General features: G+C 49.4%; 3 protein-coding genes, 1 long non-coding RNA gene and 1 other non-coding gene across 9 annotated transcripts in view; 3 read left to right on the forward strand and 2 right to left on the reverse strand.

Annotated features, from left to right (window-relative positions):
- Nucleotides 1-3,383: 3,383 nt before the first annotated feature.
- On the forward strand, nt 3,384-10,899 carry LOC143395908 (uncharacterized). Of its 3 annotated transcripts, none has more exons than XR_013090844.2 (3): nt 3,384-3,818; nt 5,241-6,104; nt 8,903-10,899. It is a non-coding gene; the product is annotated as an uncharacterized LOC143395908 (long non-coding RNA). The 3 variants fall into 3 exon arrangements; XR_013090846.2 differs by having other exon boundaries at nt 8,993-10,899; XR_013090845.2 differs by having other exon boundaries at nt 3,387-3,818; nt 5,241-5,348.
- On the forward strand, nt 7,656-7,761 carry LOC143396000 (U6 spliceosomal RNA). The gene has a single exon (XR_013090901.1). It is a non-coding gene; the product is annotated as a U6 spliceosomal RNA (small nuclear RNA).
- A 49,730-nt stretch (nt 10,900-60,629) lies between the features above and the next one.
- Rims4 (regulating synaptic membrane exocytosis 4) lies at nt 60,630-110,646 on the forward strand. Of its 3 annotated transcripts, XM_076849227.2 has the most exons (7): nt 60,630-60,726; nt 61,926-61,928; nt 95,758-95,896; nt 107,944-108,056; nt 108,318-108,419; nt 108,982-109,121; nt 110,428-110,646. In XM_076849227.2, exons 1-7 carry the CDS (start codon nt 60,630-60,632, stop codon nt 110,644-110,646), a joined length of 813 nt encoding a protein of 270 aa, XP_076705342.1. The 3 variants fall into 3 exon arrangements, with proteins under 3 accessions (XP_076705342.1, XP_076705340.1, XP_076705341.1); XM_076849225.2 differs by lacking the exon at nt 61,926-61,928; XM_076849226.2 differs by lacking the exon at nt 61,926-61,928 and having other exon boundaries at nt 95,761-95,896.
- A 4,989-nt stretch (nt 110,647-115,635) lies between these two features.
- Nucleotides 115,636-120,586, reverse strand: Kcnk15 (potassium two pore domain channel subfamily K member 15). The gene is made up of 2 exons (XM_076849506.1): nt 120,298-120,586; nt 115,636-116,336 (listed from the first exon to the last, which is right to left on the reverse strand). The coding sequence occupies exons 1-2, from the start codon at nt 120,584-120,586 to the stop codon at nt 115,636-115,638; spliced, it is 990 nt and encodes a 329-aa protein (XP_076705621.1).
- A 14,359-nt stretch (nt 120,587-134,945) lies between these two features.
- Ccn5 (cellular communication network factor 5) overlaps nt 134,946-141,894 on the reverse strand; it is a 12,640-nt gene continuing 5,691 nt past the window's right edge. Inside the window, exons 4-5 of the mRNA XM_076849228.2 lie at nt 139,069-139,323; nt 134,946-135,900 (exon numbers count right to left, since the gene is read on the reverse strand). Coding sequence (XP_076705343.2) covers nt 135,680-135,900; nt 139,069-139,323 — 476 coding nt within the window. The 3' untranslated portion in view covers nt 134,946-135,679. The remainder of the gene's footprint in view (nt 135,901-139,068; nt 139,324-141,894) is intronic.

A 141,894-nucleotide genomic window follows, 5' to 3' on the forward strand; every position in this document is an offset into this window, starting at 1 on the left:
CTTAATGCCTTGCTTTTGCTGAGACTGGCTTTGAACTCCCCATCCTCCTGCCTCAGCCTCCTGAGCTGCTGGAATTGCAAGTGTGTGCCACCCCAAGCCCCGCTTGATAAATGTTCTTGAAACCTTACAATCTCAAGGCATTTTTATTCCACCCTCACGTATCATTGATACTTAGCCTAGATACAAGGTTCTAGGCTGCAGGTCACTTTTTCATAATTGTGCAGACCCGTTCTCATGCTCCTCTGGCGTCTGCATTGCTATTACAAAACCCGATACCTTTCTGATTCTCAATCTTTTGTAAAGCTTTGTTTTGTCCCTCCTCCAGCTTCCTTTTGTTCTAATATTCTGAAATCTCAGGTTTAATGACTTTGGGACACTCACTGCTGTCCCTCCTTCCTTCCTGGGCCTCCTTCCCTCCCTCCTTTATTGCTTTCTTCTTTCACTTTTTGTTATGATAATTTAAAAACAATCAGAACGTATAATACAATAAACCACTTTGTATCCATCACCTAGTTTTTATTTCACTATTCTATCCCTTTTGCAGCATTTTACAGCAAATCCCAGATATCATATTGCATTGTAAATATGTTGGTATGGAGCTCTAAGCAATAAGATCTTTTAAAAAATGTAACCACAATTCCATCATCTCACTAAAGGAAATTAGCAATAATTTCTTACTTAGTCCAGGTTCCATTTTATCTGATTATCTCAAAAATAAATTTTTATTGACTTATTTATATCAGAATCTGAAGGCCATGTGTGGTGGCGCACACAGGTAATCCCAGCCACTCAGGAGCTGAGGCAGGAGGATTGCAAATTCGAGGCCAGCCTCAGCCTCTTAATGAGGCCCTAAACAACTTAGTAAGACACCATCTCAAAATAAAAAATTAAAAAGAAAATAAATAAATCAGGATCTGAACTACATTTTTATTTACTTCCGTCTTTTGATCTGTACCAGCCCCTGTTATTCCTTTCCTTATGCAATTTATTGGTTAAAATTTCATGGCCTCATGATGTTGTTTAGAACGTTACACTATCTCTGAAATGTTCTATGAACTGGTAGTTACATCTGGAGACCCGATTAGAGTACAATTCAGTCCTCAGCAAGAGTATCACATAGGTGGGACCGTATATTTGCTATCACATCATCTCAGGAGGTACCTGAGGTCTAATTGTTCCTTAGCGATCCCTCCCAATCTGAAAAGTCCATTTTCTTCAGTTCCAGGTTATTTTTGTGAATTGTTTCTTTGAATATTTCCTTCCTTCCTCTCCTTATTTTCTATTTCTCCACTTTCTAGAACTCAAACTATTCACATATTTGACCTTGTGGGATGGTTTTCTAATTTTACTGGGTTTTTCTTTCTATCTCCTATTTTCATCCATGAGTGCACTGTCTGAATATTACCTTCCTACCTGTTCTCAGCTGGGGTCATGTGTGTAGAGGCCAGAAAAAGAAACCACTCTAGGCATTCTAGGCAGAAAGGTATTGAATATAGGGAATTAGGTACTGGCAAACTCATGACAAGAGCTGGTCTTGAAGATATTGGGGGGGGGGTGTTTGTTTCAAAGTCACCATAATAGTGATTGAAAGGTCAGGGCTTCTATTGCTACTTCTGAAGCTGTCACCATAACTGCCTGACACACAGGAAGCTGAATACTGAGCAACGGATCAGGGAGTCTGGCTACTTTGATTTTGCCCAAAAGGAAAGTTCAGAGACAAGAGGCTGTTATTTGGCTTGAATGAGAAATTGAAATTGCAAGGCTGTCTATGACATATCAACTTGCACGAGGCCTTTGATATCCATCCACCAATATTGGCTTTTTAGTTTAATGGAATAAGGTTTGACTCAGAGAGGTCTATGGGTATAATCAGAAACAGAGCTCCGATATCTCTTACTAACTTTTCTAGGTAAACCCTTACCAACCCTGGCTGTGTCAAAGAGAATAGAGTTTTCCTAGACTATCTGAATTGAATTTTGGTCATATAATTACTCTTGTTCTCATATAAATGAGGTCACTGGAAAGGTAGACGTTATTCATATTTTTTTAAAAAAGGGTTTCTGAAGCTATGTTTCAATTTTATGATATCTGGACTAGAAATAAATCTCACAGTGTGTCTAGGCTCTGCAGATCTCTACCTGCAGAGAAGGTGGCAAGACATTGTCACGCTCCAGTACTTCCTCTTGCTTTGGAAAGTTCACAGAGCTCTCCGCCTCCAGTCTCCTTCTGAGTGCCAGCTGGGCAGAAAGAACCATTATTTTATTGGGTGTTTATGTGTTTATTTTAAGAATGATTTTTTTAGTGTTTAATTTTAAGTAAGGAAACACCTGCTGTATTCATTTTAAATACTGTATTTTTATTACACAGTGATGCATGAATATATTTTTGTTGAAAGAAAATCAAAATATTAAATATAAAGTCCCCTGGGATCGTCACTCCCAGCTTTATTTCTCTTCCCTAGAAGTAACTGGATCAATTATACAGCAGTATATATTAGTCATGGTAGGTTAGGTTGTGCTGCAATAACAAACATCTTGAAAATTTCAGCTATTTATAACAATAAAGATTTATATCTTGATCCTTCACATGTTTGTTATAGGTTGACTTCAGCTGTATCTCTGGACACAGGTTAAAGGGGCAGCAGAGACCTGCTAACCTCGTGGCAGAAGAAAAAGAAAGAATAGTGGAGCCTCTTAAAGCTTCTGGCTAGAAGTCACATGTCACTTTCACTTACAGGCCCTTGGCTGAAGCAAATCATATGGCCATGCCTATCTTCAGTGGGGTGGGATGGTATAATCCCTCTACAGGGAGAGGCAGTGAAAAGTTCCCCACATTTTTTTTTTAATATACCAAGAACCCAGGGGTGTTCTAACACTGAGCCACATCCTCAGCTTTTTTTATTCTTTATTTTGAGACAGGAACTCAATAAGTTCGTAGGATCTTGCTAAATTGCTGAAACTGGCCTTGAATTTGCAATCCTCTATCTCAACCTCACAAGCCTCTGGGATTACAAGTGTACTCAGTTTCCTACAGTTTTATGAAATACATAATACTATGGAAATAGGTATCATTTTTATGCAATTTATTATGGCTCTGATCTTTCTTCAAGCAAAAATATATTTTAGATGTTTATGCTACAAATAGATGTCTCCTTTAAAAATAACTGCATAGCACACCATACAATGGATGTACTATAGTTGATTTAACTATTTCCCTAGTTGAAGGCAATTAAATTATTTCTAAGTTTTCACTATGGCAAACAAGGGTGTTGCAAGTACCCATGTGCTTGCCCTTTGTACATGTATGCAAGTGAGTCTCTGGGGTAGATACGGAGAAGTGAAATTGCTGATGAGTACTTCTCCAAAGGAGTGTGCCCATTTTCTCTCGTATCCTCATGTGGCACACTCACTAGGAGAGTTTCAAGGCGAATTTAATGGGGGACTGTTTGCAAAAAGTAGTGCAGTACTTGGGACTAGTAAGAGGGGCTGTTACTACCCCTGAAGGTTGGAAGGATCAAGGAGAGAGGGCTCTTAGTGGAAGGAAGAGTCCCGTAGAGAGGGATGGTGGGAGTGGCCCCACAGGGATGGAGCCAGGGAATGAAGGCTTGAAACACCCTGTCCCCCCTGTCTCCTACTGGGCTGACCTCCACCTTCACCAGATGGCAGAAGGAATCTGTTGATGCAGCCTGACTCCTGGGGTACAAAGAGGTGGAAAGGGGCAGAGAGCAAAACTGAAGAGACAAATAGGAGATATACACCCGCTCTCCCACCCACACTGAAAGAAATGACTTTGTCATTTGGCAATAAAGGCAAAACATGGTAAGGGTTTGTGTGTGTGTGTGTGTGTGTGTGTGTGTGTGTGTGTGTGTGGCGGGGTACTGAGGATTGATCCCAGGAATACTGTATCTCTGAGCTACATCCTAAGCTCTTTTAAAATTGATTTTTGAGACAGGGTCTCCCTAAGTTACTCAGGCTGGCCTCAAGCTTATGAACCTCCTGCCTCAGATTCCCAAGTAGCTGGAATTATTGGTATGTGCGTCACCATGCTTGGTATTTTTAATTGGCATTTCCTTCATTTTTAGTGAAACTAAGCATTTTTCCATATTTTATTGGCAATTTCTATTTTCCATTTTTACAAACTTCCTTTAAAAAACTAATTTGTCTTGCCAGGCGCAGTGGCACATGCCTCTAGTTCCAGCAACTTGGGAGGATGAGGCAGGAGGATCCCTTGAGCCCAGGAGTTGAAGGATGGCCCGGGCAACATAGTAAGACCCTGTCTCAAACAAACAAACAAACAAACAAACAAAAAAAAACCCAACAAATTCTGTCTCTTATTTTTCAGTACTGGGGATTGTACCCAGGGGCGTTCTACCATTGAGCTATATCCCCTGTCCTATATTTTGATCCTTTTTAATTTTGAGATGGGGAATGACCTTCTACTTGCAATTCTCCTGCCTCAGCCTCCTGAGTTGCTGGGATTACAGATATGCACCACCACACCTGGTTTAGGATTTTTAATCTTATATTTGGTTCTGAGATTTATATTTGAAAAAGGGATGAGGTATAATCAAATTAATTTGTTTTCCCAAATGGATATCCAGTTGACATAGTGACATTTATTGAATGTCCCACTATTTTCCCATTATCTGAAATAACATTTTCATATATAATAAATCCCTATAAGTTCATTTCTGGATTCTTGTTTTGTACATGTATTTGTAAATTCCAGTACTGTTTTAGTTACTGATGATGTTCTGTCCTTTGTTACTCTTCTATTTCTTTCCAAAGTTCCCTTTGTCATACTGCACAATTATTCTTCCAAATAAATCTTAGAGTTAGCTTATCGACCCTTATGAAAAATTCTAGTAGTATTTTATGGGCATGGAGTTGTGTTTATATATTCACTTTGAGCTCCTTGATTTATTTTTGGTATTATGTCTTTCACATCCAGGAAGGTAATATATATATATGTATATATATTATATATATATAATATATTAATATATATATAATAATATATAATATATATATATATTATTTCATATACAGTATTTCCATTGCATCTCATTGTAAAAGTTTATAGTTTTCTTAGTAGACATCTGGCACATTTTTAATAGACTAGTCCATAGATATTTTACCATTTTCGTTTGGTATATTTTGTTCTATTATTAGTTCAATAATAGATTGGTTGTTGGAGATTTCAAGAATTTTTATTGTGTTCACTCACTCATCCCTACACAGCAAGAAGGTGGCTGGTAGAAGACAGGAAGAGAGCCCTCGTTGGAGCCAGCCTAGGCCAGCCCCCGCCCATGCCAGCACCCTGGTCTTTGACTTCCAGCTTCCAGAACCGTGAGACAATGATTTCTATTGTTCAATACCAAAAATATTTTAGTAACAGTTTTAACTTTTCCTTTCTGTGTTTCTTAATCTTTTACCTTCCCAAGATAATTTTGAAAAGCAAAGTGTTTGCCAGACTCTTTCAGTTAAGGTTCAAGATGTGCTATGTATCTGATATATTCACTCAAGACACGGATGGAGAAGTGAGCAATGTCAGGAAGAAGCAATTTGTGTGAGAAAGATTTTTTCTGACAACCACGGTGGTGGAAGAGTACTTTAGGAGCAGAAGTGCTGTCATCCTGTCCTGTCATTATCCACTGCAGGAGTGGAGGGGAGCCACGGTGTTTTTCCTTGGTCTGCTCGTATCATGGAGCTGCTCCTGACTGTGAGGTTCTTTTTCTACTAAAAGCAACAACAACATCAAAGAAAGACCTCTTCTCTTCTAATAAACATGGGGACTATGGACTGTCAACAGTTGGAAGCGTATCAGTTTAGGGTTAGGTTCATCTGTGAATAACAGAGATGCTAAAATATCAAGGACTTTAGCAACTTAGAAGTTGTTTCCCTTCTCTTGCAAAAATTGGAGGTAGGAAGTTTGGTGGTTTGCGCCATGAAATCTTGTGCCATGAGAACTTTAATCTTTTTACTTCGTTCTGCATAAACTACCATTTCCAAGCTCACATCATGGTCCAAATGGCTGTCCCAACTCCTGACATCCTGCATCCAAGTCAGAAAGAAGGAAGAAGCCACCAGGGGAACAAGTGGAAGGTACTGGGCGAAATCCTCCTGTCTCTTAAGAAGGGTTCTAGACTCTGCTATGTGGTTATTGTGCATCTTATTGGACAGAACCCAATTTCATGGCCAGACATGACTGTAAGGGAGGTTGGGGCCACTAGCATTTTTGGGGGGGCGGGGATAGGGGGTGGACCGTGTACCTAGGTACAAGGGAGATGACCTCGGAATCCTATTTGACATCCTTCTCTGGCCGTTGAGTCAGTCTGGCTTTCTAGGGGGAGTGCCTGCTCTGTGAGCTCCAGGACACCTGGCTCTCAGGGGGGCTCATCACTGCCCAGTATCCTATGACACACATTAGAGTTTCACCCTTTAAAGGCTTCACAGGTTTTATAGCCCTGTGTCTTTATGGTTTGGGGACCCTGAATGTCTCATGGCTTTGTAAAAGTAAGGGAGGCATTTATTCGGAGACACTTTGTGGTATCTATCATATAAAAGTACATGAGTCAACATCTTATGAGGAGATTAAGGTCTAAAGACAGCTCTTAAGGAAAAGTCACAAAATTACTCTTTACACAGTCGTACGTTATCCTCTACAACCTTGTAAATGTGTATCAGCTGGCTATTATCACATAACTGGCCACCCCAAAATTCAGTGGCGTAAAATAACAATCATTTATTCTCACACTTCTGCAAGTTGGCTGATTGCGCCTGACTCAGCAAGGCTTGTGGGGCTTGGCTGAAAGCTGCAGGCTGGTCAAGTCCCGCTCTGCGTGTCACTCATCTTCTTTAGATTAGTGAGCTAGCCAGGACATGTTCTGTCGGATGGCAGAAGAACCACAGTGCAAAATCAGCCGGGCAAGCACATTTCAAGCCTCAGCTTGTGTTACAACTGCTCAGATCCCATTGAGCAAAGCAAGTCACACAGCCAAGCCTCATGTCAGGGGATGAGGAAGTAACATTGTTCTGCACTGAGCTAAGAAGACATGAGACCAAGCCCGACGTCCCTCAACATCAAGAATTCACCCCCCTCAAGGGGAAATATAGTAAGGACTTAGCCTCTTCACTTTTGTCTGCAAATGTTTGATAGGTGACTAAATGCAGGCTTCAAGACTTGGCATCTCTGCCTCCATTTTGCATCTGTCTCCTTTGCTCTGAGTCACCTTAGATTCCAGGAACCACCGGGTTGAACAATAAACATCTTGAGATGAGTGGAAGCTACCTCCAGACAACAGAAACTTCCTTATCCTGGGCAAAGCCCTACCTGAACAATCCTGAGTTAATGATGGACCAGGCCAAGCCAACCCAAGATTACCTGTTTGCAGCTATGAAAGACTTCCGGCTTTGGAAGCCCCAAACCCTCACACTCGTTCCCCTGTCTATCAAACCTCAAAGTCATCGTCAATTCCTGGAAGAAAGGGCTGAGGACTTGGGCCCTCTTGTCTTCCTAGTATAGCCACTCTGATTAAAGTTCCTTCCATATTTTTTTTCACCATTAAACTCTTATGGAAGTAGCATGAGAGGAGTAAAATATTTTTATTAAACAATTTAATTTGCCACAGAATTATGTTTTTAAAATGAGTTCTTGGGCTCACTTTGGCAGCACACATACTAAAGTTGGAACCATACAGAGAATATTAGCAGGTCCCTATGCAAGGATGATACACAAATTGGAGAAGCGATCCGTATTTTTTTCAGAGAGAACTATGATAAAAATCTAAAAGGTTAAAAAAATCAGTTTTCATGTATTAATCAATGGTGACCCTCAATTCTTTCATTTTTAATTTGAATATGTCGAGCAATTCATCACCATGCATTTGCCTGGTCAGCTGATGATTTTGCATTTTACTTCTTTATTAAGGGTTTGGAACTCATAAAATAATTCATGTTTCTGTATGAATAGACCAAAGTTCATTGGTTATTGCAGCAGGATGGCAGGCATGGCCTGGGTCACAGGTTCTTTGGGTAGATGGTAGGCAGAACCATTCTTATTCTTTAAATCCTTCCTTCCACAATTCATAACACTGACTCTGTCTACCTACCAAGCCTCCCCATTGCACTGAGGAATGCGCTGAGCGGTCAGGTGTGCTGGACGGGCATAGGGGCTCTTAGGGGATACTGTGGTCTGCAGCCCAGACCGCCCCCCCTCCCCCATTCAACTTCATGGCCGAAGCATTTATTCCCCCAGTGACTGGGAACTTTGGTTGCCACAGCTTTCAGCTGAGTCTCTCTTGGGGCCTTGCCTTTGGCTGAAGAGAGCAGCCTGGCTCAAGTTCATACCCCTTTCCTGGGACAGGCTGCATCCAATGACTGTGAGGGACAGGGCGCCTCCTTGCCATTCTGGGTCCATGTGCCCCTGGCATCAACTGAGGCCTCTTTTGAGGCTGCACTTTCAACCTTTCCCTCCCACAGACGACCTGAACAGCACTCTGCAATACACTTCCCACTGCAAATCTCCACCCTAGAGTCTGATTTCTGGGGAGCTCCACCCGCAACAGTCTCCGAAGTCAGGCAGAACAGTTTGAGTCTTATTTAGTCACTGACTAGCTGAGTTCCTTGGATATAATAAGTCTACTATAAGCCTTTGAGAGCCTCAGGTATTTAATATCTAAAGATGCAACAATAATGGTAATTCGTCTCTTGCAGTTACTATGAGAATGAAGATACATCTAAAGCATTTAGCACATTTAGGTTCACTTGAAACCAGCACTAATATGTCATAGTCATGTTTTATTAAAAATAATAATGTTAGTACAATAACTTGGAGGTCCAGTGCAGAGGAGACTGGGGTAGGGGATTTTGTTGAAATTGATTCTCTTCTTTTCTCTTTTTAGGGGCTTGGTGAGGAGGGATACCGAGATTGAACCCAGGTGTGCTTAACCACTGAGCCACATCCAAACCCTTTTTTTATTTTTTATTTTAAGACAGGGTCTCTCTATGTTGCTGAGGCTGGCTTTGAACTTGGGATCCTCCTGCCTCAGCCTTCTACTCACTGGGATCTCTTCCTTTTGACTCAGTTCCTGGTCTGCATTTTCAGAAGCCCTTAAGCTGGAGCTGCAGAAACGGACCTGTTATTCTAATTTGTTACCAGAAGGTGGCGCCAATGGACAACACTGCAGTTCTGCCTCTGCTCGGTAACAATTTTTGGTTAGTTTCAGGCGCATTAACCATTCACCAAGCGCTGACTATTCCATCATTTTACTCTTCCATCCCTTCCTCAACAAATACTTTACTAAGCACTTAACTCCAGCCACAGAGCAGTTTCAAATCCCTTCTAAAATGTGATGGTGACCAAGGAACAAAAGTAGGAAGCAAACAAACAAACAAAAAATTCCAAGTTCCTGCTGGGGAGCTGGACTTTTGAGAGATGAATAAGAGGTTTTAGCCACTGATTTATTCTGGTTCTGGATTGGTGCCAACCCACGCTCTCAAAAGCGAAAGGGGCTTAATTTGAGTGAAACTGAGTCAGGAAGAAAATGGTCTGTCTGCAGGAGCCGCTGAAGTGCATCCCAGAGGCCACCCGCAGCCCTCTCCAGGGCTATTGATCTGAGGGCAGGCAACTGGTCCCTAGGCTGGTTAAAATTCCCGAGCAGGAGGAAGAAGAAGAAAAAAATCCATAAAGGGAAATGGGAGAAGGTGTTGGAGGGCTGGGGGGAGGGGTGAGCTGGCCTGGATTAGGAGCTCCAGTCAGAGGTGACTTTGCAGGCCCTTGGGCATCACACACAGGCCAGCAAGCACACCTGGACACCGGGAGACCAGGGTCTGGCAGTCTATATCTATGACGAGGATAGAGTGTTCCCACTCAGCCTTCTTACACCCGCTCCAGAACTGTGGGGAATGAGCCCACCTGAAGGTGACCTCAGCAAAGCAGTTTTAGGTATGTCAAGAAGGGCTCCTTAGGCTGGAGATAGAGCTCGGTGGGTAGAGTGCTTGCCTTGCATGCACAAAGCCCTGGGTTCAATCCCCAGCAGCACAAAAAAAGTGTGTGTGGGGGCTCCTTCTATGAATAAGATCTCTTGACAATCACTCTTTGGGACCCCAAATGCCACAATTAGTGTCCTTTAAAATACTTATTATGAAGCTGGGCAAGGTGGTGCATGCCTGCAATACTAGGAGCTTGCGAGGCTGAGGCAAGAGGATTGCAAGTTCAAAGTCAGCCTCAGCCACTTAGTGAGGCCTTATGCAACTTAGTGAGACCCTGTCTCAAAATAAAAAATAAAAATAAAAAGGGCTGCTCTTTTACTCTCTTGCTCTCCCTCTCTCTTTTACTCTCCCCTCTCTCTTACTCTCCCCTCTCTCCCTCTCTCCCTCCTCCTCTCTCTCTCTCTCTCTCTCTCTCTCTCTCTCTCTCTCCCCCTCCCTCTCCCCCCCCCCCTCTTCTGCGACTGGCCGCTAAGGTCCTGCTAATAAAATCAGGTAAACTGTTGTTTTGGCTTGTTAAGTTTTCAGAGCTTTCCCATCGTCCTTTACACCCCCCAGTAGTTTATGGTGGTTGATAACATGTTGGGAAACCATGTAGTTCAGCAAGTACACCCCTCGTGACTTAAACCAATCAGTTCAAATGAATCCTCCTCTTGTACTAGCCAGTTACCCAACTTGTTCCCACCAGTAAATGTGCTAATCATGTTTTAGAGTTGTTTTATGATTTTCCGTGGTGTGTGATGATTTGTTAAGAGATGCTATGAGGTATGTGGGGTCCCTGCCTTCCCCCAAAGAGTGTATAAAACTGCTGCAAACCCTGGGCTCGGGGCCTCTCAGTGTCACCAGTTGCTGTGTGCATGCGGAGGACTGAGCTGGCTCTCAATAAACACCTCTTCGCTGCTTACATCAATCTTGGTTTCTGGTGGTCTTTTGGGGGTCCCGAATTCCAGCATAACAAGTCCACCTGAATAGGACAGTCTTTATGACAGTCCCAGAGAGGATGAATTAGGATCAAAACCTCCCCACCCGACATAAAGAAGGAATTAAACATTTGGTAAAGACTGTGGAAGGTGGAACCCAGTTTTCCTAGTGAACATCAAACAGTAATAAATTTAAATAAATTGGGTTTTTTTTTTTTGTTGTTATTCTCTGCTTAGAGACAACACTCTCTGAGAGCCTGCTTTGTTTGAGCCTTACTTTATTTTCATTCATAATAAATTTTTGTTGCTTGAAAAAATAAATAAATAAAAATAAAAAAATAAAAAATAAAAAGGGCTGGGGGTGTGGCTCAGTGGTTGAAAGCCCTGGGTTCAATCCTGGTATTAAAAACAACAAAACATATTACATCAGTGAACAGAAAATGACATCAGAGTTAAAGGAGATTTAAAAAAAAATTGTAAGAAGTAAGAGCAAAATTTCTCTATGGTGTGTGTGTGTGTGTGATTATATTGGCTTGGAGAAAAGTCTGCAAAAACACACTCAGTTGTTAACTGGATTATTTGAGCCAGAAGGTGAGGAGTATGTTAGGGAGGTTAGTGGGGGGTGGCAAAGGATAATGAAAGGGCCAAGGGGGAAAAATCACATGTGATTGAAAGATGTTTCTGTGTGTTTTGATTTATGTAAATGTTGCTTCTGTTGCCCATGTGCATAGACATGCATGAAAGATGCCCACGAAATGTTAACCAACAGCACTCGTCATATGGTGATGAGCTTTCAAAGGATTTTTCTTTTTCCTTATAACTCTATAAATTTTAAATTCTTTCATAGCATTTAAACCAGGGAAGTGGGGGAAGAAAATAAAATCTAGAAAAATTTTGCAAACCAAATGGGAAAAGCAATAAGAAAGCTGAGCTATCCGTGTCTGAGGGCCTTCAAATTCTAACTTCTCATTCCCTAACTGTGTGACCCCGAGCAGATTACCCAGCCTTTCTGAGCCTGATTTGCCTCCTCTTTAGAAGTAGGATGTAGGAGATAACTTTTGTTTTTGCCTGCCCAGCATTTCCTTCTGATTTGCTGTGGAGAACTGCTCCATCCCATTGCATGAGACCCCACCTTGAGCACCATGTGGATCTGTGACTGAGGCCAATTCACTGAGTCCACTGCACAGATGTCCACAATTTGACCTGGGTCAGCGGGAGTTAAGTCTAAGACTTTTCCTGAAACTATATGGTAAGAGAAGTGTCTTTCTCTGTGAGGGTTCAGAGCTGCTGCATATATAAGCCTGGAGCTTCTGGTGGTCATCTTGCCTATATGAGCAAGGAGTGTGGCTAAAAGTGGAGCCAGTACACAGGAGAGGAGAGATGAGGAAATAATGGAGCAGCCCACTGACATCACTTAAAGGACTTAGATCCAACTGTGCCTGAAGCTGGAGAACACTTCCAGGGAGAACATAGCATACTGGTTGAAATGTAAATGCTAGGAGACAGACTAGTCAGGTTGAAATCCCAAGTTTGCCACAGCAGTCAATAAACACAGAAACACAACTGAAAGAGTAGGGCAGAAAGGAATTTGTTTAAAGGATGTGGAATAGATCATAGAGTCACTGGAGATTCAGAGGCTGAGCAGTCAGAAATGGTGTCCAGAGCTGGGCATGGTGGTGCACACTTGTCATCCCAGCGGCTTGGGAGGCTGAGGCAGAAGGATTGCAAGTTAAATCGAGGTTTCAGCAACTTAGTGAGGCCCTAAGCAACTTAGCAAGACTCTGTCTCAAAAATAAAAAAATAAAAAGGGGATGTGTCTCAGTGGTTAGGTGCCCCTGGATTCAACCCCTGGTACCAAAACAAACACACACACAAAAACGAAACAAAACAAAACCCAAAAAAACTTAGAAAAAAAAGAATGAAACGGTCCACATTTCCATGAACGCAGCTGGATGGACTTGGGAACATTGCTGACCCCGATTCCAGATACCCAGTGCTGCCTGTCACCCCACTGCCACTGTTGCCACGGGAAGTTGGCCGTGCTGGCCCACCATGCCTGCTAGAGAACATTCCCCCGGTTAGTTTTCAATCCCAGCCCTAGGCGGATGCGCCCGATGGGCAGAGCTGAGTCACAAGCTCACGTCCTGGCTGCGGGAGGCTGGGGACGCACTTGTGGGGCATTGTCCTCCTGCCCTGTGGGAATGGCTCTCCAGGAAGTCTCAGGAAGGAGATCATTCCCTTCAACGCAGGGAGTGGGTGCAGAAGCTGGGAAGTAAGAGAGAGAGAGAGATGGCTTAGCTGATGATCACAGTAAAATTGTTGAAATCTCAGGACTCGAATATCCCCAGCACCAAAATGGAAATTATTAGTTCTTTCCTTAAAATATCATCTAGAGGACTGAAGGAGTTCAAACAGGTAAAATTCTCAGCACTATGGGGCTACCGAATGGTTTAATGAATGCTAGATCTGACTCTTTAGTTAGCAAATTTTGCCTTAAATCACTTAAAAATCAGCTGCTGTGCTGTTTTGGTTTATCCTGTATGCCTTCGGACAGTCTTGCCTTCAGTGAGGACTGCCGATACTCCATGGGGTGGCTGTGAAGCTTGAACGCATGAATAACAAAGTTCCTGGCACGGGGGACACCCCTGATCAATGATAACTACTTATTTCTAATATTAATACCAATACCACCAATAAACGGGTCTTCACGATCCTTTGTAAACGCTAAGAGCAAGGTTTGGTCAGAACTTGAAATCACATCCAGGGAGTGTTTTGATTGCGGGCTACACTGAGGATGAAAAATGGGTACACAGTTGTTTAAAAAAAAAAAAAAAGTTTTGAGCTGCTGGAGATCAAACCCCAGGCTTCACATAGGCTGGGCAAGTGCTATATCTCTGAGCTAAGCCCAGTAAGCACTTGTTGAGTGGACATTTCTTCTCCTTTATCGAAAGGAGATGAAAGATTTGTAAAGAGCTCATTTTGCAGTAAGAAGAGTTGCACTCATTCTCCCAACAGGCCTGGTGCTGGCTGTGGAGCCACAGAGATGAACAAGGTGCCCCATACCTGTCTTCAGGTGTTCCCGGCCTGGGGGAGGGTGAAAGCTCAGGTGGAGTCTGGGAATGTAAAGGAGGGAAATGTGTAGGTGTGAGGGAGGAGCATGGGTAGAAGAAATATTTCACTTTCTTCTTTGATCCACTCGAAGAAAAATGATACTGCAAGGGCGCTGGCAAATGGCTCCCTCTGGCCTTCAGGCCAGAGAGACAAAAAAGCACTGGAGGACCATGGATAAGTGGAGACAGAACCCTCTATCCGAAGGGGACTGCGGCTCTGAGGGAGGAGAAGTGGATCCAGGTTACCTGGTTTCCAGTGTGTCAAGAGAAGCCAGAAATTATGATTTCTTGATTTTTAGTTGTCAGTGATGAATGCAAATATTTTAAAAGACCGCATGGGCCTAAATAGTACAGGCCAAGAAAAGCACTGTTTGGTCTGAATTCCAGACCTGAGGCTGAGGGTCCAGGACATGACCTCCAGTCCACTAGGAGAGACAGGTCGGCAGGGACGATTTTGACACCTTGATAAGTGCTGAGGCGATAAGACGTGGTGGCTGCAGGGCAGGAGTCCTGGGGGAGGACTGAAGCAGGTCAGCAAGGGAGCAGCGGGTGGGGGGACCAGCTGGCAAAGCTCAGGTGGGTGAGAGGAAGGAGGAGCTGAGGCTGGGGAGGGGACTGGGCTGGATAGAGAGTGGCCTGGGCCACATCATCAGTCTATTCAATGACTTCTTAATTTTCCTGATTATAATTTCCGCTGGTTTTGATAGAAAAACAGAGTTGGTTTCTGTGCCCCGCCCCAAACAACCACTTCCTGTAATAAAAAGGAGGGAGCCCTTTCAGATATCAAAGTTGGCCAAGCTCCTTCCGGCTCCCTCTCCCTCACCTGCACCCTCAGCTGGTCACATTCTCTCCCCCAGGATATCTCAGAAAGCACATGCTCCTGACCTTTGTCTGAACACCCTGGACTTGCCAGCACAGAGAGACCATTTGCACAGGAGGGAACGTTTCAGTTCTTCCCAGCCCACTCTCTTTTCACTCTGTCCCGAGCCAAAAGCAGTTGATGATTCAGAGAGCGCAGGGGTGGCCAGCAGGGCCCTGGGCTGGAAACCAGGAGCCAGTTCCAGTCCTGGTCTTGCAGATGGATTCCTCCTGTAGCCCAGGACAAGACTGGGCCACACAGGCTCAGCTGTCGCATAAGCACTAGGTCAGATGGTCTCTGAGAATCTAAGGTCGCTGCCTCTCCATCAGGACTCTCAGGGCCCAGATCTGTCGCACACAGAGTGCACCTGACATCGGCTTGGGTGTCGTCCATCTAGCCAGCATGTGCCTTGTGCCAGGCGCTCTGCCAGGCTCCCGCCATATGTGAGGGAGGTGGACAGTTCACCCACTTGGTAGACGAGGAAACTGAAGCTCAGGTAATTGAAGTGATGACAACTTGCCCAGTGTGGCCAGGCTTGCAGGTGGGACCACAAAGGATACATTAGTTGAAACAATGGTTAAACATTTCACTAAAGTAGCACACAAACATCATAACATATAAAACAGCACAGAGGAGTTTACCATGAAAAACAAACTCACCTGATTCCTCAAGTCAGCTCCCTTAATAATTTTGATTATTTTTTCTTTGATGGAAACAATAGTGCCAATAGTGTGAAAGTCTGTGCCCCTCATGTTCACATGTTGAAACCCCCCAAGGCCGTGGTGTTTAGGGGACGGGCCCTTTGGGAAGTGATTGGGCCATGAAGGTGGAGGCCTTGTTGTAGCAGGAAATGAGGGTGAGGACATCCAGATCTGGAAGCAACACTTTATTGGTGGTGCGACAACCCAGAGGGATAATTCCCAAAATCTGAGCCCCGAACACAGCAGAGCTTTTGCTTCTATACATAAGTGAGTTTTGGGTACATCGAGGCAAGGGAGTTGGTGCAATTCTATTAAGGGGGTGCATTCTACATCCCTTATGTGGGTGCAAGCTTGTCAAGAGCCTAGGGACTCTTAGCTCATACAGCTTAGGGACTAAGCCTAAAGGGGATTGTTCTGTCCCTGGCTCTGTCTCCTTCTCCTGCTACTGTGGTCATCTCCTATGGTACCTGAGAGCCGCCGTAAGCCTCTAGGGTTAAATGTCAACAAGCAGAGCTGCTGTGTGTCGGCATGCAAAAACACAGCCTGTCAGCTCTTAAACCGCTAAAGTCCCCATTTTGCGCTAACCCACTGTGAGTGGGATCAGGCCCTTCAGGGCCTTCAGAGATCAGGGGCTCTTGCCCTTGATCGCCTTTCCCTTCCACCATGTGAGGACACAGGCAAAGGTGGCATCTATGTACCAGAAAGTGGGCCTTCACCAGACACCGGCTCTGCTGGCACCCTGATCTGGGACTTTCCTCCTCCAGAACTGTCAGAAACGCATTTCTGTTGTTTATGCCCAGCTTGTGGTATTTTGTTATAGCAGCCTGAACAGACTAAGACAGACAGCTGGGCACTCTGACTACTTGCTGGGACGTTTACTTACACTCTTTGCTTCCTCTGTGTCCAACTGTTTAGTATTTACATACTTATTTGTTGTTCCCTTGTTTCTTCTCATAAATTCAGTAAACATAAACTCTGATTTCTTATGCTACTGCATGGGCAATGTCTGCAGACATCCCATTTTCTAAGGCGTGAGTATGCACGGTGTTACTTTTCTCTCCATCTTTTCTACCCTCTTCTATTCTCCACTTTTCAACAGCCTCATATATATATATGTATTTTAAAGAAGAGAGAGAGAGAGAGAGAGAGAGAGAGAGAGAGAGAGAGAATTTTAATATTTACTTTTTAGTTTTCAGCGGACACAACATCTTTGTTTGTATGTGGTGCTGAGGATCGAGCCCGGGCCGCACGCATGCAAGGCGAGCGCGCTACCTTGAGCCACATCCCCAGCCCACTTATATATTTTTTAATTGTAATTTTTAAAAAATGTGGTAAATATTTCAAAGCTTCCCTCTATTTAATTTTCCTCTCCTTTGGGATGAATGGAGGATTGCATTTCCCTACCTTTTTAAATTGAGGATAGCCATGTGTCTAATTCTGGCCAATGGATGTGGGGGAAGGGATCTTTGTGACTTCTGGGCTATAGCATTTAATGGCAGGTGTGAGCCCCTACACTCATACAGTACCTGCAAGCATCACACATGGTGGCACCTCTGTCAGCCTGGGTCCTAGAACAGCAGAGCCCCCACCAGTGTTCCTCAACATGTAGTAAGTGGGAGACGTACATCTTTGTGGTCTGAAGACTCTGAGAGTTTGACTTACTTATCACGGCAGCCAATTATATTCTGATGGATGCATTTCCCATTATATGCTGTCCTGCAACTACAACTAATACTTTCATGTGTTGTCCTTACTTTAAATAAAATCAACAGATTATTTTAAAAGACATCCTTCCTCTGTCCTGGGAACTCTGCAAATGTCTTTATTTTACCTTCACCCTTATATTTGTCTGGGAATAGAATTGTAGGATAAAAATCTCTTTCAGAGCTTTCAAAATAGTGCACTAATGGTGTCTGACTTTTGACTTCTGGTGAGAAACCTGATGCTGATCTGATTCTTTTTCCCTTTATAAATGAATCTTTTTTAAATCTATGGAAAATGACATCAAAGTCTCCTAACTCGTTTTCTTTTGTTTCACCTCTTTGTTTTTTCCACTTTCTTTTGTTCTGTATTGGGAGGACTTTTTTTCAACTTTTCAGCCATTTCTTAAAGTTTGCATTTTAGCAGTATCTCATATTTGGGGAATTTTAATGCATATTCTATGTAAAGTATAGTAGAGAGAGATGCATGAGTCACAAGCACACAATGGGGTGAATTATCGCAAAGTGAACACACACAGATCACCCCCCTCCAAGTGAAGAAGTCCTTTATTATCAGGATCCAGTCGCCCTGGGCTCCCTTCCGTTCACTCCCATCCTTTCTCCCAAAGGTTACTCATTATTCTGTTCGAACACTGCCAATTAGTTCCACGTTTCCTTAAAACTTGGCATAAATGGAATCCTAGAGCAAGTCATGTATGCTCTTGAGGGCCCAGGTTCTTCTGTTGACAATTGGCAGTAAAAATATAACAGAGTTCATGGCAGATTGTAGGTGCTCAGTACATGTTTGTTAAATCTGTTCAGCTCATAGTACCTTCAAATAGCTTTCATCATTTTTCTTAACCTCCGGTGGATTTATGGCATAAAAACAGGCACTATAGTACTTAACCAGAGAACCTATAGTTGTAGGAACTGATGTGGGGCAGACTGGAAGGTGGAAAGTCGTGAAGTAGGAGGGGACACGTTCGTTGTCTTAGTTCAAGTGGCAGTGACAAAATTCTGTGGGTTTTTTTTTTTTTTTTTTTTTTTTTTTTTGTGGCTTAACAGCTTTTCACAGTTCTGAAGGCTGAAGTCTAAGATTAGGGGCCAGGATGGTTGCTTCTTGCCATCTTCTGTCTGCTTCCTCACAGAGCAAGGAGAGAAAAAGAATCTGTCGCGTGCCTCTTCCTACGAGGGCATCAATCCCATCACGAGGGCTCCATTCGTGTAATTTAATTACCTCTAGAGGTCCCGTCTCCATCACACTGGGACTTGGGGCTTAAAGAGATGGATTTGGAGGGGGGCAGAATTCAACCCGTAGCACGGGACATTGTGTAAGTTTTGTGCTGTGGGGTGCTGGGTTCTGTTGTGTTCTTTTACACAGCATTGGCTTGGTTGGGGTACATGGTTAAATTACTTGGGATCATTTGGGCCTGCTTCAGGATTCCTTTTAAGTTTTTTAAAGGCAGATTCAGAATAGCCTTTAATCTAAGCCTAATTCAGCTTCATTACTAAGGCAAGACCCCTTCCTTGATGCCTACTGTACTAAGAAGGGTTTCCATTTTGCCCTGCTAGAATCGTAGACTTTTCTTGATACTGAATCAGCTCTAGAAATTTTCTAGCCTATTCCTTTCCAAAAGTCTCCCCCTTGGCCTTGAGTAGTTTGTTTGTTTGTTTTTGTCAAGTTGAGCAGATCATGACTCAGCCACAGACTCCCCAGGACCTTTGGGAGGTCTTTGAAGTTGAGAACTCCCAACCCTCCCCTCCAGTACTCCTTTGGTAAACTTCAGCCACCCTGGCTTCCCTGGGCTCTGTTTGGGTTTCCCTTTCCTGAGCTACATCCTGAAAATCGTCTCCATGCAGTAAGGGATCATCATAAGGCTTATATTGCTGTTTCCTTTCTCTCAAGGACCATAGTTCTGCATTGCCTATTGTCCAATACAGTCCCGTGAGGCTTAATGACAGGAACAAGTTCTGAGGATGTATCATTTGGGAATTTTGTTGTGACAACATCATAGAATATACTTAAACACAAACAAAGATGGCTACAACGTCACTAGGTGACATAATCTCATGGGACCGCTGTTGTATATGTGGCCCATTGTTAGCTGAAACTTTCTGCAGCCTATGATTGCACATGAAAATCCTTATTTTATATAATTTCGCCTATTTTCCTAATTGTCTAAGAAAGGTTAAATCCAGCCTCTATTAGTCTGACGTGACTGGAAGAAAAAGTCTTTGCCCAACACTTTGAAAAAAATTATCCATGTGGAAAATCTGAAAGCCTGAAAACCACCGTTCTGGAGAAATGAGATACAAAAGACTTTGCTCTTGCTGTGGCTGTATCCCCTCAAAGCCCATGTTGGGACCTAGGATCCAACGTGGCACGGCCCCTGTGAATGGGATTAGTACTTTGAAAAAAGGTCCTGAGGAAACTAGCAGGGTCCTGTTTTCCCTTCCATTTCTTATGTTAAATGGGACACAGTGTTTATCCTTTTTGCCACCTCACTACTTTGCCTCAGCAAGAAGGTGCCATCTGGAAGCAGAGAGCAACCCTCACCAGACACCAAATCTGCCAGCACCTTGATTTTGAACTCCTCATCTCCAGAATTGTGAGAAAATAAATATTTCTGTTCTTTAAAAATTGCCTTGTCGGGGCTGGGGATGTGGCTCAAGCGGTAGCGCGCTCTCCTTGCGTGCGTGCGGCCCAGGTTCGATCCTCAGCATCACATACAAACAAAGATGTTGTGTCCGCCAAAAACTAAATAATAAATATTTAAAAAATTCTCTGTCTCTCTCACTCTCTCTTTAAAAAAAAAATTGCCTTGTCTTGGGCATTTTGTTATAGCAGCGCAAAGGAACTAAGACATTCCCCAACAAGAAATGCATCCACCCTGACTTGGAGGCAGCACACTGTTGAGGGCACAGGTTCCGGAGCTGACTGCCTGGGTTTGAGTCCCAGCTCTGCCACTTCCAAGCTAGCCTTGAGCTGGCTGTTTAATTGCTCTGTGCCTCAGTTTACTCGTCTGTAGGCTGAGTTAGTGACAATATTCTCATCTACCATGTAGGCTTGGTTGTTAATAAAGGTGAAATAAATTAATGTTTGAAAAATACTAAGGATGGTCAATGGTACATTGTATTTTGTAAGTGTCTGAACTCGTTTTTCTTATTAAAGAAGTAATGCACAGGGCTGGGGTTGTGGGCTCAGCAGCAGAGCACTCACTTAGCATGTGTGAGGCCCTGGGTTGGATCCTCAGCACCACATAAAATAAATAAATAAAATAAAGGTAATGTGTCCAACTACAACTAAAAGATATATATATATATATATATATATATATATATATATATATATATAAAATTTATTTATTTATTTATTTATTTTTTAAGAAGTAATGCACATTTACTGTAGATAGAGACGTTCACCAGGATAGAGGGGTGTGGCCTGCTAGGGCCGCCTGATTGTTTCCCATGACGCCTATCAGATAGGACTTCCTTACTACAGTGTACTTCCTCAAGCCCAGCTCTAGTCCTGCAGGCATGGGAGAAACAAAGCTTGCAGGTCTTGTTGGGTCAGATCTACCAAAGACAGCTTACACCTTGAAGTACCAACCACTGTGAGGTCCCCGCATGACTGTGTATTCAGAAATGCTCTCAGCCCAGAGGAAAATTTGCACATTATTGGACAAAAATAACAACACAGTCTCTGCTTTCTTACAACTTAAATGAAAAATTTTCTTTAACAAACATATTTTATAATTTAAACTGTTACAAGTCTTAGGTTTTAAAGATGACATACATACGTATAAGACCTGTGTAGTCTCATAGTTATATCTCTTAGAAAGCCAAATGTCTTCTCATTACATGTTATTAAACATGGGGAAGGCATCACTAGCTGTAATAATCAGGAAAAAATATGCATTTTTTGTTTCTTATTTTTGAAAAATTATCATCAGGTACACATAGATTTTACCATCTTCGCTGATCTTATTTTTTTGTTTCTTAGATTCATTTATTTATTTTGATATTGGGGATTAAACCCAGGAGCACTTGACCATTGAGCCACATCCCCAGCCCTTTTTAATATTTTTTTTAGAGAGAGGGTCTCACTGAGTTGCTTAAGGCCTGCTAAGTTGCTGAGGCTGGCTTTGAACTCGCTATCCTCCTCCTCAGCCTCCTGAGCCGCTGGGGTTACAGGCCTGCGCCACAGCACCTGGCAATCTTTGTTTCTAAATGCAAAGTTCAGTGGTGTTGAGTACTTTCAAACTGTTGTCCGACCATCATCACCATGTACTCAAAGACCTTTTATCTTGGGAATCTGAAATCCTCTTCCTATTAGGTAACACCTCCCCGTGTTGTCCCTCTTCCCATGTGACTCTTCTATGTACCCCACGTACATGGAGTCGTGAGGCCTTGGTCTGCTTGCGATCAGCTTATCTCACTCAGCGTGGTGTCCTCAGGGTCACTCCTGCTGTGCCACTGTAGAGTTTCCGCCCTTCTAAAGGCTGAGTGGGGTTCCACAGTGGGTACAGGTCTCTCTGTTCGTTCATTCATCCCTCCACGGACACTTGGGCTGCTTCCACTTTGGGCTATTATGACTAATGCTGCTGGGAACTCAGATACACACATCTCTCTTCAAAACTCTGTTTGTAATTCTTTTGAGAAACAGACCCAGAAGTGGAATGGCTGGATTACATGGTAATTCTACCTTTAATTTTTCAAGGAGCTGCCACTCTGTTTTCCACAGGGGCTGGATCATTTTGCATTTCCAACAAAGTGCCCCAGGGCTCCAACTTTTCTATATTCTCGGCCACATGTTATTTATTAATTTGGGTTTTTGTAGTGGTTATTCCTAATAAGTGTGAGTTGATAGCTCATTGTGCCTTTGATTTGCATTTCTTTAATAAATTTTCCTCTTTTTCTGAATTAAGAAATAAATTATACATGGCAAAGTGCCATGTCTTGTAACTACAGCTAAATGAAACTGTTCACATGTGTGTACCTGTGAAACTATGGTCAGATCAAGCTAAGAAGTATTCCCAGTACCCCAAGAGGCTTTCTCATGCCCCTTCCAAGTCAGTGACCCCCCCCCCCCGTCCCCCAGGTAACCACTCCTCAGGACGTGGATAATTTTAATCTCCTCTCTGGCTTTTGCCCCATCAGACCAGTCCCCAACAATGCTCTTGTCGTATTGTCCTTTGACGGTCATGGCAATGTTGACATTCTGCATAACCTTCTCCTCCTTATCTTGCTGAGGGTAATTTCAACCAGCATTCAGAATTCTCCAAGTATTGATATCCTTTGCATCACTTCTCCTCTCTTCACGAGAATTCTTATCAAATTCAGTTGTGACTTACACTTCTGTCACCAAGATTTGTTTGATTCTACACAGACTTAGAAGCTGATGTCTTCTCTCAGAGGTGGGAATACATGTATCAAGCTCCTGGGACAAAAACGGAAAGTCAGAATGTCAATGTGTTCGATGATAACAAAAAGAAAATATACTTGTTAAGTAGACTGGAATAGCCTCAGCAGCATGAGCTGCACATTCTTTCCTGAAAGCAGATCTAAATGAAAAGTCAGTTTTCACATCGAGGGTGGCTTGATGAGCACTTGCTCTCCCGGAGCTGTCCGCTGAGTCTAGCACTTGTCAAGGGTTGTGCTGGGCGCTTGGTGGAGAAGGGTGAAGAGGAAAGATGGGACTCTATGCCCACAGATTCTAAAGTACAGAGGGGAAGCCAGGCCCTGAACAGATGATCAGACTTCCAGCTTAGGAAAAAAACATCTAAAATGCACATCTTAGCCTCTGCTTTCTTTCTGCATTTACTAAAATAACATACAGAACATACAGCTACTCTTTTTTTTTGGGGGGGGGAGGTACCAGGTACTGAACCTAGGGGCACTCTACCACCGAGCCACACCCCCAGCCCTATTTTGTATTTTATTTAGAGACAGGGTCTCAGTGAGTTGCTTATCACCTCGCCATTGCTGAGGCTGGCTTTGAAATTGCGGTCCTCTTGTTTCAGCCTCCTGAGCCGCTGGGATTACAGGTGTGTAACACGCTACCTGGACCAGGGATTCCTTAAAATGGCAATTCACCAAGACAGGGGTCAGCAAACTATGGTCCATAGACTCGATTAAGTCCATTGCCTATTTACATGCAGCTAAGGACAGTCTTATACTCTTAAATGGTTGTAAAAAAAATCAAAAGGAGAATATTTTATGATGTGAAAATTTCTATGTACATAAATAAAATTTTATTGGAACACGGCCACACATTCCAACTTGTGTTCCTGAATTTCATGCTACAGTGACAGAGTTGAGTAGATGTGGTGCAGACCATCTAGCATGAAAAGCCCCCCAAAATTGATTCTGTCCCTTCACAGAAAATAATTTGCCAATCCCTGCTCTAGAAAGTCCAATAGGACTTTCTGCAATGATGAAAATACAGCAGCCAGCCTCAGCTGACGGGTGGCCATTGAGCACTGGAAATGTGACTAGTGCAACTGAGGAGCCCAAAGCTTATTCTATTTAAATTTCAGCAGCTACATGTAGGTGGAGGCTGCCATATTGATAGCCTAGCAGAGCAAGTGACAGAAGGGGTGTAAAGGCAGCACATGCTGCAAAAGGAGGGGGGAAGGCTCACAGGGTGGAGGCTGAGAGGTCCCCACAGCCTCATCTTCTCAGGCTCTTTTCCAGCCTACATTCCAAACGCTGGCCCCTGGATGGTCCCTGAAAAGATACTGAGACTTCTGGGGAGGGAGAGAGAGACTGCATAGGGTTATACTTTCCCAGGGAGGATTGTGCTCTCCTAAAAAGGGAGAGAGCTGGGCTTGTGGCTCAGCGGTAGAACACTTGCCTAGCACATGTGAGGCCCTGGGTTTGATCCTCAGCACCACATAAAAATAATAAAATAATAAAGGTATTGTGTCCATCTTCAACTAAAAAAAAAATGTCCAGAGAGTCTTCTGGAGAATTTAACCAGATCAGAAGGAAGACTTAAAGATCCTGGTACTGGGAGTTCCTAATGTATAGGCACCCAAAGTTCATGATCAATAAGCCCTCCTCATATGCTCCAAGAGCATTGGTCTACATGCTGTCCTTCAATATGAACAGATAAACAAGATTCATCATACACCTGGGGAAATCCTGGAATAAGTGAGGAAAAAACCAAACAGATAAATAGACTTAGGCAAAGATCCACGGAAACACATATTAAATTAAGAGGTTCATGAAGCTGGGTGGAAAATATAGTTTTATTTTCAGAAAGTTCATCTGAAATGTAGCATTTTCTTTGATCATGAGTAATAGAAGTAATTAAGTACCTGCAACTTCATCACCAATAGAAATCAGGTGTTTTTCTATCACATTGCTTTTGTGGAATTTATTTCAAGATATGACATTAATGCTCTTTATGACTCTGAAATTATGATCCTTAACAAACATGCTGCTAAATCTTATAATATAGAAGCATTGGGGCTGGAATATGTTACTCTATGACAGATTTCTTAAAATTTTGATAACTGCATTTCAGTATACACAGATTCCTCAACTTACAATGGGGTTCTATCAAAATAGACCAATTGTAAGTTGAAATTATCGTAAGTCAAAAATTCATTTAATGGGCTGGGGATGTGGCTCAGTGGTAGAGTGCTTACCTAGCATATGTGAAGTACTGGGTTCAATTCTCAGCACCAAATAAAAATGAAAAAATAAAATAAAAGGTATTGTGTCCATCTACAACTAAATTTTTTTTAAAAAAATGCATTTAATGCACCTAACCTATTGAACATCATAGCTGAGCAACGCAGTACACTGAAGAAGGACAGATGTTTTCCTTTCTGATCGGCTGGCTACCTAGGAGCTGCAGTTTGTTTCTCTTGCCCACACAGAGACAGAATATCATGCCACATAACACTAACCTGGGAAAAGATTAAAATTCCAATTATGGCTTTTACTGAATGCTTATTGTTTTCATACCATCATAAAGTTAAAAAAATTACATAATTTGGAGAATATCTATAAATTTTTATAACCCTATATATGGAGCTTTATTCATTTAAAAATATCATGGTGGTGCATACCTATGATACCAGTGACTTGGGAGGCTGAGGCAGGAGGGATCACAAGTTCAAGGCCAGCCTCAGCAATTTAAGGAGGCCCTAAGTAACACAGTGAGATCCTGTCTCAAAATAAAAAATCAAAAGGGCTGGAGACTTAGCTCAGTGGTAAAGTACTTCTGGGTTCAATCCCAAGAATCATTCAATCAATCATGAATAAACAATATTCTGAGAGCTGAGGTTGTGGCTCAATGTAGAGGGCTTACTTAGCATGTGCAAGGCCCTGGGTTCAATCCCCAGCACTACACACAAAAGAAGTGCTGAAAAAGGGGTTCTTGGGTTTTACAAGATTGCAAAGGAGTCCATGGCTCAAGACAGGTTAAAACATCTGTAATAATACTCTTTTTTGGAGTTAGAAGTGGGTAGGGAATGCAGACAATAATAAGCACTATGTGCCAGATTTCAAACCTTATAATTCTAAGAGGTAGCTATTATTTTGATAGCTTTAATTAGATTTTTGAAATGCTTGTTTTGTCCTGTCAGTAGGATATTTGGAAAGAGAAAAGATGAATAGATGCACTTGATAAGCCCTCTTGACCCCAAAGTCCAGCTTTCTTTTGCAGAAATGGTACATGGACATTAGAAACCAGTTAGAAAGATGCAAAAGGGACAATAAAAATGGCCCTCAAACTTGTTACCTCTCTGGTCAACATCATTCTGGCTGCTCTCTATGCCCACCAACAGAAATCGACACACATAAACTCAGACATAGATAAATTGATGTATAAAGATATGTAGATAATTTTAAACAAAACAGGATCAAATTACACATTTGTTAAGATTTTTAAGACTTTGTCATTGAACAATACATTGTGTTTATCTTCCATATCAAAAATAGGAATCAAGGGCAGTTACTATTCTTACGTACAAGTGAGGAAACCGAGAATCCTATAATTAAAACCTGCTTATGACCATACATGGTGAGAGGAGAAGAAACCTCTTGGTCATCCCAGAACTACTTCCTCTTCCAGCTCATGGTCTCTGTGAGGGGCAAACCCGGGAGTTTAGTTGTACCAGGTATTTACCTGCAAGCTTGTAGCCTTGAAGGGTTGAAGACTTCAGGGGATTTTAGCTCAAGTGGGGGGAAGACTCTATGCCAGGTGCCAACAGAGATTTACAGCTAAAAAACTTCCACTGAACTGTTAAACTCAGAGGCAGGAATCTGGTGCCTCCTGGATTCCTTGCTTTATTTCTGTTTTGATTCTTTGTAAAGCAAAGGGAGCCATAAACTCATTCCTCTGCTTAACCTCAAATAAAACAACTCCATACCTGTAATCTCAGCCACTTGGGAGGCTGAGGCAGGAGGATCACAAGTTCAAAGCCAGCCTCAGCAATTTAGTGAGTCCCTAAGCAACTTAGTGAGACCCTGTCTTAAAATAAAAAATAAAAAACTAATTTTAAAAGTGTGTGTGTGTGGGGGGGGGGGGGGCTGGGGAAATGGCTCAGTGGTTAAGCACCCCTGGGTTTAATCTTTGGTACTTAAAACAAAAACACCACTAGGTGTCTCCATGGAACCCATCACAGAGATGCAGAGCCATTCACAGGAGGTTGACCTTCCTCATCCAGCTCAGCTCCCAGGAGCTGGAGGAAGATGAGAGAGAGAATTCAAACACAAGTCCAGGGAAGGTGGACTCAGTGTGGTCAGACCAGGGTGTAATCAATTTGCAGTCTCTCAAAATCAGATTGGCTACAGCAGAATCACTTGAGGCTCTTGTTGAAAGGAGTGATGCCAAGGTTTCACTACAGAGCAGCAGGTGTCAACCTTTGCCTCCCGTGACAGTCCCAGGGAAGCTCTTAAAAGTTCAATGGCGCAGGGCTGGGGGTGTAGCTGAGCGGCAGAGCGCTGGCCTAGCATGTGTGAGGTACTAGGTTGGATCCTCAGAACCACATAAAAATAAATAAATAAATAAATAAAGGTATTATGTTCATCTACAACTAAGAACTATTTTTTTTTTTTTTTTAAAGTTCAATGACTCCAGGAACAAAATGGCAAGTAGGCTTTTCAGGTTCCTCCACAAGAAACATTAGAAACTGTCAGAACCAACTGTGTCAGAACTCTGGAAAACCATCAAAGGTTTATAGCAACCAAGTGGATTCTGAATAAGAAAAAGCAGGGCTGGGGATATATCCAGTTGGTAGAGTGCCTTCCTTGCATGCACAAGAGGCCCTGGGTTCAATCCCCAGCACCAAAAAGATAAAAAAGCAACTTAAAAGCAGCTCTGTGGGAAATGAAGGCTAAGGTAGAGCTGTAAATCAGCCTGGCCTCGTGTTGAAAGAGGACCTCAGCTCAGAGCCGGTCTGCAAAGACTGAGGGAGGTGTGTTTGATTTTGTCATCTTTCATTTGTTTTCAAGGAAATTCCTGTCAAAATACTAATCAAACATAAACTAAAGGAACAGAGATTCAGTGACCACATTTGACAAGGAATACAGTCTTTTCCTAAAATAGTTTATAAGAGTCATTAAGAAACAGAGGACTCGCTGGGCATGGTGGTGCATACCTGTAATCCCAGTGGCTTGGAAGCCTGAGCCAGGTGGATCACAGGGTTGAAGACAGTCTCAGCAACTTAGGGAAGCTATAAGCAATGTAGAGAGATCCTGCCTCAAAATACAAAATTTAAAAAGGGCTGGGGTTATAGCTTAGTGGTTAAGTGCTCTTGGGTCAATCCCTGGTACCAAAAACTAAAACTAAAACAGATCATTACAACCTTCAATAATCAAATTCAACAAACCCTGGAGAAGGGAGAGACTCTGATCTTTAAAATTATCACATTATAATATACAAATGTTCAATTTTCAGGTCTGGGAGTATAAGATTACCAACTATACAAACAAACAAACAAACAAACCACACACACACACACACACACACACACACACACAAAGAGAAAAGTGTGTTCCATGGATGCCTGTAATCCCAGCGGCTTGGGAGGCTGAGGCAAGAGGATCGAGAGTTCAAAGCTAGCCTCAGCACCTTAGCGAGACTCTGAGCAACCTAGCAAGACCCTTTCTCAAAATAAAAAATAAAATGGGCTGGGGATGTGGCTCAGTGGTTAAGCACCCCTGGGATCAATCCCTGGTACCAAAAAAAGAACAGTGTGTTTCTGAAGCTGAGAGGTATAATAACTGAAATGAAAATCTAACGTCCAGCCTTGTCCTAGTCTAATTATATTAAAATGTCTGGAGCGGGGACTCCAGCATTAGTTTCTCAAAACTCTGTGAACATTGAGAACCTCTGATCCAGAAGTTCTGATTTAGTCTCCAGAAGCTGTGACTCTACAAAAGAGGCACATTATCATCACGTGAAGAACTCTAGAAATACTAACTTCTGGATTCCTCCCCAAATCATTTGAAAAGGAATCTTTGCAGGTAAACACTGGGAATTGGCCTTTTGAACACATTTCCTTTATAATTCTGATGACCACACAATTCCATGAATTCCGTCTTCCATATGGGAAAGACTTTTCTTCATCAAGATACCAAGAGCCCCACTCTCTAATGCACATGTGTTAACAGCATTTGTTAATAGTCCCTTGATGAGGCTGACTTCGCTGAAGAGTTCACTAACTCATTTCAGACTCACATCATGTCTCGAGGGCCCTGGGAGTACAGCAGTGCACTGAAGAGACGTCTCCCTGCCCTCATGGAGCGTTCCTTCCAGCACAGGAGCCAAATAAATTACATAATTATGACTGTTGACAAGGAAATTAAAGTGAGACAAGGGGTTAGAGATGGAGGGCAGTGGGCAGGGTGTCACCAGTAGCTGACACTGAAGAAGAGACAGTGAAGGGTGAGCCTACTGTTGAGGGATATCTAGGAAGAGAGCTGCTGATTGAATAAAAATACCTAAAATCTCGGCTTAAAAGGAAGACAACTTGCACCTTTCAGTGTCTCCCTTTTGTTTTGGATTATCTCTCATCTGGGGCCAAATGGCCTCGCTCTAGGGCCGTCAACCAGTATGGGTGTGAATTTTGAGCTAGCCACACCATCCCAAAGAGTCACAATGTCTTCAACTGTAAACTGCCTTAATAGTCACCACAATTCCTATCTGACGGTAGGATTGCCATGGCGGGTACCTGGCATAGGGAGGTATAGTGCAAGCGTTAAGTCATGAGTGCTGCAGCCAATGGCTTCCATCCAGAGCCTGGCTCTGCCATTTTCTTACCATAAAACTCCAAGCAAATCATTCAGCCTTTCTGAGTCTTTGGCTTATGTGCTAGAAACAAAAATGTCCATGTCCTACTCCTGAACCTGGGACTCTGTTAGGTTATTTGCTCAATCAAGGTTGCAGATGAGATTAAGACTGCTAGTCAGCTGACTTCTTTTTTTTTTTAAGTCGTAGACAGACACAATGCCTTTTAAAAGAATTTTTAGATGTTGATGGACCTTTATTTTATTCATTTATTTATATGTGGTACTGAGAATCGAGACCAGTGCCTTATACATGCCAGGCAAGTGCTCTACCACTGAGCCCCAGCCCCAGCCCAACACAATGCCTTTTTTATTTTATTTATTTTTATATAGTGCTAAGGATCCAACCCAGGGCCTCACATGTGCTAGCCAAGCACTGTACCGCTGAGCTGCAACTCCAGCCCCTCGACAGCTGATTTTAAGACCAGGAGATTATCCTGTGCTATCCAGCTGGGGTCCTTACCCGTGGAGCAGGGGGCAGAAGAATGGTCACAGTGACGTGATGTCAGGATGGGGCCCATGGTTGCTGGTTTGTACACGAAGGAGACTCTAGTCAAGGAATGCCAGTGGTCCCTGGGGAAAAATTCAGGCTGCTCTGCTGGTACTGAACTTTGGCCCACAGAGGCCTGTGTAGGACTTGCAACCTACAGAACTGTGAGATGGTGAGTTTGTGTTGCTGAAGACACCCACCATGCTAGTGGCAATTAGCAGCAATAGGAAACGAATAAAATCTATCATTTGAAAACGGACAACATCATAGTATCCGCCTCACTGGCTGTTCTGGAGGGTTCTCTGAGCCCCCCTCGGTGCTAGATCCCCAGTAAGTGCTCTGGCAGATAAAACAAAGACGTCCATATTGTAGTCCCCAGAATCTGGGAGTGTTACCCTACTTGCCAAAAGGGACTTCCCAGATGTGATTAAATTGAGTCAGATTATCCTGGTGGGCTCGATGTGGTCAGAGGTCCTTACAAGCAAAGGGAGGGAGGCAGGAAGGCCAGAACCCTGGAAGGAGACGTGAGGACAGAAGCCAGATGAGGGGTGGGGACAAAAAGGGAAGGGAGGGGAGGAGAGGGAGGCCGGAGCGGGGGAGAGAGAGTGCTAATGATTTTTTTTCTTTTTCTTTTCCAGTGCTGGGGATAGAACCTAGGGCCTTGCACATGCTGGACCAAGGCTCTTCCACCGATCTGCACTCCCAGCTGGACACACAGGGAGAGATTCGAAGATGCCATGCTGTGGGTTTGAAGACAGAGAAAGGGATCAGGAGCCAAGGAATGTGCAAGATCTCTGGAAGCTGGAAAAGTAAGAAAGACCTTTGTCGAAGATCATAGAAGATCGTGGACCTGCTGACAGCTAGTTCTGGGACTCCTGGCTTCCAGCAATGTAAGAGAACACATTGGTGCAGTCTTAGGGAGGAGGCAATCAGTTCCAGCAGCCACGACACAGTGCTCAGTAAACGCTGAGTATTGCCATTAGGTGGACCTCCGGCCTTGGGTCAGGTACAGGGTGCTCGTAGTAGTACTAATCACAATAGCCGTGAAGTGCCTGGAATCCACCAGGGGCACACCAAGATGCCGCCTCCACTTTTTTTCTGCTTAATTTTTGGCCTCCAAAGCATCTAAAAGCATTTTGCTCACAATTTTTTGTTTGTTTTCAAAAATTACATTCAAAACCAGGATCTTCCTCCCACCAGGCAGGTCTATGTCATGGGTTAGCGAAAGCTAATAGCTTTGTCTTAGGAAGAGGCAGTGGTGATAGGCAATACACCCAGGGTAGAAAAGAGTGCCCAGCCCCTGTCCTGGCACTGCTTGGCCGGGTGACTTGGGTCATCTTGCTTCTCTTCTCTGAGCTTCATTTTCACCCATTAGAAAACAAAGGGATTAAAGCGTCAACAATTCCCATTTGTTAGACACCTTTGATTGATGTCACAGTTTGAATCTGAAATGTCCCCCTGAAGGTTCAAGTGTTAAAAATGGGGTCCCCAATGCAGCAGGTTCAGAGTGGGGCTTTGGGAAGTGACTGGATCATGAGAACTCCGGCCTCATCTGTGGATTAATCCATCCATTGGTTCATGATAGAAGGGGCTTTGGGGACAGGGTGGGGACTGCAGAAGGTGGGGCCTAGTTGGAAGAAGTAGGTCACCGGGGATGTGCCTCAGAAGGGTGTGTCTTGGCCTTGGCCGCTTCTTCTCTTTCTGCTCCACCTTTAAGGAAGGTGGCTTTGTTCCACCATGTGCTCCCCACCATGATGTTCAGCCTCGCCTCAGGACCAAGGGGATGGGGCCTAGCAATGGATTGAATCCTCTAAACTGTGGGGCAAAACCAATCTTTCATCTTTTGTTTTCCTCAGGCATTTTGTCACAGCAATGGAAAGCTAACACAATGTCCAAGGTGTGTGTATGGTCTTGTTTGAGCCCTGTGAAGCCAATGCAAGGAATCATTTCCATTTTATAACCCAGAACACTGAGAGGCCCACAGAGGTTAAGTGACTTACCCAAGTCACAGAGTTGGCAGGGCTGGGATTTAAAGCCAGGACCACTTGACTCCTTTATGACGTGCCCCTCCACCTTTAAGACATTTCTCTGAGGACAATGACATGTTTAAGGGACATATTTACATATCTGCTCTGGTGTTATTGTTTGGACATGAGGTCTCCCCCCACGCCCAAAAGTTCCTGTGTTAATTCAGAAATATTCAGAGGTAAAATCCTCAGATTATGCGAGCCCGTCAGTTCGTCCTATTTTGAAGGGACTCACTAACTGGTGTAACTACCTGTAGGCTGGGGGTGTGTGGCTGGGGAGGTGGGGCACTGGGAGGTGCCCTGGGGGGTTCAGCTCCCTGTGGCCCTGCCTTTCTCCTCCTTCTCTCTGCTTCCTGGCAACCATCAACAGAGCAGCCTTCCTCCCCCAGGCCCCTCCGCCATGATGTTCTGCCTCTCCTGGGCCCAGAGCTGTGGAATCGGCCCACAGGGACTAATCTCTTAAACTGTGGGCCAAAATAAACTTTTCCTCCTCTAATTGTTCACGCCATGGGTTTTGGTCACCGATGAAAAGCTGGCGAACCCATCTGGTTGTCTCTGGGAGTCACAGAGAGGGCAGGGAGGAGCTATGAGCAGTCCCACAGTGGTCACCTTCTAACTTACACACGCGCACCCTGGAAGTGGTCGCTCCCTAAGAGTCTCTGACCCAGCTCCTCAGAGGCTTTCCTCAAGAAGACCCGTCCCCACCTCACCTGTTGTGACAGACACTACAGTTGCAAAACCAGTGTATATTCTCCCCTTCTGACTTAGTAACAGAATCCCCGTTTTTTTGAACGTCAATGGGCCCAGTTAAAAATACCTCCTTGCATTCCCTCCCCTGGAGCTAATGTGATCCTCAGACTCAGTTTTTTATTTATTTGTAGTTGGACACGATACCTTTATTTTATTTATTTTTATGTGGTGCTGAGGATCGAACCCAGGGCCTTGCATGTGCTAGGCGAGCGCTCTACCCCTGAGCCACAACCCCAGCCCTCTGGTCCAGTTTTGATCAATAAGATATAAATAGAATTTTGGATGGGGCTTCCTGGGAATTTCTTGTCTTCCTCATACAAAAAGGCTGAGGAACTCAACAGGCACATGCCTTTTTCTCTTTGCCTTTGCCATTATTCCTGCCTGGAATGTAGGTGAGATTACTGGAAGTAGGGCAATCATCTTATGACTATGAGGAAAGAACCCCTTGCTAAAGATAGCCGAGCAGGAAGGCAGAAGGAGCTTCTGTCCTTAAGGATTTCTTTGAGACTCTTTACTAAGCTGGACTGCCTACCTCTGGACATCTTCCTGAGGAGATAAAAATGAAAGCTTTATTAAGTCAGATTTCTGTTTCCTAAAACTCAGTGTAATCCTGACTGATAAGTTCTCCAAGAAAGGTCTATTTCTGTCCCCAAGCCCTGATGTGCTGCATTAATAAGCACGTGTGATGACCTGAAAATAGACCTCGGAGGAAGAGGCATTGGCTGTGCTGTGATGGTGAGCTTGCTGAGCTATCCCCTGTCCTGTCCGTGCAGTTCATTCCCACTGTCTTCAGTCAGAGCACAGCAGCCTAATGCACATGTTTCAGGAAAGCTCAAATATAGCTCCGACTCTGCTGCTTTTGCTGAGTGAGCAGCACCTGTGTGTCTTGCAGTTCTGGTGTAGGAGTTGGGGGTGTCTCTAGGCAGGTGGGCTCTCAGAAGGGTCTAGAAACCAGGGGTGCGGGCAAAGCCTGGCTCAAGCAGACAAACCCTCCTTCCTTTGGTTTCCTGTGACATGGGTTAGCATATGACAAAACTTGATTGGAGTGCAAACTGGGACTCAGAGGTGAAGTGACAAAGTCAACCCCAGTTGCTTGGTTGTGTGAATAGAAGTGGGCTCCGTAGAACTGGAGGGGAAAATTGTTTGCCAGAGGAATACAGGATGGCTCCCAGAATCATCGGCAGGTTTGGACACACTGACCTGGGGCTTTAGTTGCAGGAAGTCTAAGGTAGCAGAGACCAGAGTCAGAACGACAGCGTGGTCAATGAGCTGGGTCCTCAGCTGAAGGAAGGCAGGTGCTGGGAGGAGCCCTTCCACACCGTATGGGGAAGAGGTTTGCTGGAAGCAACCAAGGACCTTAGCACCAAAAAAAAAAAAAAAAAAAAGGTAGTAAAAGCCAAAAAAAGAGAAAGAAACCATATTAGTATAGAATTAGCCCAGGGCTTGTGTTTTGGGATCAGCTGACTTCAGTTGCAGTCTTAGCTGTGCCCCCTCCTGTCTTTGATGAAGTCAATGAACTTCATTAGGCCTCAGTTTCCTCAACTGTGTGTGATAAGAAAGAGCCAGGATGGGGCTGGGGTGTGGCTCCGTGGCAGAGCACGTGCCTAGTATGTATGAGGCCCTGGGTTCGATGCTCAGCCCTGCATAGAAATAAATAAAATACAGATCCATTGACAACTAAAAAATATTTTTTAAAAAGACTGAGCCATGAACATAAGCTCCAGGAGGGCAGGGATTTTGTCTTTCCCTACCATGTGCTTGTCCCAGCACCTAGATTAGTGCCTGGAAATCATGGATGCTCAGTATCTATTCAGAGAATGAATGAATGCGCCTCACTGGTCCCAGCAACCTCTTAGAGCTATTGTGTTGCAAATGTACTGTGTAAGGTACCTGGCCTGGGGGGGGGGGCGGTCCTCCTGCCTCACCACCTCCCCTGGGGAGGGGGAGAAGAGACATTCCCCCCCCCCCCCCCCCCCCCCCCCCCCCCCCCGCCCCAGACACTCTGGGAGAGAAGCAGCTGCCTGGGCGCTGGGCCTGACTCCTCGATGGGGACCTGTTGACCCACATGCACAAGCCACCAAGCCTCACGCTCAGGAGCAAAGCCCTGTAGCTGGCAGCAGCAACCCCACGTTGCGTGTTGTGCGTGGGACAGAGCCACTCCAGCAGCCTCTGGGACTTCCTGGCACAGCGAGTGGGTGTGTTAAACCCTGCTCCCACCTTTGACGTGTTAAGGAGTCGGAAGTCACCACACCCCTACGCTTCACAGAGGACCTTGACATATTGTGGTGAATGGAATCAGGGACAGCCCCCGGGGAATGTGCACAGCGTTTAAAAAATAAAAATAAAAAGATACACACAGCAGGCTTCACTGGGCCCGAGGGAATGCAGTTCCACTCAGCCGTGGTTTCATTCACTGGTGTTGACAAGAGGAAATTCTGAATCGTTTCAATCCACAAGGCCACTGCAGAAACACAAAACATAACAGGAAGAGACAAACCTGGACAAAGTAAGGATTTTGGCATTTGTCGTCTTACTCCCACCAATAGCCAGCATCTATGCTGGATTCACCGTCACCCTTATCAGCACGGCCACCCCCGTGCCACCCATTGCTTCACCGCCACCTCCACCCACCCAGTCAAGCCTCGGTGGCCAGCACCTTCGCCATGTCTAGCATCTTTGTCCCTATCAAATGATGGCCAGGATGTTGACACCAGAGAACCAATCACACTGGGTCCCAGCCAGGTGCCCCTTTCCCAGCCTGGCCCCTCGCTCCCCAGCAGTTGGTTGCCCACAGGTCACAGCTGCTCCCTTCTCCTGAGAATTCCCTTCAACCAACAGGAAATGCCTGAGAGGTCACCCCTGCTCTCTAAGTGGGGTGTGCAAACGCCCAGTCTCCTGGCTCACGCTGGGACACTCTGGGGCAGTGGATCCATGCTACAGCGCCCTCTGTGGGACTGTGAGGCTGGGCTTTCCCTGAACCCATACTTCAGCCCGACTTCCTCTCCTGTCCTCTTCTGCTTCCCTCACCCCCTAACAGGTTTCCCCTGCGAAGTCTTTCAATAGAGCACTGTAAGAATCCTACTTCAGGTCGGATGCGGTGGCACACACCTACAATCCCAGCAGCTCGTGAGACTCTGTCTCTAAATGAACTACAAAATAGGGCTGGGGACGGGGGCTCAGTGGTTGAGTGTCCCTGAGTTCAATCCTCAGTACCTTAAAAGAGTCCTACTTCAGTCTCTGCTTCCAGAGAACCCGACTCAGACGTGCCCACCACTCATGGCTGTGCTAGTGGATGCGTTCTGGAATGCTTCCCTGCCCTTCTCACCTTCTTGGGGGATTTTGCCTGGACAGGCAGTGGCCTGATGGAGCTGACCAGCTCCAGCTTGTGACAGTCCAGTTGAGCATGTTTTTCCCAACTCTGAGTTCGGCATGAGATCAGCCATGGTAGGAACATTTACACCCATGGAAATTGGCAAAAACAAATAAATAAACTAACAAACAAAAAACCAAACAAAACCCGGTATAAATAAATAAATAAATCCTGGCGATCTAGTTGTTAAATACTTACCAGCATGCCACAGGGCACAGGCCTGACCGTTTTAATCCTTTGATTTCCAGTAAAGTGACTGACATAGACTCCTTCAGGACTTGTTCATGGATTGCTAGGGGACATATGAATCATGTGGCCTGGCAAGACAAGAAATGGTTCAGGCCGGAAGCTGTCTCATGGAATTGGGAAAACAATAAATCGTAGTTATTTGTCAAGGAAGGTTGAATAATAATAATCACAGCTACCATGTATTGAATGCTAAGCCAGGTTTGTGCCTTGCTAAGCACTTTGCATGAATTATCTTGTCTAATTCTTTTTTTTTGTGTGTGGGGGGTACTGGGGCACTTGACCATTGAGCCGCATCCCCAGCCCTATTTTTGTATTGTATTTAGAGACAAGGTCTCTATGAGTTGCTTATGCCTGGCCATTGCTGAGGCTGGCTTTGAACTTGCCATCCTCCTCTCTCAGCCTCCTGAGCTGCTGGGATTACGGGAGTGCGCCACGACTCCCGGCCTTGTCTAATTTCTTATAATACCTTTTGCAGTAATATTATCATCCCCCTTTATTGGATTGAACAACCTTAAGGAGAGAAAGTCCTTTGCCCAAGACCACATGGCTTGTTGGTGGAGAAAAAGGGATTCAATCCCTGGTCTTTCTGACTCCTGAGCTTACGTTCAGAACCTTTCATGAAAGAGGCCTAGGGGTCCAGACTGGCACAACCCGCAGGTGTTGGGTAAACATATAACGGCAGCAGCACCCCAGAGAAAACCCCCAGCATGGGCGTCTAACGACCCTCTTTCTCCTCTTTGTTTCTTTCACTGGCGCGAAACGTTCCCCGCCCGCGCCAATGTTCAAACCCTGCTGGTGGGAAGCCTTAGCCCCAATTAGAATTAACTTCTTGGGCTCCGGAACTGACATATGGAAGAGCTTGCCAATAAACGGGCGACCTGTTATCTACCTCAGCCCCGCAACCTCTCTTAGACCTATATAAACACACAGCCCTTTTGTAATAAAGTGGAAACCTCTTTGGTGATCTGTGTCGTGTGGTGTGGCATCTTGCAGTCTTACAGCAGGTATGGTGACATTATGGGGAAACTGGGGTAAGTGCAAAGTATACGGATACATTGGTTTTAAGTTATGGGAACCAAATTTGAACTAGCTTCAACAGAAAAGCCTTCTTTGGGCCACATCCATCCCTAAGGGGCCAAACAGGAGCCAGGCTGAGGGGTAACTGGAAGCAAGAATCCCAAACCTAGCAGTTATCTTTCCCCATTCTTTTGTTCTCATCCTATTCTTTTTTCCTTTATTTCTCCCTGCCGTTCCAAGACGACACCAGGGAAGGTTTATCTACTCCCGCTGCCTGCGCTCTTGGCCCATCTAATTGGAGAAGGTAGTGGCTTAGGTCATGTAGAGGACAGCGGGGTCCTGACCTGGGGATTCATGCCAGGTGGTTCTTGATCCACCAGGAGACTACAGAATATGGAAAACCTTAATGCTGGGGGACAGATGCCCAAACTCACGATCTTTGTCCAGGCCTGGGATTCCTGCACTTGCTCACAGAAAGCACAAGTTTGAAGTGGAAGGGAAACAGCATGGGTTTGAAGTCACAGAGCTCCAGAGGGACCGGTAACCTTCCTGTGCCTCCATGACCTGGGAGGTGTCTGATGGCCAGCAGGCAGTTGGCTCTGGATAAATAACTTCACTTCTCTGGATCTCAGTTTCCTCACACAATGGAGAGACGATCCTCACAGTTGGCTAGCAGAACTGTGCGGAGTCAGTGGATGAGAGGAAGCACCTGGAATATGGAGGACCCTCAATCCACGGGGGTTCCAGACTCACTGCTTTCCCAGCTCAGTCAGTTCTTCTTGATTCCACTGCTTCTGACCAGGTGGGTGGGGTGGCCCCTGCTCTAGCCCAGGCCGCAGGCTAAAAGGAAATATATTATATTAAAAATATCTGGACGAGGCCCTAATTCTCTGCTCTGCTGGCAGTTACATAAATCTCCAAGTCATCTTGGTCTTTCTGTGGCACCCTGGCCAGCCTCCAGACCAATTAAACATTGATATTGCCGCTATACTTATCTTCTCATCCCCTTTCAGCCAAGTCCTGGACATTAATTCTCTCTTTCAGATAAAAAATTTAAACTCTCACATTTGTGGAGTTCTTCAGTTTATGAAACATTTCCAAATTCACTCTTTTCAGACACTCATTATGAGGAATTAAAGCAATATGGAAAAGTACAGAAACCAGAGGGATTAAGGTCGGATCACCAGGAGAGTTCGGGTAGGAGTCATTCCCTCCAGTGTAGTGGGTGAGGTATGTCCATTACTTCTGTCCCAACCTCCGTTGAATCATGGGAAAATCATCAGACAAGCCAAATCACAGACACTCTACAAAATGACCACTACTCTTCAAAAGGATCAAGGCTGAGAAAGACAAGATGAGACTGAGAAGCTGTCATCAGTCAGAGGAGACTAAGGACACCCCACATTTGTATGCAAAGAGGTATTCCCGTGGGGAAACCAGATCAGGAAAAGAACATCGTGGAAAGTCTGCATGAACTGTGGAGAGTAGTTAGTGATATCACACCAATCACCAAGTTCACTGCTAAGTGTTCACAAAGGTACCACGGGTCAGTGGGAACTTTTGGTCCTGTCTTTGCAATTTTTCTTGTAAATCTACGATCATTTCCGAATTCAAGGCTTAAAAGCAAAATCAGACAGAAAAGCTGAGGTGAGTGGAATTCAAATGACATGGACATCATTCCAAACACCTTTCCATGCCCGTATATAGATAGGTAATTAGAAATGATTTTATTAAAAAATGTTTCATTTTAGGCTATTCTTTATTTTTCCAAGGATTTTAAATTTGTTCTTAGTTATACATGACAGTAGACTGTATTCTGACATATTGTACACACATGGTCATAGTAGGGTATTTTTCTTAAGTATTGAAGGATATTTTTAGGGGGATTTAATGGAACTACAAGAGTGAAAGCAAAGAAAAAACGTGTGAACTTTATTTACATTGCTATTTTTCCATTGAAAGAGATGTGAGTTCCCCTGGAGACTGTAGCTGTCGTTTTTAACCAGTTATTTCAACTTAAGGTGGTACCTACCTTCAAGAAGCACTGCCGTTTACACATGCTGCCATTGCTTCTGCTCAAACTTTGCATTTTGTATCAGTGACATTGTGATTTTTACATTGTTGGGTGAACCAGTGGAGGATGGCTTTGACCACAGTTATAGACAACCTGAGCAGCCACTGATTTAAATAACAATTAAGGAAGAGTCAGGCAGTCACCACCACTACTACAGTGCATTGGAGGTTAAGGTTAGGTTCTCTGCTGTTCCGGAGGGGGCTGTTCTCATGATTTCAAAGTAGCTGCAGTAGCTGTGGCCATTGCATTCTTGTCCTCTCAGAGACAAGAAAATTACTATATCAGAAAGGGAAAGTTTTTCATAAACTGCTTGTCTGTGACTCACTGGCCATAACTGTTTTATGCTATCTCAGCTGCAACAGAAGCTAGGAAATCTGGGAATTTTTTTTTTTTTTTACTATTTATTTTAAAAAAATAAATTTTAGTTTCAGGTGGACACAATATCTTTATTTTACATTTATGTGGTGCTGAGGATCAAGCCCAGTGCCTTGTGCATGCTAAGTGAGCGCTCTACTACTGAGCCCCAAGATCTGGGATTTTTATTATTGTTGTTAGACACAGTCAATGGCTTCAATAAAATTGTTATTTTTTAGTAAGAAGATGGAAAGAACTGCTGCTAATTCTCACAGTTATTTTTGCTCATTTTATATTTAAATGTAGTTTATATTTATCAGAAACCTCATGTACCAAAGATTTTTTTTTTTAATACTGAAATTCTTTATTTTTATCTACCTCTTAGTTGGCAAATTTTAATGTCATGAGCAAGCTGAGGCTGGGATCACAGGAATCACCCACAGAAATTTGCCTTGTACCTCCCTTATTCCTCCACTGCCCTAGAACCACTCTCGAAATGCATGGAAAGTGTCAAAGTGGCCCAAACCCAGCTCTCTTACCGGAGCTGACACTGTCTCTTTAAAAGAGAGAGGAGGCAGAAATGGCTGACTGCCTTGAAAAGGCTCTTGATTGACAGCCAACATGCTCCCTGGAGGCCTGATGTCATCACCAGTGAACAACAAGGCGTCCAACTGGCAGCTGAACAATGAGTTGTCACTGTGACCAGGAGGGCTCTGTGCATCACCTGCCCAGCAGGATTTTAAAGTTGGAGGAATCTGAGGGCGCTGTAGTCCATCCAAGACTCCTTAGGGCCTGGCGGTCACTTTGCCTTCCAAGTGGGGTTGAGGCTGGGCTTCTCCCTCTGTTCTGTCCTTAGACCATGGTATCCTGCTTGCAAACCAGGCCCAGGTGGGTGCCCAGCATTAAAGACTGAACAGGTCTCCCACCCCCAGGGGCCTAGGACTGGACTTGAACCTGGCTCTCAAGTGCAAATCCCCCTCCCCCATGACCTTGGCGTTATTTTTTTTTTTTTCTAATTCTAAAGGTAATACAAGCTCTTTGTTTAAAAAAAAGGAAACTACAGAATAGTATAAAAAATTAAAATCATACAGTACGTAGCAACAATCACTACTAACATTTTTGTTCTTTTTCTCCAGGATTTTTCTATGCATCTATTCATTTATTTTAGTGACATATAAATTATATAAACCTATATAAAGCACACACATTTTAACTATACAACTGGATTAATTTTTATGTGTGAATATGCCCACGTGACCATAAGCCAGCTCAAGATTCAGGGCTTTTTAAGTACCTGGCGGACTTCCCCATGGACAGCCCTCCTCCCCAACCTTGGCTACCAGACTGGCTTCCCTATTTTTGAACTTGATGAAAATGGCGTGTATGCACTTTTAAAATTAAAACGGGACATAAGTGTTTCACATGGCTTTTTCATTGAATGTGTCATGAATATCTCCCCATCCTTATTCTTTCAAAACTCGGTGTGTATGCATATCAAAACTACACTAAGATCTCATCTCTCTCCAGGCAGAATGGCGATGATCAGGGAAATGAACAACAATAAATTCTGGTGAGGTTGGGGGAGAAAGGATCACTTGTGCAGTGTTGGTGGGACTGCAGACGAGTACAACCACTCGGGAAGGTGGGATGGAGATTGCTCCAGAAACTAGAGATGGACAATATGACCCAGCTATCCCACTCCTTGGTATTTTCTCAAAAGATCTAAAATCAGCACACGACAGTGACCCTGCCACCTCAATGTTTAGCACAATTCACAAGAGCAAAATCAGGGAATCCACCCAGATGCCCATCAATGGGTGAATGGATTAAGAAATCGTGGTATATATACACAACGGAGCTCTGCTTAATCATAAAAAGGAATGAAATCATGGGATTTGTAGGTGAATGGATGGAAATGGAGGAACTCATGTTAAGTGAAATAAGTCAGAATCAGAAACTCAAAGGTTGGATTTTTTCTCTTATATGTAGAAGCTAGAGGAAAATAAAGGGAAGGAGAGGGAAGGACAGGATGACCTCAAGACAAAGGGAAAGTCGGTAATGTAGAAGGAGATTAAGGGAGGGGTAAGGGGAGGCAATCAGAATAAATTCTTAAAAGCCATGTTCTGTGCGTGTGTAAATCCACCCCAGGACCTTCACTTTAATGCCTGAATAGAAAGAACCAACCAAATAGCAATAAATAGATGAGCAAAAGGAAGGACAGTGGGAGTGTGTATGTGTGTGTGTGTGTGTGTGTGTGTGTGTGTGTGTACAGGAGGGAAAGGGGGGAAGGAAAAGGGGGATCATGAACTGAAATCGAATTCCATGCATGTATGAGTTTGTCGGTTGTGTGTTTGCTGTTTGTGCCAGGGGATAACTATACAGCTCTAAAGCAACAACAAAACTCTCTCGTGTGTGACATAAAAGTGTGTGTTTGTGTGTGTGTGTGTGGTGTCAGAGATGGAACCTAGGGCCTCACACATGCTAGGCAAGTGCTCTACCACCAAGAAATACTCCCAGCCCCTCTAAAGTTATTTTCCAGGAGTATGTATATTATCATAGGATTCTACATGATTTATTTAACCATTCCTCAGTTTTTGCACATTTATCATATTTCTGAATTTTTGCTACTTTAAACAATACCATGTAGGCCCCTCCCCCTCTGCCCACCCCAGTACTGGGGATCAAACCCAGGGCCTCACGCACACCAGGTGACTGCTCCACCACTGAGCCACATCCCCATCGCAGCATTCCAAGGAGAGAAGATAACAAGCTGGTTCTTTGCGTGAAGATCTTAGTTTGGGGTTTTGGAGTTTAAGAGACTGGTGTTTGAGCCGCAGCCTGTCACCAGCTACTTGGACTCAGCAACTTACAACACCTCTTGGAGTCTCCATTTCCCCACCAGAAATGAAGCCAATAATCGTCGTCACGATACCCTGCTTTAAGGGCAAAATGCGTTAATAGTAAAGTGCTCAGAGTATCGCCTGGCACGGAATGAACACCCAGTAAATGTTAAGCTGCTATTATTCATCTTTGTGTTCACTTGTAATTATTTCCTTAGGAAAAATTCCTAGAAGTAGGATTGCTGGATCAAAAAGAGTGCCTGTCCTCAGGGGTTTTTTTTTTTTTTTTTTAAATAAAATCAGCCAAATTGCCCTCTGGAGAAGCTGTGCCAATTCACAGAACTAATATGTGTGTGTGTGTGTGTGTGTGTGTGTGTGTGTGTTTAAAGAAGAGTAGGAAAGAAAAGAAATTAACTAGAAATTAACAAACTTAAGCATGTTAGAGAAACCTTCCAAATAAGACAGAAGGACTGGGCAAAGGAGAATATACGGTATGTTCACAGATGGAATGGCATCGTGATGGTGTCACTCACGACAGCTCCCCTCGTATTAGGGGTGAGGAATTAGATAAGCTGGTTCTAAATTTTATCTGGAAGAACAAAATTCCATGAGTGGCTAAGACAGCTATCCTGAAAAATAAGAGCAAGAGTGAGGATATTATAAACTCAGATAAACTTTTCAAAGTTCGCTATTAATGGGAGGGGAGAGATGAGCCAACCCAGAAGCAGACCATGGATACTTGGTATGTGATAGAAGTGGTGACAGGAATCAGAAGGAGAAATGGATTATGTTAATGGTGTTGGGGAAGGTGACTTACTGTGTAGAAAAACAATTTAAGATGATATAAAAATTTAAAGGCAAATATTTTTAACATGGGATTTGGAAAACACCCCTCAAATAAGATGCAAAAATCCAAACCATAAAGAAAATGATTGATGGTTTTCTGTTCAACAAATGATACCACAAAGTTAATAAATGGTTAACAGACTGGGAAAAGATCACAGTATCCTTTTAAAGATCAAAAGATTAAGATATAAGAAACTCGGCAGTAAAACATCAATAAAAATCTGACTGTTTAATAAGGAAACAGTCAGTCTCTGAAAAACTCAAATAGTAAATGAACATATGAAGAGAAACTCAACTTATAGGTAACCAAGAAAGAAAATTAAAGCAAAAATGGCATACTGCTTTTCCCTTAGACTAGAAAAAGAAAAAAAAAATAAATAAAATCAGGTGCTGTTCGGGACAGAGGCAAATGAGAACCTAATGTCAGAAAAGAGCAAATTCACCCTGAAAAGTAATTTCAAAGTACTGAGTGAAACTAGGTATATTTTAATCCATAGTTTTTCCAATTGTGGAACATGATCTATTAATGCATTGTATAATCAATTTAGTGATTTGTAATTAACATTTGAGAAATAAAGTTGAATTAAATGGAATAAAAACACATTAGGATATCTTCTTGTAATAAGAATATGGGTTATTTCATGGAAATTTGTTTTATGTGTGTGTGAAAGGAGCCTTACCAAATGATGTAAAATCTATTTCTTTTCTTTCTTTCTTTCTTTTTTTGATTTGTACCAGAGATTGAATCCAGGGGCATTATTAAACCACTGAGCCACATCTCCAGCCCTTTTTATTTTTTAGGGTCTTGATAAGTTGCTTAGGGCCTCACCAAGTTGCTGAGGCTGGCCTTGAACTTAAAATCCTCCTGCTTCAGCCTCCCAAACTGCTGGGATTACAGGTGTGCACAACCTGCCTGGTTTTGTAAAATGTGTTTCTTAATGTGGGTCACAGTAAAAAAGAAAGTGAAAACTGCTGCTAACCTTACTACCCACAATCCCACTTCTGCAAGGAAACACCAGAAAAGTTAGACACTAAGACATGAAGATGTTCATCAGAGCATTTTTTATAGTAGTAAAATGGAAACATTAAGTTACATCAGTTTGAAAATGAATTTTGAAAATGGAGACAAAAATTAAATTGTGGTCAAAATGAATAAATTAGAGTTACACAAATTAATACAGTTCTCAAAAGCAATATTTTTAAAAATTTATTTAGTTTACAGTAGAATGCATTTTGACATATTGTATACAAAAGAGCACAACTTCTCATTCCTCTGGTTGTACATGGTGCAGTCACTCCAGCAGGGTGATCAGACGTGTAGACAGGGTAATAATGATTGTCTCATTCTACTGTCCTTCCCATCCCCACAGCCCCACCACTCCCTTCATCCGCTCTACACAAACCGAAGTTCCTTCATTCTTCTCTACTCCCCCAACTCCACCCCACTAGGGATCAACAGCCACTTATCAGAGAAAATGTTCGGCTTTTGGTGTTTTGGGATTGGCTTATTTCACTTAGCATGATATTCTCTAGTTCTATCCATTTACCTGCAAATGCCATAATTTTATTATTCTTAAAGGCCGAGCAATATTCCATTGTGTATAGGTACCATATTTTCTTTATCCATTCATCTATTGAAGGGCATCTAGGTTTAGCTATTGTGAATTGAGCTGCTATAAACATTGATGTGGCTGCATCACTATAGTATGCTGATTTTAAGTCCTTTGGGTATAAACCAAGAAATGGGATAGCTGGGTCAAATGTGGATCCATTCCAAGTTTTCTGAGGAATCTTCATACTGCTTTCCAGAGTGGTCGCACCAATTTGCAGTCCCACCAGCAATCTATGAGTGCACCTTTTTCCTCACATCCTCACCAGAACTTATTATTGCTTGTATTCTTGATAATTGACATTCTGACTGGAGTGAGATGAAATCCTAGAATTGTTTTGATTTGCATTTCTGTAATTGTCAAAATCAGTATTGATTGAATAAAAAGGGACAATAGAATAAAATATATAGCATGATAGCATTTACATTTTTTTCCCAGTACTGGGAGTTGGACCCATGGGTGCTATGCTACTGAGCCAAATCCCCAGCCCTAGTTTTTATTTTGAGACAGGGTCTCAGTAAATCGCCCAGACCAGCCTTGAGCTTGTGATCCTCCTCCTCTGCCTCCTGAGTTGGTGGGATTACAGGAGTGCGTCTCTGTGCCCAACTTGCACGGAGTTTTTTAAATGCTCGTCCCCAAACAACATGATTTCATTGTTTGTGGATACCCATAAATGAAAATAAAGATTTTGGAGGTAGACTGTCTAAGTTCACAGATTTGATAGATCAGAATGGATGTCTGTTGGTGGTAGGGAGCAGGAGATGGGAAATTCTGAGATTACCAATGGCAAAGAAAAAAAAAATCACAAAGAAAATATCTGGCTTTAGAGAATGGGCTGGGGTTTAATGACGTTTGCTCTTGGAGAGTGACAGCTGGTTCACAGTGTTAGGGGAAGTTTATCGTCACTTAATAAGAGCCTTGAAAACACGCATCCTCTTGACACCGCTGTTGCTCTGCTAGTGAAGCTGTCATGGATGTGTTCAGCCATCTGATTGCTACGAGAATATTTCTTTAAATGTTAGTAACGTGAGACCCCCAAACTGGAAATGATCTCTATGTCCAGTAAAAGAGATTAGTTAAATAATACAGAATGTTATTCAATAATTTAAAATAGTGACATGGAGTTATACTTATTGCCATGGGAAAATGTTTACGAGGACAGTAAGTGAAAAAATTACCCCCACAAGCCCTGAAACCATGCACAGCACAGTACCATTGAAAAAGCACTTAGATGATATAAGTGGTCAAAGAGGACCAAAAAAAAAAAAAAAAAAAAACCAGAGAAAACGCATCAAGTTTAGAAGTGACTTTCTGGGTGGGTGGGTGGGTGGTGATGGAATCGGTTTTCGGTTTTCTTCAGCACAGATGCTGCTTCAGCCAAGCGAGCAGGTGAGAAGGCGATGGAGTGTGGGAATGTGGACGTCACTGTCTCATGCAGAATCCATTCAGAGATGCCATAGTCTCCTATTTTGCCATATTTTTTTGGTTAGAAGTAAGTGGTGGGTGCTTCCCACCCTTGGGGGGAGGGGATTACACAAGGGCACCGACACCAAGAGGACAGGGTCTTCTGGGTGGGCCCTCCACCTGGGCAGCCCAGGGATTGGCAAGACGGAGCCTGGAGTCTTAGGCTACAGTGTGGCGGGGACTGCTGGGGAAAGGATGACCAGCTGACCCAGTTTGTCCAGGACTGTCCCAATTATGTCATTGAAAGTCTATCCTGCGAAACCCTGGGAAACAGGAACAGTAAGTCACACCGCCTAGCGGGATGCAAGGTGACTTTGGTAATATGACACTACATAGCATCTCGGGGCAAGTCTTCATTTGGTGCAAGTATGTCTTGTCACTTCTCTATGGCTATCAGGCAGTGGCAAGCCCCCTGCAGGCCTCAGTGTTACTCGGCACCTACACACTGTTCTGTGGTGCTCATTAATTCCGTTATCTTTTATTCGTGGAAGTGATGTTGGCTCTTCATTCAAGATAGTGATATACATTTTCATTTCAAATGTATCTAAACAAAAGCAAGCCACTTTAGGGAACAGTAACAAAACAATTACCCTTGTAGCATATGGAATTGTGCAAATCAAGGACTGCACCACGGCCTCCCCCTTCCACCATTATCTCAGGATGTCATGAGTTGCCACCTCCCCTCGTCCATCTCTGCCCACTGCTCTGGCCTCCTTTCCTTTCCCCAACGCGCCAGGCCTGCACGTCTCAGAGCCCTTGCTCCTGCCACTCGGTCTGCCTGGAACACTCTTCCTCCAGGTGTCTGCATGAGTCATCCCTTTCAGGTCTTTACTTAAATGTCACCTCCTCAGGGTGCCTTCCCTGGCCCTGCTGTGTCACATTATGATCCCCTCTGCAGATCCTCCTCCTCCTCCCTACCCGCATTAGGTAATTTCTCCAACAGAACTGACTCTAAAAGGCTGTTGTTTTCACGCATTTCTCTATTATGTAGAATGTTAGCTTCCTGAGGGCAGAGATTTCTGTCTGTTTGAGCATAATCTTCTGCAGTCCCCAGATGCTCAGTAAAAACTTCCTACTCTCCAGGTTCTGGGGCGCCCTTGAGTGGTGCACCCTGTTAGAGGCATGAGGCAGGGGAAGTGCTACCCCTGCTCACACCCCCTGCACCTGCTTCCCTATTGCTGGGCCAGGCCTGTACCTCGCTTCTTCTTCCTGCTCCCTGAACCAGAAACGAAGACACCAACCATTGAAAGCTATTCTCTGTTTGAACGTGGAGTTATTGGTTTTGAGTAACAAAATAAGGAGGGGGATTTATTGAAGGGATGAAGAGAATGTCCGAGAAGTCACTGGCAGGGAATGAAGTCACATGGGTATTTCCTTTAGGATGCTTTGGTGACCCCCACAACATAAAGCAAAAAACCCCAAACACAACGTATTACACAGTGATGAAATCATAAGCTAACAACGACACCAAGCTACTAAGGTCCGATAATGCCGTGGCTCAGTGACATCACGTAAGGATTCTGGGTCTTTTTTGATCTGCCTTGCCAGCCAGGGCTGTGACTGTGTCACTTAGCTGCCCTCTTGATTGTCATGGGAAAGGAAATGTTTCCCTCCGTGTGTCAATGGTGAGGGAACCTTGTCCCCACACACTTTACTCACATGACATAGTCAAACCGAGTCACAGGCATAAACAAATGCTGCCAGAGGATGGATGTCTAGCACAGGGGGAATAAAACCCAGGGCAGGAAGATGGAGCCGGGCAGGCAACCCACCACCTGTGCTCAGGTGACCTTGTGAAGGAACAGAACTGGGATCTGAAATCACACACAACGGTCGCCCCCACCACGTCTCCAGCTTATTTTCTCTGTTCCTCTCTGTTGAGTTCTTCATTCTCCTGCTTTTCCTGGCCACTGGGCTCAGACAAAGCGCCTTTGGCCCCTGTGTCATTTTTCCTCCAGTTCAAGTACCTGGTAGTGAACATTTCAGCTGGGGGAGGCTAACAACAGCTGTCAATCACGACTTTTAATGAAGTTTCACTTCCTGCTCACATCACCATTTAATTTGGGTCAGTGTGTGTGTGTGTGTACATGCACGTGCACAGACACACACACACATGCATGGACACAAAGGCTCTGCTCCATGTAGTCATTTAGCCACACCCTTAACTTCTATTTTGTGGCTCTGGTCTTCCTCAAGGTAACGGGGCCTTCTCCATTCAGCTGAGAGGTGAAGAAAGGTCCCCACGTGAGCAAACGGCTATGGATCCCAAGGCAGACGGTCACAGAAGTGTGGGAGGAGCAACCAAACCAAATTAGATTCCATAAGCTGTCAGAGCTGGGGGCCTTCGGTAATCATCCTCCCCACCTACTTTACCTGTGGGGAAGCTGAGGAAGAGAGGGGGAGAGAAGGGCTTCCCCAGGCTCCCACCCCAAGCTCATGGGTCCTTGGGCTTCTTGGGATGACCCCAGCCATCTCTCTCTTTTGGGCTGGGTGCTCTAAGGGCCAGGTTCAGAAGTCAGTGCCTGTGGGGTGAGGAATATAGGGGAAAAAGTTCCAGCTGCTGAAAAGAATGGTCCGGTTTCTCCAGCAGCCAGGGCCTCTCTTGGCTCAGGAGGGGAAGTGCTGACCTGGGCCATAGCAGGTGAGCATTTTTGGCCACTGAACCTGCTTGTACATTTCCAGGAGATGAGGCAGCAAAGTGGGTTCCTGTCCTGAGGGTGGTCCCAAGGAGTGGTGTCTACTGCATCGGTCTGTCACCAACTCCTGTGACGCTGAACTTAATCCATGCTGCTAAAGTCACAGGTCACAAGAACTTAGTGTGTACCCTGGTCCAAGCAATGCATCACATGGATGCCTTAGTTTTTTTTTTTTTTTAGTTTTATTTTTTAGTTTTAGGTGGAAACAATGTCTTTATTTTATTTTTATGTGGTGTTGAGGATCGAACCCAGCGCCCTGCGCATGCCAGGCAAGTGCGCCACCACTTGAGCCACATCCCCAGCTCAATGCCTCAATTGGTCACCAATCGTTGATTCTGACCTCTCTTTATGTAAAGAATTTACTTAAGATTATTTAATTCAAAACAGCACATGCTCATGATTAAAATTTAAAAAATCCTAGAGAAGGGCATGAAGCCAAAGTTAGACTCCCACCCAAAAATTTTCAGTCTTATTTTCCTGAGGAAATCACCATTAATAGCTTGCTATGTGTCACTTCTGAAATTTGTGTGCCTATTCAAAGATACTTACTTATATACATATATATCTTTTGGGGACACAGATGGGATCATACTACACATGCTGCTCAACCTTGCTTTTTATTTAGTCATATATCTAGGACATCAACATATCTGGATCTACTTTTAATCTTTTTAATGACCGCAGAATTTTCCAGCGTGAATACATCATGGTTTATCTGATGGACATTTAGCTTGTTTACAATCTCTTTCTATTACAATTTTATAAAAAAAAATCCTTGTATATACTATCTTTGTGCATGTGCAAATATATCTTAGAATGTAGAATAAATTCCTGGAAGTGGAATTGTGTTAACTGGTGAGTTGCTGAGCTAAATGGTTTGTGGGTTTGAATATTTTGAAAGATACTAACAAATTAATCTCCAAAGTTTCCATCAATCAGTCCATATCCCCACCAGCCCTGTGTGGCTCTATGCCCCACTCTCCTCTCTCTTACAGTTGGCTTTTAAGCAGTTTCTTGTTAGGCTGACAGGTTGAAAATAATCCTCACTTTTGTTTTAACTGACATTCCATTGTGAGAAGTGCTGCGTGACTTTTTACTACTTACAAGTCACTTGTATGTCTTTTTCCTATGAATTGCCTATTAATGTCCTCTATTTTCTATAGTAGTTGGGCCTTTTTTTTTTAAATAATTCAAATAGTTTAATAGTGAACTCCATGAGACCACCTACATTCTTTACTCCAGTGGAATTGTGCGATATTAACTTACATTTACAATAAGTCAACCAATTTTAGAAAGCATTTCCAACGATGGTGTTTGTCATAATGGCATTGTATCTGGAGCCATGTCTGGTTCTTGGTCAAATCATGAACTTGGTAAAGTTTGAATCTCTTTTCTTCATTTTCTTTCTTTTTTAAGTTTTCTCTACTGCTCCAAAGCTCTTGCCATCATTTTAATAAATTCCCAGTGTTGGACAAACTCCCTCTTTAACAATGTAAAAAAACCCAACCAAACAAGCAAACAAAAACCCCTGATCTTCAAAAAGATTCTAAAAGGATGCATTTTGGTCTAATTAATCAATAACTAATAAGAAGCAGTCATAGGAACCTCTAACTTTGTTCCTGGACTGATTTCATCTGACAAGAGGAAGTTTTCCTAGTTTCGGCAGGACTTGGAGCCCTGTGACCTGGGTCTCGGTTCTGGCTCGGTTACATTCCCAGCATTCCATCTTTTTTTTTTTTTTTTAATTAGTTGTTCAAAACACTACAAAGCTCTTGACATATCATATTTCATACATTTGATTCAAGTGGATTATGAACTCAGTTGGGCCTTTTTATACTGTTTTGTAAGAGCTTTTTAAAAATTTCTTTTAGATATTGATGGATTTTATTTTATTCATTTATTTAAACGCAATGCTAAGAATCGAACCCAGGGCCTCACATATGCTAGGCAAGTGCTCTACCACTGAGCCACAACCCCAGCCCCAAGAGTTTTTTTATATATTAAGTAATTTATCTATTCTAACCTTTGAAGAACCTTCCTGTGGTTTTAGAATGTCTACTATCTGATGGGGTCATTAATCTGTCCTTCCCTACCTTCCCCAGCCCCGCATTTTTCTGACCATTTTTACATGCTTATTTTTTTTCCTTATGAATTATAAAGTCATCTTGCCTAGTACCCAAGGTTCTTTTCCAAAATTTCCCATTATTCTTAAGACTCTTTTGTACCCATTATCCCATTTAACCTTGAAACCACTGAATGAGGTCTAGGGGCTTATCATCCAAAGGAGGAAACTGGTCCAAAGGTAATGTGGCTTAAGCTTTGCCTAAGGTCAGGCAGGAGGGTCCCGGGCCTTTTTCTCCTATCCATGAGGGTGTGTGTGTGTGAGTGTGTGTCGGTGGAGGACGACCTGGGAAGAGTGACAATCCTTGCCCCAAGGCTGCTGCAGGTGGAGTCTTGCTTCTGGGAGACAAAGCCCGGCCTGAGAGAAGCTTGCCTTCATTCCTGGGCCTTCCCACCTCGGGCCATCTCTCTCCTCCTCCCGTCTCAGCCTCTGCCTCTTTGGGTGTCTGCTTTCTCTGTTCTGTTTCTTTCTCTTTTCAGACTAACCATAAACCCCTTCACCAGACAGTGAGACACCCCTGGAGGAGAAGTGAGTGAGGAGGGTGTGTCCCCGCCCTGGGCTTCCAGTGGGTGCTCTCCAGGGAGAACAGAGCCTAGAAATGGCAGGGAGGGGGCAGCAGGAGGCAGTGGACTGAGTCCTGCAGCGCTAACGGGTCTGCTTTTGTCCTCCTCTAAACGAGCAAGCTTGGTCCTTGCCATTCTGAGGGTTTGGAGTGTCCCCTGGCCCACTACGTAACTGTGGAGAACTGTGCCGTCTTTGAAGCTCAGGTGCATCTAGACTCTCCGTAAGGAGGTAGGGAAAGGGTGGGTTGCCCATAGGGTGTGTCCAGAGAGGGCACAGTTATCCAAGGTCATATAAAAGGTGGTGGCAGAGACACTTACTGGCCTCACCAGCTTCTAGCTCAGGGGTGGACTTTAGAGAATTGCTGAGAATTTGCTGAAATAGACTAACCACAATGATGTGATAATGATGGTTAGGACAGTGAGTTCTTACTGTGTGCTATGCAACCTGTTAAACAACATTTGCATTCTGTCACTTACATCCCTACCCCATGCCCCCTGCTGTCTCATGTGGCTACCTTTAATATCCCTATTTTATAGACGAGAAAACTGAGACACTGAGAAATTTGATAATTTGCCAAAGAGAGAAGACTAAATGTCAGTGTGACTGAGACCAATGGTTGGATGGACGAAAGAATAAATTAATGGTTAGGCAAATGGTTAGGGACGTTACTTATTTTTCCTAGATCTGGGGATTGAACCTGGGCGATTCTCTACCATGGAGCTACACCCCATCCCTGCTTATTTTTTGAGACAGAGTCTCATGTGCCCAGGCTGGCCTTGAACTTGTGGTCTTCCTGCCTCAGCCTCCTGAGTTGCTGAGATTACAGGTCTGTGTCATGGCCCCTGGGACTTTTTAGTTTATAAAAGATGTTAATATCTCTATTCTCCTTACCTCTGAGTTACGCATTAGCCATTTGAAAGTAGAAATTAATCTAAGAAAATACAAGAGTTCCTCTTCGGCTACCAGTCTGCACAGACAAAGTCACACGCAGCAGCATTCACACACAACCAGAGACTCACCCACCTCAACCAGAATGGTAAGAAAAGTAGGCACACAGAAGAGGGCAAGAATAGAGATCTTACACTTTACACAGACACAGTCCACACAACCCAGTTGCACCCACATGGACACTGGTACACTTGGAGACAAGGCAGATGTAGTGAAGGACGTGCCATCAGCAGAAGACACAAGCACGTCCAGGCTCATGCAGATGCAGGACCATACAAAGACCAGGACGCGTGGGCCAGGCACAGGCACTCTTCTGTCCCTTCTGCCTGCCTGTCTCTCTCCCACACACCTGCACACTCAAATACCAGGACGCATGTTGCATTTAAATCCAGCCGGGACAGCTTAACACAAGGACACACACCTTGCAAGGACACTTTCAGAGACAAGGTCATTGCTACGCAGGCAAGGACAAAGATAAGTGGCAAGTATTATAAGACATGCATTTAAAACCTACACACACACTCACACACACACACACACACACACACACACGCCACTCACACACACACACACACACTCACACACACACACACACACTCACACACACACACACGCCACACACACACTCACACACACACACACACACTCACACACACACACACACACACTCACACACACACACACACGCCACTCACTGGGGCTTGCTGATTCTGCAAACGCTAGGGGCCACTTCCTGAGGGCGCCCGCTGGGAGGAGAGGTGCCTGAGGAGGAAGGCTCCATCCACTTGTGCTGCTTTCTCTGGATGCTCAGAAACCCAGGCAGGTTTTGTCCCTCATCTTGCTGGCTGTCGCCTATTCCTGCTCCGGGGATCTCTGCAACTTTCTCAGCTGAGCCCTCCCCTCAGCCCTGGTCTCCTCCCACCCAGGCCTTGACCATAGGCTTCCTGTGGCCTTAGACCCTCAGTCTCCCACCTCCTCACGTCCCCTTTTCTTCAGGACATTCTTTCCCTGCCATCTTTCTCTGCTGGGGAAGCAGAACAACCATCAGTGTTTTTTTTTTTTTTTTTTTTTTCTCAAATCAAAACTTACTGAAGAGAAGCAGGGGACAAGGGGACAGTCACCTTCTGAATTCACTTAACCCCTCCCCCCTTCCCCCAGAGCATCCCCAGGATAATTTCAAAATGCAAATGGGAGGGCGGGGACTTTATTTTCTTTTCTGATAAATCCTCAGGGCCAAGAATCGTACCAGGCTCAAAGCAGGCAACATTTCCAGGTTATACTTCACCTGCCCAGGGAGCCTCCTCCGTCAGGAGGCTGGGTGAGAGTCCCCGCCCACTCGCAGGTACACACCCACCATAAAGAACATAAGGTACTCTGTATATCTTTTGTGGCATTTATCACAATTGTAATTAAAATCATTATACCAATCCACAAAATTACAATTATATTTGACAAAGGGGCTAAAAGCATGCAATGGAGGAAGGATAGCATCTTCAACAAATGGTGCTGGGAAAACTGGAAATCCATATGCAACAAAATGAATCTGAATCCCTTTCTCTTGCCATGCACAAAAGTTAACTCAAAATGGATCAAGGAGCTTGATATCAAAACAGAGATTCTGCGTCTGATAGAAGAAAAAGTTGGCTCCAATCTACATATTGTGGAGTCGGGTTCCAAATTCCTTAATAGGTTACCCATAGCACAAGAGTTAATAACAAGAATCAACAAATGGGACTTACTTAAACTAAAAAGTTTTTTCTCAGCAAGAGAAACAATAAGAGAGGTAAATAGGGAGCCTACATCCTGGGAACAAATTTTTACTCTTCACACTTCAGATAGAGCCCTAATATCCAGAGTATACAAAGAACTCAAAAAATTAAACAATAAGAAGACAAATAACCCAATCAACAAATGGGCCAAGGACCTGAACAGGCACTTCTCAGAGGAGGATATACAATCAATCAACAAGTACATGAAAAAATGCGCACCATCTCTAGCAGTCAGAGAAATGCAAATCAAAACCACCCTGAGATACCATCTCACTCCAGTAAGATTGGCAGCCATTATGAAGTCAAACAACAACAAGCGCTGGCGAGGATGTGGGGAAAAGGGTACACTTGTACATTGCTGGTGGGACTGCAATTTGGAATTTGGTGCGGCCAATTTGGAAAGCAGTATGGAGATTCCTGGGAAAGCTGGGAATGGGACCACCATTTAACCCAGCTATTCCCCTTCTCGGAATATTCCCTAAAGATCTTAAAAGAGTGTACTATAGGGATACTGCTACATCGATGTTCATAGCAGCACAATTCACAATAGCTGGACTGTGGAACCAACCTAGATGTCCTTCAATAGATGAAAGGATAAAAAAAAAAATGTGGCATTTATACACAATGGAGTATTACTCAGCACTAAAAAAATGACAAAATCATGGCATTTGCAGGGAAATGGATGGCATTAGAGCAGATTATGCTAAGTGAAGCCAGTCAATCCCTAAAAAACAAGTGCCAAATGTCTTCTTTGATATAAGGATGGCAACTAAGAACAGAGCAGGGAGGAAGAGGATGAGAAGAAGATCACCATTAAACAGGGACGAGACGTGGGAGGAAAGGGAGAGAGAAGGGAAATTGCATGGTAAAGGAAGAAGACCCTCAGTGTTATACAAAATTACATATAAGAGGAAGTGAGGGGAAAGGGGAAAAAAACAAGAGAGAGAAATGAATTACAGCAGATGGGGTAGAGAAGATGGGAGGAGAGGGGAGAGGAGGGGAGGGGGGATAGTAGAGGATAGCAAGGGCAGCAGAATACAACATACACTAGTATGGCAGTATGTAAAAAAGTGGATGTGTAACCGATGTGATTCTGCAATCTGTATATGGGGTAAAAATGGGAGTTCATAATCTGCTTGAATCAAATGTATGAAATATGATATGTCAAGAGCTTTGTAATGTTTTGAACAACTAATAATAAAAAAATAAAATCATTATAATGAAAGTATTAGATAATGTCATTAAATAATTATTGGCATAATTATTTGTTTAATGTTGCCAAACTTTAAACTGTGAAGGCAGAGGCCAGGTTTGTGTGATAATCCCTGCATTCTGAGGGTTGAGTACAGACTGCTCACAGTGGGCACTTGGAAATTTTACTCAATGAATGTACCCAGTAAGTATCTACTAGATGCCAGCATTCTCCACACATTTAGTCTTCACCATGACTTTGCAAAGCGAGTGTTCATTATTCTTATTTTTTGACGGGAACCCTGCAGGGACATACCTAAGGTCACATAAGCCAAAATAAGAATGTGCACTTAAGTTCATCAGGCAATACTTCTTCAGCTCCGATGGACCTGTCTGACCTTTGCCATCTCCATCTCAAACTGGCAGTTGGTCTTTGATTTCCCGTCTCTTCCTTCTCCTGGATTTATATTGGCCTTTTCCCCATCCACAATCTCAAGCAGCCCCCACTGTCTGGCTTGTTCTGAGAATGGATGATCCTCAGCAGGGGCAAGTGCTGGCCACTTAAACTTCCCATGGGAAACTACATATTTAAAAGGCATCAAAGGCTTAACGCTTCCAGGCCTGAACTCCTGGTGGAATTTTAGACCTGTGCTAACCAAGAGAGAAGGCGTCACCCCAGGCAGTCCACCAAAGGCTTGCTTAGCTTTCTCAGGCTGCTTTTCCTCTCTGCACAACTAACCTCACACAGTCATTCTTACCAGGTGAGGAGGTGACCTGCAGCACAGTAGGAAGAGCAAGGCCCAGGTAGGAGACCTGTGTTCTGCCAACAGCTCTCTCCCTATGTACTACGTGGCTCGAGGCAGCCCCTTGTGCTTGGGGCCTCAGTTTCCCTCTCTCCCAGATGAGACGGATGACATTTCTATTCCTTCTGGCTCTGTGCACACAGCTCTGGCAGGGGAGCTCTGCGGTTCTTTCGTAGTAATGGCTCCCACTTGCAGAGAACTCACTGTGTTGGGTGTTGTTCTAAGAGCTCCACATTTATGGACTCACTTGATGGTGACGCCCACACTGTAAGACTTCATCCCTGTTTTACAACTGAAGGAACCAAGGCCCGGAGAGATTAATTCACCCACTCAAATTCATTATTCCATTGTAGCGTAAAATATGATCCCCAAACTTAGCGGTGTTACCTGACAGCCGTTTCTTCTGTGGTCAGTGGTGTGGGGAGGGCTCTGCGGAGCGGCTCCGACTCTGTGTCTCCCATGTTTGCCAGCAGATGTCAGCAGGGGCTACACTGAGGTTTGCCAGGCTGGGCACCCAGATGGATTGCTCCTTTGGAGTCTCACTGACGGTCCACTTGGGCTTGCTCCTCAGAGTCCTCCCTTGCCTGCTCCTTGGAGTCTCTTGGACAGTCCTCTTGGGCTCCTGAGATTCCATGGCTTCTTCTCTGGCCTCCCTATTGCCCTTACATGCTGGTCCTCTGCCCTGGTCTTAGGAGGCCAAGCAGAACTGTGGGAAGGACAAACTTTCGAATTAGGCTCCAATCTCCTGCCCTTCCCTCTGTGGCCTTGAGTAAGCCAGTCTCCCTCTGTGAGCCTCAGCTCTTCATCTGTAGAGCATGGGGGAGGGATGCTAAGGTTACCTCCTTCAAAGCTGGGGTGGTTTTCTTCACCCAATCCACAGCTAGTTATTGAGCACCACCTTTTAACCAGGCTCTCTCCCTATGCTCCAGGGAGAGGGAGGGAAAGACAGATAATAACAAACAAGAAAAATGCACACACACACACACACACACACACACACACACAAAGGTGTATGTGGGCATGTGTGCACATATATTACCCCTCCCCTCCACATATGGGATGTGTCAGACAGGGAGAGAGTGCAGCAAGGTACGGAGGATTTGGCATCTCAGGGAGGGGATTCTGCTACTTTACAAAGGGGTGACATTTGCACATAAGAGTGGCTCTCTGCAAGGGAGAGTGTTTGAGGCAGAGGGAACAGGAAGTCTAATGGGTCTGGAGCCCAGTGAGCCACGGGATGTGTTGGAGATGAGAATGGAGAGGTGGCAGAGGCAATGAAGTTAGGACTGGGTAGAATGGAGCATTTGGACTTTGACCCTGAAGGAGAGGGAAGCCATGGGAGGTGTTGGGTGGAGAAGTGGTTCGATATACTGTGGGTGTAGAATCAACAGGAACTATTGAAGGATTGAATGTGCTGTATAAGAGAGAAGTCGAGGATACGTAGTCTGAATAACTAGGAAAATGGAGCTACCCAGATGAGGACGGCAGGTGGGAAGCACTCTTAACCAATGCACCCTGCTGCTTGCTCTCAAGGCCTAAGTCTGGTTCTTGGAAAGAGCTCAAGAGCACCCCTGGTGCCAAGTACTGAGCTAGGTGCTTTACATAGTGTGTGGCAGAATGACCCGGTGATCCCTGCCCTTGATAATCCCCTCATGTGAGTGTGGGTAGAAACTGTGACCAGGATAAGATATCATCACCATGATTATGTTTCATGATACATCCAAGGCGATTATCCAGACAGACCTGATCTAACCACACAGCCCTCTATGAGCAAGCATGTTGTCGGGCTAGAGAGCAGATGGAAGCCAGGGAGATTCAAAGGATGAGAAGAGTTTGATATGTATGGTGGCCTTGAAGATGGACGGGACCATGTACAAGGGCCAGCGAACCACTTCCAGGAGCTGAGATTGACTCCTGGCCAACATCCCACAAGGGAACAGGGACCTCAGTCTTATAACCACAAGGAACCAAATCCTGCCACAACCTGAATGCTCTTGGAAGCAGATTCTTCTCCAGAGCCTGCAGATAGGAGTCAGGCCTGGCCAAATTTGTGTGAGAACCTAAGCGGAAAATGCAGCTGAAGCTGCCCAGGTTTCTAGAGACCCACAGAACTATGAGCAAACAAATGGCTGTTGTTTTAAAGTCATTTAGTTGGTTGTGCTGCAACTAATGTCCATGCTGTCTTACATAATCCTCACAACCATCCAAAATGGGGGGTGCCCATTGTACAGATGAGGAAATAGAGCCATGAAATAGAGGGTTTCACTCTGCACCTCCTAGAAGGATGGCATCACCCTTGAGATGGAAATGCTGGGCTCCTTCTTTCCCAGGGCATCTCACAGGCTGCTTCATCAAGATGGGTGGGGACTGCTGGGCAGGTGAGTCTAGGGGCCTGGCTGAGTGGGTGGGGAGCCTCTGGTCCTAGGTCAGGCCAGGGAGCATAGTGTGGTATTCCCACTGTGCTTCTCTCTGTCCTGGGGCCCTGAGTGTCTGAGCTTATGGGTGTGGGTGTGAGGACTGTACTCACTGGGGGTGCATATGTGGGAGAGTGTGCGAGTGTGAGCCTGCTGCAGTGTGTCTCAGAGTCCTATGAGTCTGAGGGTGTCTGAGCATCAGAATGTATCTGTCATGGAGTGACTGAGTCTGTGTGGTTGTCTCCATGTGTATGCACATGCCCACTGATGGGTGTCTGTCCAAATGTTTGGCAATGATGAGGTGGTCAAAGCAGGGGGGGCAATGAGTGTGTGCATGTGAGTCTGGAGCTGTGTGTCCATCCAAGTGTATATGTCTGTATGCTGGAATTCTCTGTCTGTGAGGCAGTGTGGGCGCACGGGATGTGTGTGCTTGACCGACCTTCCACAGTTTTTGTGGGATCTGAGGATCTCCCTTGGGTGGGATGCGGGTTGCCAAGGGTGTCCTGCCTGTGGCTCCAAGTGTGTCTGCAGGTTCCCATGTGCCTATCTGAGGGTGTCCTTTGCTGTATCTGCCCATGTGGTCCTCACGTGCCAGTCTGAGGGTGTCCTTTGCTGTATCTGTGTGAGTCTTGTGTGTGTCCATGGATTTGTCTGTCTAGACGTCTATGAATGAGTCTGGGTGTGTCTGTCCAGCCGTCTGCCTCTGCGTCTCATGGCATCTGTGCTGCCTTCTTGCAGAGGGAATGTCATTGTGAGTGTGCTAGTGATTCGAGGGTCTCTGGGCGAAAGCACGAGTGACAGGGGTCTGCGCTGGTCTCCGAGAGTGGCCCTTTCCAGAGAGTGTCTGTCCCTGGCTGAGGCCTGTCTGGGTCGGTGAGTGTAAGCCTGCATCTGGGCGGCTCTGAGGACTGAGAGTGGGGGTTGGGGCGGGCGGGGGGTTCGCCGTAGGACCCGGCGCAGCCAGTCTTACCGCGCGCCTGGCTCCCGGCGCGCACACCTGCGCGGACTGTGGCGGCGAGAGCGGGGCGCAGCCCGCACCCTCCGGCTCCCACGCCCCGCAGGCAGCGCCCCCTCCCCCGGGCGGCGCCGATTGGCTGCGGCGCGCCGCTCGGAGCCCGCCCCGCGCGGCCGGCGGGGGGCGCCGCGGGCCAGAGCGCGCTGCGCCGCCACCGCCGCCGCCGCCGCCGCCACCGCTGCCACCGCTGCTGCCAGGAGCACAGCGCGCCTCCGGCTCCGTGCGCCGCCAGCGCCCGGCCCTCCTGTCGCCGGCCCGCCCGCCGGCCCCGCCGCGCCCGCCAGCCCCGCCGCGGAGCCCCGGGCCGGCCCCGGGCCGCCGCCACCACGCCGCGCGCCGTACTCCGCGTCAAGAATGGGGCGGCCAAGCTGCCCAAGCCGCCCGCCGCCGCCGCCGCCGGCGCGGCCGAGGCGCCCGGCGCCGGCGCGGGCATGGAGCGCTCGCAGAGCCGCCTCAGCCTGTCCGCCTCCTTCGAGGCGCTCGCCATCTACTTCCCGTGCATGAACTCCTTCGACGACGAAGACGCGGGTAAGCGCGCGGCCCGACCCCGACCCCGGGGGTGTCCCGGGATCCAGATCCGGAGGCCCCCTCCTGGATCCGGTGCACCCTCAGAGGTGGCCTGTGTCTTCTCTCCACCCCAGCCCCTCTCGGGAAGCGTCCCCAGGGTCTCCTTCCCATTCCACGGGACCGCAGGGGCTCTAGGATGGGCTGTCTTGTAGACTTCCCCCCAGGGACCTCTAGATCGTTTGCACCCTTTTCTCGCAGGTGGGCCCTTGGGCCGCCTGGACCCAACTCTCCCTACTCACCTGCGCCTTCCGGATGCCCCCTGTCTTGTTCTTAGATCTGACCTGTCACCGTCCCTGAGTCTCTAGAATGTGCCCACTCTTCAGACCCCTTGGGGCTCCGACGCGCCCCCCGCCATTGGAGGTGGCGCACAGACCTTGCCTCTCCATCTTTGTCTTGGCTGCACCCAAAGGCTCCCAGCCCAAGACCCCGGCCTGGCGCCCAAGGCCTAGAGCGCCCCCATTTGACTCTCCTCCCCTTCCCCCACAGTCTGGGGCTCTGGACTCTAGGTTCTTATCTGACTGGGGCAGTCACCGGGAACCTGCCAGGTGATGCCCTTTCCTCCTTTTTCTTCCGCGTCTTCCAGGAGGAGGTGTAAGGCGGCGCCAACTCTACACTTGCGCGCGCGCTAGTGTGTGCCCCTGACCTCGCGTGCTCTTGTCCCTGGAGTGGCCCTTTGGGGTGGGCTGAACCAGGCCACCATCCTGCGGCCTGGAACCTGCTGCTCCCAGGCCTGCGTGCAACCTTAGCCAGAGCCCCAGGGGCGGGAGGCTCCCGCCGGAAACAGCTTTTTGGGGCCCTGAAACCAGGCAGAGGGAACCTGAGAGCTCCAGATTTGGTTTTGGGGTGAGGAAGTGAATCCAACAACAGGTGGGGTAGCTAGAGGGCTTGGGCGAGAGTTCTCCAAGGAGTGCCAGCTTGAGAGTCAGAATCAGGTTTCAGTCTTCATTCTTATGAGCCGTGACCTTGGGTAAGACATGACCCCCCCCACTTCCAGCTTCTGTTTTGCTCATCTGTGAAAATGAGGATGGCAATGCCTCCACACAAGGCTTTGTATGGTGTAGGGTGGAGTTAAAAGTATTTTGTGAGCTGAAAATCTGAGAGTATTTAAATTCAGTGAGGGGACAAAAAGGAGAGGAGAGTATGTATTGGGGAGGAGCAAGAAGGTTTCATCTACACTTTTGAGACTCTGATGAAAATATGGATTCTCTCTCCCCAAAATACATAAGTACTTAATCTACAGAATTTAGCCTACAGTTCTGGGGAGTTCAAGGGCCCAGGATTCCACTCTCTGCCTGCTGGGACCCGTATCTGGTCAACCCTTCTCTCTAGGTTCTGCCAAGGAATGGAGTGGTGGGTGATGGGTACTCACCTGTAGGAGGCAGGTGGGGAAAAGGAGAGGTCTTCAGAATCTGGTCTGGTGATGAATGGGGCAGACCCCTTACAGACCTTCTTGTTGTTGACCTGAAGGTGGGAGTGGGGTAAGATGGTTACTACAGAGCCATTTTATGGGATTGCCATTTTACAGAGCAAATAATTGAGGCCCAGAGGCTTCAGTCTCCCCCTTGAAATAGCTGAGGGAGTCTCCCTAATGCAGTGGTCTCCACTGGTGCAAAATTGAAGAGAGGAAAGCAGGCTACCTTGGGGGTCTGGAGGTGACAATGGCAGAGAAGAAGCTAAGGCAGGAAGCCCCTAGCCCAGGTCAGCTGGCTCCCAACTCTTGCCAGGTGGCCAGGCACTTCTAAAGTTCAGCAGGCCACTTAGGTCTCAGGAGCCTGTCTGGGCAGGAGCATGGTTTTGCAGGAGGACTGGAGGCAGCACAGTTTGTTTTTTCTCCAGAGTCATGCTCCATGTCATGGGTCAGACACCTTGGCTGCAGGTGGCTTGCTCTAGGTTTCACTTAAGTCAACAGAAAACTGCATGTAATATCAGTGATATTTTTAAAGGTTCACCTTATATTGTTTTCAAGAAGATTTAAGTTCTTAAGTGTTACACTTGGAAGAGATTTAGAAATCATCCTATGCAGTCCCTTCTAGACTCTCAGTGGGTAGGTGTGGGTGTGTATTTGTATACATGTGAGTGTGTATGTGTATGCGTGTGTGTGTGTGTGTGTGTGTGTGTGTGACTGAAGCCCTGGTATGTGGTGTGTGTATGCTTCTGTGTGTTTATAACCCAAGGTCAACCAATGTAGCAGGTTCAAATCTGAGACTAAAACCAGGTTCTCAGTTCTTAGAACACCAGCAATCCTCTTTTTGAAAGAGAATGGTTTTAGAAAGCTAGATCTCACTGTGTAGAAAATGGTGCCCAGGTGAGGCGGCCTCAGGGAGTAGCTGGTGGCTGAGAGTTCAGTGTGGGCATTTTGAGCTCACTGTCTGCTCATCTCTAGGGCTGCCAGGAGTTTGGGAGGGGGAGGGAGAAAGTCAACTTTCATTTCCGGAAGAATAATGAGTGTCTGGTGAAAGTCGGAAGTGGGGAATGTTGTCTTGGTGCTTAATTTTTCTTGCTCTTCCCAGTCATTAATTTCCTTCTAAAAGAAGCCTTTTGGATGCATCCTTCAGAAAGCACTTGGCTGAACTAATTTCTAAACGCAGTTGGAAGAGTCTCTGGGCTCCTGGACAGAGCTGGCTTGGGCAGGAGGCTGTCGGGTGCAGGCTTGGCTCCACCTGTCTCTCCCCGCTCCTGTGGCCCTCTTACTGCCTGGTCTGTCCCCCGTCCCTGATGGCTCTCTCGGAAGTGTGTGTATGTCTGACAGGCCTCTGGCTCATCTGGGAGGCTCCCCTTTGTTGCTGCTCCCAGCTCCCGTGGAAGGCCGCTTTCCCATCCACAGCCATCCTCAGGCTCATTTGCCCTCTTCCACTGGTTTCCTAGGGAATGGGCTAAGGAGGAAACTGTTCCCCCTCTGCTTTCCATTAGCCTTAAATGGGCAGAGCGCATTCCTGCTTTGGACTTGGGGGCTTTGGACACTGGGGTGGGCCAAAGAACCTACCTTCCTCTTTCCACACCTTTCTAGCCACCATCTGGCCCAGGAGGCTGGTCACTGCAGGTTCCTAGATTCCTGTTGAGGGGCATCTTCTGTGTGCCTGCTTTTCTTAGAATGTTGTTTTTGCCCTTTTCCTAAGGATGCAGGGGCTTTAGGGAGGCAGGCTCCAGGGCATTTGTGCCTGGGTTTATTGCTCAGCCTTGCTGACACTGAGTTTGTGATTGGGGAGGTTTGGGATGGGAGGAGTTAGACATGAGACCCCGTTTTTCTCAACTGTATGAGGAAGTAAATAACAGCAGGAACCCTCACAGGGTCAGTGTTTCTCATAGCACCCCCATAAAATTTAATATCCTATTAACACCCCCATTTTCAGATGAGAAAGCTGAGGCACAGACTTAGTAATTTGTTCAAGGTCACTCAGCCAGGAAGTGAGGGAGTTGCGATTTGAACTTGGGCACTCTGACTCAAGCATCTATGCTTTTAATTAACATACTGCTTGCTGTTCAAAGACTCAGGACAGAACCTGGCATGAGGTAGATCGCAATGCATGTTCGCTTTGATCTGTCTTAATACCAGGTGAGAGTTGTTTCTGAGCATGACTGTAAAGAAGAATTTGTGGGTTTGGGCAGGTAAAAGACTGATTCTCAAAATGTTATTATTAATAATCTTACTAGGCAATTTTTTTTTTTTTTTGCCTTATGATTACTATTACGGTAAAGCTGGACCCTCCTTTGAAGCGGTTCTTAAGATGGAGACTTGGGGGACTTGTATGCCAAACAGGGTAGGAAGCATTCTGGCTGCCCATTTCTGTGACCACTCATTTGGACCCCATCTACAGGTCTGCCCTTGCCGCTGTGTCCTGGGGCATAGCTGGGAGCAGGGGTGGATCTCCTTTCTAGTGGATGCACTGGGAGTTATTGCACTGGGGTCTGAAATTGGCAATGGGGTTCCTGAGCCTGAGCAAGTGGTTGCAGCGTCCAGTTCTCCCCCGCCCGCTCAGGAGAAGGGCGGAGAAGTTGGAGCAGCCAGCTCTGATTTGCCCAGAGGATGGATGCTTCGATCCGGTGCAGGGAGGAAGTTGCCATGGCAACACCAGCCGGCTACCAGTCCCTCTGCTAACGGTTTGGGCCACATCTCTGGGCTGGAAGCCCTTCATGGCACCGCCCTCTTCCGTTCAGACCAAATCTGATGCAGTGGTGGTGGGGGCATGGTGGGTGGGGCCTACAAACTAGTACCACAGCCTCCTTCCCCCCTCATATTTGGATAGAGGAGAAATGGAGGTGGTTGTCGAGTGACTTCTGGGTTGTGGAGGTGCTCATATCCTGCCAGCCAGATCCTGGCAGGGGGAGTCAGAATTTGATTGTCCCTGTCCCCACTCCCAGGCACCCGGAGTGAACATTCTAGACCCACCCCCCACCCCTATTCACACGGTTTGGTAGAGTTTTCTTCCCCAGACCAAGTGCTAACTTTTGTCCTTGAAATTTGACCTGAGCTTTTTCTGGGAAACAAAATGTCCTGCTGTCCCTCGCCTTCCTCTGGAGGTGGTGGAACAGAGGGAGCCCTTCAGCTCTAGAAGGGGGCTGGGCTGGGTCGGGGGTGGGGTGTGGCTTTTGTGAAGGCATGAGGTTGAGGCTTTAAAGCCTCCACTCCTACCCTTACCCTTGGGGCAGGCCACTTCTGTCCCCCACCCCTGTCCTCTCTGCCCACTCCCCCTCCCATTTATCACCTGGTCTGTAATCGACTTTCTGGGAGCTGGGCAGAACTCTTCTGGGTTTGGATAACTGAAGCTTGGTAGAGAATTGAGCCGATTATTTCCCTAGTTCAGGCTGAATTCATTTTAATCAAATTTTCCTGAAATAAGTATCTTGGGAAAATTAGGGGCATGAGGCTTCAGCCCTCCTTGTGGCCCTGATCTTTGGTCTGCAGTTTGCTCTGAGCCTTTGGGGCTCCTTCCTCAAGTCCCCCCATTGGGCTCTTCCCCTTCCCTGTCCTCCCAGACTCCTGGCTCCAGCTCCCTTGGTCTGCGGTTGCCAGGGGCCACCTGCCTGTGTTTGGTGGGAAGGGGAAGGAAGGCCCCTCCTCCTCGTCTCCCTCTGGGGATGAGGCTCTGCCTCCTTCTCCACCCACCCCCAGGCCCAGAGGCAGAGCCAGTTCCAACTGCAGGCTGAGTGGGGGGCGGCCAAGTGCGGAGGAGAGCCGGAATGGAAGGAAGCTGCCCTGAGCTGCCCTTCTCTCCTGTCTCGGGGCCTTTCTGCCACCCTAACAACCTCACTTCCGGTGTCTTTTAGAAACTGTTGGAAAGGTGCCGCTTCTGGAGAGGGTGCTGAGAGTAGCGCACCATCTCCCCACGTAACCCTGCCCCCACGGGGCCCAGGTCACCCTGTCTTTCTGGAGTGGAAGGAGAACCTGGCTTGGGTTATCAACTTGCCCTGTGAGCTCAAGCAAGTCTCTTAACCTTCATGAGCCTCATCTGGAAAAAGGGTTAATGCCGTTGGTCTGAGCATCTCAGGGTGGTAGAAATAGAACAACTGAGGGCCTCTCAGCCATGCTCAGTGCTTTGCATGATCTCAGCGAATCCTGTAGCGACCTAGAGGGTAGCTGCTGCTGCAGATGTGCCCATTCTGCAGATGAGCAAAGTCAGGCAGCTGGAGAGTGTGCACAGTGATGACTCCAGCCCAGCCGCGTTGGCTGGCAGCCACCTTCCGCCTGCGGGCATGAAATGAGTTCCCAGGTGGGAAACGGCTATGCAGTCTTCAGGGACTCTGCTTGGGCTGTCACAATAACAAGTGACAAAGGCCAGGGTGCAGGGGCCTGTTCAGGTTCACGCGTGCCCTCTGGGGTCCACTGCCCCACTGCAGCTCTTTCCTGGCCACCGGTTCCTGGATGATCCCATCACAGTCTGCCAGCAGCTGCTGCGCCTGCCTGGCCTCCTTGAAGAATCCAGTCTGCCCTGGCCCTGGGGGCCCAGCCATCACCTGCCTCTCCAGACCGATGTAGGCCAGGGCTGGATTATATTTAACGCTGTGCTATTTCCACTTGACAGCTCCGGAGCGCTGTCCCCCTCCCCGTCTCCTTCCTCCCCCCTCCCCTTCTGATTCACTCGGAAACTGACGAGGCTGATGTCAGCGCCTTATTCTTAGCCCCCGTAATTGTAACTGCATTTAGCAGTGCGCACTTCATTAACAGTTTCTGCGGTGGGGGAGTGAGAGGACCGTGTGGCTGGGCAGGGACATGGGTGGAGGTGGGAAGAGGGACCTGCTGCCCGGACCCTGGCCAGCTGCCTGCTTTGGATGGGCCAACTGGGTAGGTTCCAGGCCTGGCTTTCCAAGACTAACAGTCCTGGAAGGACCCTTGGAGAGCATCTCCTCCATTCTCTTCCCTGGGCAAAGAGTGTAGTGGCTAGCAAAGGTCACACGTCAAGTGTCCAGGGTCTGACCTCTTGAGTCCGGGTTTTCTTGTCTGGTATTTATTCATTCAGTCAATATTGAATTAGCTGCTTGGTGCTAAACAATCTGCTAGGCATTAGAGGTTATCGGGGAACAGTGCAGACATGGTTTCTGCTCTCATGGAATTATGGGCTGAGGGAGATGGACAATAATCAGGTGAGTAATTAAAAATAAATAATTTTAGATTGTGTTAAGTGGAATGAAAATAAAAAGTGACAGGATAGGAGAGAGCATGAAGTGAGGTGATCAGAGAAGCCACACTTGAGTTGAAGCCTAAAGGACAGAGCCAGCAATAGGATATGAGGAGAAGAGTATTCTGGGCAGAGGGAGATGTTGTGCAAAGGCCCTGAGGTCAGTGTGAATGTGAGCTTTAGCAAACAGCAGTCTGGCATGTTACAGGAGTGGGTGATAGGAGGTGAGGTCAGGACAGGAGCATGGTGGGCATGGGGGGTGGAGATCATCATAGCCTTGTAGACAATGGTGGGGAAACTGAGGTCCAGAGAGGAGAAAGGAAAGGCCTTCAGCTGGGTAAAGTCAGAGAGAGGCCAAGAACTCCTACCCCCGAGTCCCTGACTCTGCTGTTCCTCAGGCCCAGATGGCTGTGCCTTTAAATGCACAACGTGGCTTCCTTTGAGTCCTAGCTGGAAGGCACTATGGAGTCAGGGCAGGGCCCTTTCTCCCCACCTTGCCTGCTGCTGCACTCTTCTCATCTCACCTGAGCGGGACCCTGGGGGGCAGGAAGAACTGGCTTTGGAATCCCAGAGACCTGGATTTTCATGCTACTTCTGCCACTTCTGGCTTGCGTGGCGTTGGGCCAGTTGCTCTACCTCCCTGGGGCTCAGCTTCCTCCTCTGTAAACTGGGCCATAATAATAGTAGGTACTTCAAAGGGTGATCGGGAGGAAAAGACGGTGAAATGCACAGACGCACCCCGCCCAGAGCTGGACCTGCGGGGTTAAGCGTCCTCAGTGGTGGGGACCAGCGAGGCCGTGTGCCAATGCCTGGCACGCAGGGGCACTCGGTCAGCGGTGGCCGCTGCGGTTCTCATCACTGTGGTCAGTTGAACAGGGCAGAGCTGGGCTGCTCAGTCTCCGCGAGCCCAGAATCACCGAGGGGCTTGTTTGCACACAGACTGGGGGACCCCACCCTAGTTTCTCTTTCAGTCTGGGGTGGATTTGTTTTTGACGAGTTCCCAGGTCATGCTACCCTGAGGCTGCTGGCCCAGGAACCCACGTTGACAACCACGGGTGAGAGACTGGACGGAGAAACACGAGGGTCTCTTCAGTGCCCCTCCCTGTGTCTGGGATGCTGAACTCCAAATTCAGCCCCGGATGGCGTCTTTGTGTCCGTCTGGTTCCTTTAGGGCCTCTGATCCAGGTGAGCCTCAGCTGCTGCCTGCACAGGACTTACCGTGAGGTCCCCATGAAGCCATCTGAACAAGTGATAAATGAGCCAACACAGCAACCGTCAGGCCACGCTGCTGGGCTCGCGCAGCCCTGGGGACGCTGGCTCCTGTCTAGCACCTTTTACCAGACAGAACAGGTTGGAGGCTCGCATGTTGACACCAGGAGGTTCATTTCAGGACAGGTCTTTCCTGGGAAGAAGTCAGTCAAAGGAATAATGGCAGTGGAGAGTCACAGTGCTGGGAAATGCCACCAAGGCAGTTCCCCCGGTCGGCTTGTTGAACCGTCTCTAAGAAGGGGGTGCTGGTTATTTTCCAGCAGGAGTCGGGCTTGTGGTGAGATGAACTCTCACCCAGCCTAGCACAGCTCAGGGTCAGAAGACAAAGGCACACAACATAGTTTCCCGATGGGACACGGACTAAACCCATGTTCTCTGAGAGGGGTGGCTTGGGGTAGAAAGCACAGACTCTGGAGGTGCGGAGATCCGGGTTTGTGCCTCTGCCACTTGCTGGCTGGGTGTCCTGACTACGTATGGGACTGGTGTGGGCCTCAGCCATGTCCTCTGCAAAATGCAGCAAGAGTACCAGGCAGCTCGTGAGGATCGGAGGCAGTGCCTAGCCGCACACAGAAGGCATCGCAGAAGTGCAGCTGCTGCCTGCCCTGTTCCCGCAGTCTTCCTGAGCCAGGGGTGCGCACACCTGGCTGGCGGAGGCGGGAGTGGCTGCCCCCTCTGGCCCTGGCCTGGTAGGTGTGTTTGCCGTGTGCCTTGTGGAGCCTGCGAGGCTGCATTCAGGATCAAGAAAGGAGAATTCTGTTCAGTTGCTGAATCTCAGAGTCTTCTCCAGCTACTTCTGGTTGTCTCTCCGACCTCAGCTTCCCTATCTGCTGAGTGAGGGTCCAGGGGGCTTGGTTTAGACACCACCAGAGTCTCCCAGAGAGGAAGGACACTGCGCCGGCCTACCTCTACTCCTCCTGTGCACGTCTCTACTCTCCTGTCACCCCGTGGGATCATTGTCATTCCCCAAGAGTCATTTCCTACCAGAGTTTCTTTCTAGATGATCTTTGGTGACTAGTCATTGAATAATTTCTAAAATAAGTATTTTGGGAATTAGTTAATATATACATACACTAGAACAGTTTGCAGGGAGGTACTGGTGCTTTATCATTGAGCTATTTATTTTATTTTATTTTTTTAGTACCAGGGATTGAACTCAGGGGCACTCAACCATTGACCCACATCCCCAGCCCTATTTTGTGTTTTATTTAGAGACAGGATCTCACTGAGTTGCGTAGCACTTCACTTTTGCTGAAGCTGGCTTTGAACTCGCGATCCTCCTGCCTCAGCCTCCTGAGGCACTGGGTAATTTTTTTATTTTTAAGGCAGGATCTCACTCAGTAGCTTAGGGCCTTGCTAAGTTGCTGAGCCTGGCCTGAAATTTGTAACCCTCCTGCCTCAGCCTCCCAAGCTGCTGGGATTACCAGAGGGATCTCCATTTGCTCAACACCTCACAGCAGGTGGATGGCAAAGCCAGAAATAGCACTAAAGTTGCTGGACTCCAGGTGCTGAGTTTTCCCCAAGTGTAGGGGCCCCAAGTAGCCATGATGGACCCTGCTTGAGGCATCAAGGCTGTGCCCTGCATCTCCAGCACTTGGTGTCCCTGGTAGAAGCTGCCTGGAGATGTCCTGGGAGTGGGTGGGAGGATATGTCACTAGTTGGGGTCTATAATGGAAATTAATTAGTTCCTTAGCAAATGTCTGGAGAAACATCTTTCATCTGCCTGGGCCCAATACCAAGCCCGGACCAGGTGCCTCTGGAGCCCAGCCAGGCCACGGCCAAGCCACCCCCAAGCCATATGGCCTCAGGAAGCTGCCACTTCTGCCCACTTCTGTTGGTCATGCTGAGATGGGGCAGAGGGACCCCAAACTGGGCAGCCTGGCCCTGAGGGCAGTAGGTGGTTGCCTCCAACAAGGGGGAATTTAACATAGCTGTTCTCTGGACTTGTTCTCTGGACTCCTGACAGTCTCTTTGGACTGAAAGAGATACAGAGGATGGGGAACTTTTCCCTCCTGCCTCCGCCGTCTTGGCCTGAGCCATGGGTTTTGTGCAATGGTAGTGTGTGGAGCCAGGCACAGTAACACGTGTCTGTGATCCCAGCAACTCAGGAGGCTGAGGCAGGAGGACTGCAAGTTCGAGACCAGCTTTAGCAACTTAGCAAGACCCTGCCTCAAAATAAAATAGAAAGGGCTGGGGTTGTGTTTAGGCTGTAGAGTGCTCACCTCACACGCACGAGGCCCTGGGTTTGATACGGTGGAAAGACTCTCAAGTAACAGGGAGTGACAGGGACACAGGATGCGGAAGGGGAAGTAGCAGCCACATGGACATTCCACTGTAGTCCAGCTGCAGCCTGTTCTCTGGGCCCTTCTTGGTGGTGGTGGTGGGGGGGTAACTCAGTGTTGACCAGCTTCCTCTTTCAGGGAGTCCCCCAGGTTGGGGACGCCTTGGGGCAAGCCACTGTCAGCTAGGGTAGTCCTGTAAAGTCCTATAAAGACAGGGCAGCTCTGAGCTGATGCCTGCAGGTGACTCTCAGCAGCTGTGGGATGGGATCTGGCTGGTGAACCGATGAGGTCCAGCCACTCCCTGTCTGGAAACCTCTGGTTGCCCAGTGTGGAGGGTGGCTGTGCCCAATGTGCCGTGCTGCCCAGCCCTCATTGTAGGTCCCCCTCTCAGCCCCATGAGATGGGCATGGTGATGGCCGGGGAGGCAGGATGGGAGAGCCAGTCTCCAGCTGTACTCCTGTCTTAGCCAGGGTTACCTGGCTAGTGAGGGCTGGGGAAGTGCCAGCCCAGGCTGGGCTCTGGACTGTGGTCCTCCCAGCATCCTGTACTCAAGTCCGCATTCTTCACGACGTGGTATGTATTTGGTGCTTCTTAGTGGGTTCTTTCCAAGTGCCCCTTTAAAGGGTATCTGTCCTGGCCCCGTGTAGTGGCACATGTCTGTAATCCCAGCACTCGGGAGTTTGAGGCAAGAGGATCGTAAGTTCAGAATCAGCCTCAGCAGTTTATCGAGGCCTTAAGCAACTTAGCGAGGTCCTGACTCAAAATAAAACATGGCATTTGCAGCTAAATGGATGGAGCTGAGAATATAATGCTAAGTGAGAGTAGCCAATCCCAAAAAACCAAATGCTGAATGATTTCTCTGATTTAAGGATGTTTTGGGGGCGAGGAGATGGGAGGATTAAATGAACAGGGCAAAGGGGAAAGGGGAGGGAGGGGGAGGGAAGGGACACAGGGGTAGGAAAGACCATGGATTGCGATGGTCATCGTTACCTAAGTACTTGTGTGAAGACAGGAAGGAGGTGACTCTACTTTGTGTACAACCAGACATGAAAAATTGTGCTCTATATGTGTAATATGAATATAATGCATTCTGCTATCACATATAACAGATTAAAATAAAAAATTTAAAAATTTAAAAAATGAGATGCTATGAGAAAAAGGGGGGACTGGGGATGTGGCTCAGTGGTTAAGCACCCCTGGGTTTGATCCTTTGTGCGTGCACGCACGCGCACACACACATACACACACACAATAATGGTGTCTGTCCTGGCTTCTGCCTAACCCTAGCAGACGTAGAGCCCTCTGTCTGACAGGCAGTTTTGGCTGTGTGATCTCATTGATCCTCAGGAACAGTGGCCGTATCTGGAGAGGTGGGCAGGAGTCCCACAGGCTGCCTGAGGCCATGTGACAGCATAAGCGTAGCTGATGTGTCATGCCGTGAGCCCTGCATTTGTCATAAGAAAACCTGGATCTGAGATCCCATTTCTGCTGGTTAGCTGGTTGGGTGGCCCTGGGCAAGTCATGGTCCTCCCTCTTTGAACCTTGGTTTCCTCACTGGATGAATAAGTCTGCAGTCATAAGGGGGAGCAACCTGCAGGTGTGTTAAAGAGTCTGCACAGCAAGACTGTGGCAAGGCTCCGCTTAGGGGGCGGGTGGGGGAGTCCAGCCAAAGCTGGCCTCTGCCTCTGCCGAGGAGGCCGGGCCTGTGCGAGGCACAGTGACACTTGCCCTGCTGTCCGTGGTTGGGTTCCCCCAGAAGCAGACTGTGAAACAGGATTCAGGCACAAGTATTAGCTCTGACCACTAGAAGCTGCCATTTTTGTAAGTCAGAGCAGTTGAGTAGTAATTTTACATGGTTTTCATAGTCCACAGAGGTGGTGGGTGAAACCCCCGAGGGGAGTGGGCACACCAGGCAGGGGACAAAGCCAGGTTACCTCTGAGTGAGGGCAGCTGGAAATGAGGCTTCTGAAGACTTCAGGAGACTGGAGAAGAGGGCTCTGCAAACTCCTGTGAAGGCCAGACAGCAGATATTTCTGTCTTTGCAGACCATACGGTCCCCGTTGCAACTGCTCAATCTCACAGTTGTAGTGAGAAAGCAGCCACAGACGGTATGTAAATGAAAGGGCGAGGCCATGTCCTAATAAAACTTTATTTACAAGAGCAGCAGCAAGACGGATTCGGCACAGGGGCCGTCGGGCCATCGTTTGCAGATGCCTGGGGTAGAGCGTGCACCTCGGCTGTCCCACTGGGGAATGAGGGGCAGGGGGTTTATGCGCCAGCTTCCACCTGATGGTGAGGGCTGCTGGGGGGGAAGCCTTCACCAGACAGAGAAGGCTGGGCCAGGTGGGGGTGAGGAAGGGGATAAACAGCAAGGCTCTCTCCAGCTCGGCGCGTGGCCTGCTGGCCTCGGGGGAGTGTATTGGCAAGAAGGTGGCAGGGTGGACAGGGAAACGGGGTGTGCACAGGCCAGATATTCAGCTTCCTGTTTCCAGCCTTTGCAAGCACGTATTATTTCCAGGCAAAGCCCAGCTTCTCCATGGCTAATGGTCTCGTGGGAGTTTTCCACCTCTGGCCTCCGCTTGGGCCTTTCCCTCTGCTGGGACATGCTGCCCCTCTTCCAGGGGTCCTGGCCACCTCTCCAGGAAGCACCCTTCTTCCCTTGGGCATTCCCGTGGTGCTTTGCTGTACTTTCTCTTGCCGCGCTGTGAGCCTCCCCGGGTGAGAGGCAGCACCGTCCTGTCCTCACCCACCGAGGGGCAGAGCTGGGTCCCTGACTCCTGCTCCCTTCCAGTGGGTGCTGATGACCAGGCCCCCCTGGTGACCTGAGGCGAGCCCCGTCTTGGCCCTCGTGGAGTCTGCAGCCTGTGGGGGAAGGTCAGACAGCCCGACAGCAGCGACTGATGATCTCATCACTCCTGGGGCAGGTGCAGGGGCCAGCAGAGGCTCAGTAGGGAGACCTGACCTCTGGGTGGGGGTCCTGGCAGCAGGGCTGGGACTTGAGGTGGAGGAGGCAGTGGCCGGGGCTGTCATGCTGCCGGCACAGACTGGGAGTCGGGGAGTGAGGCTGAAACCCGATTCTCCTGGACGGTGCGGCTCTCCTCCCTCCTGTCTGTCTACACCTCTAGCGCACACAGGTGGACATACTGACTAGGGTTGCTTCTGTGCGTAAGAATCATGGGTAGCTTTTTGCTTTCTAGTTGTTTCCCACATTTTCTGCAGTGGGCCTGTCTTGGTAAGGGTGGAGGCCTGGTGAGACCGCACTCCACGACAGTTTTGTAACTACATTTTTTTTGCCATTCACAGGTGATGCTGTTTCTCTCTGTAAAGGAAGAGTAGTGGCAATTAACTCTGTTCACGTGGTTCTGTCATGTTCTGATGCTTCACCTCTCTTAACTCATTCGAACCCCAGGACTGCCCCAGGCAGGTTCTATCACTATTCCCATTGTACAGATGGGGAAACTGAGGTACAGAGAGGCTAAGTAAGCTGCCTGAAATCACATAGTAGGGGTCAGAGCCAAGATTCCAATCTGTCTGTCTGGCTCTACAGTCTGAGCTCAACCACTGGCCATGCTGTCCACCTCACAGGGTAAGGATGAGGGGATATCTGGGCAGCCCTTATCCCGGTGCCCGGCACATAGTTAGTGCTCAATAAATATTAGCTCTTGTTATTGTTAGCAACTGTGCAAAGGCCCTGAGGTGGGAAAGGGTCATGGCCTTTTGAGAGTCCGGGGAAAGGAGTATGTGGTTGGTGAGGTCACAGGGCTGGGTTTCACGGGGTCTTTCAAGTCAAGGATCCTGCACTTGAGCAGGACGATCGCAGACCCTGTTGGGTTTTTATAGGGAAGAGACAGCCTCAGATTTGGGGTTTGCGAGTCTTTAAAGACCCCTGTGGCTGCAGGGGGGAGGGAAGGCTCCGGGAAGCCCAGGACGGCTCCTCTTGGGTACAGCAGCTCTTCTTAGACCTGATGGCGGCAGCCTGGGGTCCTCAGGCTTCTAGGCTGGCTGTATGGGCCAGAGCACCAGAGACAAGTCAGGAGTGTGTCACCAGGCTGGTCTGGTGACGCTGGGCGGCTGGGAAGTGCCGGCTGGAAGGCAGGAACAAATTACTCTCCTGGAGATGAGGCTGGGCCAGTTCCTGCCGCGTTACATTATTAAATTTGTAATCTTCATTCTAATACTTTCCAGCAGTGAATAAGAACCAAATTTAAAATGCCGGCTTTACATTTCTGGAATGGAGCTCTTTGTCAAGAACTCTTGAAACCCATAATTTCTCTCCAGAGGTGAATGTCTCAGTCTTTAAAAAATAAAATAATAAATAAATAAAATAAAAAAATAAAGGAAAACCACTCTTGAGTTAAGGGTTAGGATGGAAGGGTTTGACCCCGACTGTATGCCTCAAGCCCTGGAAAAGGCTCAGAGTGGCCCCTGCCCTGCAGATGCCTATGGCTGCCCAGGAAACTGAAACTCCTAAGTCTGGGCCTTGCTGGGAAGAAAGCATGGGGTGCTTCAGCCCGCCTCACCCTCAAGCCCTGGTATATCTGTAGAAATTGGGTCACATGCTCTGGAAGAATCGACCTGTGTCGGCCTTGTGAACCTCCTCGTGCCCTGGCTGGTGTATGGCGGAGCTGGCTGTTGGTGGAACCCGTGCCACCTGGCTCCTGCCTCTCCACCTGGGCAGGGTGGGCCCCGATTCAGGTCACCAGCATCCGCGGGCTGCTCTCTGGCCCTCCTCCAGCCAGACCCGTCCTTGCCAGGGGCAGTGAGGACCCTGAGCCGGGAAGGGGACTCACCTCCCTGGACTCCTGCTAGGCCGTGGTCAGGTATGGAGGCCCCGGCATTCAAATGGCCCTGAGCCAGCTTCCCTCATCTGGCCCCACCTTCCTTGGGTCCTAGTGGGCTCTGTCCACTGCAGGTGTCATGGTGGTGGCCTTGAGGGTGGAGGTCAGAATAGCACGTAAGTGCAGATGGGCCCCTTGCTGTGGTGTCCAGGAGGAGGGGAGGGGTGGGCTCGCTCTCCTCACACCATGTGCCACGGACTCCGATGATTCTAAATATGAGCCTTCCTGGCCTTCAAGGTCATGATGAAGGCGTGTTTCTCAGAATAGAAGGACAGAACATATTTTATTCAATAGCCCTGATTTATGACTTTTAAATATTTAGGATAAGCATGAGGTCCTCATTTAGACTCTTGCCTGGGGCCCCAGCATGTGAAGGGAGGGCCTTTGAACTGAGGGCCAGCCAGCCCAGGGATGGCCTCTCCCCTCATGGCCTACCACTTGGTCCCCGTGGAGGCCTGTGGCTTAGACGTCAACTGGGTGCAAGTCAGAGGAAGGCACCTCTTCCCCCGCCCACCCAGCACAGTGGTGGCTTGAAGAGTGGCACTGTCTGTGGGACGTTGAGCTGGGACTCTCCCCCTCTCCCGGGTGGCAGTTTGGCCTGGGGATGGCTGCGTTTCTGCCTGGTCCCCAGCCTGCCTGATAGTTCACAGAACCGGCAGGAGCCCTGGTGAGACCCAAAGGGAAAGTGTGGGCTCTCTGGGCTCTCGAGCTGATGGTCAGGCATTTTTCCTGTTTGACAACCACCCTCATCTCACTAGAGACGTCGCTTGTATTTCCTTTATGCCAAGTGCTCTGAGCTTTTCACCTGGATCGTGCTGTGGCGATATCAGACTGTGGGGGAGCACATCAGTGTACCCATTGCACAGATGAAGAATCAGGCTCCAAGAAGTCGGGTCTACCTCTGGCCCAGGGCCGCGTATAGTATGACACTTGAGTCCGGCAGCCCAGCCACGGCTCTGCGCGGCCCTTTGTCGTTTTTTAGAAGCATCCCTTATGCAGTCAGCAAGCGTTTTCTGCCCTCTCCAGTGTGTTGGGTACTGAGGGTGCCGGGCCACGGAGGACCAGGCCCGCCCCCCTGACCCAGGAGCAAAGCCAAGCTGGGGCAGGTAACTGGGGGGCCCATTGAGGAGGGAGTGTCAAGTACCACCAAGGTGCTTAGGTCACCGGAGGTCCTGTGAGGTCAGGGGGAGCTTATTTATGTCTCCTGGGGGCAGAGTTGGTGCATGAGGAAGTGGGCACCAGGAGGCAGTGGGCACTGAGAAGAAGTGGGCCCGGGAGGAAGTGGGGCCCGGGAAGGGCTGGGTGGGGTCCTCCTTGAGGACCAGAGTTACGTCATCATCTCAGGCCTCTGCCAAGAGGGGAGGGACTGATATCCACCCTGCTCACGTCTTCAAAGTCAGGAAACTGAGGTGCGAGGGGGAGAGCAGGCGCGGTTGCACTGGGCCTCTCCAACCCGTGCTCCTGCCCCTTCCCAGGGCTTTTTCCCCAGGAGGGGCAGAGTCGCCATTTAGCACTTTAACTTTGAAAACAGTATTGTGCTTTCACCAGTTACAAGCGCGTGTCTGGTTCCCCCAGCTGGTATTCCCTGCTCGCGTACAGGTGTGTGCCCCGGATGCTGCACTGAGTATTCACATGTGTCACCTTTCCTGGTCCTCAGGGCAGGCCTCTGGGAAAGGTCCTGCTGCTAATCCCACTGTCCAGATGAGAAAATGAAGTGACTCCCCGGGCCACCCAGCCAGCGAATGGTTGGGTCTCACACCCGGATTCTATGCGATGGGTAGCCATGGCAGAAATTTGGGAAAACCACAGAGAAAGCACCCCAAAAGAAAATGAAAACAACTCCCATTCTGTAGTCCAGAAGTGGAATGCCAACCACTGACCGATTCTCCTAGGAGTGCGTAGGTGCACGTGAGCCCAGGGGACATGCTTAGGCCTCGGCAGGGCCCTGCGGTGATGCTATTTTGTAAACTGACGCCACCATTTAAAAATCACCTTAAAAAGACCTTTCCAGGCTGGTCTCCACAGGGACACTCTGGCTTCTAGGATCAGGTCTGGAACTGCATGCGATTCAGCCGTGGTCCGCAGACTTGGCCAGGTGGACCCGGGGACGACACAGGCAGCGCATCCTCACAGCCTGGGATTGTTTTGTCCCTGTTTTTTCTGCCCCTGTTTTTGTAAAATAAATAGATAAATGAATGAATAAAATTTAAAACACACAGACCTCCCCAGGATTTATTCCATGCCTGGCCCTGCATCTCAATGCAGGAAGCAGAAGGCTTGTGAGCTATAAATAGCACCAGCCCCTTCTGCACGGTGGCGGAGGTTTGTAGGTTCTGTCTCCTCCCAACCTGGTGACCTGGATTACTTCCTTCCTGCAGTGGCTGCTTTCCTCGTGGCCTCCTCTGTCCAGCCTTCCCGGAGCAGAGCAGGTCACTCTCTGCGAGTAGTTACCCAGCACCTACCCTGGGTGAGGCCCCATCTCACAGCGTGCCATGGGGGGATGGACATGGGCACAGATGTCCACGGGGGAGGATCTTCCCAGGTATGGAAGAGCACAGAGGGCTTCCCAGCTCTGCAGGTCAGGGAGGACTTCTAGGAGGAGCACGGAGGAAGGAGCCCAGGGAGGAAGTGGCCCGAGAGGAGTCTGGGTTCATTGTCATGCTACGCAGGGCCTGGCCAGAGCCAGCCCTTGCTGCTGTTGAACAGGTGGTATGTTACTTGAGAGCAGTCCAGAGTTCCAGCGGTGGCTCCCGAGACTTCTGGAATCCAGGGTCTCAGCTGAGGAAGTGATGTCCCACCTGCTCTGTGCAGTTTTTTTCTGTCTGGAACCTGGATCCTGAGCCCCACCCGGATCACTTTATTTAAAAATCTCCAGTGGAGGGGCTGAGGAGATAGCTCAGTGGTAAAGCACCTGCCTAGCATGTATGAGGCCCTGAGTTCAGTCCCCATCGCATAAACAATAACAATAAAAAATTATACACACACACACACACACACACACACACACAGAAAAATCTCTAGGGGAGCCTGGAAATCTGTTTCTTCACATGCTCCCAGCTGGGATTCAGGGTGCCCATCCAGGCTCCATCCGGGGACCACACCTCTGTCTCCATTCCCATCTCCCTTGAACAGGGGAGGGGGCTCATCCTCCTTCCTTCACCAAGCAGCAGGCTGCGTCTCGGACAGTCCCTTCCCCTGTGCCATAGTCACCGTCACTGTTAGTCCTAACAGAGTGAGGATGTCAATAACCAATATTTGTACTCCTCCCTGTTGCCCATAGAGTATTTAATCTGGGAAGCAGAAGATACTCATTTTACATTCAGACAGAACCTGGGCTTAAGCCTCCCGCCCTCTCTTCTTTATCCTCCCCTATCTGTTCTTGAGTGGCCTAACCTCTGTGCGACTTGTGTCCCCAGGTGGTCGATCGAGATGGTGATGGTTCTCACCTTTCAGGTTGTTGGAGGGATTAAGTGATGTGGGAGATGTTCCCAGTGCAGTAATTTATGGTTGTGAACCCTGTAGCTCTTCTGTGGGGTGTCTGCCTGGTAAATTCAACATTCAGGAGGTTTTTATTGAGTATTAATACACTCCCAGCCCCACTCCAGATGGTGGGCCTATAGGGAAAAGTTCTCACTCAGCGACAGTTTTTAGGAGCCTTTGATTTTTACAATGCGGATGGGGCAGATAGCGAGCTTTTACTGGTAAGAAGATAAAGGTCAGAAAATTGGCAAGATGGGAAGGGCATTTAGTCCGCTCTTCTTCTCTTCCACCTTCAGCAGATTTTTGCAAGAGTGTGTATGAAAAGGGAGGAAGGGGGGAAGGCAGGAAGGGGGGAAGGCAGGAAGGGGCAGACCCTCTGCCCCCATGGTTCCCTCTAGGCCTGGCAGTTTAGGGACAACATTGTAGAGACACCAGAGAAAGGCGTCACCAAGGAGCACAGGCGACCTGGCTCTTGAGCCAGCTCTCCAGGGCAGGGTTGCAGACCCCGTGCAGCCCGACGCTCACCTCTGCCCCGCTAGCTGCAGATGCAGCCTACACCTGGTTCACTGTCCACATCCCCACGCCACCCTGAGTCACAGCCTGTGCCCAAGTCTAGGCCCCACTGGAATTGTGGGGCTCAGGGCTGGCCCTGGGTACCTGTGAATGCCCCCAGTGCGTGGCCTTCTTTCTAGCTAAGGAAGCGGGGAGTTTTGCCCATGGTGTTCTTTCTCCCAGGGGAACGGGCTGTGTGGCCTTCTCTCCTGCCCCTGGATGAAAGAACTTGTCCCTGATAAAGCAACCTCCGACATCAGCGAGGAAGTGAGGAAACTGTCATAGCTAGAGTCCCTGTAGTCACACAGAGGGGTGTGTGTTGCTGGAGAGGTGGGTCTCAGGCCGGTGGTCCCCGACCTTCTCTCCCGTACAAGACGTAGACTTGAGCCGCTCTCCTGGGGGCCCTTCTCCAAGCTCTGTCCCTGGCATGACCTCGGCTTCCTGCTCCGTCTCCTCTTTGTGCTGCACTTCATCTATCAGCTGGAATCTAATTCAGTGGCCCCTGACAGTGGAAAAACCCAAGTCATGAGACCATGGTGTAGGCCAGCGCTCTCCATCAGAGATGTCTGTGGTGACGGGGGCGTTCTGTGTTTGTGGTCCCAACAGTGGCCACACCGTTCAGCACTTGAAGTGTTGCTAGTGCAGTAGCTCCTTATTCTGGAAAAGTTTGATGAGCATAAGTGGCCACATGTGGCGGTATAGCTGTAGGCCCAGCTCTGCAGACACCGAGCTGTGACACCTGAGGCCAGTGTCTTCTCTCCCTGGGCAGGTGAAGGGTGCCAGTAAGAGAAACCAGAAGAGAGCCATCGAGGTCAGAGACTGGGTCTGGGGTCGATTTCTGCTCTGCCAAATCCCACGGTCAAGCCACTCAACCTTTCTCTGCCTCAGGCTCCTTATTCATAAAGGGGACACAGTAGTAATCATCAAGTGATGTTTAAGTGAAGTCCGTTTCTGGAAGTAGTTTTCCCTGGTATTGTAGATGCCCATGTTCACCTCTTTGGAAAACTCTGACGATGTTTTTGCTGCAAATGATGATAAAATGCTTATTTTCAGCCTGGAGTTCACCACTTTGGACTTCATATAACCATGTAAAAGTTGCTCCACTGAGTACCTGTCCTTTTCCACCCCTGGGGAAAGCCAGCTCTCAACAAATTTTCAGGGGATCCAAAAGTTTAAGAGCTCTGGAACTGGAAGTCACCGCGCATGTGGAGGGACTGGGTGAGCTCAGGGAGACAGAGGGTCCCAGCCCGGCCACCTCCCGGCTGCGTGAACCTGGTCGACCTGCAGCCTTCCTATCTGTGAGATGGGGACAACGAGAGACCGATTGCCTGAGTCATGGGATTAAGTAAATGATGCACATTACTCATGTGGCGAGGCACTGCGGCGCTTCTGTCAGCGTGGCCGTCATTATCAGCACCGCCCTCCTCCTTGCCCTGGTTCCGTCCACTGTGTGGCAGGCCTGGTGCTGGGGGTGAGTGTCTCCCAAGGTCCCCTCCCCTGCCTGCCCTCCAGCCCCCACTCCTAGGCCCCCTGTTCTGCTCAGCCGCTTGCCTCCCTGTTGCTCATACAACTTACCAGACGTAGTGGGCGGGGCCTTTGCCTCCTTGCCCTGTGTTGGCATCGCCCCCTTCCGCCCCCGCTATGGGCTCCTTCCTAGGCTCACTGTGACGAGGTCTCCCTGGTTGCTCTGACCCTTGCCTTCTGACCCCTGTGTTTCGTGTGTCCTGGTCATATTTGGTGTTGGCCTGCCTCTCCTAGAGGAGCCTCGGGCAGTGTGGTCCCCTGGGCGAGTTCCCGGCGAGTTTCCTAGACATCAGGCTTGATGTCATAGGAAGTGTCCAGTGAGGGAGGGAGCAGCGCCCAGCCCACCTGAGGAAGGCCCCGGGGGCTCTCAGACCCCCAGATGTCCTCTTGGTCCTGTTTTCCATAGGCAAACATTTCCCATGCCCCCTCTGTTCCGGGAAGGTCGTAGATCCTAGGGATAGACCGTGAACACCTGTGTCCCTGTCCTTGCTTGTGAGCAAGGGGGACCATGGCCTAGTTCCCTTTCAAGCACCGTGCTGCCGTCCAATCTGCTGCCTGCCATCCCAGACAGGAAGCTCAGTGGACAGGGCCTCACCTGTGTGCCCAGTGCTGTGTCCTGTGCCCCGGGACGAGGGCCGGCACATACACGTGGCCCCTGTGCTTGAAGGAGCATACACAGCAGGCAGCGGGTGGACCAGCAGGAGAGTCTGGAGGTACCAAGGAGGGGTGGCTGGTCCTGCGGGGAAGCATGGGACAGAGCCGTGGGGAGTCACACCAGAGGAGAGGACCTTTCTGCCCCTGGCCTTTCACCTGGCCAGCCGCGAGCAGCTTAGGAAGAACGGGAGCTGGTCGCTTCCCTTCCCTTGGGAGGCTGGGTGGCCCTTCTCTGCTTCAGCTTCTGCCTGAGCTTCTGTCCTTGAAGTTAAAAATAGCCAAGGATGGGAGTGCAAGGACACCCTGTCCTCTGCCACCTCTCCTCCAAGGGGCTGCAGGGCCTGAGTTTGAGAATGCAGCGGCTTAAAGAATCCGCCCTTCCCGCCCCCTCGAGACAAGCGTCACCCTCTTTCCTCTGTCTGGCCTGACTCTAAAGGAGCTGGAGATGTCACAGCTGGAAGGCTTTCTGGGGTAGGCAGACATCTGGCAGGAAGCCCCATCCTTCTCCAGGCCTGGGACCTTGGCAGGCATCACCAATCAATCAAGGCACCCTGTCCCAGGACCGTGGCAGGCGTCACCAATCAATCATGACACCCTTTTCTGCCAAGTCGACACAGTCTAAGAATTCTTAACACAGGATATTTCAGGCAACAGCTACCAGAGTTGGCAAAAAAAGAGAGAAAAGCTATTTATCTTCTCCAATCTAGACCATTCCCTTCATGGTGGGAAACTAGAGCTCAGCGTCTTATGTCACAGTGAAAGTCAGTAATGGAGCTGGGACCAGACCCAGGGGTTCTGAGTTCCTGTGCGGCCCCCTCTCCTCGTTGCACCCTCTTTTCCACCAGAACTGAGGCTCAGGGTGTGGAAGAGTGGCTTTCAACTCATGGACCGCAAACCCCGAGTTTTCTGCGACATATTGTGTGTATGTGCAGCAGGTTCTTTTCTAAGGAGAGGAATAGCTCCAGCAGCTCTCTAGAGGCTCCCTGCATGGCCAAGGAAGATGAAGAAATCAGCCAAGAGAGGAGCCTTCTACTCAGTAAGGGGGCCACAGACCGCAGCCTTGGCCTCACCTACCCCACCCAGACCTGGAGAATCAGAATCTGCATTTCAGCAAGATTCCTGGGGGCTGCATTTGAGAGGCACAGGGCTGGAACTCACCCAGCCTCCATTTCTGTATGGAATACCCGGGAAGCCAGGCACTCTCCCAGTCGATGTGGTAGGCATGGGCTCTGCCCTCATTGCCCTCATTGAGAGAGCCAAGATGGGGCCCAGCTGTTCTGCAGCTGTGCTAGGGCCAGGTCAGGGCAGGTACTTGTTTGCATGGAAGATAAAAGATGGTGCCTCCTATCCAAGGAGTAGGAGACCCCAGCATGGATTAGGCAGGCGTGTGGAAGTTAGCCCCATGAGCTGTTGTTCTGCAGAGTAGTTCGGAGAGGTACTGGTTTGGGGATGTGGAAGAACTGAGGGGTCCACAGGGAAGGTGCTGCCTAAGGCCAGCATTACCCGCAGCCTCGGGCTGGGGTGGGTTTGCTCTGGTGAGTGCTACAGCCAACAGGTCTTAACCGATCCCCACTGATCCCCTTCTCCAGGGTCTGGCAGGCTGTAGGGAAGCTGGCCCTGTGTCAGCTGAGGAAGGTGGCAGTGGGGAGCCTGAGGCACAGACAGACAGAAGGCTTGCCCTGTGGGGTTGGGAGAAATGCATCCCGTCTCTCCCAGTCCACCCCCTGCCCCACATCCCCAATTCCTATGTGCTTCATTGCTGGTCTCTTGCTGGGCTGCTGTCTCCCTGCCCCTCCCCTGGAAGGAGCCTCCCCCCACACCCCACAGTACTTCTTCCTGACCTTCAGGGTCTGTGTAGTGTAGGAGTTCGGACCCATGTAGGGAGATGAGCTGAGTTTGGAATATATATAATATAAAAGCTTTATGGAGACATACTCCACATATCCTACACCTAATAGAAGTGCACAATTCACTGAGCTTTAGTATATTCCAAGTTGGGCAATCACCGTCTCAATCAATGGCAGAACATTTTTGTCACCTATTAGCAGTCGCTTCCTGTTTCCCCTCACTTGTGTCCCTGCCAATCACCAGTCTGCTTTCTATCAGTACAGATTTGCCTGTGATGGACATTTCATTTAAATAGTTACAGAGCCAGGCGCAGTGGCACACACCTGTAATCCCAGTGGCTCCGGAGGCTGAGGCAGGAGGATCATGAGTTCAAAGCCAGCCTCAGCAATCGTGAAGCACTAAGCACCTCACTGAGACCCTGTCCCTAAATAAAATACAAAATAGGGCTGGGGATGTGACTCAGTGGTTGAGTGCCCCTGAGTTCAATTCCCGGTACCCCCCCAAAATACAGCTAGTTTTTGCAGCTAGCTTCTTTCCCTTGGTGTAATGTTGCCAAGGCTCATCTCTGCTGCAGCATGCATCACTACTTCATTCCTTTCATGATTGACTAATATTCCACGGTATGTGTACACCACATTCGTTCATGCATTCACCTGTCAATGGACATTTGAGCTGTTTCCACCTTTTGACTGTGGTGCCTGACGCTATCATGAACATTTGGGTTCAGCTCTGATGGCATCCTTTGGCATTCTGTCTTTGCCACTTAATTGCCACTTAATTGGACTCCTTGACAAACCACTTTAGCTCTCAGAAGCTCAGTTTTCTGAGAGTTCCTGGGAATTGGAGACATGAATGTCTCTGAGTATTGTTGATAATAGTAGCTGTACTCTACTGAGTGCTCTTACCTTCTTGTGACAGGCACTGTACATCTGTTGTCATTGAATTCAGCCCCACAAGGGGCATGGGAGGGTTAATTTCATGGTTAGGGTGTATCTGTGCTAAAACAGGCCAACATGCCGCCTTATGATAAGAAATCACCTGTGATGGAAGGGTTCTCTTTCCAACCTCCCCACCGCCCCTGTACCTTTGGCGTTTTCATGTTATTAGAGCCATATTTCCTTTTAAACATTTTTTTAAAAAATTGAAGTGTATATATAGAGAAAAGTGCAATGGCTACAAGAGCTCGCTCAAGTTTCATCTTTCGTGTTTCCTCTCCACCATGGGAGTAACGTGTCCCAGTAGTACTCGCTCCTTCACCCTGGGTGCCAGAAGAATTCACAGGGCACGGCCATGGCTAACTCATAAAAGATGTTTAATATGAGCAAGAAATAAACCTTTGTCCTGTAAACCACTGAAGTTTGGGGTCACTTGTTACCACAGCATAACCCAGTGAGAGCTGACTAATACAACTTAATCCTTGTGAGTGTAAGTGATGGGTCATGTTTATTTCTAATTTATAAGGAAACTGAGGCTCAGATAGGTTCAGTAACTTTCTTTAATTGGCTCAGAGAGTGGCAGAGTGATGCTTCAAGTCCCATACCCCGTTACTCAGGCTTCAGAGCCTGTGCTCTTAAGAAGATGGAAGTACGTGGGCTGTCTGGTGACGGGTGAGTAATCCCGTGTAGACGGTACACCTGGTATGTGCATGACATCAGACTTGTAGTACAGGTTTGGGGCGAATCCTGGAAGTCTTGAGTGCTGTGTGTATGTGAAGCCTCGGATGCCAGGTGGGGCTGTACACTGTGTCTTTTGCCCACGGTCAGCTTCTTCCAGAGCATGTTCATGGGGTCCCAGGTCCTGGTAGCAGTGGCTTTCTGGGGAAAGCAGCTGTTTGTGGTATCCTTCCAGTGACAGCCCCAATGCCTCTTCTTTAGAAGGTCTCCACGTTGGCTGGAGCAGTGGGTGACTTGCCCCGGCAGCCCCCACCAGATGCGATTACTTAAGAGTCAGACGTCCCACCCTGCTCTTCCATTTGTGTCCTACGGTTTGCCTTCTCTCCGCCCAGTTTCCATTTGTCCACATAACCTTCACTGTACCAGAAGGCAGCACTTGCATGTGAAAGATTATTCTATTTGCAATTAAGTATAATTCAGCGTTGAAACAATCCTACTTCCAGCCCAGAGCCTGCTGGTACCTGCAGGACTAGATTCATTCTCCTTCTCCGCAGCCCCCATAATATTCTGCATCTCTCTCCGCCTCATACTCTACTACTTTGTAATTATAACACCTTGGATTATAATTGCCCCTTTGCTTGTCTGCCTCTTCTGGTAGACTGAGAGTTTGCGCAGAGTCTGGGTTTAAATCACCTGTGTTACGAGTCTCCAGCACAGGCTCTGGCACTGAATAGGCAATTAGTAACGAGTTGGTGGAATGAATGAAAATTACCTATCGGTCTCGTCTCCCCTTCCCCCTCCACTACCTGTTAGCTCCTAAGGACAAAGATGGTCTTATTTGAATCCCCAGCACCAAGAAAAGCGTGGCATAAGACACGAGCTCGTAAGTGCACGTTTTATTGGATAAATAGAAGTAATGGTTCCATCCAGGGCAGAACCCTTTAGAGTTGCAGAACACGTTCCTACACATTTCCCCGATGACCCTTTCAAACCATCCTCTGCCCTCTTGAGTGTTCCGAGTCCTCCTCATGCTGCCTTTGCCTCCATGGCCTCCGCCCATTTCTTCTCTCCTCCTTGTGACCTCTCCCTCTTCTCCAGATGGTTTTGGGAAGGGGTCTGAGCTTTCACCCTCCCCCAGCCTAAGGGGCAAAGCACACTCAGGTATGCCAGAGCCTAGGTCTGCCCCCAGGCAGGCACGCCCACCGCTGGTTATTAGCTTTCTGTTTTGAAAATGGAGACAATAGGCATTCACTGGAGGTTGGGACTGAATGAAGGAACAAATGTGAGCACCTCTCATAGGCTCTGGTTGAGCTTGTACGTGGGAGTCTGCGTCTTTTATGTGGAAGGTTGATTGAGAGTGGAATTTCAGCCTCGGCAAGCAGGTGGGAAGGAATTGTGTTTTAAAAGCACGTGAGATGGAGGTGCCTCCCTGTTCTGAAATCTCCTCTGGGTGTGAGCCCCACTCCGCCTCCATCAGGGCCACTTGCCACACCTGATCAGCACCACGGACAGTCCCCATGGCCTCTGCCTGTTTGGCTATTACACTTAATGGCCTCAGAGAGGCCTTCAGAAGCAAGTGACAGCTTCTGACATGCCATTGATTGTCATTTGCATCTTAATTTGAGAGGTATTGAAAATGGATTGATGAGACAAGACAGTATGCTAGAGGTGACGTTGGTGAGCACTTGACCTTTAACCCTTAGCTAGGTCAATACTAATAGCCAGCATTTATGGAATGGCCGCTGGGTTCTAGGCCCCTGTTTACTCCTTCCTCTCCTGTCCTGGGTGCTGTCTGCAGTCTGTACCTTCACTTACAGATATTACGTTTGGAGAATGCAAATTGTGAATCAGGTAGACTGTACACCAGCTGCCTTTCCATCATCCTTCTTCCCAAAATACTTCCAGTCCTGAGCCTCACCTCTTCAGGCCACTGCCTCCTGAGGGAGGATAATCCACGTGCAACCGTACCAGTTGGCTTTGACCTCTTTATAAAGCATCCAAATGTGTGACCTCCAACCCAGCATCTTCAGTGCTAGGTTTGTGCCCAGGAGAAGTGTGCACATGGAGACACACACAAGATTGCTTTTGTCACAGCTGTTTGCAGTGTCTCCATATGGAGACCAACCAAATGCTCATCAACAAGAGAATAGATGGAATTTTTTGGGATATATTTATACCAGGGGCTACAATGAGGCCAGGAGAATGAATGAGCTCCCATGAAACAGCCATGGTGGAGGAGCGCACAACACCATGCTGAGGAAAATTAACTTGACGCTAAGGAACTCAGACGGATGGTCCTGTCGGCTAGGAGCAGACACAGGCAGCCAAGTCTGCGTTCTCAGAAGTCAGGGCAGTGCTGCTCTTCAAGGGAGAGAATCAGGAAAGGGGCGCGGGGAACCTGGGACGCTGGTAATGCCGTTTGCTGACCTGGGGCTGGTTCCATAGGTGAGCGCGCCGCGTAGCCTTCACGGAGCCGGGTGCTACAACCCTCCGCTCTGCGGTCGCACACCTTCCCGTGTGTATGCTGTAGTTCAGCAGTTGTTTTAAAAATATCTGTCTCCAGTATAGAAGAGAATCCTGAGACCTTTGTGTGCAAGAGGATGGGTCAGAACGTTGGGGGGTGGCTGGCCTCATGGAATATTTGGAACTATTCAGGGTAAATAGAATGTGGAGCACCCTGGGGGAGGGGGAGGGGGAAATTCGTAAGGCTGGACCTGTCAATCGGGACCAGGTCAGGAAGGCAGTGGGTTAAAGCCTTTGCAAGCCGTGGGGTACCATCAGAAGCTCTTAATCAAAGAGATGATGTGCTCAAGATTGAGGTTTAGAATCTCATGCAGGCCACAGGGGAGAGGTTGGCAGAAAAGGACACTTTGGTGCTGGGGATGCCCGTCAGCACAGAAGAAGAAGCCGACACCGGGAGACGCAGCTGCTCAGGACTGCGCAGCTCTCGGTGATGGGGGTGGGTTGCAGCCATGGTCCGGGCCTTTGGTGTTGGGCTCCACTGCCCCCTGAAGGTGTTCCAGAAACGCTGGGGAACGGCTGTTGACTGTGAATGGTCGGAGACTTGAGTCCCCACAGCAGCGTGGTCAGGAGCCCACCCCTCTCTTGTTCTCTGCACAGTGAAGGTGTGCTCTGGACGGCTCCTGAGTTCTCTGGTGATGAGGGAAGGTAGACTCATGGCTCTAGGGAGACAACAGGGAAGAGAGGGCACACAGGGTTTGTGCTTCCTCTGCCTGTCCTGGGAGGCGTGGCCAGAGGCGACAGGGGAACTCTAGAGGCCTGAGTGCTTGCGTGTGACCTCAGCCCTTTGAAGTTCAAGACCTGGGCAAGGGGGCGTGGGAGGCTGAAGTCACTGGGACCAGGGAGAGGTTGAATCTGGAGGAAGAAGAGGGAAGAGGAAGTGGGGCCAGGGATTTCGGTGCTTCTGTGATCCTGGGTTCGAATAACCCAGTCACCTGAGTCTTGTGTCTGGGGGAACTTCACAGGCTGCTGTGTGGACCTGCGTGCAGTTGGCCCTCGTGGAGATGGGATCAGACACTGGTCAGGGACATGGATTGGGTTTTAAGGCTCGGCAGCCTGGGTCATGGAGGCTCCCTCAGCTTCAGACTCCTCCTCTGGGAAACAAAACTGATGATTCTCATCTTCAGTAAAACAGAAGTGCTGAATTATGGTGGTGCTTGTCCTCTTCTTCTCCCCCATCGCCCCCTGCCCAGGGTCTCTCATGGGTCTGAATTTAGGATCTGCTTCCACACAGACCTGGGTTTCAGATCTGGCCGTCTCGTCTGATGTAACTCTGGACGCGTTGCTAAGCTGTTCTGAGCCTGTTGCTTTGTGAAGATAACGGCACTTGCCTCTCAGCGCCACGGCGAGGTTAAATCACGTAGCTCATGGTGCTTGGTGCAGGGTAAATGCTAAAAATAATGGTATCTACTCTCATAATCTATCATCATCATCATTTTATTATCCTGCTCCCTGTGAACACTTGCTTTAAGGAGAAGGTACATTAAGCACATTTATATTCAGGTATGATAAACAACTGAGTAAGATTTACTTGTTTTCTTTGCCAGAGAATTTGTGGCGTTCTCTGGGACACCTGCTAAAGCCAGTTCAGCTAAGCCCACTTTTAGCCAGGCCGGCAGCATGGTGCTGTCCTCGGTGCTGAACGGTGAGGCTGGAGCTCACTGTGGACACGGCCGGGTTGACCGCGTTGCCTTCCAAAGTGTAGTGGACCAGTCACTCCAACAGAGGTGAGCCGAGTGCCCCTGGGACTCAAGGAGTCTGATCAGGGACTTCTCTGTGGAAGAGATGGCATTTGAATTCTGGTAGAGCTCAGTGGCTCATTAAAAGCTTGGCTTTGGAGTGAGAAGACCTGGGGTTGAAACCCAGCTCTGCCATGAGTAGCTGTATATGACCTCGACCTTCTTGATCCTCATTTTCCTTCTCTGTAAAGTGGGGTTGTAACCATCTCATGGTTGGTTGTGAGAATTAAGTGAGATGATGGCTGTGTTCGACTCTTGGCCCAGCATCTGGCACAGTGGCTGATAGCCTTTGCCGAGTCCTTAGTATGTCCCACACAACCCACCTAGGGTGTCCCGAGGATTAAGTGTTGTTACATCATTACGTCACCTGTCACCTTCGATGCTCACTGCAGTCCTAGGAATATGGTGCTGGTGTCCCTGCCACACAGTGGGGAAACAGAGTTGTGGGGTGACTGATGAATTACAGGATTGGCTGGCTGGTTGGTTTTGGTACCAGGGATTGAACCCAGGGTTGCTTACCCACTATGCCACATCGCCAGTCCTTTTTTGGTATTTTATTTAGAGACAGGGTCTTGCAGAGTTGATTATGGCCTCGCTAAGTCTGGCTTTGAACTCACTCTCCTCCTGCCTCAGCCTCCCTAGCCTCGGGGATTATAGAGGTTTGCCACCATGCCGGGCTATCGGGTTTATTTAAAGCTAAACTCTGGAGGATAGTTAGAATTTTGATAGAGGAGATGAGAAAGGAAAGGAGAGAGAGAAGGATGAAATTTGGGGATGGACATGGAGCAGCGAGATGCTGGCCAGATGGGGGTCCAGAGACCAAGGGAGACCAGAGCAGAGGGGAAGGAATCAGGTGATGCAGAATCTTGGATGCCTCTGGGCAGTGATTGGACTTCATTTGGCAGGTGATGAGGAGTCATCCTGAGGTTTTTAGGTAAGATCTTGGCCTGATTGAAATGTGATTTATTTATGAACTTGTCTGTATTTTACTTTCGTTTACATTATGGAATTAATACATTTAACTATTAAAAAATTCAAGTGACATAGAAGCAAACAAAAGAGAAATAAAGCCTCCTTCCCAGTGTGCTGGCTGGAGTGTCAGTTGGCACAGCTCTTTGGCAGCTTCACCTAGAGCTGAACAAATGCCTCCCTCGGACCCAGCAGTTACTCTCCCAGGTAGATTTCCAGGAGACACAGGTGAGGATGTTCCCCAAAAGATGTGGATGAAAACAGCCGCAGCAGCATTGTTCCTTGTCCTAAACTGGAGGGGGAAAAGGTGCAAAAGCCCATCAGCCGGACAGTGGATAAACCCAGGTCCTTCTGCGCAGTGATGGTGAGCACCTGGCGACTCAGGCAATGCAAACGCACCTCACGTGGGACATGAACCAGAAGAAACCAGGCCAATAAAAAGAAGGCCACACTCTTTATAGATCGTTCAAAACCAGGCATTGCAGAGTGGTGTCAGAGACCAGCAGTGACGACCCTCGGAGCCAGTTGGTGATGGGAGACAGGGTGACCCTTGGAGCCAGTTGGTGATGGGAGACGGGTACCCGGGGTCCTTGGAATCCTAGGAATGCTGTTTCTGCATGGGGTGTGCTAGTGCAGCGGGTTTGGTTTGTGCAGATGCATGGAGCTCTACGCTGAAGGTTTGGGCAGTCTTCTGTATACTTAGATCTTCAATCACAAAATGACCTCCGCACACCTCCTCCAGTGGTCTCCCTGCAGTCACTCACCACGAGCCGCTCTGCTCATATACTCCTGGATTTTTCTGTGCCTAAGATAAAGCTTGTGTGCTCTCTCTCTCTCTCTCTCCACACATACATAACACACACACACACAGAGAGCTATCTATAGCTCTACAGAAATGGCACCATGTTTCACATACTGCCCTGCAACCTGCTTTTTTTGAACTGCCAGGGTGCTGGGGGAGTTGTTCCGTGTGGCTGTGACGGAGCGTTTCACGGTGGCGATGTCGTGTAGTTAACGGGTCCCGTGTCCACGGCGGTCGATTCCAGCATTTCCCTGGTGTAGAGGATGCTGCGGGGAGCCCCTTGGTGCCTAGGGCTGTGTACTTTTGTGGCTGTTTGTGTAGAGGAACTAGTGAGAGTGGTGGGCCTTGGTTTGAGTGGTGATCTAATCTGTGAACGGCTGTGGCTGGCGGGCAGGAAGCGGGGAGGCCAGGGAGGAGGCTGCTGGAGGCCAGGGAGGAGGCTGCTGAGAATGGTCGGTTGGAGCCTGAGGTCGGAGCTTCTTGGCGGTGAGGACGGATGGGGAGGGTGTGAGGTCTGGGAGTATTGGTGGCCCAGGCTTTGTCAGGCCCGGCACCAGATGAGAGAGGAAAGAGCCGCCATGTTCCTGGGAGTTTGAGTCTGGTGGCGGGAAGATTGGAACGTAATCTGAAGCTGACTGGGGAGTGGCTGGAGGTGGGTACAGGCTGCTATCTGGTGGGTAAGGGTGACAGCCTGGGGCATAGGGCAGTCCTGAGGTTGCTGAGGGGAATGAAAGCACCCAGGGGGATCCAGAGAGGGAACCCAGGGACGGCCTGGCCAGCACCTGCTATGTGGGGACGGGGTGGGCAGGGGAGGCAGAGGTGCCCACTGTCAGGGATGTCAAAGGCCGAGGGGTCTGGAGAGACTCTGGGTCAAAGGATGAAGTCATCCGTGGCCATTAGTCCCCCTCCCCGCTGCCCCGACGTGCTGTCATTACCTTCTGCACTAGGTCTGCCAAGCTCTCAAAGTCACATCTGTGACTAATCAGTATGATCCTTGCCGGTGGCTGCCTCCCCTCTGAACGTGAGCTCAGGAGCAGGAGCTGTGTCACCCTGGCTGCGCCTACTAGCCCAACCGACGTCAGGCAGCCTCACTCCCAGAGTTTACAGGACTCACGCCCCAAGCCCCTACGGTGGTGGCGGCGGTGTATGGTGATAAGGGTGTGTGACATCCCCTCTTGCTTACCCCTTAGCGGTCTCTGGAAAACATGCCCGCCCTTGCGCCACGTTCATCCGTCTGTGGAGGGGGAGGGTTCTGCTGCCACACTGGGACCTACTTGTGCCAAGAGTTTTGAACGTCAACTCCTGGGGGTTCCAGCCTGTGTTGGGTGACATTTCCCCGGGCAGACCCGACGATGAGATTTCTGTCCCGCAGGGCAGGACAGAAAGAAGGCAGCAGTGTGGTAAGGGTGACAGCCTGGGGCATAGGGCAGTCTGACCAGAGAGAGCACATGGATGCTGAGGTGGGCGGCCAAGTCCCTGAGGCAGCCGGCTGGCGGGAGGTGGAGCCTCCAGAGGCTGGAGGAGGAAGGAGAGAGCCAGGACCAGAGGGGAGCGAGCCAGGAGGAGGAAGTCAAGTTGGGCCCTGGCAGGCGGAGTGGGGCGAGGACTGCCTCACCAGGAGAGGGGAAGGCCCCTTAGGGGAGGTGGGGCCAGGGGGGTGGAAAAGCCTAAGGCTGGTGAAGTCTGGGAGGGAGAAGCGCTGACCACACCTTCCAGCCAAGAGGGAGCAGGACTGTGTCCCGGCGGGTGGGTTGGGGACAGGGGTGGGGAAGCATTAGGACCATCACACAGGGTGACCCCAGGACTGGATGGGGCTCAGTGGCAGACGCTTGCCTAGCATGCCTGAGGCACAGGGTTCGATCCTCAGCACCTCGTAAAAGTAAATGAACAAATAAAATCAAGGCATTCTCTCCCACTACAACTACAAAGATAAAAATTAAAGAGAGAAATGTTTGAAAGAAAAGATCAACAGAAGGTTGCCTTAGTTAGGTGAGTGCCGTTGGTGTGATTGGTTAGGGGGGTCCCCGGGTCGGAAGGTCGCAGGAGGGCATCGGCAGGACAGCTGGCCAGGGCGGATGTGGGGGATGCCAGCGAGTCTGTCTCGGCAGCGCTGCGCTACCCCTGATTAGCACCTGCTCTGCCAGGCACTGGGGCAACGCCCCTCTTTTCACCTCCACCACGAGTGGTGCTGGCCGGTGCACTGGCCTCTGCCTGGGCTGCTGACGGCCACGCCAGGCTGCCTGTGGGCTGCCGCGTGAACTGCCACCAGGCCCCAGGACACCGCAGACGTGAGGCGCTCTCCAGCGGGGCCTCAGGGATGGGGATTCAGTGCCCGTAAAGCTTGGCACCACCTCTTCCCGGAGAGGAGAGCTGTCAGCGCTAGAGGGTGGAGATGGTGGGGGGCTCCACCCAGGGCGGGTCTGAAGGCCCAGTGGGGGGCGTTTGCCCTGCCCACGTGACTTGTGTGTGTGCGCACATGTGGACAGCACCTCGTGCCTGCCAGTCTGTTTCTGTGTGTGTGCACGCACGTGTGTGTGTGTGTGAGAGAGTGTGTGTACCTATTGTACAGAGGAGCACAGAAACAGTAATGGGGGTGGGGTGGGGGTGGATGCAGCTGCAAGTTCAGGAGAGAACCAATGGGGATGGAGGGGAACAGACAGCACCCACCTCCCCACGTGTTCAGATTCACCAGGTGACACACAGACGCCAAGGGGCAGTCTCTCTGTGTGTCTCTTCAGTAGGTGGGTGGAGACGTCTGATGCAAGTGCCTGTGTGTGTGTGTGTGTGTGTGAGTGTGTGTGGCGGGGGCACACACAGGCACACATGTACACAGAATGGCAGACAGACCCGTGGAGACACACAGACACGCACACTCAGACACGCCTCGACACTGTCTTTGCATGTATATTCCTGCGTGAGTGTGAGTGTGTGTGTGTGTCTTCCTGAGGACTCGGCATGTGTGTGAACAACATGATCACGTGTGGGAGTCAGAATCCCGTGGGCACCCCTCTGGGAAACACTGGAGCAGAGAGAGGCCGGAGGAGGCTGGTGAGAGGTGTGCTGTCCTGGCAGGAGCAGGGAGGTGTAGAGCCACTGTCCCCTTGGGGCAGATAGGACGATAAGGTTTCTGGAGAATCAGTGCACCCAGGAGGGGAGGGAGACTCTTGGGTGCATTCTGATGGTCCCACCTTGCTGGATCTAGGGGTGAGGACAAGTCCCTGACCTCGTACTCTCGGCCTGGGCACTCAAGTGGAAGAAAAGTAGCATCCACCACCTCAGGGACGGCAGAGGGACCAAGGTTGTCCCCCGGGAGGTGTAGGTTCATTTAGCACTTATTAACGAGCACCTACAACAGGCCACGCCCTCTTCTTGGCAGAGGCTTCCAACTGTGAACGAGGTGCCATGTCCTGGGGTGTGTGTGGGGTTTACCTTCTTCACAGAGGACACTGGCCAACAGCCGGCGGGGTGGTAAGTGCTAGGGTGAAAACCAAGCAGGGTGTTAGGGCAGAGAGGGGCAGGCAGTGACCAGGGCTGCTGTTTCGGAGTGGCCAGTGGTGGTCAAGGAAGGCCTTTGGTAAGATGAAGTTTGATCACAGGGGAGGAGATATTAGGACCAAGCACACAGTCTTCATCCTCATGATGACCCTGTTGCTCTCCCATTTTACAGGTGAGGAAATGGAGGCACAGAGAGGCTGAATATTTGCCCAAAGTCTAACAGCCAGTGAGAAGGACACTCAGGATTTGAACCCATGCCATTTAGTTTCAGAGCCAGTGGTTTCAATCATCGGTCCTCGGTTGGGGGTGCCTTTTTCCCCACATGGGATATTTGGCAGGGTCTGGAGATGTTCTTGGTTGACACTTCTGGACTGGGGGCGCCACTAGCATGTACTGGGGAGAGCCAGAAAAGCTTCTAGAAATTCCACAGTGCACAGAACAGCACCCACAGCAAAACAGCATGCCACCCACAATGGCAGTCATGCTGGTCTGAACCGCCCAGAGCCCCTGGCCAAGAGTGCGACGCATAGTAAGTGCTTAAAAACTAGCAGTTGAAGAGGGGGAGCCGACGATGGAGAAGGTTCCACAGGGAGAGAGTCCATGGTGGAGGATTCTCCAACAAAGTGCAGGTACCCCCCGCCGGGGGGTGTGCTCCAGGATGGGTGGGTGCAGGCGAGGCCCAGGTGAGCAGGAGATGGGGCTGGGCTTGGGGGCGAAAGCAGGGCCACAGCCAGCCGCCGAAACGCTAACCAGCTAACTGCTTCTCTCTCTCCCGTCCTGGCCTCTCTGCGGAAAGGAGACAGCCGGAGGCTGAAGGGGGCCATCCAGAGGAGCACGGAGACAGGCCTGGCAGTGGAGATGCCCAGCCGGACCCTGCGCCAGGCCAGCCACGAGTCCATCGAGGACAGCATGAACAGCTACGGCTCGGAGGGCAAGTGAGTGTGGGCCGCGCCTGCCACAGCCACCCGGCTCTTGGTCTTCTCGGTGGGGGAAGGTGCCCAGGGGGCTGACCAGGAGGCTGGGGTCAGTTCAGGCTGGCAGGGGCTCTGGGCTCTGGGGCGTGCCCATCTTGGGAAGGTAGGCAGCAAGCCGTGCAGCTCCCAGGGCGCAGGCTCTGGTTCCTGGTGGCCTGCTCCACGACCTTGCAGCGGCGTGACCTTGGGGAGGTCACATCCCTGAGCAACAGCTGCCTCATCTGTAGGGTGGGGTGATGGCACCAGCCACAGGGGTTCTTAGGAGTCAGACACTCATGATCCAAGGGGTCCTGGGTTGGACCCTCTGAAGAGCGCAGGGCAGCTTGGCGCGTCCGTGCCGTGTGGGTGTCGCTGAGCGAAGGCAGGAGCAGAGACGGCATCCTCATGGTTGTGTTCCGTTGTCTTAAATCCTAGTTGGATTTTAAATGTGTCAAAGGCGTCTCATGCATCTCAGATCCAAGACCTGGTGCTGCCTGGCACCTGGTCAGCGTTCCCCTCCTGGGCTGCACACTGGAGTCACTGGGGAACTTGTCACAAATGCAGATGGCAGGGTCCCACTTCTGAGTCATTGAATTAGAAACTCTGTGAAGAGCTCCTGGGAGCTCTGTCTTTAAAAGCTCTCTGAAGAATTCATCTTGATTCATCTTGCTTTCCCCCCAGTAAACACACGCATGGATACACTCACACAGTTACACAGACACACTCTTCTTCTAATGGCAAAGGGCTCTCAGATCCCCAAAAATCAACCCATGGATACCTAGCAAAGACCAAAGCAACTTCCATATTGTGTAGATGACTAAAGCACTCAGAGAGGTTCAGGAGCTTGCCCTGGGTCACACAGCATGCTAACATAGGTCTGGAACACAGGGATTCTGACTCCCAGTGGAGCTTATTCCACGACAGTAGATTGCTTTAGAGTCCTCTGAGTCAGGAAGGGGGCCTGGGGGCGTCATGACCCTTGCTATGTACTTAAGGAAAATGAGGCTTGGAAAAGTTAAGGTCTGTATTATCCTGTACAGATGTCATTAGATGCACATGGCTATTTAAATGTAAGTTAATTAAAATTAAGGAAGATGTATTATTCTGTTCCTCTGTCACCCTAATGCTCAGTAGCGAAATGTGGCTCATGACAACTGTACTGGGCAGTGCGGAGATGGAATAGTTCCATCATCACAGAAAGTCCTGCTGGACAGCCCTGGCCCGGCGGCTTGTCTGAGAGCAGACACCAGCCAGCGCAGGGTGGGCAGGCTCCCGATCGCCCTCGGTGACTGCCCTCCACCTCTGGCTACAGCCCTCAGCTGGGGGTCCTGGGGGCCAACACCTTGATGCCTGGCCCCTCCTGCGTGGGGCATCTCAGGTCCTGTGAATGGCCCTGCCTTGGCAGATGCGGCTGGTCCACCCACCTCCGAGCGGAGCTTTCCGGTGGGCAGGAAGAGGAGGAGGACGGGCGGAAGGAGGAGGAGGAGGAGGAAGCAGCTGGCGTGTGTTTAACCTGTAAAACCTGGCAGGCATCCGTGCTGGGGGGAGGAGCCAGGCACCTGGGGGACGGGGGTCCCTGCTGATTGACGGGAGTCTCAGGGGTCCTGGAGGCTCAGGCCACAGTCCTGGCTCTGCCCCAGACCTTGGCACGGCCTTAGGCATACCCTCGGGCTTCTTGAAGCTTCAGGGAGGCCGGGCAACACCTTGTTGGCCTCACAAGGGTCAGGAGGACCTGGGGAGGGGAGGCTAGGGCGGCCCTGTGGCTGCAGCAGGTGAGGAGAAGCATATTCCTACTTTACAGAAGAGGAAGGGAAGGCTGGGGGTCATATGACTCACCCACAGGGAGCAGGTCCTAAGGAGGTGGTGGCTGCCTGTGACAAGGCCCTGGAGGGTGGCTGTTGGTGACATTTGCTGAAATGTGCTTGCAGGGACCTGCAAGTCCCTTCACAGGTTCAAAGCCGCCCTGTCCCTTCTATGTCATGGGCTCAAAGCCAGGACTCAGCTGGCAGACATCCCTGGCTTGTGACTTGTTCCTGCTCCTCAGTAGCCATGTGGCTTTGGGAAAGGTCCCTTACCTCTCTAAGCCCAGTTTCTCCAGTTGCAGAAAGGGGACAGTGAGCATTAAATGAGCTAATACATAGGAGACACCTAGGACACCAACCATCACGTGGCGAGCACTGGAATCATGCACTGTTAGTATTTTGTTGTTAATTAAGTACCCACTCGTGGGTATTTTGCTGCTTGGGGTCAATTACATTCTAACAAATACCACGAGCACCCCAAATATAGTGCTTAGCACAGCGTAAGCACAGGGAGAGGCTGGCTGTGGTGACTGATTATTAAAGGTTTGGGGTGCGTGGTTTGATTCCAACTGAGCAGGATCCGGGGGCTCCGAGGAAGCTGGGTCCAGAAGTGGGGACAGTCTTGCCTCCTGAGAGAGACTGAGTCTAAGTGGAGGCCAGCTTAAGGCTGCCACCTCACCCACACCTGCATGAGGGAGAGACATAGAAGGGACAGGGTGACATGAGCCATAGCCAGCCCTCTCCTTGTTCTGCAGGTGTTAGGGACATTGTTTGGACCCAGATGTCAGGCTCTGAATCAAGAAGGGGTGTGACTGTCCTGCCCTCTTCCCACCCCTGGCTTCTGCCAGCCCAGCCAAGGCCGGTGGGGAGGCAGCCTCCTTGGAGCAGCCCCACCAGACTGCAGCCTGCCTGAGCTGCTGCCCACTGGGTGTGTGTATTCCTGTAAGGGGGCACAGGGCACTCCCTTGTGAATTTGCAACAAATTCCATTAAGCACCTGCTATGCGCCAGGCAACTGGGCGGGCCCTGCAGAGGCCCGGCCCTCCACGGATTTCCTTTGTACGGTGCTGACCAAGTAGCTGGCAGTGGTGAGAGCTGCCAAGACCAGGTGTGGAAGACCTGACCAGATCTCAGGGCGAGGAAGGGGCACACCTGTGCTGGGGCCCTCTATCAGTAAGGGTGCCTTGGGCTGCTCGTTACATAATGCCAGTGGACGGTGGATCTTGACCTTGCTGGTCAAGGTGACCTCTGTACTTCCGCAGCATCTCATCTCCTGGGCGCTTGTTAGAAATGCAGAATCTGCTCCAGCCAGGGCCCACTGGGTCATAATCTGAACTTTAACAAGTCTCCCTGCTGGTTTGTGTGAGCGTCAGGGTGACGCCTGGCTTCATTGCATTAGTGGCCACAGGTGACGCTTGAAGAGAACAGCAAGTGCCAGCACTGTGCCATACAGACACATAGGGTGACAGTTAAGTCTCAGGACAACCTGATGGTGGTGGGGCTGTTTGTTAATCCCCGTCCTAGACATGAGGATGTGGAAAGGGTGACTGGCCCAAGGTCACACAGTGAGTAAGTGGCCGAGCCAGGATTCAAAGCCAGGCATTTGTCATTAACAGTCAGGCTCAGCTCTTTCATTTAGCAATTCCCTCTGCGAAGATTTCTGAAGAAGATGCTTCCTGGATGGTTTGGTGGCGTGACGATGCCACCAAGGACCTAAATCCCCTCCATCCTTCCCTTCTGCAGACCTCCTATGTTAGACTAGTTATGGCTTATCCCCGGGGCTGGGGAAAGGCTTTTTCTTCCTGAGCCACTTTCTGCCCTGTCAAAAATTGGAATTCTGTATATGAAGGATGGAGGGACAACCAGCCAACCAGCCAACCGAGCTTCCGCACTGCAGACAGGCCCATCTTGCTCATATGAAGGGCAGGGGTGGAGTTCAAGCCCCTGGAACAGTACCTGCTCCAGCCTGAGATGCTCCTGCTGAGTGACTGCCTTAGTTTAAGGGTTTTCTCAGAATCAGATCTGAGACCTGGCGCAAGGAATCCACTTAGGAGGTGATTCTTGGAAATCATGGCAGAGGATCGTGTGAGAGAGAGAGACAGGGCTGGAGAGGAGCGCAGTAAATGAAGCTGTGAGAAGCCAGCTCCCATCCAGTGTGGTCTCCCAGGCCTGTAATCCCAGTGACTCAGGAGGCTGAGACAGGAGGATGGCAAGTTCAAGGCCAGCCTCAGCAACTTAGCAAGGCCCTGTCTCAAAATAAAAAAGTGAAAAAGGGTTGGGATAGAGCTCAATGGTAGAGCATCCCTGGGTTCAATTCCCAGTACCACAAAAGAATGTATGTGCGGGGCGGGGTGGGGGGGGAGCAGCAGTGGCAGCTACCAGCCCCGCTGCAGCAGTGTGACCTCCTGCGGGGAAGCCGGCAGTTGCCCCCAGGAGGTGAGGGCAGAGGAATGTACACTTCGCTCTTCTCACTTACTGACTGGGGGCTGCTCCTGTTGGGAGTCGTGCTCTTCTTGTAGAGAGAGGGGCTAGGACCAGAGTCCTTTAGAGGCCACAGAGACTTAGGCAAAGGAATGTCCCTGCTGCAGTTAGAAGTCCTGGACACTGAATAGGTTTTTGGGGGGTGGACCCACAGAGCCACGCGCTGCCTGAGGGCAGAGCCTCCATCTCCCGCTGCCCAGCCGAAGCCTGGGACTTCTCTCCGAGGGCTCCCCTCTCTTTCTCTTACCTAATCCACAGTTGGCCCCCCATTTTACTCTCGATTATTCCTTGAACCCATCCATTTCCCCCCAACTGCATCCATGAGTGGCCCTAGTTGAGGCCACTTGTCACTGTCCCCTAGATACCAGCAAGTCTCCTCCTTGGTCCAAATTCCCACTCTGTCACCTCACACTTTCTCTGCCTCTCTAGGCCTCTCCCAGTCCCCAGCCTTGCGGCCGGCCCACCACCCCAAACCCTCCACACTTCCCCACCTCACCCCAAGTTTCTGTGGCCGTTGCCTCTGCGCCTGGCACTCCTTTTTCTGCCTGTTCTCCCGCTTCGCCCTCTGACTCATGCCGCCTCCAGATCTCACTAAGAACTGGCACACAGGCTTCAGCTCATGTGCCAACTCCAGCTAATTGATAGTGGCTCCCCGGAGTCTGTGTGGGGAGGGGTTCTGGAGCCAAGTCCGGGCCTGGCAGGGCCGAAGTCGATTAGCAATGTCTGCCCTGGGTGTGGGCTGGGCAAGTGGAAGAGCGAGCGCGGCCGCTACTCCTCCGGCGGCATCAGCAGCACCCACGGCCCCGGACTCCCCACCACAGCACCTTCTACTCTCTACTCTAATGTCCCCTGTGGGTGTCCGTCCCACTGGACCCCAGGTTCCGTGCCCTCCCGGCTGGCCCACATGCTCTGCAGATTTTGGTGAACAGATGTGGGGAGCACACACACAGCCCCCCTGCCGCCCCCCCCACAGCCTTCCTCGTCGCACAAAAGCCAGGGCCGCACCATCCTCTGTCCATTGGGAGGCTCCTAGAGTTCTCTCCCAGGCCCCACCTGCTCCTCCCCTCTGCCTGTTGTTGTCCTGAAGTGTCTGGGTCATCAGCAGCCAGGCCTCTGGGCGTCTGGGTCACTGTGCCCACATCCCAAGAAAGCAGCATGTGAGCCAGTGACAGGGCATTCACACACCCAGCTCAGGGTCACACGTCTGCCACGCAGTTTCCCTGTTCAGTGTGGGCCCTGGGGTCGGAAGATGGTCAGACCCCCCCCTCCCCTCTTCTGCTGTGCCTAAAGGACAAAGTGGGACTGGTGTGGCCATCCTGTGTTTCACAAGCGCTCCTTTTTGTGGAGCATTCGATGGTGCCAGTCCTTCCGAGGAGTTTGTGTCCTTTGCTTCAGCGGCACCGAGAACTCTCCCGTCATTGTTTATCCCTGTTTCCTGAAAAGGGAGCCGAGGCCTAGAGAGGGAGGGGAATCAGGCGTCTCCATGAAAACCCAGGCCTCCCTGACCCCAGCGCTTGGGGGCCCCTCAGGGCAATGGAGCCAGAGGTCAGCCCTCCACACCCAAGGGGCCTGCATCTGTGGGTTCCATCAGCCTCCGATGGAAAATGTCAGGAGAACAAACAGTGTTTGTACTGAATGTGTTCACACTTTTTTTCTTGCTGTCATTCCCTGAACAGTCTAGTAAACCAATGGTTTGCATAGAATTGACATTGATTAGGTGTTACAAATGATCTAGGGATGATTTAAAATATACAGAGGAGGTGCATGGGTTGTTTGCAAATACTGCACCACCTTATGTAAGGAACGTAAGCATACATGGGTTTGGGAGTCTGTGGGAAGTCCTGAAACCAACTCCCCGGGGACACTAAGGGTTGACTATCCACTTTAATGGCTCAGAAGGTGAACTCCAGAGTCAGACCCCTGGGGTTCAAATCATAGCAGGTTGATCTTGATTTACTTATTAATAGTTCTGGGCTTTGATTTACCCTTCTGTGAAATGGGCATCGATCACAAATGCCTAGCTTTTGTAGAGAGTTGTTAAGAGGATCAAGTGAGTTAACATGAATAACTTAGTACGATCAGTACTTGGCTCATGACACATTTTTGATAAATAAAAAATAAATCCCTGGCTTCATGCCCACAAGCCACACTCATATGGGAGTGGGGCCGGTTTGGAACTGTCTTGAATGCCTGAAAAGCCAGTCAGGATTGTGTGACGCGGTGTGTCCTGGCACGCGGTCAATTCTGCTACAAGCGCTTGTTTTGAAAATGAGAATTTGTTCCAACATGATGGCAGTATTAGGGAACAATCTGAGCATAACAGGGATTTCGCATTTGCTCAGTCAGGCGTTGGTTTCATCCATGAGAAACACCAGGTGAATGCAGAGGCTGTCCCCAACCAGCCATGCGCAAAACCCCACACCGCTCAGGTGCCCTCAGTTTACCGGGTATCATGAGCCACTCCTGGTGGACAGTTTTCCACCCCATTTCAGATGGTGCTCACTTAGGACTGCACAAGAACTCGCTGTCTGCTTCTCTTCTGACAAGCAAACTTCCGCGTCCTTGAGCAAACCAGGTTTTCAAGGAAAAGTGCTGTACTCATGGTATCTTTATGCATTTCAGAACCATTTAGCATGTATCAAACTGCTGCCCTGCTACCGTATTTACTAGGTTCCTGTCCTCCTTTTTTTTTTTTAATGTGACACTGACCCCATTTTCTCCATAAACCATGTTCTTCTTTGCAGGATTTTGCAACCCACAGTAATTTTTAGAACTGCATACTTTGCACTACAGCAGAATTGATGTATTTGTAGGCATGGCAGGGTGGTTGGACAGACGGACATGCAGGGGTGCACAAGTGGGCAGGAAGCGCATGAATTCCCAGGAGCTTTCAGAGAACCCTGTAGCCAGTCATCGCTGCGAGGCTTTTGCAACCTTAAAATTCCTGATGCTGTGGAGACTGGAGCGAAACCCAGAAAAGAGACTACTGGAGTGAACCCCAGAAAACCCAATTATTACTTTAACTATCAAGAGCACAGAAAATCCAGGGGCCAAACCAAGCTCAAAGGTTAATGAACAACAACAACAAAAAAGGCAGATCACTTTTAGGTCCATGAACAAAACTAAAGGAATTTGAAGTGCAAGAAATCTCATTTCACCATTAACACAAAATGAAAGGCTAGTCGAACATGGGTGTCCCCTGTTTCAGGGCCTGCCATCCCTGGAGGAACCTGGCCTGCAGCCCTGCCCCACTCCTCCAGATGGCCAGGGTTGGGTTGCAGACATCCAGCTGCTGCACTGCCTAACAGGCCTGGAGCCAGAGAAGCCATGAGAGTGCCAAGAGGAGGCCCCTGCAGGCCAGGCCAGGCCAGGGCGTCTCCCTCCTGGGTTCACAGCAGATCCTCTATGCCGAGTCTGACTTATCTCACCAGCTCTCCCCAGCAATTCAGCAAGGCAATTACCATTTATTCCCATTTTACAGATAAGGAAACTGCAGCTAGGAGAGATTAAAAACTTGCCCCCACAGATCCTGCTGATCCCAGTGACTCAGGAGGAGGCTGAGGCAGGGAGATCACAAGTTCAAGATCAGCCTTGGCAACTTAGCAAGACCCTGACTCAAAATCCAAAATAAAAAGTGCTGGGGTCCCGCATGGTGTCACATACCTGTAATCCCAGCAGCTCAGGAGGCTGAGACAGGAGGATTGCGAGTTCAAAGCCAGCCTCAGCAAAAAGCAAGGCGTTCAACAACTCAGGGAGACCCTGTCTCTAAGTCAAATGCAAAAAAATAGGGCTGGGGGTGTGGCTCAGTGGTTGAGTGCCCCTGAGTTCAATTCCTGCGACCCCCCGCCCCCCACTCCCCAAAAGAGTGGAGAGTGGACAGTCATTTAGGAGGAAGCTGAGGCAGGGAGATCGCTACCACTGTAACTCAGTGGTAGAGTGCTCCTGGGGTCAATATCCAGTACCTAAAAGAAAAAAAAAAAAAAGAAAAAAAGAAAGAAAACAGCCCCAGATTGCACATAGGATCCAAGGTCTATGTTATGCCAAAGTCCAATCTTAACCAGTATCCTTCATTCTGCCTGTTTGAGACCAGCTGTGGGGTTTGATAATGAACATTCATTAAGCTCCTGTTGCATACAAGGACTGGTCTAAGTAGTAGCATGATGTGGCACTTCATATTTCAGCAAGCTCTAAGTGTGCCTCTGCTAATGAGCCCTGTAAGAAGACAATTTGGAAACATTTACAACTGATAAGAGCATAGGCTCCAGCTTCCTAAATGACTGTCCCCTCTCCACGGGGTAATGCAATCTTGTTGACAGATAAGAGCACTAAAATGCAGTGACAACAGCAACTTGTCAGAGCTCCAGGTCTGACTTAGTAGCCTTTTCCCCTGCTCCAGGGGAGACCCAAGGTGGAGGGGGTCTCCAGAGCCACCAGGCCAGCAGGAACCGGCCACACTGACCTCCCCCTCCAGCCCGTGGAGGACGCGCTGGCTCAGGGTTTCCAGGGCATTAGCCTGGTTCCCTGGCAGCCAGCGAGGCACCCTGGGATGGGAAATCAGGCAGCCGCCCAGATATTAGAAACAATTACCACTAATTACCAGGCCTGCCAGTTCCCCATTGTCTGCTCACACCCCACCAGGAGCTGAGGAGCAGGCAGTGACGGTGGAGGAAACTTTCAATTTCGGGCTGTAGAAGGCCTCTCTGCCTGAGCGACTGGGCTCCTTCCACGCCTTGGAGCCCAGTGGCCCAGCCATTTCTTTTGCTTTTAGAGTCCACACCCACCTTACAAGACAGCCTGTGCCCCTCGGAGGGCTAAGAGGGTGGGGCGGAGAGTCCCAGGGCCTGGAAGGAAGGCCTAGTCGCCCTGAGCTCTGCTGTTCGCCTCGGTGATGTTAACTAAGGGTCTTTGGTTTTATCAGAGTATTACTGAGTACATATTCCAGTCTCCAAGTGTTTAAGTGGCGTTATTATTTTAGATACTTGATTAGCTGTAAAGTCATCCGGATGGTAGCCACAGAAGCCCGATGGCCTGGGCTCCAGAACTGCTCAGCGTCTGTCATGGTTTGGCTTCTTTCAGAAGCAGACCCAGACTCAGAGATGAAAGTGGAAATGAGTGCGTTGTGAGGTGTTCCCTGGAGTCCCCAGCGATGGAGCAGCATGAGGAAGGAGATGGGAGGAGAAGGAGCCAGGACAGGAGGGTTACTCAGCCTTTGACCTCCGTGGGCCGTGGATGCAGGGAGACCGTGTTGGATGTGGGACCCAGTTATCCCTGCGGCACACCACTCCCAGTTTGTCACTGGTTGGGGCTGTTTCTGGGGTGTTAACCCTTGGGAGTTCCAGCCTGCCCTGCGCACAGGTGGAAAGTGCTGTCACAGCCGAAATCGAGGCCCTCAGACTGTGTGGTCTGTGTGAGAGCCTGGGCGAGCTGAGCACAGAGAGAGGGCAGGAGGGTGGGCAGGTTTCCGACCTCTCCCGCCAATCTGTGTAATGAGCCCAGGAATAGTAGCAGCCTGGGGCCGAAAGGCAGAAGCGAGTTAAAACCTGCAGGAGCCCTGAGATGCTGGGTGACTCTGTAAGCTCTGGAGTTTGCTATTTTGACTCTCAGTATGGAGTCTCCATTTTTCTGGTGTTTGTGGAAAGTCAATCTGATGTGGTTCAGATTTCCCCGAGGCTTGTGCTTATGTGGAATTTTACGTAGAAAGAGTCTGTGTAAATTGCTAAAAGAGGCCTTGGGGTAACATTCAATGTACAACCGGCCCTTTGTACCCAGGGGTTCTGCATCTGTAGATCCAACCAACCTCAGATCAATAATATCTGAAAAAAAATTTCCCCAAAGTTCCCAGAGTCAAAAGTGGACCTGCCACACACCAAGCACCGTGCTGGACTCACACAAGGGAGTTGGGGAGGCCCCCACTGCAGCCCCTTCTCAGAGCTCCGAGCGCCTTGGCGGGCCTCGGGTCTCGATTGCTTACAACTGTATTGAACGGATGTTTTCCTTTCTTGTCATTATTCCGCACATAATGTAAGGTGTAACAGTCATTTAAATAGCATTTCCACTGTGCTAGGTGTTTGAGTAATTGAGAGATGATCAAATTAAAATATACGTGAGGATCGGGTGCAAATCCTACACCGTTTAAATCCGGGACTCGAGCACTGTGGGTTTTGGTCTCGGAGGTCCTGGAACTCATCCCTGTGAATACAGAGAGACGGCTGAAGTAGAGACCTCAGGACAGACTGATCGACTGTTCAGCATTGCAGCCAGCACCCACACACTGGAATTTTCTTGTCCTCTCTTGCCCCTCCCCAACATTTACTGCCATCTGACATACTCTATAATTTAGGGTTAATATTTTTTGTTATGTGTCTTCCTCCACTAGAATCTAAGCACTCGAGGGCAGGAATCACTGACTTGTTCCCTGACACATTCTATATCCAGAACAGTGCCTGGAAGTAGTGTGTGCTCCGTAAACACTTGTCGAAAGAATGAATGAGTGACAGGGACACTGGCTGTAGTTCCTAGTGTGCCAGGGAATTGAGCTTAGCTGGGTCATGCTGGCTGTCATCACTGAGCTGCAGGGACCGGGGAGGCAGAGTGGGAGGTCCTCAGACACCACCCGTCATTCTGGTCATTTTGAACCTTGCCCGACTCTCTTCGTCTCTCTGGCTGGTTTGGGGCAGGACAGCCTGGTTTGGTACCTGTTCTTCTAAGTCTGTTTCTTGGGACCGAAAAGCCAAGAACCTCTCTTGGTCTCTGCACCCTAAGGGCTGCCCTCCTCTGAAGCAGTGAACATCAGACAATCTGCTGCTGCCTCTGTGGGGGACAGGGCAGGGGAAGTGGGAGTTGTGACAGTGAAAAGCACTCAGGCTAGAATGTCAAGTTACCATCCTGCATTGACCTGATGGCTGCTTACTCAAAACCAGAACCTGCTGGCCACACTGGGGTGCCTCAGTGTTGAGGGAAGATGTGGGCAGCCAGGACGGGGGCTGGTAGAGTCTGCAGGTGCTTTGCAGGGGGACAGGCCATCCCATGGCTCAGTTCCATGAAGCTCCAATCCTATGTCTGAGGCCCACATCTGGTGGGGAAAGAGAGCTCTTGCTCTCAAATTCATACAAAGCTCCCAGGCAGATTCTTGTTGACTGAATTAGGCCACAGGCCTGATTCTCTGTGCCAGCTGGCCAAGGAGAAGGAATGGCCTGATTGGCCAGGCTGAGTTGCAGGCTCAGCCACTGCAGTCACATGCCATGGAGAGGGATCCCCAAAGGAGATTTGAGATCTTATTACCAAAGGAAGGGGAAGTGGATTTTGGTAGCCAGGCAGCCGCAACAGCAGCTCACCTTGAGGTTCGAAGCTGCTGTCGGGACACCTCAAACTTTGGTGTGTAAAGTGGTCATCGGAGACTCAGGCTAAACTGCAGATTCTGATTCAACAGAGGGGAAGGGGGTGGGGTCAGGTGCAGTGTGATCAGTTAGCTCCAGGGGATGTGATGCTGCTGGCTCCGGACCACCCTTGGAGGATCAAGGCCTCAAAGAACAGGAGCCTGGCCTGTAATAAACCATCTCCGGTGATTCCCACAGCTTGAGAGGTCAGTGTCCACTTAGCCATTCCCTGGAGGCTCAGCAAGGAGAGTCTGGGTGATGGATGTGGACGACGATCCGCAGGGAAAGGGGAATGTTCTGGAGCTACCTGCCCAAGTTCCGGAGTTCTGTCTCACCCTGGGAACATTTATGTTCACCTTTTCTCCTTGCAGCCTTAACTACGGGGGAGTTTGTCTGGCATCGGATGCCCAGTTCAGTGACTTCCTGGGCAGCATGGGGCCAGCGCAGTTTGTGGGGCGCCAGACCCTGGCCACCACACCCATGGGTAAGTCCCCAAACGCCTGCTACCTGTGGACGGGGATGGGGAGTCCCATCAGAAGTCCTGCATCTCCCCTTCCCTCCTGCCCTGGAGCTGCTCTGCATGGTCAAGCCCTGGCAGAGCCTGGACCCTGGCATAGGGTTGACACTGGTCTTATTCGGGCTGGAGCAGGGGAAGGGGCTTTCATTCCTAAGCAGAGAGGAGCCGCTGGGTCCTTGCTGAGTTCCCAGTCCATTTCTCAGTGTCATCTCCTGGGGCCTCCTGCAGGTGACGTGGAGATCGGCTTACAGGAGCGGAATGGTCAGCTGGAAGTGGATATCATCCAGGCTCGGGGACTGACAGCCAAACCAGGCTCCAAGACACTGCCAGGTGTGGGGCCAGCTCCTCTCTGCAAGCCGTGGGTGGAGGTTGGAGAGGGTCTAGAAGAGAGAGACTTGGGCCCAATCATGGGAGGCTCCTCTGTCCCAAAGCTGGTGGCTTACGTGGAACTGGTGGTTTAGTGTTTGCCCCAGGGACCCAGTGGAGATTGTGGGTCAGCCTTGTCTGTCTGGCCGCTGCAGTGAGCTCCGGGAAGGCGGACGTGTTTCCGGTCTGTAGTTGTACCCCGTGACTAGCAGGGTACTCAACACGTGCCTAGTCAGCTTGTTGAGTGAGTGGGTCAGCAATGAATGTGAAGGCGGGGTGGGCAGGTCGTGGGCTGAGAGGACAGGGGAGTGCAGAGCAGGGGAGGGGAAGGCCTGAGGAGAGGGGGGCCGCCCAGTGCTAGCTGCACCCACCACCCACCATGCCCCACTTGCTCCTGGGCCTCCTCCCAGACTCCCTGGGGCCACTCCTCTCTGGGCAGTGGGTGGGCGGTGCCCCCTGTTTGGTACCCTTTGCCCACCCCATGAGGGGCCAGCCTAGAATTTCTCCCACTGGCTTCTGTCCCCAGCGGCCTACATCAAGGCCTACCTGCTAGAGAACGGGGTCTGCATCGCTAAGAAGAAGACCAAAGTCGCTCGCAAGTCGCTAGACCCGCTGTACAACCAGGTGCTGCTGTTTCCTGAGAGTCCCCAGGGCAAAGTCCTGCAGGTGAGGCCCTGACACATGTGCATGCTCACATGTTTGTGTATGTGTGTGCGTGGACACGAGGGTGTGGTACCTGAGTCTGGGCATCGTGCCTCTGGAGGCCCCCCCGGAAGGAGCTGAGCACCGGGGCTGATCTGTGCCCACAGTGTACATGCCCCTGCCGAAGCAGCCTTCTGAGTCTGGCGGACCACAGAGGTTTGGCCCCACCCCGGTGGTTACTGAGACGAGCTGAAGAGTTCCCATCATGGGACGGGCAGGGCCTGGTTAATGCCCACAGGACCCTCTGCCTGGCTTTCTGTGCCACCTGGGCATCCCTGCCTGCATATCATTTCTTGCATCCAGCCCAGACAGGCAAAGCAACAGGGGCCAGATAGTAGGACTTTGGCAAAACCGTAAGCCCAGGTCCTGTGGAGGGCAGGGTTTTCCACCATGTGGGCTGAGACCCGTTAGTGAGTTGTGAGTCAGTTTTAGCAGGTCTCAAGAAATAATATTTTTAAAAATGGAATGGGGGTAAGAAGGAAAGCCTCCATCGCTCTTAGTAAGGTCACAGTATCTGGTGGCACCTTCTTCAACTGTATGTGCCAGGTGCACACTGGGTGGTGGGGCAGTATCTTCCTTGCCTTAGGTCACTGTCAGAAATGTCTGGAAGACACAGCTGGCCCAGGGGTGTTCAAATAGCATTTGAAATAGCCTGAAGACCATCTCAGGACCACCCCTGGCCTGCTGGACAAAGGTTTGTGTGTTCTGGTCCTCAGGGCAGGTCCCTTCTGGGATGTGGAGGGAGTGGGGAAGCAGAAAGCCATCACGGGTCCTTGCTGGTGGACAAATGTCACAGTGGGACAAACTCACCATGAGCGATGCCCCTGGTGTCTCTCCATGTGTCCAAAGGGCACCTGTTGGATTAGATTGGGGCCCACCCTCATTTTAACTTAACTTGATGCCCCTTGTGACCTACCACAGTCCCAGTCTTAGGAGGTGGAGCTTAGAGCTTCAGTGTATAAGTGGTGGGGACACGGTCAGTCCTTGGCACCAGTGAAAACAAATCTATCCATGCACTGGAAGTGGGCTCCCCATCAGCTCTCCGAGGAGCAAGCTCAGGAAAAGGATTTCACTCTGAGCCTCCATTAGACAACGGTGAAACTGGACTGTTTTGCGTAGGGTTGGGGGAGGTGGAGCCCACGGCCTGTTTAGACACATGGCCACGAAGCCAGCCCTCATTTGACCGTGACCCCGTGTGTGGACCTCAGGTTCTTGTTTGGAGCCCGTGAGTTGCTGGGCAGGCTTCAGACCCATGTCTCTCTCTCTGTAGGTGATCGTGTGGGGGAACTACGGGCGGATGGAGCGGAAGCAGTTCATGGGTGTGGCCCGCGTGCTGCTGGAGGAGCTGGACTTGACCACCCTGGCCGTGGGCTGGTACAAGCTCTTCCCCACCTCCTCCATGGTGGACCCAGCCACAGGTCCCCTGCTCCGGCAGGCATCCCAGTTGTCCCTTGAGAGCACTGTGGGGCCCTGTGGCGAGCGATCTTAGTGCCGGGGATGGGGAGGGGCTCCCCGAGATGGCCTGGAGACCACCCAGCCCTGACCTGGGACCCCAGGCCCAGGGGCACATTGAACAGAGGAGGATGGGGTTCTCCCCCACAGTGGGGGAAGCAGAATGGGGAGACCTGCCCCCCTCGGGCCCCTCCTCACCTTTCCTTGCCTCCTCCCCGAGACCTTCCCTCTCCCAGCGGGCTGGCGCACTTTGACTTGGCTGGCCTTGACCTGGTGGATGTGGCCGCAGTCGGAAGAAGACGGAGGTGGCAGAGCAAACCCCCCACCTGCCCAAACACTGTCCCACCTCTTCCCCTTTTGCCTCCTCGGAAGCTGCTGCCCAGAGCCAAGTCGAGGACCCAGCCGGCCATCTCCATGGTGCCAATTACCAGCAAGTGTCTTTCCTGCGGCACCGGGTTCAGGCAGGACACTGCCCCAGAGCCGACCGGGCAGCTTCGCAAGGATCCGGAGCCAGCTCCTGGGGCCCACAACCCCCACTTGAAGAGGAGCTTGGGCCTCCCTCTGCCTGCCCGTGGAAGGAGCTTTGCCGCAGCTGTCCGAGTCAATCTGTCCATCCCCTCCTGCCTGCCCCTCTTCTGGTGGCTCTAGGAATGGAAGTCCAGCAGGAACTGAAGGAAAGGAGGCAAGGGGACCCTTTGCTCCATGGCATGTGACAGACTCGTCTGGGAACTGTGGGTGGACTGGAAGGACACTGTCACCTGTGTTTTGGTAGAAGTGCTGTGGGACCCTGAGGTTCCAGAACCCCTGCCCAGGGAGATCGCCGTCTCAGCATGTGGGGGATGCTGGGTTGGAGGGGGCTTGGGGAAAGCTAGGATTGGGACCGGCGGTGCCATGGCAAGGGTTTCCAATAGGGGGACCCTTCTTGTTGGATGAGATTGAAGGTCATCTTTTCTACCCCTCTGCCTCCGTTTAGGGGTCTGGGGCGGCATTAGAGCCCCCCGTTTCAGTCCTTGTCAGTCATCCTGCACTGAAGGCACAGCCCCTTGGTTCCCTTGATCGTCTTGGTTCAAGGGAAGGAGTGGGATGCTGCAGGGGCTGAGATTAGGGAGCCTGGGCGGCTGCCTTCCCTGCTGGGCCCCAAGCCCTTTCGCATGCCAGGGAGGCCTCTGGAGGCTGCAGGCTGGCTGGTCTGGCTTTAAAGAAGCACATTTCCGCCCCGAGGCCCGGCAGCCTGCCTTCCTCTTCACCTAGTCCCTGCGGGGTAGGGTGTAGTCCAGTTAGCTGGTAGACTTAGTGTTCACACCCGGGGCCTGTTCCTAGCTCCACTAGTCTTTTACAGGGTGGAGAGGAGACCCGAGGACTTTCCAGGAGTTCGTCTCCTGGCTGGCTGGGCCCCGTTAGTAGCCGCTGCTCCTCCTTCCCCCCTTCCTTCCTCTTGCTGTAGGGTCGTAGCTGAGCTGCCCGCTGTACTCAACGTTCTGATTACTTGCCCTTGGTACTGACTTTCTTTATAAGGCACTCCTGAGGGTGGCCGAGCCTTGCCCAGAGGGCCGCATTTCCCACTGGGAACACCTGAGCTGTTCAGTTCCGCCGAGGATTGCTTCCACGTGGAACTCTCGGCCCCTCAGTCTGGTTAGGCCCAGGGTGTCCTTTACAATTCTGGTTGCGTTCCATCGCCTCCATGGAACTTCTTAGTTGCACGGCAAGAAGCGCTGGAGATGCTCCTCTTGTCCACGAGGCCTTCAGAACCTCTCAGGATTGTGCAGGGGTGAATCCTGAGGCTGGGGCCCGAGGGAGCAGGGCTCGGTGGGCTCCCATCTAAGGCCCACCATCAGCCCCTCCCCCAATTTTTTAAACATTGTGATTTCTCTGATGTTTGTTTATTATAACCATTTGGAATATTTTGAGCCAGGAGAGGAGAGAGGGCTTCTCTTTCTATCCATCATTGCTGTGGTTTTTTCAGGGGCCACTTTTCAAGGATGGGGCAGAGCCTGGCTGTCCCAAGCAGAGGGGGAGGGAGCTCATGCTGACTTGTCCTCCCCCCTCCATCTGAGCCCTCCATTGGGTGTCTGCAGAGCCTTGGGGTGGGGGGGGAGAGAGAGAGAGAGAGAGAGAGAGAGAGAGAGAGAGAGAGAGCTCTCCAAAGCAATAATTACCCCCTGGGGTGGTCAGCGAGGCCCCCCCAATGATTTTCTTGTTTGTTCTGTGAAATCTCGCTCACCTCCTGGAGGGGTGGGGTGGGGGCTGGAGCCCTGTTTCTTTGTATCATCATCGTGAGCACGTGCCCTCCTAGGAGGGGCTGTGACCATTGGGTATGGGAACCATCGTCTGTCCTCGCCAAAGGAGGGGGGTGGGGAGGGGGAGTGACTATTTTCATCATTAGCTTTGGGCAGCCTTCAAGCCCAGCCTGTCCCCACTACTGTCTGATCCTTTGCCAACTCAGACTCCACCATTTGGATAGGAGCAGAAAGGGTGGAGTTGGGGGGCCTTTCTAGCTCTGGGGTCTCTAGGGGACAATTCTTTTCTCCATCTCTGGGCAGAGGTCACATGCAGGGGTGCCATGGGAGGGTGTCATCTCCACCGTCCTTCTCCAGATGCCTTTTCATACTAAGAAAGGGCTTTGGGGACCTTTAGTCCATTTCCACTTTATAGATGAGATCTAGCCTGGCACAGGAGGAGCCACCCTGGGGTCACCTGGGCACTCAGTGGCACCCTGAGCCTTGGCTTCCTCCTCCCAACTGGCCGAGCTGGAGCCATACCAGGATGAAGGGGCTGCCACGTGCCACACTCCCTTTCCCTCTCCTTAGAGCCTCCTAATAGTCCCCAAATAGGGGCAGGACAAATTGTAATCCCTATAAAAGCCTAGGCAGCTGAAGCCCAGCAGTGGGGAACGACTTGCCCAGGACCCCCTGCAAGTCAGCGGCTGGGGCAGAAGAGGGGCTCCTTCAGGCTTCCTTCCTGCACCAGGAGACGGTAGTGCCAGGGCAGGTGCCGGGACCGTATTCCAGCTCAGCCCCGGGCTGCACACCCCTGCTCTGCTCCACCTACTGGGCCAGCGTCTTTTCTGGGTTTGGGTTTCGGGGAGAGGGTTGCCAGGGGACCGAGGCTTCCTAGCAGGCTGCCCAGCTGACCAAGGGCCTGCAGGATTTGACCAGGCTTGGATGTGTGGGTGGAGCTTCTGTCCAGGGCCATAGCTCTCCAGGACTGGCTGGAAGGAAAGTTAGAAACACCAGCTTCGGCCAGGGCACAGGGAGTGGGCAGAGGCACCCACCCTCTGGGGACTTCCCCGCTCTCCTTCACCTGTGCCAGGCCTGCCTCCTCTAGTGCTCTCCATCCTTGCAGGTTCATACCCTTGACCCCCACAGGAGCCCTGGGTAGTAGGTGGAGGGCAGCCTGTGTTGTGGACTCCATTTTCAAGAGGGCAAGGTGAGAGGAAAGTGCTTGATGAAGGTCCCACTGTGAGGGAGTGGCTGAGCCCTGACCAACATCTCTAAGCTCATTCTTCCCCAGGAGGTCAGCTGGAAGTTCAGGGGATGGCTGTCCACTCTTCAGCTGATTCGCCACCCAGTTCCTTAGGCCAGGAGCCCCGGGGGTGCTTCAGTGTTCGGAACCCCACGAGCTCCACTCCTTTCAGAGGCACAGCTGTTGCATCAGGCAAGGTCACCTGCATTTATTTATTGAGCAGCAGTGCTGTGCTGGGCCAAGGGGACCGACCCCCTCCCTCCCCCTGTACCAGCTCCCCTGCCCTCTGGGAGGGCCCATGTCTGTAGAGCAGCACCTCAGAGGATGAAGTGTTTGAGACCAAGAGCTCACCTGACGAGGCCCGAGGGCTGGGCTCATGCCCATTTCACCCAAAGCGTCTGTGAGGGCCGAGTGGAGGCTGGAATGGGGGCAAAGGTGTCACCTCTGAGCCCTTTGATGCTACAACTGCCTCCTATAGGGGGTGGTGGGTTAACGGGACCCTAGGTCCTCAGGCTGGGGGCCTCTCCCACCCACCTTTTCCTTATGCCCTCTCTAGGAGCAGGACCGCCCAGACCTTTGGGGAGGGAGGGTTTCTGGGGCCCCTGGGTTGGAGTGGGTCACACCGCATCGTGTTCATGACCATGTAGCTCATGTTAACATTAAAGTTTTTGGCTTTTCTAACTGGGCTTCTTCTTGGTTTGTGTTGAGATGGTTCTTTCTGGAGTGATAAAGGTTCTAAGGGTCTTAATGCTGTGGGATGCCAGGATGCCCTGCCTGGGTCTTTGTTAATCCCCTAATGGGGCCGAGACCTGTCTGGGAAAGCCCTGCTGGAGATGCACAGGAGGGAGCAGGGTTCTAAATGCACCCAATTGTCTTACTGATGGCCCAAGGAAAGAATGAGATTCCCAAAGTCACAATGCTGGTGATCTGCAGGACCCAAAATAAAGTTCATCCCACAGCACCGGGCTGCCTCCTGGGGGCGGGGTCCTAGTGACATAGGGGCTGTCAGCAAGATCTCCTTCATCTGGGAGTGGGGCTGGCTAAGGACAAAGGATCAGCTTTATGCAGTGGGGGTGATCGTTCAAACGTGGGTAATTCTGTACAGGCTGGGTGAACAGAAAGAAGTCATTTACATGTTCTCCAGGCTTCTAGCTTGAGCACCTGGCTTCCCCATAGGGTTCCAGTGCTGAAAGTTGTACATTTCCCTGCCGCACGTGACCCACCTCTTCACAAAACACGTAGCCACATGTCTCCCCTCTGAAGGGCCGGCAGGTAAGGTGGTCCTATGCAAGGGCTCTCCCAGGTGCTGATGCGGCCAGGCCTTCTTGCAGCAATGTGGACTAGGATGTGCACCTACGGAGTGACTAGAGTCTAGCTTGTGCTTATGATGCAGCATATGGTATTTTTGAGGGGCTGGAAGAGATAAGCATCAGAAGGTAGTGAGGAGCCGCTCCTTGCAGAAGACAACCTCAAGGCCTTGGCTCCTTTCCAAGCCCTGGGATGGATGCGCTGGGAGATGTTCCAGATGCTCCCATCCAGGTTTGACCCCGCCTGGCCAGGGCTGTCAGATGGACCGGGCCCGGGGCCTGTCTGCCCTGCTGCCGCGCACGGCCACAGGGCTCGAGGGGGGCGAGAAGGCCAGATTGTCGCGCGCGCACCTCTCCAGCTGCCGGATGCGGCGGCAGGAGCCGCAGATGGAGCCCCCGGGGCCGGCGGCTCGGCGGGGCCGCGCGTGGCTCTCGGGCGCCGCCCGGTGAAGCGAGCCGGCCAGGCGGGCAGCGCGCTGGGGCCCCTCCGCGCTGGCGGCCAGGAAGCGCAGGACGACGAGGTTGAGAAAGGCGCCGATGACGGTGAGCCCCAGCAGGATGTAGAGGAAGCTGAAGGCCACGTAGGGCGGCTTCCTCTGCAGGGCCTCCTCGCTCTGCAGCGCCACGAAGTCCCCGAAGCCGATGGTGGTGAGGGTGATGAAGCAGTAGTAGTAGGCGTGGAAGAAGGACCAGCCCTCGAAGTGCGAGAAGGTGGCGGCCCCGAGCGCCAGGGTGGCGGCGCACGCCAGCAGACCGGCCACCACCATGTTCTCGGTGGACACGTGGGGCCGTGGCAGGCCCAGGCAGCGCTTGGCCCCCAGCAGGAGGCACCGCACCAGCGCGTTCAGCCGCTCGCCCAGGCTCTGGAAGGTGACCAGCGTCAGGGGGATGCCCAGGAGGGCGTAGAACATGCAGAACACCTTGCCCGAGTCCGTGCCTGGCGCCACGTGGCCATACCCTGTGCCGGGAGAGCAGAGGGAGGGTGGTAAGAGCTGGGCTCTGTCTACCAACACCCTCAACACCCTGGGTGGCAGCCTGCCCCTGGGTGTCCCCCCATCCCAGAGCCCGCTGAGCATCTTCAAATGCCAGACCTAAACAGGCCATTCCCTGGCTTTAAGACCTGGAGTGGTTAGTCGTAATCTCCCCAGACTAAACAACCTGAATATCCCTCCATTAGGGAATGGATAACAACCTGTCGCACATCCCAGCAAGGGAGAGACCCACCTGACTTCGCCTGGTTTATGGAGTCTTGAAAACTATTGCTTCTCTATTGTGGCAGTGAAAGGGACAACCGACTGTTGCTTGCAGCCACAAAAGTTGGATCTCAAACCAAAAGGTAGAACGTGCCACATGTTCCACTGAAAGACATTCTAGGATTAGCACAGCTATGGGGACAGAGAACAGATCCGTGGTTGCCAGTTTCTGGGGTTGGAAGCGGGGTTAAGAACAGAACTTAACAGGAGTTAAGTACAGAGCAGCCAGAGGCCGAGGGAACGGTTCACGCTCTGAGAATCGCTGTTTCCCTATGTGTAAGTGTACCTCGGACACAAAACCAAACCAAGCCAGGCAAAGGCTTCTAGTGTCCGCTGGTAAAGTCCCAGCCTCACGAGGCATCCCAGCTCCTTCCTGATCGGGCGCCTCTCTCCAGCCGCACCCCTTCTCTGGCACCCCACTCTCTGGCTATGCCTTGTTTCACGGCCAGCAGAACCCACCCTACAGGCTGCTTCTCATGGCTTCTCCCTGCTGGATGGCCTTTTCTCCTCTCCCCCAGTCCACTCCTCCCTTTCCAAATCTCACCTCCACCTCTGCCATTGGCCAGCCCTCACTAAATGCCTCTTGATTCTGTTTGGATCTGGTGTAGGGATTTCTTCACTGCACCCCTCACTCTTATAGGGGATCAAGACATGAGAAGACTTCCTTGAATCTTGCCTCAGGATGCCATTAATGCAGAATGGGGGGGTGCCTCTTTCTGGAGAGAGAAGCAATAGTTTTCAAGGGTTCATAAACCAGGAGAAGTCAGGTGGGTCTCTCCAACAGAATATGCCTCTTCCAGCAGATCCGTGCCACTGGCCAGAATGTAAAATACACGAGCCTTCCGGTCTAGGTAGGTAGTTTCACAGTTAGGAAGTTAGCCCTCACATGTGGGCAAAATGACTTATGCTCTGGGTAGTCACTGTAGCATTTTCAGTCCTAGCAAAAATTAGGAACAACCTAGGTGTCCATCAATAGGGGCTTGGCTACATACATCAGGGTGCCATCTGAAAGATGGAGTACCACACAGTAGTGGTTCTCAGCCCAGAGTGCTTTTCCCCTGAAGGGACATTTGGTGATATCTAGAGACATTTTTGTCACAACTAGGGGGAAGGGGAGGGTGACTGTGTTGTTGGCTTTCCAGGATAGAGACCACAAATACTAATACCTTGCAATGCACAGGACACCTCCACAACAGAACCACCAGGCCAAGATGTCAGTAGATCAGAGATTGAGATGCCCTGCTAACTGCAATGAAAAGATGACCCCGCTCTTTAGGGACTGTTATTAAAACATCGCCAAAATATATTAAGTGAAAAAAATGAGACAAAATTATGGGTATGATATAATGTCCCTATGACGTGTGTTGTGTCAAAGGAATACATTGGCAGAGAATACAGACTGAAGGATACACAAGAAAGTGGTGACTCTATCTGATTGAGAGAGAGAGGAAGTGATGGGTTAAGAGACAGGGCAGCCGGAAGATTTCCTTTACATTTAACACCTTTTCACGCCCTGTGAAGTGTGTGCCTTGGGCATGTGGACCATTCACACCATCAACGCAAAGAACTGTACAGCTAAAGAACTAAGGCTGCCTTCCACAGTGCTCCTGCCTGGCCCTGACAGTTTGCCTCTGTCCTTTTTTTTTTTTTAAATATTTATTTTTCAGTTTTCGGCAGACACAATATCTTTGTTTGTATGTGGTGCTGAGGATCGAACCCGGGCCGCACACATGCCAGGCGAGCGTGCTACCGCTTGAGCCACATCCCCAGCCCCTACCTCTGTCGTTTTAAAGGGGATTCTGTCCATCATCAGACTTAAGCTCCCTGAGGGCAGGAACCATGGCTGCTCCATAAAAGTTTATTGACTGAAATCAAGTTGAGGGGATGCTAGAGGGAGACAGAAGGGCCTCTTTAGGAATAAGAGTCCAGGAAATGTTGTTTCCCCTGCTCTAGGCTATGCCAGATTTGGGCAGATAACGAAAGAAATAATGATAGTAACTAAACATACTAGTACTCTACATGGGTTATTTTCTTTAGCCCTCCTGGTGACCATATGAGATGACATTATTATCCCTATTTTAGAGATAAGGAAACCAGGCTCAGAGGAAGGAAGCTGCCCAAAGGTCCCAGGGCCTGAGTTGGTAGCCACTATTCCCAGGGCTTCTGAATGCTTTTCTTCTATCCAAACAGAGGTCAGGTTCCTGGGCCCTGGTGCAGGGCTGTCTGCAAGGCTGGTTTAAGCAGACCAGACCAGCGTGCAGGTGGTGGCGCCCCCAAGTGGTCAGCCAAGGCAAACTCCTGTTTCCACTCAGTTATTCTTTCCCAGGGCTCCACAGGCATGTCAGAGGGATACAGGCAGGAGGGAAGCCAAACCCATCTGGATGGCCTCCAAAGAATGTAGGGAAGGGCAGAAAAGGTGGGTGGGGTGGCATCCACAGTGACACAGTGACAGGGAAGGTCTCAGGCTGAACCCAGATAGAGAAGCAGTGGTGCCTATGTAGACAGGAGGGGGCAAAAGGGCTGAATGGGAGCTGGAGTCAGAGTTGACAGTAAGGAATTATTATTACTACTGAACAGTGCCTCCTTAGCCTCAGGCACCGGGCCTTGACCTCACCTAACCTGACAACCACCCAGTGAGGTAGGAACAATTGCACTTTGCCTTTGATAAAACCAGGGCTCAGAGAGGTACAATCAATTGCCTGAGAGGGTAGGTGGCAGTGGAAAGGAACACAAAACTCCATGTAATTGTACAAGTTGTGCTTTGAACTCCACCCTAAGCCCACAGCTCCCATTCACTTGCAAGAGCATTAAGGAGAAACTCTCTCCAGGGCTGGGGCTTCGAGAGGACTGCTCCCAGCCCAAGGAGGTGCCTGCACATCCTGAGCTGAACCTGTGGGGTGACTGCACCAAGCTTGAAGCCTTGCAGCGCATGCTTCTCTCCTTTGTGGTTTCCCCAGACTTAGGCTCAGTAGGTACCAGTCAGACGGTAGTCATGGCAACAGCTGGTGGCCCAGATGCTGCAGAGTACTGCTCTGATCCCTGAGGGTGTGGTCCAAAGCTTGTGGTACTTAGTCATTCCATTAACAAATATTTATTGAGCATCTATTATGGGCTAGGCACTGGGCCATACAGCAGTGACTAACACAGATGAGGTCTCTGTTCTCATGGAGTAATAATAATAATTATTATCATTATAACGCAAGAAACTTTTTTTTGGTAGTGCTTTCTGTCAGGCAGTGCACTAAAACTTTTGCACCTATTATCTTCTTGATAATAATCTCCCCATAAAACCGGAACAGAGCTAATCGATAAACACTGTAATTTCAGAAGAGAAAAATGTGACTCTGAGAGCTTAAGCAACTCGTCCAAGGTCACACAGCTGGTGCGATGCAACGGGGCAAGGAAGCAACTCTGGGCAATTGGTCCTGCAGCCCCACTTCGTCTGTCCCCCAGCCCCTGGGACGTGTCCCAGCACTCCCGCGGCAGCCTCTCAACTAACACTGTCGCCTGCAGGTCCTGCCTCGGCTGACTGACAGCCCTACTCGGCAGGAGGCCAGGGAGGCTCGGACCCGTCAAAGTCGCTCCGCTGGACGGAGGTGGCATGAAACCCGGAGGCGCCCGCGGCTGGGACCGAGCGGCGCGGAGGGGACGCGCCGGGCGGCTCACCGATGGTGGTGATGACGGTGATGGCGAAGTAGAAGGAGCCGGCGAACCTCCACTGGCGGCCGGCGCGGTGCGGCTCCGCCTGCCGCGCCAGGCGCTCCAGCTCGCGGTAGTCCTCGGCCGAGAAGCCGAACCTCCTCCGGAACTCGCCGCGCTTCTGGGCCAGCAGCCGCCGCCGGCCGCTCTCCGCCTCGGACTCGAGCGCGTCGAAGACGGCGGCGCCCGCCAGCAGGTAGCACAGGACGCAGAGCAGCAGCGCCGCGGTGCGCGCGCTCGCCCGCGCCGTCCACATGGCTCCCGGCCCGCGCCCCGACGGCGGACGCGCAGCGCCCAGCCGACAGCAGGGCGGGGTCCGCCCTTCCCCGCGCTCCGCCCCCTCGCGTCGGCCTCGGCTCCTGCAGGCGCCGGGGTCTCAGACCCTGACGTCCCGGGCCTGCAGAAGTCCGTCTCCACCGCTAGTTCACGGTGCGATCGTGGGCCAGCCTTCCTCGCCCGCTTTCCTTCCGTCAGTCAATCATCCGGCAGGTGTCCACCCCGCACCTACTGATGCACACAGGATTCCTGGTGAAAACAAAGCTGTAGCAGGGTTGGCTCACACACACACACAAAGGTCACTCCAGACCGTGTGAAAAGAGGAAAGCAGTGCGCTAGGGAGATGCTCCTGAGCAGCAGCTCAGGTGGTGGGGAAAGTCACCCAGGTGAGTCACTCAGGCAGCCAGTGCAAGTTTCTGCTTCCAAACAGAAGGGGGCAGGCTTGGCAGCCAGGAGCAGCAAGGAAGCCAGTGTGGCTGGAGTCCAGAGAATTGGGGTGCAGGGTGGGGTGGGGGACAGAAGGGAGACAACAGACTTCGCACAGGGTCTTATGTGGGTCTGTTCTTCAGCAGGACTGAAAACTACAGAAAGGCTGCCGCAGCACACACACAACACAGCCATCTGAGTCACATTTTTAAAAAAGAGCATGGTGGTGGTGTCGGGCTGTGGCTCAGCCATAGGGGGCTCGCCTAGCACGTGCCAGACGCTGGGTTCCATCCTCAGCACCACAAATAAATAAATAAATAAATAAAATAAAATAAAGGTATTATGTCCAGCTACAACTAAAAAATTAAAAAAAAAAAAAAAAGAGCATCGGATTGCCCTGTCGAAGGGGGAAGGTGGCGGAGAGCAGAGGGGAGGCTGGTGTAACTCCAAGTGGGTTAAGGTGGTCTGGCTCATGCACATGGCACTGGAGAAGGAGAGAACTGGATGAATCTAGAGTACCTGAGGCAAATGGAGCCGGGTTCCCAGCCAGCATGTTAAGGGGTCTTCCTGGTGTCTGGGAGTGTCCGCATGACCAAGCTGCAGACAGTAGACAATGGGCAGAAGTGATGCCTGCCACTCCCAGGTCTGGCCCCTTAAAGTGCTCCCCTTGTTCCCCACCTGCAGGCTGAATGCAGAACACTAAAGAGACATCGCAAGGCCATGTACCATCAGGAACACTCATTTTGAACTTCTGTTGCATTGTGTGAAGCCCCTGAGATTTGGGGCTGTTACTCTGATATGGGGAGGGCTAGGACTTGCTGATGAGTTATGTGACGGGGAAAGGAGAGGACTCAGGGTGGCCCTGGTCTTTGGCCTGAACTGCTCAATGTTAGGCCTTCCATTGACCCCACTCCTCTGGATCCCACTCCAGTTCCCCAGTACCAAGTGACACTGTTTTCAGCATCCTGGTGAGTCTGCTGGGAACTCCAAGCAGAAAGCTCCCAGACTCCCCAGGTCTCTGCTGCAGCCTTAGTGTGTCCCCAAGCTGGCTCCAGCCTTCCCCATGCCTTGTTTCCTGCAGCCACCCTAATTTTACCAGATTGCAGGAGGAGATAAAGAAATATGTTTCCAGAAGCAGGGTCAAGGCTAAGGCTGGGGAGACCTGTCTGGACTGGACATCTCATGGACTTCACATAGAACCCTTACTTCAGTGTCCAGGAAGCAGGCACGGGGTAGAATTGCCGAGTCCTCACTCTCAGGTCATGGCCAAGGCAGGACTTGAACTTGGAGCTGTTTGACTCCTGAGATCACAATACTTGTTTGGACTGATGCTGCTGGCACCTCCCTCCCTCCCCCCTCAGCTCCATGGACCTTGCTGTCCTTACCTGAAAAGGGAATAGGGAGCCTGGGCCACCACACTCCCCCTCCTCTGCAAAGGTCCTGTGACACACAGCTGAGAGTTGCTCTGTCTAATGCACCTGCTGTGGGTGGGTATTATTGGGGCTGGGGGGGGGACTGTCTGCCTTCCAGGCAGGTGACTCTGCCCTGTACTTGGCATTTTTGGTTCAGCAGCTCTATTTTAAGGCAGAGGAGGTTAGAGTTTGTGTATGTGTGTTTCTCAGCTTGGAAAATCGTCAGCTGAACAGTCACCAAAAACAGCAACACCCAAGGCCCCCCCTTGAGATACCCTGCTTCTGTCTCCTTCCTGCTTTGGGGATCAGGGGACCTAGTGATTTTCCTCTGTCCTGTTAGTGTCACAACCGTGACCCCTCGAGAAGGCCTTGGTGTTTCTTCTTGCAGAGCTCCAAGGTTGTCAATTTTGAGGACAACAGAAAAGTAATCCTAACCACCAGGTGAGCCCCAGGCACCCTTCAGTCCCTTCATATCTGAGTCTAGAGCCTTTCAAAAGCTTTGTGAGCCAGCCAGGCCTTGCCATGCCCATGTCAGGAGAGGAAGGTGAGACCAGATGAGAGAGGGGACTCGTCTAAGGCCACCCATGGTGGGCAGTGGTCGAGGAAGCAGAGCCAGCCTACATTCCATCTTGGGCAGGTGAGTTCACCTCTTTAAGCCTTGGTTTCAGCATCTGGGATTCTGGGGCTGGGGATGGCTGCCTAACAGATTCCTGTGGACACTGAATGGAAATGTGTGAACAAGCTCTCAACACGGAGAGCTGCCGTTCCTGTCAGCAGCCCCCCACCCCACTCATTCTTCTCTCCCCTTTCCAAACTGCTTTTCTGCAGGGCAATTGTAATCTTAAGAGATTGACTTTTATACTTAAAATATAGCTCAGTAATTTTCCAGAAGACCAGAGGTCCTGGCCGTTTTTTCCTGATAAGATCTCTTTCTTGTTAGAATGGATTATTCTAACCTCAGGGGACATCAGGTACTAGCTACTTGGAGATGGCAGCTGTGGCCTTTCTGCAGCCTGATTATCATTTAGAGATCTGGCCTGCAAGAAAGTAAAAGCTGCTTCTTGCTAATTCAAGAATGATGTTGGTAGGATTTTAAGGCCTTCCAGAATGTTCTGGGCACTGGAAGAAAAACCTTGTGGTTGAAGACCTGGAGAGATGGAACCTTGAGTATTGCCAGGGAAATACCAGTGTTTCCAGGCCAGAGCCCCACTGTTCCCGGGAAGATGAGGGTGTTCTTTGGGGGAACAAATGACAACTGTGTGATTTGTCTTGATTAACTGACTAACCACTGGCCCCAGATTCATGGGCTTCTCACATTATTATCCCCATCTTCTAGGTGAATGAACTGAGGCCCAGGGTAACAGCAGGGAGAAGCCCACATTGGAAACCAGCGAGTCTGGTTGCACAGTCTCTCTGAGATCTTACCCTCCACGCCATGCAAGCGCTGTGCAGTAGATCTCTCTATGATGATGGAGGTGTCCTGTATCTGTCCTGTCCAGTGTAGTAGCCAAATTTGAAGTGTGTCTAGTGCAATAAAAGATCTGAGTTTTAAGCACAGCTTAATTTTAATGAATCTGATATAAATGGCCACATACAGCTAGCGGCTAAGGCTTGGGACAGCACAGCAACTAGCATTAGCCTATTTAATATACATTTTTCTGGCCTCAGACTCTTTGCTTCACCCTTTCCAGTCCAAATGTCTTGTGAATTGTGAGCTCTGTTCCCTCTGTTTCTGCTGTCTCTTGATTCCAATATATTAAGCTGCTGGAGACAGGAGGGGTTGGCCTGGGCAGGGGGAAGGGACAGGCCCCTGTCTATGGTGGCTGAGGTCCATTACTGTATGGTAGCAGGGGCCACCTGATCCAGGACAGACCCTTGCTGGCAGGGAAGGGCCACTGTTAGGAGCAAGAGCTCAGCAGACAGCCACCCCTTCCTGGGCTCCCCATTCCTCGGCCGCATGACAGGGGGCAGATTACTGCAAACTTCTGGGCCTGGGTTTCCTCCTCGGTAGGGAGGAATTGAAGCACTGTCATAAGGAGTAAACGGAGAGAGGCCTGCTTCGTGCTTGGATCATAGAAACTGCCCCACAAATGTCCCATTCACTCTCATCCTCAGAAGAACCCTCTGGTTCAGACCAAAGAAACAGCAGGGGGAAAAAATAGGGGAGGGATGGACAGAGGAAAAGGACTTTTAAAAAACATTTATTGTGAAAATTCTCAAATACACATGAAAATAGAGAAAATGGTCTAGCCGATATCTATACTCTTTTCTCTTAGATTTTTAAATTAGTAACTATTGGTAATTCTCTTACCAATTCTTTTAAATGACACAAGAGGGAATTCTTTTAAATGATGTATACCTTGAATATTTTATCCACTCAAAAACATAAACATGCCCTCACTTTCCCATCTAGTCTTAGTTCTTCTATGGCCTTGCACATTGTCCTCTTTAAATAAACTACAGCCAGATCTGTCTTGTGATTTCCAATTTGGGTTTATTTACAGTTAAGCGAGGACCTGCAGACACTTGTGTAGCAACTTGATGGCACAATCCCCCTGGATTCTTGTGGGTTTTTCTTTTTAACAGATCTTTTGTGGTGGTTTCTTCCACACCTAATTTAACAGGATTTCTTTATAGCTACTAATCCTCATTGAGTTTTCATAGAAATAAATCTCTTCCTTTTGCACTCGTATTTCACCAGCTTAAGGGATATTGAATTCAATGACCTCCTCACAATAACAAGTGCGGCTGGTGCAAACTGGTTTGGGAACGAACCCAACAGACTCTTGGCAAGTATGCCACTCCATGGCCGACACCCAAAGGGGACAAGTGGCCTGCTAGCCATTGGCATTCAGGAGGCTGTGGAAGGAGCATTGCAGAGCCCTGGTTAGTCTGGTGAGTGGGTTAACCAGGTTGATAAGGAGCATCTTTGTCATGCTAACTCTGGGAGAGACTCCATAATGTGGAAGTGGCTCTGGAAGACCTCTGTCCAGCCAAACACCCCAGGGCCCGGAAGTTTGGGGGCAGTGGGACAAGCCTGCACTGTTGGGATGGAGGAAGAGTGGGAGTGTTCCATTTAGGAAGGGCCTTTAGGAAGCAGTGAGCTTCTCCATTCCTGTCTGCAGTGTAGGTGCAGAGGCCCCCGAACCCTGGGGAATGGTGGAGTCACACATGTGAGTCATCCGGATCATCCTGTGAAGGAAGGCTGCCATCTAACCAGATGCACCTGCCTTGTTTGTTACAGCAACTAGTATTAGCCTATTTAATACATTGACTGGATAGGGCTGTCATGAAAATTAAGTTAGGGGCTGTGGTTGTGGCTCAGTGGCAGAGCACTTGCCTAGCATGTGTGAGGCACTGGGTTTCATTCTCAGCACTGCATATAAATAAATGAATAAAATAAAGATCCATCAACATTTCATATATATGTATATGTACATATATATGAAAAAATTAAGTTAGATGACAATGTGTAGCAGACTCTTAAATGGGACTCTTCTTATCATCTCAGATTTCCAGCTAAAGCCACAAGATGGACACCAGGTACTAAATACTATGTTTCAGGAGGCCACAAGACTCACCTGTGGGACTTTCTTAGGAAGCTTATACTAGCCTTTCTCTCTCTAGCCCAGCCCCCTCAGCCTACATAAGCTGAGGAACAGAGAGTTGAAAGGCAAGTTTTTGGAGCCCAACAATCTGGATTTGAATCCTGTGCCCATAACTTACTAGCTGTGTAACCTTGGGGAAATTGCCTCACTTCTCTTGACTTCAGTATCTCAAAGATGCCAATAATAATAGTATCTACCTCTACCTTGTCTTAAAAAGTGCACATAGGCTATTTAATGTTTATTAAATTAAATAGAAATACAACATCAAGGTGAAAGGTCAAACTTAATTTAGGAAATTGTTAAATATGATATGACTGGATATTCAAACTGGACAGAGAGGCATGAAAGAGAGATGCGACAGAAAGTGTTGGAAGGAAATGAAGAAACTGAATTCATTTATGTATGTCCTTCACCAAGTTTGAATTATTCAGTACACCAGTTATAAGTAGGAAATATTTAGATCAGTTTGGGCACATTGAAATCTCAGTACCTGTTCATTCCTATTATTATTGAAGGTTCTGCCAGGTCAAGATCAAGTCCTGAGTTCTTTTTTTTTTTATATTTATTTTTTAGTTGTAGTTGGACATAATACCTTTATTTTATTTACTTATTTTTATGTGGTGCTGAGGATCAAACTCAGCCCTCGCATGTGCTAGGCGAGCGCTCTACCACTGAGCCACAACCCCAGCCCATCAAATCCTAGGTTCTAAGTGACAATACGAATGGGATATTTATGTGGTGATAAGAAACAATGATTCTCACACTTTGGGGTTTTCATAAAACAACCACACTTCATAAAATATTTACCAGCATAAGCAACGTTGCCAGCTTCATTTGCAACATAAGAACAGTGGGGGGAAAATCTACAAGTAGTGTTTTCAATCGCCCTCATTTTGTGGAAGAATAAATTTTATAACCTCTCAAGTTGGGAGGGACATGATCTGAGACAGAGTAAAGAATCGTCCTTCAGATAGGATTCATCAACCCGACGGGATCTCACTGTGTGCCCTTATTTTTAGTACTAGTTCACTGGCCAGTGTTGGAAGACTCCGGGTATAAACTACCATGAAGTCTAGAAGCATCTGAGGTTATGATCGCCTTTAACCCTTTTCATGGTGTGGATCTGGACTGTCCCCAAAAACTCATGTGCTGAAAGCGTGATCCCCACTGCAGCGAGTTCCAAAGGTGGGTTTAGGCAATGACTGCATCATGGGGTTCTGGCCTCGTCAGTGGATTAATCCATTGAGAGCTGGATGGACTCCTGGGAGTCGGAACCTCACTGGAGGGAGATGGTCACTGGGGATGTACCTTGAGAGGACTTGTCTTCTCCCTGGCCTTTCTCTCCCCCTCCCCTGCTGCCACGGTCTGGGCAGCTTTCCTCTGCGGCACCTTCCACCACGATGCTCGCTCGTTAGAGGCCAGAGCAATGGAGCTGGCTGACAGTGGACTGAATCCTCTGAAACCATGAGCCAAAATAAATCTTTGCTCCTCTAGGCTGATCTTGTCAGGTCTTGTGGTCACTAACACAATCCTCATGACAGTCCTTCAACCCTGGGGCTGTCTTAGTCTACATAGGCTTCTATAACAAAAATACCTTAGATTGGACAATTCACGACCAACAGAAACTTATGGCTCACAGTTCTGAGGGCTGAAAAGTCCACAGTCAAGTTACCAGTGGATTCGGAGTCGGATGAGGACCTGTTCATCGTGAATGGCACCTTCTATGTGTCCTTATGTGACAGAAAGCTCCCTCAGGTCTCTTTTACAAAGGCACTAAGTCCCACTCACTAGGGCACCACCCAGGTCACCTCCCGATGACTCCAATTCTTTATAACAACTCCTCAGGGGTTGTTCCAATGTGAGTTCTGGGGAACACACACATATCAGACCATAGCAGGGACCATAGTCTACATTTTCTTTAAGAGGATACTGAAGTTCACACTTTCTCAAGGGCACATAGCTGGGACGTAGGCCTAGTCTCAGAGTTTCCATGTTCTTTTCACCTGGGCTGAACACATGTTGGAAGATCTGTTCCATGTGGTCACTCAGGAACCCAGGCTCCTTGTGGCTCTGCCATGCCCTAAAACTGAGATTCCTCCCCTGAGAACAACAGACCTCAATAGTTTCTGTGGATGGAATTCAGGGATCTATGAACTTTAAAGGGAAAGCAATTGCATCTTTATTTCCACCATCTCTGACATTTAACAGTTCCCTCAATCATGAATGAAGACAACAAAATAGTATTACTGGTACCCATTCATTACCAAAAAAAACCCCAAATCACTGGTATTTTTATATCACATTGAAGTTGTTGCAGATATCTCAAAAATACTGTTTATACTCTGACCACTTTGAAATCGTGGTAATTGGATTGATTTAGTTGTATACCTCTTAAAAGGTGGCTGTCACATTTGTTCTGAGTTGGGGAGGGGACTTGAGAGGATTTTGCCTTCTATAGGGCCCATGTTGGAATCCTGAACTGGCCACCTGGAGCAAGGGGTGAGGCAGTGTGGACGCCACATTGGGTTTTTATCAGAGCAGGTATCAAGAGAAGGAGAGAGGGGAAACAGGACCCAAACGGGGATATCTCAGAGACCAAGAGATGCAGAAGTTAGGGGACAGGAGGGTTAGTTCTTACGGTGAGCAGGGGCTGCAAGTCAGAGTCTTGTGTTTGACTGTGTTTGACTCTTTGGGGGCTCCAGGTAGGAGAGAGGCTGTCGAGAGGCTCATGTTAAAAGATAAAGAGACCTAGGCCAGCCTGAGACGAGAGACATCACTGTGAATGCCAGTGACGAGGGGTGAGGGACATAAATGTGACATGCATAAGGACCAGATCAATGTGATGGGACACTTAGGCCAGGTCTGCCAGCCAAGTTTGAGGGGATTGGGAGACCTAGGCCCCTGCTCTTAGGTCTCCCTGATATCATGATTAATTGCAGTAGGAGAGCAAAAAGGTGAGTTCTCAAGAACCAGTGAAGCACGACCCCAGGGCTAGGAGGGCACCTCAACCTGAGGCCACATTTTAGCCACAGGGAGACAGGTTAACTTTCCGTCAGCTCAGGAAACATGGTGGCCATTGGTAGCCTCCTCCTTCCCAGGCAGACAGTGGTGAGCCCCTGCCATCCAGTGTGGCTGGAGCATAGAAGAATCTGGAAGACACAGCAGGCCTGTGAGCCTGGAAGGATTCCGGACCCAACCCGGAGGGCAACTCTGGGCCTTGAAGGGTTTAAGCAGAATAACATAGCCATGGTCATACTAGAGAAAGCGCCTCCTGGCTGATAGGAGGACGAGCTTAATGTGTGCAGAGGGCCTGGGGAGTCATCCAGGGGACAGATGGAGGTGCCTGGCTTGGGGCCAGGTGCTGTCTTCTATAGGCATCTGTTGAAATAATATTTTCGGGAAAGAAAGCAGCTGTACTCAGCACAAATAGGGAAAAAAATTCTAGACTCACCTTTGGTTGCCTCATTCTGAGGCCTTGAGCAAGTCACTTCCCTTGTCCAGATGGGGCTGCACCTCTAGAAATAGGAGCCCACGGTGGGCCCCTGCCTCTGAGGCTTCCTGCCTGCCAGCTGCCCTTCAACTGTTCATGCACGTCAGTGCCACTAGGGGGCAGTAGCACATTTCTGTTTTCCTCTTCCCAGTATGCAATTGAAGTGACACTCTTAGAATTAAATATGACACAGATTTTAACCAGGTGGGAGGTTTGTTAAAACACAGACTTGTAGATTCTACCCCAAGAGCTTATGTAGGATGGGATGGAGCACAAGGAATTTACATTTTAACAAGTTCCGAAGGCAGTGGCTGATGAAAACTGGTCTGGGGAATTGGAGTGAAGCGAGCTCTGGTCCACGCAGTCATGGCCACTGGGAAATCCTGAGGACAGGGAAGTTGCTCCAGGCTTTCAACTATGTGTTAGTTTCCTGGGCCCCATTACATCTCTTTTTTGAAAAGAAAGCTAGATTTATTCTATTGTAAATGACAAATTTTAATTGTACATATTGATGGGGTACAAACTGGTGTTATGGTATATGCTTACAATCTGGGATGATTAAATTCAGCTAATTAACATACCAGTCACCTCAAATACTTATCATGTTTTTGTAGTGAGAAATTTGAAATTTACTCTAGTAATTAGCATTATTAGTCACCATGCTGTACAGTACAATCCTCCCAAATTTATTCCTCTTATCTAACAGAAACTTTGAACCCTTGGACCAATATCTTCCTGTTCCCCTCAACCCTGAATCCTCCAGTAACCACCCCATTCCACACTCTGCTTCTATTCCACATATAAGTGAGACCATGTGGTATTTGTCTTTCTGTGCCTGGCTTATTTCAGTTAGCATCATGTCCTCTAGGTTCATCAGTATTGGTAAAAATGACAGAATTTCCTTATTTTTAAAGGCTGAATAGCATACCATTATGTACATATGCCACTTTTTTTTCTATCCATTCATCAACTTATGTAGGTCTATTTGGTATCTTGGCTATTGTGAAGGGTGTGGCAGTGAACATGGGATTTCAGATATCTCTTCATGATTTCAAACCCTTTGGATGTACACCCACAAGCACAATTGCTAGATCATATTTTTAGCTTTGGAAGAACTTCCACAGTGGTTTCTCTAATGGCTGTCCTGGTTTACATTTCCACCAACAGTGTAGAAGTGTCCCTTTTTTCCCATGTCTTCACCTGCTATATTAGTCGGTTTTTGTGTTACTGTGACCAAAAGATCTGATAAGAACAACTATTTCAAGTTGTCCTTATCAGATCTTTTGGTCACAAAAGAAAAGTTTATTTTGACTCATGATTTCAGAGGTTCAGTCCATGGTTGGCAGACTCCATAGCTCTGGCTCTGAGGTGAGGCACAGGAAGGTGGGAGGGCAAGACAGAAAAACAGCTCAGGACGTGGAAACTAGGAGAGAGAGAGAGAGAGAGAGAGAGAGAGAGAGAGAGAGAGAGAGAGAGAGAGAGAGAGAGAGCGCTCATCAAGGACAAAACATAAACCCCAAAGGCACAACCCACTGACCGAACCTGCTCTAGCCACACACCCCCCACCTGCAGTCACCGCCCAGTTAATCCAATCAGTACATAAACACTGATTAGGCTGCACCTCTCATAATCTAATCATTTCGCCTCTGAAAATTCTTGCATTGTTTCACACATGAGCTTTTGGGGGGCATCTCATATCCAAACCAAACACCTACTCCTGTTAACTTTCATCTTTTTTTTTTTATTACTTTTCCTTCTTTAAAAAAAAAAATTTAAAACTTTTTAAAAGTATATTTTTAGTTGTAGTTGACACAATACCTTTATTTTATTTATTTTTATGGGGGTACTGAGGATTGAACCCAGGGCTTCGCACATGCTAGGCGAGTGCTCTACTGCTGAGCCACAACCCCAGTCCTTAAAAAATTTTTATACCTTTATTTTTATTTGGTGCTGAGGATCAAACCCAGAGCCTTGCACATGCTAGGCGAGCGCTCTGCCACTGAGCTATAACCCCAGCCCTAACTTTCGTCTTTTTTTGATAATAGTCATTTTGACAGTTACAAGGTGATATCTTGTGCTTTTGATTTGCATTTCCCAAGGATCAGTGATGCTGAGCATCTTCTCATATACCCCTTGGCCATCTGTATGTCTTCTTTTGAAAATGTCTGCTTGGGTCCTTTTGTGAATTTCTTAATTGGGTTATTTGTTTTCCTGCAATTGAGTTGTTTGTGTTTTGTGCCTACTTTAGATGTGAACCCTTTATCAGAGGCATGATTTGCAAATGTTTTCTCTCTCAAGCAAGGCACATTATTTCATTCATGTAATAATGACTAAACCTGGATTGGCACCAGGCTCTGAAATTAGTCCTGAGATCCATCATTGAACAGAACAGACAAAAGAAGTTCCAGAACTTGTGGAGTCAGTAAATAATAAATGTGATAAGTGAGAAAATTATACACTGTGCTAAGAGGTGCTGCACTGAGCACAGACTGTAAGGAGGGCGGGTGGAAACAGGGCGAGAGGAACTAGCTGCTGCGTTCATCAGGGCAGAGACAAGATGGCTCAGGCAGGCAGCCGCTGAGGCCTGCTCCCTGCAAAAGGGGCATCCACAGGGACCATTTATGATTTCTGATAGGAAACCAGCTCAGGCAGGCTGAGGATCCGCACCCTCCTCTGCGCAGGGATCAAATTCTCAATGCCTAGACGTGAGCTCTTTGTCCAGACCGGAACAATCTTGATCTCCACCTATTTCCAGCCACATGGCCCTGGTGAGACCTGTCTCTTCAAAGTCAGAACAGGCAGGACTCCCCTCCTGTCTGCCTCCGAACTTGATTGTCTCTGCTCCGTGGCCTGTGGTTCTCCCAGACCCTGCGTTCCTGAGGATGTGTTTGTCACCTCCCCTGCTCCTCATGCCCTTCCTTCAGGTCCGTAGCCCCAGGGCAGCCCCAGCGACCTGCCTACCTTCCCTGGATTCTCGGCAGCAGCGGCATTCAGTGTGGCTGGCAGTGCAGAGCTGGGGCTCTGGAGCAGGGCTCTGGGTTTGAATCCTGATTCTGGTGTGAATTTGGACTCTTTTCTTAATTTCTGTGCCTCAGTTTCCCCCATCTGTGAAATGAACATGATCATACTTACCGCAAAGGATTATGATGAGGGCCAAGTTGAGTCATTACTAGAAGATGCTTAGGTAGTTGTTAGAACTCAATCAATATCAGCTCTTATGTTTATTATTTCTGCAACAAGACTTTTTGAGCACCTATTATATGTATATTCCTCCCTTATATTAGGAAATAATCTGACTCAGCCAAGAGAATATAGGCCTCAACTGAGCAACCACCCCTCTGGATAAATGTCCAGGAGTTTTCAAAAGGCCACAAAAGACGCTAGACACCTACTAATAGCTCCAAAGTGGAAACTACCCAAATGTCCATCGTGAGCAGAATGAATAAATGAAATGTGTTCTCACAGGGGGCCGTCACACAGGCATGGGGTGGGGGGGATGAGGGATTGTCACTTACGGATGAACCTCACACAGCGAGGGAAAAAGCACCAGGCACAGGAAAGAACATACTGTGTGACATCATTCGAACCAAGTTCAAGGACCGGTGCAGCCACTACTCTGAGGCCGGAGGGCTGGGCATCAGGAGGTGGTGATCCTGGGGTGGGGATGAGAGGGAGCTCCAGGCAGGAGGACAGGAGCATTGTCCTGCACCCCTGCAGTGTCCCCGTACGATGGCTCTGTTGGTGAAAACTGGACAAGCTGAACACTTGAGGTCTGCATTTAAAAATACAAGAAAGAGGGGCTGGGCTGGGGCTCAGCAGTAGAGCGCTAGCCTGGCATGTGTGAGGCCCCGGGTTTGGTCCTAGCACCACATAAAATAAATAAGCAAAATAAAAGAGCCATTGACAACTAAAAATATTAAAATAAATACAAGAAAGAAGGACAAGGAAGGGAAGGAGATCAGGAAGATGGAAGGGAAGGAGGGAGAGGGGCTCACCCTCCTCCTCCACGCTGAGGGCAATAATGAAGATGGAGTTTTCCATAGCGACCGCCTCAGCAGATACCCCTGAGCCCTCCCTGTCCTAACTGATGACTGCTCTTCCGGGACCAGTGAGCACACAGCCAGGCTCTGCAGGCTCTGTCCTGGACCTACCCAGCCGGTCAGCGCCAGAGGTGCCGGGAGCAGCTTCCAGCACCAGCACTTAGGGAGCACCTGCTGTGTTCTTGGTGTGTTCCATACGCCTTATTGAACATGGTGGTTGTCACGATCTCCAGTCCACTGGGGAGAGACTGAGGCTGTTGTAACAGAACCTCGCTCACCACCCCCCGCTGGGAAGGCAGAGCTGCCAAACCCAGGGCCGGCCTGGCCTGTCTCTGCCCTCCCACTGACCCCACTCTCAGGGTGAGCTCAAGGGTCCAGGGACAGACTCTGTGTCAGGCACTGTGCCCACAGCACATCTACCCAATGATCCTCTTGCAACAGGCCGGGCTTCCTCCACCTAAGCGACCTTCATCCTCTCCTCCTATGTCAGTGGCCACCAGGTCTACAGGAACCTTGCAGCTTCCACCACAGAAGCCTTTTGGGCAAGAGGCATCCTTGCCTCTGGCTGGGGAAGAAGAATTACCTAAGGGAGGGGAGCAAGACTCTGCCCTGGAGGAGCTATGTAAGCCCCACGTTGGGCGCCAGAGAAGAAAAATTAATGTTAAGAAGACAGATTAGTGCTTAGTACTGGGCAACTTGTTCTTGTTCCTGTGCACAATGGTTTGTGCTCTTACTCTTGTTTGATTAAAACTAATAACAAGTCAACCACTTGCCATAACCATGGCACCGGTTCCAGTCAGTAAGTCAAGAAAGAATAGTCAAGGTATAGGCCAATAGTTTGGGACATTTGTAACTATTATTAAAAGTTAACTAAGCAAAAACAGCTCAAAGCAAAACACGAACTGAAAGTACAAATGTTTGCTTATGTATAAGCCAAGATACATTCTTCTATTCTGATTGTAGCTAGGTAATATTTTGTTTCTTTGAATAATGATTCCTGTTTTGTAACCACAAAGTACTGTGAGCCTGCCAAAATGAAAAGTATATATGATCAAGTTCACAAGTAAAAATTGGGATCAACACCTGCACTTTGGTGTCTGTGTTGTTTCTCCACCCCTCTTTCGCCGACTCCTCACCATCCGTTTGTCTCCTGAGACCCCCTGTTGGAGCTGGACTCCGACACATATGGAGTATTCTAATTTCCTCGTTGGATCTGGATGGAAACACCATTTTCTTAAAAAACAAATACAGATAGACCATGAAGGAGGTTGTAAAGTGTATATTCCTTTTTTTTTAACAATAAAACATGAGATGCCAAATGAAATTTCACACTTGGCTTAGTTTATTTCAGGCCGTTCCTGAAATAAATGAGGGACCCTTCGTTCTCAGTGTCTTGTCTCAGTGTTGGGGAGCACTGGTCTATGCCAAGGGCTGAGCTCAATGATCACACATTGTGGGTGCTCAAAAAGGTGGGTTCTTACTAAAGCAAAGTGGCTTCTGGCTTCTTCAGGACACTGTGATTTGGCCTCACGGTGCTCACAAACGGTTCAGCTGCTGAATTCTCCCGGAATGGGGAGGGTGCTCTGCAAGCCCCACCCTCGGGTTCAGGCATAGCCCCTCTATTCAGGGACAGTTCCGCAAAGCTCCAGGAAGAGAGGAGGAAATCTCAGAACATCTGTGGACCACCTCCTTACCCTCCCCCCAGCGAAATGGCCAGCACCAGCTGTCAAAGCTAGACGAAGGCCCTAATCACGGTGCTTGACCCCTCTGGGCCCCTATTTCTGCTCATGTAAAGGTGCCACCCTGCCCAGGGAAGCTGGAGAGAAAGCTAGCCAGCGCTCATGCTGACGAGGCACTAGACCAGGATAGCTGGGAAGCTCTGGCCAGCCCCCGGCTGTGGGAGGAAGGGGCCTGGGCATGGGCCCTGGCCGAACCTCAGGGTCCGGCTGGACCAGGCACCTTGTGAATGTTCCTGTCCTCCTGGCCCGGATGGCCGACCCAAGCCGGTCTCATGCAGGTCAAAGGCATGGGTAAGGGCCGTCTGCCGTCAGTGGTCTCCTGGGGACCGTGCACATCACATCTCCATTCCCAGCCGCTCTAGAAGGTGGTGTTCCGGGGTCGGCGGCTCCCAGCAGGCGGGCAGGGCCCCGGCAGGCACAGGCGGCGCTGGGTCTCCAGTTGGCAGAAGGCGTTCTGGTTAGACACTCGGGTGGCCACTCCTAGCCCACACGTGGTGGAGCAGGGGCCCCAGGCTGTGCTCCATTCTGGGCAGGGGATGCCAGGGGGTGCAGGAGCCATGAGGCCAGAAAACTGGGGTCCTGGGGGAGAGACAGCCAAGTGAGCACTGGAGGTCGAGCTCAGAGCCCAGCACCGCCACTGGTCACTGCCTCCCTGGTCATGGTGCTTGACTCCTCTGGGCCCCCGTTTCTGCTCATGTAAATTTCCTACCTGTGGATTGCAGGGACTTAATAAAATAGTGGATGGGACGTGCTTGGCCAGGGCCTGGTCCTTGAAACCACCCCACAGACATCGGTTATTAAGCAGCTGTTCCCCAGTGACCTTTCTCCTCTCTGTAATTCCCAGCCTCCGCTGGTAAATGGCCTCTCACAGGCAGGAGGCGCCACCTGTGTGAGGAGGTGCTCATGGTTTAGCTTTTCCTCCCCTCCCTCCACGTTCCTGGAAAGGCAGAATTAATACTGTCAAAATGGCCGTACTACCAAAACCGCTATGCAGATTTAATGCAATTTCCATTAAAAATACTAATGACATTCTTCATAGAAATAGAAAAAGCAGTCATGGAATTCATTTGGAAACATAAGAGGCCCAGAATAGCCAAAGCAATCCTCAGCAAGAAGAGTGAATCAGGAGGCATCAAAACACCAGAGTTCCAATTATACTGCCTACTAATACAGTAACAAAACCCGCATGGCATTGGCACCAAGACAGACAGGAAGACCAACGGTATGAACAGAAGCCACAGAGACAAACCCACATACATACAGTTATCTCATACTAGACAGAGGTGCCATAATCATACACTAGAAAAAATATAGCTTCTTCAACAAATGGTGCTGGGGAAACTGGAAATCCACATGTAACAAAACGAAATTAGACCCCTACCTCTCACCCTGCACAAAACTCAACTCAAAGTGGATCAAGGACCTAGATCAGAGACCTGAGCCTACTAGGAGAAAAAGTAGGTCTAACTCTCCATCCTGTTGGCTTAGGAGCCGACTTCCTCAACAAGACTCATAAAGTGTAAGAAGTAAAATCAAGAATCAATAAATGAGATGGTATCAAACTAAAAACCCTCTTCACAGCAAACAAAACAATCAAGAATGCGAAGAGAGAGCCTATAGAATGGGAGAAAATCTTTGCCACCTGCACCTCAGATAGAGCACTAATCCCCGGGATATATAAAGAACTCAAAAAATCTTAACACCAAAAAACCAAGTAACCCAATCAATAATTGGGCAAAGGAACTGAACAGACACTTCACAGAAGAAGAAATACAATTGGTCAACAAATATATGAAAGAACGTTCAACATCACTAGCAATTAGAGAAATGCAAATTAAAACTACATGAGATTTCATCTCACTGCAGTCAGATGGCAATTACCAAGAATACAAGTAACAATAAATGTTGGCGAGGATGTGGGGAAAAATGTTCACTCATACACTGCTGGTGGGACTGCAGATTGGTGCAACCCCTTTGGAAAACATTATGGAGATTCCTCAGAAACCTTGGAATGGAATCACCATTGACCCAGTTATCCCACTCCTCGGTTTATACCCCAAAGGCTTAAAACCAGAATACTATAGTGACACAGCCACATCAATGTTTACAGCAGCTCCATTCACAGTAGCTAAGCTAAGGAACCAACGTAGGTGTCATTCATCAACAGAAGAATGGATAAAGAAAATGTGGTATTACTCAGCCATAAAGAATAATAAAATCAGGGCATTTGCTGGTAAATGGATGGAACTGGAGACTATTATACTAAGTGAAATAAGCCAGTCCCCCAAAAACAAAGGCCAATGTTCTCTCTAATATGTGGATGGTGACTCATATTAGGCGAGGAGTAAAGGGCAGGGGTGGGGTATTCACCTGATTGACAGGGTGGAGTGGGCGGAAGAGAGGGAGGATGGGGATGGGAAAGACAGTAGATGAATCGGACATAACTTTCCTGGGTTCATATATGAGCACATGACGGGTGTGACTCCACCTCACGTTCCACCACAAGGATGGGAAGTTATACTCCACGTATGTATGATATGTCAAATACATTCTACTGTCATGTATAACTAAAAAAAACAATTTTAAAATTTTGAAAAAAAGAAAGAAAGCTACATGTTCAGAACAGACCCAAATCAAGACAGATACTTTCAGTCCACAGATGGTTGACTCCATGGAGGCGGAACTCGTGGACACGGAGAGACAGGTGTACGTGGGCCGGCTACGCACACAGGTCACACATACAGTGAGGTCCACCTGGAGGAGCGGTTTCTTACCCTGCCTCTGGCACAGAAGGTGAGCTCCCTGGCTTGAATTGATGTGGTGCATTTCACCCCAGGCTCCCCTCAGCCCCCGCTCTAGCCGCTCTGTGTGCTGGGGCCGTTTAAGGGCTCTGCTTGTGCTCATTCATTTAGCCCTCACAACTCTACGAGGTGGCTGCTCTCATTACCCCCATTGCACAGATGGAGAAATTGAGGCTGAGGAGTTAAGCAACCCTCAGAGCTGCACAGCGAGGAAGCGGTGGAGCTAGGTTTAGAGCTGGTACAGACTCCACAGCCTGAGCTCGCCAAGTTTCATATCTCTGCAGCGTGCAGCACCACTGTGGCACTGCCTGCCTCCCTTTTGGTAAAGCCACATTCATATAATGACCATATATATATATAATTATTTTTTTTTTGCAGTGTTCAAGATGGAACTCAGGGCTTGTGCATGCTGGCAAGTGCCCACCCCCACTGAGCTCCACCCCTAGCCCCAACAACCATAGGTTTTTAAAAAGCAACACAACAACAATAAAACCTCTAAAATCGAAGAGTCATAGCAGGAGTAACTGTCTTTTCTCCACCTCTGCCCAGTCCGAGGCCCACGTCCCAGAGACAGCCACCTTGCCTGGTTCAGTTGGAGTTCCTTCTGATGAGTGCAGATGGTGATGCACTGGTGATGTGCTGGCAGTGGGGGCTGCTGTATTGTAAACATCATGTCCCTGTCACATCCTGCAATCCTCTGCGGTGCACCGAGGATCGGCTCCAGTGTCCTACCCTCCTCCCCACCCCACTCTGCCTCCTGACTTTTATTTTCCATTCTGATTGTTTAAAATCCAGCACTTCTGGGCTCAGCCGAGCTTAGGGTGGCTGGCGATTCTCCCTCCACTGTCTCCACTTCTCCTCGTCCATCCCTCTCCGTTTCTGAAGTGTCCCTGTGTCCTAGCACAAAGCCCTTGCCCTTCTGTGGCCTGAGCCATCCGGAGCTCACCTTGGCCCTGGAGGGGCTGGACGGCCCGCCCGGCCGCCTGGTCACACACCCACTCGGGGCAGCACTTGCCAGGGACCTCCACCCTCCTGGGGCGCGGGCAGTCCCAGCTGGGCAGGCGGATGTCCTCGCTGCACAGCGGCAGGCAGGTGAGGCCGCCATCCTCACAGCGGCACAGGACCCTGCAGTGCAGCTGGAAGGTCTCCCCGTCCTGGTAGAGGTGGCCGTCCAGCTCGCAGCCCCCGTCGTCCTCTCCCACTGCAGAGGGAGGAGAAATAGGGCCCTGGTCACCCGAGCTCTGTGTGGCCCTTCCGCAAAGCTGCCAGGATCCCTGGGGAAATTGCGTCCTCAGGGTATGGCGCACTGCCCAGGGCTCCATCCCAGCAACGTGCTCCGGGCCCACCAGCCCCCACTGTCCCTGAGGCAGGACACTGGGACCCTGTACAGGGTGTGCCAGATGACCAGCCAGGCTTAAAGCTCAGCCTGCCCTTTCTGAGCTATGGACCAAGTGATTTCGCTTCTCCTTGCCTTAGTTTACCCATTTGCAAATTGGAATCTCGTGGTACTTATTTCGTAAGGTGGTATAGACCAAGTGAAGTGGTGTAGGAAATGAATCCAACAAAAAGGAGACAGTCAGTGGGTCCTGGCTACTGTGTTGTTATCCTGAGTAGACATAGATTAGTGCACACTCAGGGACTTCATGCAACAACCTCATTGTCCTGCTGCGTTGCCGTCACCACTGTCACATCAGGGCTTAACTTGCTGGCTGTGTGACTCTGGGTCACTTTACTTAACTTCCCTGAGTAGCCTGAATAATTGCAATGATGAGAGCTGTCATTTGTACCTTCAGGCCACGTGGATAATATGTGGTAGCACAACGAAAGGCTGATAGAAGGTGCCTAGGAGAGGGAGAAGTATGCCCTTGAGATATGGGTTTCACTACCACTTCCTCCACCTACGCAAACTGGGGCTGGGGCAGAGTGTCCCTCCTGGCATCCCCCAGGGCTGGCTGAGAGCCTGGCTGGGACATAAGACCCTCAGATGCCCTTTGAAATGTCTGGTCCCAGGCTCGGCCTGTGACAGGCTCCGGCTACAGTTCCAAGCCCCAGCGTTCCAGGGATGGCTGCTGTGCCTGCTGTGGGTGCCGCCTGCTCCTAGCTGGGAATGAGACACAGTGTACCTCAGTGACTGGAGGGACCCCAAGCCAGCGGAAGACAAGCAGCAAAGTCACCTGGAAAGGTGTGTCAGCTTTCCGGGGGCAAAGAAACAAGTGTGAGTTGGGGGAAGGCTTCCTGGAGACCTGGGTGACAGTCCAGTGGGCCTGGGGCAAGGGCTCTTTGGCAGCAGGCCTCCAGGTCTAGTGAGAGAAACCTCAACAGACCTCAGACACGGAGGGCTTAGGACCCACAAGTACTTGAACCCAAGCTGGGGACCCAGGGCCGAGTTACTTCGCCTCTCTGAGCCTTGGTGCTGCCGCAGAGCCCTGGCAGGTAAAGTGAGCCAGCGTCCAGCGAGCATCTCAGTCCCAGCCTGGCGCAGAGGCGCTCCATCAAGGGGCGGGAGCCGCTTATCATTCCGGGAAGGCCAAGACCCGGGCCAGTTCCCTCTCCTGGCTCAGGCCTCAGTCCTTTGGCTCCAAGTCCCTGACCCTTTGGCCTGGACCATGTGGCTGCTGGTTCCCTGGTTCCCACAGGGGCAGCTGCACCTTAATCCCCACCCTGGCCTGGCCAAGCCCAGATCTCCAGCCTGGCACCTGCTGCTGCTGCCCGGGGGCCTCGGGGTCACCAGGATGACCTGCAAACAGAGGGCTGTTTAGGAACATCAGCTGGGGAGATAATTTTAGCCCAGTTTCTCAGCCCTCCCTGGTCATCAGCTTGGAGATGGGGTCAGGCAGCCATCCCTCAGCAGCCACTCCCCACATCAGGGACTGTGTGTGTCTATTTGTGCTCCCAGATGTCACCAGGCACCTCCCAACTTAGCACACTTGGAATTCCCCTGCCTGGCCACACACCTCCCGCTGCCAAAGCCCTCCTCCCCCCCCCCTCCTCTCCAATGTCCCCTTCTCCAGGAACCTCCCATAAATGATGCCTTCCACTGAGTCCCCTGCTTCCCCCAGGCACAGACCAGTCCTGCCCTCTGGGGACTTCTGTACCCTCCTCTGCTCTCTTTTTGTTTTACCTTCAGTCACTTACAAATTGTGGCCTAGGCAGGAGACTTAACCAGTTCCCTCATCTGCAAAACAGGGGTAACAGAATCCACCTCCATGTTCAGGAGAAGGTGAAACTGTGTCCATAAAGGCTCAGACTCACATGGAGGCCACCAGCTCCCAGCCTCTAAACTGGGTGCAAATCATGAAAACTTGTGAGCATCACCATGTTGCCGGACCAGGGCTGGGAATGGCAGGAAGGAGCAGAGACCAAGTAGATTCTGGCTGCAGGTGTTTGAAGCCTGAATCAAGAGTGGGTGAGGAGAGCCCTTAGTGAAGTTGTTGACAGTACCAGCACTATGCACTCATTGTGTGCCGTTGACCAGAAGAGTGTCGGAGCCTAAGATCACGGAACCAGATCTTCGAATTCAAATCCCAGTTGGTCATTATGAGCTCTGGGAACTTGGGCAGGTTGATCAGCCTCTCTGTGCCTCTTTTTTTCCATCTATTAGTACCTACTTCAAAAGGCTGTTGTGAGATTAAAGGAGTTGATATTTGTGAAGCCTGGCACGTGGTCAGGGTTACACAGTTCAATACATAAACTCTGCCTTATGTCATGGAGAATCTAAATAATAGCTGTGGAAGCTAACTGTCACATCTCTCAGTTTTTCTTTAGGCACATT

The sequence above is a fragment of the Callospermophilus lateralis genome, chromosome 3 (genome assembly GCF_048772815.1).
Source record: "Callospermophilus lateralis isolate mCalLat2 chromosome 3, mCalLat2.hap1, whole genome shotgun sequence".
NCBI lineage: Eukaryota > Metazoa > Chordata > Mammalia > Rodentia > Sciuridae > Callospermophilus > Callospermophilus lateralis.

Coding starts and splice junctions, on each gene's coding strand:
- Rims4 (XM_076849227.2), top strand. CDS start 60,630: ATGGAGCGCTCGCAGAGCCGCCTCAGCCTGTCCGCCTCCTTCGAGGCG. Junction 108,420..108,981: donor AGGCTCCAAGACACTGCCAG/GTGTGGGGCCAG, acceptor TTCTGTCCCCAG/CGGCCTACATCAAGGCCTAC. Junction 109,122..110,427: donor CCCAGGGCAAAGTCCTGCAG/GTGAGGCCCTGA, acceptor CTCTCTCTGTAG/GTGATCGTGTGGGGGAACTA.
- Kcnk15 (XM_076849506.1), bottom strand. CDS start 120,586: ATGTGGACGGCGCGGGCGAGCGCGCGCACCGCGGCGCTGCTGCTCTGC. Junction 116,337..120,297: donor CACCGTCATCACCACCATCG/GTGAGCCGCCCG, acceptor CTCCCGGCACAG/GGTATGGCCACGTGGCGCCA.